We start from the raw sequence: 144179 nt of genomic DNA, 5'->3' as shown, positions 1-144179 counted from the left end.
TCTACTACACTCATCTCACAGGTATGAAACATGGGTATTATTAAGGGAATCTTGAATTTTATATGTGGTCCAGTTTTAATGAGACTCTTCAGGCATATAAAAGGAGAAAATGGCTGGCCTCACGTAGTATCAAGAAATCCCAAATGAAAGATTAGCTAATGTCTTGGTGCTAGACACCACAGGAGACATTCAGAGGTCTTGTGGAGTCCATGCTTCAACACATGAGAGCTGTTTTGGTAGCACACATGGGACCTACACAATATTAGGCATTTCATTTTATTGTTGTGGCTGATCAGTGTGTATATAAGCACACATACACATGTAAATTTAAAACACAAATGTACAGACAGGATATTAGGGAGAGCTGTCAGGGAGGACAAGAATTCACTAAGTGAGCAATCAGATTTGAATTCAAGCCGAGTACAGCTAAGGCAGCAATGTACAGGGGGGGAGAGGAGGTGGAGGGGGGGGCTGAATTTGGTTGTCACAAGTTTATTAGTATATCTTTCCATAACTATATTTAGCAATAATTTGGATTAGCAATGTGATAGAACAATTTGCATGGTATCACTTCTCTGTTTAGAAATAATTTGGTTTAGCAATGTGATAGCCCAATTTGCATAGTATCACTTCTCTGTTTAGTAATAATTTGGATTGGCAATGTAATAGTTATGATCTGCATAGTATCACTTCTCTGTCTATTCATATAAATATCAGTGAGCATCATGATTTCAGTGAGAACTGAAAGAACAAACAGAACCAGTCAAGTGCTGACTGTGAAGAAACCCCACAAATATTTTACAAAGCACAGTTTATCCTGGAGAATGGAGATACACGTTGTATTAATGGCATTATTTTTCCAGATTGCTTTGATTGTTGTTGGATTAACTGGAAATTCCTATATTATAGCCCAAAGTTGTAAAGGTGCGGGCAGAGTGAGGAAACTCTCTCCAAAGGAGAAACTCGATGTCAGTTTAAGTTCTATTAATGTCCTTCTCCAAATCAATATGTCATCATTTCATGTATACAGTTACTACTCGATACAATCCATCCCTTTACTATACATGTCACAATTGCTCGCATTCAATGGACTGTTTCTGATTTCCTCCAGCTTGTGGATCTCTACATGTCTTTGTGTCTATCGATGCATTAAGATCGTCAATACCCAACGAAAAATATTTACGTTGCTAAAGCAGCAAATGACTAACCGGGTTTCATGGCTGATAATAGGGTCACTGATTCTGGCAATGGCACAAAGTCTCCCTATCTTAATAGATTTATCTTTCACATATATGAACACGTCTGGTAATGCAAGCGATAGCATCGAACTCATAGAGGTTTTCAGCAGCCATTGTTATTTTTGTTCATTGTTGATATATGTTTTAGTTTCATCTATAGCATTTTTTATTTTTTCTACTGCAACCGTGACTATCCTCTATTCGCTGTATAGACATGTGAGAAATATGGGGAAGAATCAAAATATTTCCTGGAACTCACAATTTGATAAATTATTCCGTGCTGCTCGAACAGTAACATTACTCCTGCTAACATGGATTATGCTCTATCTAGGTATCTCTCTCACTCAAGTTGGTCTTGTTAAATATGAGAGTCGCTTCTTTTTTGTATGTTTACTTGCAGTCTCTTTGTACCCAGTCTTGAATGCTGCTATCTTAATAACAGGAAGCCAAAAGCTAAAGCAGCCTCTGATGGATATATTCAAACAGTGTGTGAGAAAAGATTATACTTGAGATGTAATGTTTGTTCCAGGACGTCTTGCTTAGTTGTTTAATGATTTAAAGATTACAGATCACATTAATGTGCTAATAGTCTATCATTAAAGTAGAGGATTTGTCTTAACTTTGAGAAAAAAACATAAATAAACTTGAATATTATGTACTTCACCTTAACATATTGACTTGGTGCCATTTTGTTTAATCAGAATCATTCGGTTTAGATAAGTTGTACAGTTTATGTACATATATCAGCTCCTTGTAGATTAGTTTTTCTTTTATTAAGAAGATACACAAGAAAAAAAAGTATTTTTCAGATCTATGCCTGAAGGGTAATATTCAGTTATCAGAGCTCTAATCTTGGGCAGGACTTTTTTTCACTCAAATAACGATAGTCATACTAAATACTTCACAAAGATACATTTGCAACAGAACCCAACATAACAATGTTACATCCATTTTAGGAACAGGGGTACCCCCCAGGACATCTATGCAGCGCATTGTCTAACACCCATATTATGTTTATATATGTCATATGCATTGCTATTTGGTTGCACTAACTGCAAACCTGCTCTTTGTCATTGCTAAAGGAGCATGGTACTCTCATAAAGTAAACCAGTTCATCCTTCTCCATTTTAAACTACTTATTTCATCAACACCTTCTTTTCACAACAACATTTTCAATGTCTCTCAGTACTTTCCCTTGTCACAATTCTACTACACTCATCTCACAGGTATGAAACGTGGGTATTATTAAGGGAATCTTGAATTTTATACGTGGTCCATGTTTAATGAGACTCTTCAGGCATAAAAATAAGAAAATGGCTGGCCTCACATAGTATAAAGAAATCCAAAATGAAATATTAGCTAATTGCACCATTAAAACAATCTAATGTCCACTGATTAATGTGCCAAACCTATATGTTAACAATACTGAGATTGTTCATCTCTCATGTGAACATATGTAACCTGCTACTGACATGCTGTCAGCCATTTTGCTGTTTGTCCGCCATCTTAGAGAAGATGTAGAAAATAGATAGATATATCTTGTGTATTACTGGTCAATTAAAACACTTTTATTATTGAATCTTGGAATATTTTTTGCTACTTCCACACTCACAATATATGAAAAAAATGCAGATGTTGAAGAATTCTTCAGAAGAATGAGGCTTAAGGGATTCTTCATTGACAAAGAAAACACCACATTCAACCAAAATAATAATGGGAGGGAAAAAATGATTTACACCTGTAGCAGGGCCTAACACCAAATTGGAAAGCTATATTGAAAACTTCTGCATGAGATTACCACTCAATATTTAAAATTCATATCCAACCTTTCACCTCTGGAAAGCCCTGAGTACATTGATAAAATTTTAAAAACATCATAATCAAGCTGGCTGGCAAGGGTAGATCTGTAGTTGTCATGAACACTCTGGACTACATTGCAGAAGGAAACAGACAATTGTCTGATGAAAATTACTACATAAAATTAGAATAGGACCCCACCAAGGAATTGGCATATCAACTCACAAAATATATCAGATTTCTAAACACCTACAGCAAAAATTAGAAAATCTTGTGTCTTTCAATCTTCACATTTAAACTTTCTACATGCTGCCCAAAATCCACAAGCCAAGAAACCCAGGACGACCCATTATAACAAATATGTGAACTCTAACTGAAAAATTAGAAAGTACTGGGAATTTGGTTGCACTTTTTATTGAGTAGCACTTTGCAACTCAAAGCGCTATTTAACTAGAAGCACTTTTCACTAAGAATCACTTTTTTAATAAGGAGCACTTTATATGAGTACTCACTTTGCAAGTCATAGCACTTTATAATATGTAGCTCTTAGTTGTAAGTAGCACTTTGTATTAAGTAGCAATGGGTAATAAGTAATACTCAGGACAGGGGGCGTGGTCTGACTGTCGACCTTGATGGCTGCATAGCTTGAGACCTTCTGTTAATCGATTCTAAACTTGCCAAAAGCATTGCAGCTCACAAACTGCAGGTCCTGACAACTAAATGTCACACTCCCACTCAAAAGCAAAGCCACCGATGATGAAGCATGAGGAACAATGAGATTCCTCTTTACCTGTGGATGACATGTTTGCTGCCTCACTGTCCTCATAGGCCGCCAAGATGGTGGCCACGCAAGTCCACGTGGCTCCCCATACCCGGCTTCAATTACAGATAGTGACGCATTCAAGCTTCAACCTAGAGGAGCCACACAAATATTAACTAAACTCTCGGAGGTATTCAATTTTATTAAAGGACACAGAGGCTCATATTAGGCTTTATCTCTTTTTTTATTCCTCAGCAGCAAAGAAAGAATATTAAGATAGTAATAGAAAACAAAACAAATCCCCTAAAGGGTTAACCATATAACATATTCAACCAAAGGGGGCAGTCCTCATTCCATATACTTCCATGTGACCTAAGCCACTCCCTCTTTCTTTGCTGCTGCCTCAGCTGAGTACCTCATAATTTTTGCTCTGCAGAATTGTGTTGTACTTGTTGTTATACTCTACTCTACTGTAATTGTCTGTGTTTCATTTGATTGTATATTTGGGGTGGGCCCTTTACACAGAAGCCCCCCTCTTTGCTTGGTTTTGTTTTCCCTTACAGGGTTTCTCACCCCCTCACCCGGGGCTAACCCTTACCCCTTGCAACTTCGGGTTTTTTATAACCCGGTTTCACCGCTCGTGGGATGACCTCGGGGTTCCTAACTCAGGGCGAGCCTCCCTGGCTGCCCTCCAGGTCACGGCCTAAACCACTACCAGTGGCGCCCGTGCATCATGGCGACCATATTGGGATTGGCAAAATTTTGCCACGCTTTGGTGACACTTATGACGCTCGTGATGCTCATTCAAGGAGGGATGCAAGCTGATTGGCTGACTGGGTTGTCAGTCAGTTTACCAGTGTTCCCCAGGGGCCATTCCTGAGGGAACACTTGGTAAGCTAATATATAAGTTTGTGCTGCCCCCAGGGATGGACTGACAGCTTTCTGGGACACCAGACAAAATTAGATCCAGGGCCCTTCGAAGACAAAATATTAAAGGAGCACTATAGTGCTAGGAAAACAAACTCGTTTTTCTGGCACTATAGGGTCATTATGTCCCCCCCACCCTGAGGGCCACCCTCCCGCTGGCCTGAAGGGGATAAAACCCCTTCAGCCACTTACCTTTCTCCTGCACCGGGCTCCCTCAGCTCTGGGGAATTCTCCTTCCTCTGCCAACGTCAGATTCGAATGCACATTCGTGGCAAGAGCCGCGCACGCATTCAAACCGCCCATAGGAAAGCATTACTAAATGCTTTCCTATGGACGTCCAGCTTATCTTCTCGCTGTGATTTTAACAGTGAAAATCGCGGAAGCGCCTCTAGCGGCTGTCAGTGAGACCTCCACTAGAAGCTGGATTAACCCTTAGTGAAACATAGCAGTTTCTCTGAAACTGCTATGTTTTCAGCTGCAGGGTTAAAACCCCTCTTCATTGAGCTGAAGTGGTCTGGGTGCCTATAGTGGTCCTTTAAGGACTAAGTAAATTTTAAAAATTATTTTAAAGTAAGTAGTCAAACCGTTTGAGAACAGTTTGACAACTTACCTGGGGTCTGCTGGGACATGAGGCTGTAGTAGGGCATAGGAGCAGTGGTGTGTGTGAGTGGTGCAGTGTGTGTGTGAAAGGTTCAGTATGTGTGTGTGGGGGGTGTAGGGTGGGGGGGCAATGTATGTGTGTGTGTTGGCAGTGTATGTGTGTGTGGGGCAATGTGTGAATGTGTATGGTGTGGGGGCAGTGTATGTGTGTGTGGGGCAATGTGTATGGGGAGGGCAGTGTGTGGGGGCAATGTATGTATGTGTATGGTGTGTGTGGGGGGAGGTGTATGTGTGGGCGGGCCGTGTGTATGGTGTGTGTAGGGGCAATGTGTGTATGGGGGGGGCAGTGTGTGTGTAAATATAGGTGGGCAGTGTATGCAGTGTGTGTGTATATATGGGTGGGCAGTGTGTGTGTGTGTATATGGGTGGGCAGTGTGTGTGTATATGGGGGGGAAGTTTATGCAGTGTATGTGTATATATGGGGGGGCAGTGTGCGTGTGTGTATATATGGGTGGGCAGTGTGTGTGTGTATATATATAAAAAAAACAAAAGATCTTGCACTCCACCTGTCCAGTTGTTCAATGCCCGGTGCTTGTCAGCCAAAAGACAAAGGAAGTTCCAAAGATAGCACTCCAGGGACTTCGTAAAAATGAACTTTTATTTTCTTTACTAAAACATCAAAGTGTCAACGTTTCAGCCTGATCCCCTCAGGCTTTCGTCAGGACATACTGTGCAAACAAATAAACCCACATTATATACCTTAAAAATAATGTTAACTCACCACACTTGTGACACCTCTGACTCCATGGACGCCCGGACCGGGACTGCCGCGGGCTACCCACACACTGCATATACTGCCCACCCATATATGCACACACACACTGCCCACCTATATATACACACGATGTACACACTGCCCACCCATATATACACGTACACACTGCCCACTCATATATACACACACACACACTGCATACACTGCCCACCCATATATATATATATATATATATATATGAGTGGGCAGTGTATGTGTGTATATATGGGTGGGTAGTGTGTGCATCATGTGTGTGTATATATAGGTGGGCAGTGTGTGCAGTGTGTGTGTGTATGCATATATGGGTGGGCAGTATGTGTGTGTATATATGGGTGGGCAGTGTATGCAGTGTGTGTGTATATATATATATGGGTGGGCAGTGTGTGTGTATATATGGTTGGGCAGTGTATGTGTATATATGGTTGGGCAGTGTGTGTGCATATATGGTTGGGCAGTGTGTGTATATATAGGTGGGCAGTGTATGCAGTGTGTGTGCATATATGGGTGGGCAGTGTCTGCAGTGTGTGTGTGTGTGTGTGTGTGTATATTTATGGGTTGAGCAGTGTATGCAGTGTGTGTGTATATATATGGGTGGGCAGTGTGTGCAGTGTGTGTGTATATATGGGTGGACAGTGTATGCGTGTATATGGGTTGGGGGCAGTGTGTGTGTGTATATGGGTGGACAATGTATATATGGGTGGGGCAGTGTGTATATATGGGTGTGCAGTGTATGTGTGTGGGGGGCAGTGTGTGCAGTGTGTGTATATATGGGTGGGCAATGTATAAATATGGGTGGCGCAGTGTGTATATATGGGTGTGCAGTGTATGTGTGTGGGGCAGTGTATGTATATATGGGTGGGCAGTGTATATATATATATATATATGTGTGTGTGTGTGTGTGTGTGTGTGTGTGTGTGTGTGTGTGTGTGTGTGTGGGGGCAGTGTATGTATATGGTTGGACAGTGTATATATATGGGTGGGCAGTGTATGTATATAGGTGGGCAGTGTATATATATATCTATATCTATATCTATAAGAAAAATATGTAGCTTGGCACTCACCCTGTCTCAAAATATGTAGTCTTGATGCCTTGGTGCTGTCCCACGTTAAGAAATATATGTAGCAATAAGAGATGCACTCTCAGGTCTTTGTAAATAATCAAATTGGTATTTATTAAAAAAAAAAAAAAAAGGTTACATCATCAGATCGACGTTTCGACCCTACAGGGTCTTCCTCCTGTAGGGTCGAAACGTCGATCTGATGATGTAACCTTTTTTTTTTTTTTTTGAATAAATACCAATTTGATTATTTACAAAGACCTGAGAGTGCATCTCTTATTGCTACATATATATATATATATATATATATATATATATATATATGTATATATATATATATATATATATATATATATATATATGTATATATATATATATATATATATATATATATATAAATATGTGGGCAGTGTATGTATATGGGTGGGCAGTGTATGTATAAAGGTGGGCAGTGTGTGTATATGGGTGGGCAGTGTATGTATAAAGGTGGGCAGTGTGTATATATATGGGTGGGCAGTGTATGTATATATATGGGTGGGGCAGTGTATGTATATGGGTGGGCAGTACGTATATGGGTGGGCAGTGTGTATATATGGGTGGGCAGTGTGTGTATATGGGTGGGCAGTGTGTATATATGGTTGGGCAGTGTATGTATATGGTTGGGCAGTGTATGTATATGGGTGGGCAGTGTGTGTAAATAGGTGGGCAGTGTGTGTATGGGGGGGCAGTGTGTGCATATAGGTCGGCAGTGTGTGTATATAGGTGGGCAGTGTATGTATGGGGGGCAGTGAGTGCATATAGGTGGGCAGTGTGTGTATATAGGTGGGCAGTGTGTGTATGGGGGGGCAGTGTGTGTGTATGGGGGGCAGTGTGTGTAGGGGGGCAGTGTGTGTATGGGGGGGCAGTGTGTGTATGGGGGGCAGTGTGTGTATGGAGGGCAGTGTGTGTATATGGGTGGGCAGTGTGTATATATGGTTGGGCAGTGTATGTATATGGTTGGGCAGTGTATGTATATGGGTGGGCAGTGTGTGTATATAGGTGGGCAGTGTGTGTATGGGGGGGCAGTGTGTGCATATAGGTGGGCAGTGTGTGTAGATAGGTGGGCAGTGTGTGTATGGGGGGCAGTGTGTGTATATAGGTGGGCAGTGTGTGTATGGGGGGCAGTGTGTGTATGGGGGGCAGTGTGTGTAGGGGGGCAGTGTGTGTATGGGGGGGCAGTGTGTGTATGGGGGCAGTGTGTGTATGGAGGGCAGTGTGTGTATATGGGTGGGCAGTGTATGTATATGGGGGGGCAGTATAAGATAATGATTATGTCTTGTGAGTTGTAGAAGAGGTATTTGCGTGATCTATAGATAATAATAATACATAGCTATACAGAAAGTGAAATTAACCATAAGGCCAAAAGGAAAAAAAGAACTAAAAATACCTGTGAAACAGACGATAAATCTATCAAAGATACTGCTGTTAATAGGCAGCCTAGTGTTCAATACAGATAAGTTTACCATTTTATAAAGGATGAGAGAATTATATAGACATATAAGCCGTGGATGCTTAACTAAGAGAATTTTAAAAGACCACTATAGTCACACAGACCACTTCAGCTTAATGAAGTGGTCTGGGTGCCAGGTTCTTCCTCCTGTAGGGTCGAAACGTCGATCTGATGATGTAACCTTTTTTTTTTTTTTTAATAAATACCAATTTGATTATTTACAAAGACCTGAGAGTTCATCTCTTATTGCTACATATATATATATATATATATATATATATATATATATATATATATATATATATATATATATATATATATAAATATGTGGGCAGTGTATGTATATGGGTGGGCAGTGTATGTATATGGGTGGGCAGTGTATGTATAAAGGTGGGCAGTGTGTATATATATGGGTGGGCAGTGTATGTATATATATGGGTGGGCAGTGTATGTATATGGGTGGGCAGTACGTATATGGGTGGGCAGTGTGTATATATGGGTGGGCAGTGTGTGTATATGGGTGGGCAGTGTGTATATATGGTTGGGCAGTGTATGTATATGGTTGGGCAGTGTATGTATATGGGTGGGCAGTGTGTGTATATAGGTGGGCAGTGTGTGTATGGGGGGGCAGTGTGTGTGTATTGGGGGCAGTGTGTGTAGGGGGGGCAGTGTGTGTATGGGGGGGCAGTGTGTGTATGGGGGCAGTGTGTGTATGGAGGGCAGTGTGTGTATATGGGTGGGCAGTGTGTATATATGGTTGGGCAGTGTATGTATATGGTTGGGCAGTGTATGTATATGGGTGGGCAGTGTGTGTATATAGGTGGGCAGTGTGTGTATGGGGGGGCAGTGTGTGCATATAGGTGGGCAGTGTGTGTATATAGGTGGGCAGTGTGTGTATGGGGGGGGGCAGTGTGTGTATGGGGGGCAGTGTGTGTAGGGGGGGCAGTGTGTGTATGGGGGGGCAGTGTGTGTATGGGGGGCAGTGTGTGTATGGAGGGCAGTGTGTGTATATGGGTGGGCAGTGTATGTATATGGGGGGGCAGTGTATGTATATGGGGGGGCAGTAGAAGATAATGATTATGTCTTGTGAGTTGTAGAAGAGGTATTTGCGTGATCTATAGATAATAATAATACATAGCTATACAGAAAGTGAAATTAACCATAAGGCCAAAAGGAAAAAAAGAACTAAAAATACCTGTGAAACAGACGATAAATCTATCAAAGATACTGCTGTTAATAGGCAGCCTAGTGTTTAATACAGATAAGTTTACCATTTTATAAAGGATGAGAGAATTATATAGACATATAAGCCGTGGATGCTTAACTAAGAGAATTTTAAAAGACCACTATAGTCACACAGACCACTTCAGCTTAATGAAGTGGTCTGGGTGCCAGGTCCCCCAGGTTTTAACCCTGCAGCTGTAAACATAGCAATTTCAGAGAAACTGCTATGTTTTCATTGCAGGGTTAGTCCAGCCTCTAGTGGCTGTCTTTCTGACAGCCGCTAGAGGTGCATCTGTGACGCTGAATTCGAAAATCACATTGAGCACGCAGAACGTCCGTAGGAAAGCATTGAATAATGCTTTCCTATGGGCGGTTTGAATGCACGCGTGACTCTTGCCGCGCATGCGCATTTGGCTCCACTTGGGAGCTGACGTCGGAAGGGGAGGAGAGGTCACCAGTGCCGAGAGAGCCCGGTACTGGATTAAGGTAAGTGGCTGAAGGGGTTTTTAGGGTGGGAGGACCTAAGGACTATATAGTGCCAGGAAAATGAGTTTGTTTCCCTGACACTTTAGTGGTCCTTTAATGCAACGTATCCGTATGGAGGACTATGCGAGGATCAATATATATCCTTATGTCAATTACAAATAGGGGCGTACAGACAGGGGCGTACCTAGAGCATTTGGCACCCGGGGCGGGTCCTATTTTTGGCACCCCCGCCAACTTTAAATGTAAAAAACAACCCAAATTTGTTTTAATGTATTTAGCACTGAGCAGTGTTTGTGTGTGAATGTATGCATGTTTTTGTATGAAGTATGTGTGAGTGAATGTAGGCGTGTGTTTGTATGTAGTGCAGTGCTGGTGTTTGAATGCAAGCATGCATTTGTGTGTTGTGTGGTATTTGAATGCAGTGATGTGGTTATATATAATGGTGGGGTTTGCATGTAGTGTTGACGTTGAAATGCGTGAGCAGGGGCGGACTGACCGGTCGGGCACTTCGGACATGGTCCGAGGGCCCGGCCGGGAGGGGGGCCCGCCATCAGGGGGGCCCGGCCGCCCCTTTAAATGCTGCAGCCGCCTGAGCGCTCTCTTAAGAGCCTCAGGCGGCTGCAGCTTCTCACCTCCCCTCCCCGTAGCGTGGCCGAGCTGCTCTGCGTCCGCGGTGCCGGCCGGAGTGATAGGAAGGTGCACACACACTGAGTGTGCACCTTCCTGTCAGTCCGGCCGGGTACAGGAAACAGAAACTCCTGTTCCGCGCGGAACAGGAGTTTCTATTTCCTGTACCCGGCCGGACTGACAGGAAGGTGCACACTCAGTGTGTGTGCACCTTCCTATCACTCCGGCCGGCACCGCGGACGCAGAGCAGCTCGGCCACGCTACGGGGAGGGGGTAAAAAGAGAGAGGGAGGGAGTTAAAAGAGAGAGGGGGCGGGGGTAAAAGAGAGGGAGGGGGGGGTTAAAAGAGAGAGAGGGGGGGTGGGTTGAGAGAGGGAGGGGAGGGGGGGGGTTAAAAGAGAGAGGGGGGTTAAAAGAGAGACAGAGGGGGGTTAAAAGGGAGGGGGGTTAAAAGAGAGAGGGGGTTGTTAAAAGAGATGGGTTAAAAGAGAGAGGGAGGGGGGTTTAAAAGAGGGAGGGGGGTTAAAAGAGAGGGAGGGGGGTTAAAAGAGAGGGAGGGGGGTTAAAAGAGAGAGGGGGGTAAAAGAGAGAGGGGGGTTGTTAAAAGAGAGAGGGAGGGGGTAAAAAGAGAGAGGGAGGGGGGTAAAAAGAGAGAGGGAGGTAAGAAGAGGGAGAGGGGGTAAGAAGGGAGGGGGAGTAAGAAGGGGGTAAGAAGAGGGGGAGGGGGAGTAAAAGAGGAAGGGGAGAGTAAGAAGAGGGGGGAGGGGGGTAAGAAGAGGGGAGAGTAAGAAGAGAGGGGGGAGTAAAGGGGGTAAAAAGAGGAAGGGGAGTAAGAAGAGGGGGGAGGGGGGTAAGAAGAGGGGGGAGGGGGGTAAGAAGAGGGGAGGGGGAAGTAAGAAGAGGGGGAGAGTAAGAAGGGGGAGTAAGGAGAGGGGGAGGGGGAGTAAGAAGAGGGGGAGAGTAAGAAGGGGGGTAAGAAGAGAGTGGGAGTAAGAAGGGGGTAAGAAGAGGGGGAGGGGGGGTAAGAAGAGGGGGAGGGGGGAGTAAGAGGAGGGCAATTGCCCCCTCCCCTGTCCGCAGGCACCGTGCGGGCAGCCGTCAGGGGAGGGAGGAAGAGAGGACCCGGGAGCTCAGCCTGCAGCTCCTCTGGGTCCTTCTTGCGCGAGCACAGATCGTTGCCGCGGTTACCACGGCAACGTTAAGGCTCTTGCGAGAGTAAACTCTAGCCCTGGAGCTACGGGCTAGAGTTCACTCTCAACACTGTGACCACCAGGTATTCCTGGTGGTCGCAGTGGTGAGAGTGAACTTTAGCCCCATAAACACACTGCCCCCACACACCATAAACATTCACACACTGCCCCCACACACACCATACACATTTACACACATTGCCTCACACACACACACACACATACACTGCCCACCCATACACACACAGCCCCCCATACTAACATTGCCACACACATACACAGCCCCCTCGTACACACATTGCCCCACACACCCTACACATCCACACACTACACCCCCTCACACACACTGCACCCCTTACACATTGCACCACTGCTCCTATACCCTACTACAGCCTCATATCCCAGCAGACCCCAGGTAAGTTGTCAAACTGTTCTTAAACGGTTTGACTACTTACTCTGGGAGGGGGGCCCGGCCCTCCTGGCACCATAACGACTACACAGAGTAGTAGTGGCTATTGTGCATGGATTATTTCTTTAAATAATCTACGAGTGCCCCAGTAGCCAGCAAGCCAGCCAACCAGCCCACAGGCTGGCCAGTAGACAGCCAGCCAGCCTACAGGCCACCAGTTAGGCTTAAAGCCAGCAAACCCACAGCCTGACAACCGCAGCCAGCAAGCCACAGCCTGCCAGCCAGCAAGCCACAGCCAGCAAGCCACAGCCTGCCAGCCGCAGCCAGCAAGCCCACAGCCAGCAAGCCGCAGCCAGCAAGCCCACAGCCTGCCGGCAGTAGCCAGCAAGCCCACAGCCTGCCAGCAAGCCCACAGCCTGCCAGCCGCAGCCAGCAAGCCCACAGCCTGCCAGCCGCAGCCAGCAAGCCAACAGCCTGCCGGCAGTAGCCAGCAAGCCCACAGCCTGCCGGCAGTAGCCAGCAAGCCCACAGCCTGCCGGCAGTAGCCAGCAAGCCCACAGCCTGCCGGCAGTAGCCAGCAAGCCCACAGCCTGCCAGCAAGCCCACAGCCTGCCAGCCGCAGCCAGTAAGCCCACAGCCTTCCAGCAAGCCCACAGACTGCCAGCCAGCAACAGTAATTAAGGTAAGAGGAGCCAACTTGGCCTAGGTATCAGCTATGTTGTGTTGCTATATTGTGAATAGGAACCAGAGTGTTGGAGAGACCCCCCTCCAGGCCCCATTAGACTCCATTGTAGTCTCTAATGGGACCTGGAGGAAATTCTTTCTAACACACTCTCTAAAGGACACTGAGATAGCCTCTGCTAGAATGCTCCCCCCCCCCCTCCATGGCCCATTAGCCCTCAATTGTAGTCTCTACTGGGGCCTGGAGGCGACTGTTTCCAGCAGGGACACTGAGATGGCCTCTGTTAGAAAGACCCCCTTCCAAGCCTATTAGACTCCATTGTAGTCTCTAATAGGGCCTGGAGGGGATTCTTTCTAACACACTCTCTAAAGGACACTGAGATAGCCTCTGCTAGAAAGACCCCCCTCCATGGCCCATTAGCCCTCAATTGTAGTCTCTACTGGGGCCTTGAAGGGATTATTGCACTTTTGTTCCTTGTGTCTAAAGATTGTGTAGGGTGTGGCTGGAGGCGGTGCATGGAGGCGGGACATGGGTGGCGCTTGCTGCGGAGTATGGGTGGGGCCTGTAAGGGGGCCCTTGATTTATTTTGCCCGGGGGCCCTGAGGGTTCTCAGTCCGCCCCTGTGCGTGAGTATATTTGTGTGTAGTGTTGGTGAGATTTTGAGATGTCTGCACTTATACACATACACGGACATACACACATGCAGATACATATACACACACGCAGAAACACTGTGCTCTGCATGCTGGCAACTGACAACACATTTGCATATAATTCACATTAGCCACCCAGATTTCTTGTTGTGGGCTGGCTGACACCTCTTAAAGGACAGCCGCTAGAGGCGCTTGCCTGATTCTCACTGTGAAAATCACAGTGAGAGCACGCAAGCGTCCATAGGAAAGCATTGTAAATGTTTTCCTATGCGACCGGCTGAATGCGCCCGCAGCTCTTGCCGCGCGTGCGCATTCAGCCGGTGGGGCGGAACGGAGGAGGATCGGAGGCAGAGATCTCCCCGCCCAGCGCTGGAAAAAGGTAAGTTTTACCCCTTTTCCCCTTTCCAGAGCCGGGCAGGAGGGGGAACCTGAGGGTGGGGGCACCCTCAGGGCACTATAGTGCCAGGAAAACGAGTATGTTTTCCTGGCACTAGAGTGGTCCTTTAACTTCGATCTTTGTTTAGCAGATAACTCCCCTATTTGCTATCCTTATGTGGGCTTGCAATATTTAAGGACACACCAAATAAGGGAACTATCTGCTAAACAGCACCCTCATTTGGTATCTTTAAATATGGAAATCTCGCATACGGCACCAATTCAGGGAATTATCAACTAAACAGCTAAAGGATCAAAATTTAAAAAGCCCTTTTTAAAAATATATATTTTCAGTTGTTTAGTGGATAAATCCCTTATTTGTTATCCTTATATTAGATTGCAATATTTAAGGACACCAAATAAGGGACTAAACTACTAAACACATACACACACTCACACACATAATCACAGATATACACAAACACAATCACAGAACCACACACATGCAATCACAGACACACAATCACACACACATTACATACATACACACATTTAATAAATAAGAGGTCCACCCAGCCTCCCTACCTTGCTCTAGAAGGGCTGGAGTGGATCCTCAGTCCCTGGTGGTCAGTGGTTGCTGCTGGGATCTCTGTGGCCTTCCTGCACAGGTCCCTTGCATGCCCTGTAATGCTGCTGTCTCACTGCAGGGCGAAGACCGTCAGACACAGTCAGATGCACACAGTCCCACACACAGTCACAGGCAGACAGTCACACATACACACGCACACACACACACAGTCACAGACAGTCACACACACACACACACACACACAGTCACAGACAGTCACACACACACAGTCACAGACAGACAGTCACACACACACACACACACAGTCACAGACAGTCACACACACACACAGTCACAGACAGTCACACGCACACACACAGTCACAGACAGACAGACAGTCACACACACAGTCACAGACAGTCACAGTCACAGACAGTCACACGCACACACACACACACACACACAGTCACAGACAGACAGACAGTCACACACACAGTCACACAGACAATCACAGGCAGACAGTCACTCACACAGTCACAGTCACAGTCACAGACAGACAGGCACACACACAGTCTCTCACACACACACACACAGAGTCACACAACCACAATCACAGGCATATAGTTACACACACACACAGTCAAAGACAGTCACAATCACAGTTACACACAGCACACTCTCTCTCACTTACTGTAAGCTTGGGCTGGAGGAGGAGTGAACCCTGATTTGCTTCACACTTCAGAAAGAAAGGAAGACATTTGAAAGCTTGTCTTTTAAATATTTTGTTAGTCCAATAAAAAAGGTATCATTTAATACTGCTTAAACAAGCAACTCCTAAAGAAATATATGCTTAAACAAGCATGTCCTGAGGAAAGTTCTTTTGGAAGAACTGAAATATCTGCATTTTTACATGTAAACTTTTTTTTTATGTTTAATATTTACTAGATTTTAATGAGATTACATTAGAGACATTACAATGACAATACGAAAATACTGACAACATTTTAAGTTATATATATATATATATATATAAATAACGTTGTGGTATTAGTGTGGATTTATATATCTCTAAGTGCGTTATCCTAAGATAATGTTTTGTCCAACTCCAATGATTCATTCATACTTCCATTCTCAAGTCAACATGTTAACAGAAAGAAAAGAAAAAAACTGAAGAACGAGGGAGATTAGAGATGGTGAGAGAAAGTATTGTGGTTAAGCATCATGAGGGTATACTGGCATTCTTAAGATAGGTTGATATGTTCAACTAGAGCCAGTTTATGTTTTATCTTTTGTATGACTATTTCTGTTTCTCTGGGTATTATTTTATTTTTTCTCCAGGATAGAGTGATCCATTTTCCCATATTTTGTTAAGTTGGGAAAGCAACATAAAATTACTCTTCCATCTGTCTTTGATAATTAATTATTTTTTTTTTCATTTCCAACCAGCATGTTGCTGTTGGAACTTTCCATTTTCTTGCTATTATAAGTTTGTTTGCCCTTATAATATGTATAAGAAAGGTTTTCTATTCAGAGTCACAATTTGAAAAATCTAAATGAAATAAGAAAGTTTTGGGCAATAACGATGTTTGGGATGTGCCTAGCTGTATAAATAGGTTGGAAATATGCTTCTTAATTCCTGCTAAATCTTCACATTCCCCCCACATATGGTAAAGTGTACCTCTTCATTTTGTACATCTCCAACATTTTTGGAATATCTAGTTTTAAATTTCTTAATTCTATGAGGAGTGAAATACCATCTGTGGGTGATTTTAAAAAAAGTTTCTTGTGTTGTTCTTCTAATTCTAATACGTTTGTCTCCCCATTGTTCATTGTGAAAGATTTATTTGTGTATCTTTTCCATTTAATTATGGATTTTGCTTTCTCTGTATCCTTTAGATTTTAAATTAAAAACATAGATTTTGTGATTTGTTTGTTTTTATAATGATTACTAATACGATTTTCAAATTCTGGATGTTCCCTAATAGCCTGATTATCAATCAGATGTTTTATTTTGTCAAAATTAAGCCATTTCTGGTCAGGTAATCCAAATTGTTATTGAACATCTATAAATAGTTTTATTTTCCCTTGGGGGACAATTTGTATTAATTTCTGAATATTGCATTCTATCCATTTAGATGGGTTTATATCTTTAATATAAAATTGAAGAACCTCAATAGGTGCAGTAAGAACTAGTTTATTAAATATACCCAATTTATTTTTATATATTTTCAGGGACATAATTGTGTCATTTACTATCTTATTTAAGGATGTAAAATTTCTATAATGTTCATAGCCAATCCAAGCCAGATAAAATAAAAACGTACTTAATTCTGATTTCATTTCCATAATTTTCCAGCTTGAATCTAAACTGATGAAATTATCCCATTTCATAAAATGAGTAAACATAGTACAATTATGTAGTTTGATAATATCGGGGAAATTTATTCCACATTTATCTACTCTTTTAGTTAATGTATTATATGAAACTCTATGTATTTTCTCTCCCCAAATGAACTTCATAAATAATTTTTTTGAACTGTAAAAGTATTGACACAGGTACTCTTATAGGTATTGTTAAAAAAGGTAGGTTAATTTTGGCATAACATATGCCGAAACAGTGTTAATACGGCCAACCCAAGAAATTTCTAGCATCTTGCATTTATTGAAGTTCTCTTTAGCCAAAAGTAATAATTTCTTATAATTATCTTCTATGATTTTATCTATATTTGATCCAATTTGTATGCCTAGATAATCTATCTTGTCATTTTGAAAATTCCAGTTATATCTATCCTTTAGATACCTTAGTTGTTCAGACAGCATATTAAAAGTTATTATTTGGGTTTTGTTGATGTTTAATTTATATCCTGAGTATTTGCAAAATTCTGAGATTAAGTTTAATACATGCGCAATGGATTCTACTGGATTGGATACAGTTAGTAAAACATAATCTGCATATACAGTGATTCTATATTGTTCTGAAAAAATGTGTATACCTTCAATCTTGTAATTTTGTATAATTAAAGCTGCTAGGAGTTCTATGGTTAATATGTACAGGAGCAGTGCCAGGGGCATCCTTGCCTAGTGCCGTTTCAGACATCAAACCATTTTAACACCATACCTGGACAAATGACTCTAGCTTGCGGATTTGTATAAAGTGACATTGTACTCTCCTTGAAAAAACCCGTCAGGCCAAAGTTCTCCATCACCAAACCCAGGAATGTCCAGCTCATCCTGTCAAAAGCCTTCTCAGCATCCACTGCTATGAAGGCTGACTGTGTTTTTTGCATTTTTAGATGATCTATTATATTTAAAATTTTCTGAGTGTTGTCAGCTATATCTCTTCCTGTGACAAATCCTGTTTTATCTTTATAGATAATCGCAGAAATTATTATTTTCAGTCTTTCCACTAGTATCTTTGAAAATATTTTAATATCTAAGTTGATCAATGTTATAGGGTGATAATTTGACAGGGTGTCATGGTCCTTCCCAGGTTTGGGGATCGGTAGAACATTGGCCCGAAGTAATACTTGTGGAATACTTTTGCAAATAGAGAATTCTGTATAAATGCATTGTAACACAGGATAAACTATTTTATTAAATATTTTATAAAAAAATCTCTGAGAATCCATCTAGTCCTAGGGCTTTGGCATTTTCAGACATTTTGTTTTTTTTAGGTTTTCAAAAATAGAGATAGGTTTATTTAATTGTTCTACATTTTTAAATTTTTTAAAAGATACTTTTTTCATTTTTTTTTAGAAATTCTTTGATAATATTATCTTGTATTTTCTCATATCCATTCATTTTTAAACTACAAAGAGTATGATAGTAGGATCTGAATGTTCTCCAATTTGTTTAGGGGATAAAAGAGTTTTTATTTTAGATATTCAATTCTTCTTTTTGAATTTTAATTTATTAGAGAGGAGTTTGTCAATTGTATTATTATTTAGATACCAGTTTTGCTTTAAAATCATTGTTTCTATTTATTTTTTCATGAAGTTTGATTTTAATTTGATTTTGAATGTGCATAATTTTCTAGTGTTTGAATTTGGATTATCTTTATTTTATCTTGTTCAGATAAATATATATGCAAATTTGATAAAGATTCTCTGCTTTTTTTTCATCTGTGAGCCAAGTTTTATAAATAGACCTTCCATATAGCATTTAAAGTATCCCCATACTGAGAAAATTTAAGCTATCCGTTATCATTAATTTCAAAGAAGTCCTCAGCTTGTTTTCTAAACTTATCTATGTCCGGGCCAGGTGAACATGAAAATTAATTTAGTCTCCATGTTGTTTAAGGAGTATATTCTCTATTATTTTTTTATCTTTAAAAACATAGGTGCATGGTCTGACCATGTAATGAACCAATCTTTGAAGAAATACATCTGTTTATTGAATGTAATTTACAAGTATACAAATCAATCCTTGAATATGAACAGTGTATGTTTGAGAAGAAGGTATAATCCCGGTCTAGGGGGTATAATACTCTCCATATGTCATACAAATATTTTTTTCCAAGAAAATCTTAAAATAAATCTAAAATATGTTTTATTTGGGGATCTATAATTGCACGAAGTGACAACTTTTTATCTAATTTTATGTCTGAGACACAGTTAAAGTCACCTCCCAGTATTAATATACCATGTGTTATCTGATCTATTCTATTCATTGTGGCGAAACCAACTTCGCCACTGTGAACTGGAGAAGCCTGGTTGCCAGCCTCCTGCCCTGCGACTATGGCCCCTGGACATATTGTACTGTAAAAACTATATTTGGGCATGTAATAGTTTATATTACTGCTACTGGGCCTTTAAGGGCCATCTGTGGACACATTGGGACTTTTGGGACTACTGTCCCTTTAAGACTGTGAAGCATATTCTAGTGTACTGCCTGTAATATTACATATGTATTTATGTGTTAAGTTTACCCTGGGATCTGGATGCAGCATTCATCTGATTGTTCGGTAGAATCCCTCCATTCATTATATTGAGGGGAACTACCGAACAACCAGACCACCCAGGACTAAGTGTGCCTCCAATTACCGTTTGCAACAATGTTGCAAACGGGTAATTGGCAATCCGTGCAGTGTGGTCTTTGTCCTCTGGGTGGCCGCCATTCGGGAGCCGAACACGTGGCGGCGGCCATCTTAAACTACCGAACAGCGGTGTTTTGCCGTCGAGTGTCTGGAACTGAAAACGGACACTCGACTAGGCAAGCACCGCTGAGACCTCCCGACTTCCAGGATTTCGTGGGGAAACTACCGAACGGCCCGCCGTTCGGTAGAAAGAAACTCACGAACTAGGGGATTCATGCGAATCCCCCTCAGGCTCTATAACACAGGCAATTCGCCTGTTTCTATTCCCTTGTTGGTGACCGACCGCAGGGCCAAAATGCATGGAACTGTTTTCGGATACTTTACCCATGCGGTCGGTCAATACTTTAAAGTCCCATAACTCCCGAACCATTTATCCGAATGGGCTGATTTTAACATATGTTGTTCCTCCAGACTAGGGCTATCTGGAGATATTTAGGGTACATCCCAAACTTGGGTAAAACTATGTCCCTGTTAATTGTGTTAACAGATATGTTGGAGGGAGGAGATATGTGGGTTGTACCTTAAACTGGATTGGTGTACTGTAAACCCCTCCCTTGCATGGGAGAATCTCATATAAGCCTGTGTGTGAATAAATCAGTGTTGTTGCTGTTTAACCCTGAAGCTGGAGTGTTGTCTCTTTCTTGGGGGAAATGGGACTGTATGCCGACTGCCAGGAGTGTAAGCTGTTCGTATTGCTTTTCCTGTTCGGATGCTTCCAGGGTTCGTGTGTCTGCTGTTCGAGAGTTGGTGAATTCGTGCAGTTTGGGAGTTCGGGAAGTTGGTGCTTATAGTAGCTGCTGGTCTATCTAAAGGGGATTATCGCCTAAACGGATTTTTCCCCTTTTATGCTGAAACGGTCCGTTACATTCATTATCTTTTCTAAGAGTTTTGTTAGAGATTGATTAGGACAATATAAATTTGCTACTGTATATATTAGATTGTTGATTTTACAGATCAGAATGAGGTATCTACCTTTATTATCTGTTTCCTCAAAGATCAGCTCACTCTTGACCTTATTATAAATCATTATTGCTACCCCTCATTTTTTTTTCCCGTCCATCATATTAGCTTGAAAAATATATGGATAACGGGAAAATCTCCACAATTTCTTAGTCGGATCATTCCAAAAAACACCTCAGAAAGAAAGGAAAACTTTTGAAAGCTTGTCTTTTAAATATTTTGTTAGTCCAATAAAAAAGGTATAATTTAATACTGCTTAAATAAGCAAGTCCTGAAGAAATATATGCTTGAACAAGCATGTCCTGAGGAGAGTTCTCTTGGAAGAACTGAAACATCAGCATTTTTACATGTAAATATTTTGGATACAGTATAATGAAAATTTTTGTACGAAATATCCTGGATTGATAACCTATTTTGAATATAGTCAATACATTTGTGGCGGTAAAATATGGCCAGTATCGCATATCCCCCCACACATATTCTGAGGCTTAATGCTGAGAGTAAAACTGTTTAATGCAAGCACAGTGACAGCATTCATACATGTACAAAACTCCTCCTCTGTGCCTGAGAGATAATTGAGTTAGAACTGTACAAACTCAATTATCACCAGGTACAGAAAAACATAACAATTTTCAAACACGCCAAAAGTACCCCCAAAATCCATGGAAACCCTACAGTTATATCCCTGGATAGCCCTGATCTGAGTGACCATCATATATAAAAATCATTCACATTGGTTTCGTAGTTTTGAAATGATATCACGGGGATGTTTTGACCAGCCTGCCACGAGGTCAAAGCCCACAATAGTTCCAGGGAAATTGTGGCAAGGGCCGGTCTCCGTTCATGGGGTTTCTGTTTGAAAACCACATAGTTTATATGAAATCTTTTAGGTGTAGAATGCTCTCCTCATTCGGTAGTTCATATCTCCCGAACACAGTTCGTATAGGTGGTCGGGAACTTGAACTGGCAGCAGGTCTATTTTCATCAGCGTTCACGGGAGTGCCTGGCCGAAATCAGTTCCAGGCACTTGACGACGAAGTTCTGCTGCCTGCGTTCGGGAGACAAAATGTCCGCCATCCATTCTGTCGACCACGTGTGTTCGGTTTCACGAAATGGTGGCCACCCAGTGGAACATTCTATTAATTGTTGTTCAGGAACTGAACCAGGTGGGTACAAACAAAATAAACCAATATCCATAAACAAAATGTGCTGAACCAAGTTGTGATGTAAACCACTTTGCCACTGGGCTTTGGAGAGGACTACTTGGCAGCATTTTACCTTGTGATTATGGCCCCTGTGACTTATTTGGTTCTAAGGCACTGTTTCTGCCTATGGGACTTATACTGGAACAGATTTGAAGTTTCAAAGTAGTACTTCAACTACAGTCGAAGTAGTCGAAGTAGTCGAAGTGGCCACCATTCGACATTCAAACACGTGCCGGCGGTATCTTATTTGGTCAAACGTGCTTAGCGGTGTTTTGTCGTCGAGTTCATGGAACTCAAATCGGACACGTAACGGCATGAACACCGCTGAACCTTCCAGGGAACTTTGACAATTTGAACGGGAGTCGAAAGGCGTTCGGTAAGTCGAAGCACATTGTAACGGGCCATGGCCTGAGCTATCCCAATTTGCGATAGAGCTTCTGGCCTGCCCCGCTTCAAGTGTCCTGTCAGAAAGGACCTTCAGTGCAGCAGGAGGTATTGTCACTGAGAAGAGAAGTCGCCTAGGTCAAAAAAGTCTAGATTACCTCACCTTTATTAAGATGAATGAGGGATGGATCCCGAAGGGACTGACAGTGGGCAATACATTCGACTAAAAAAGGCCTGATGAGATGAGCTGCCTTGGGCTAAAAATGGTGACCCTATGTAGGAGGAACAGTCCCTATTCTGCTCTGTGTCAGTGTGTATCAGGGTCCCTGAGGACAGGTGTCAATCCATATCTGCCAAGTGACCCTATGTAGGGAGAACAGTCCCTATTCTGCTCTGTGTCAGTGTGTATCAGGGTCCCTGAGGACAGGTGTCAATCCATATCTGCAAAGTGACCCTATGTAGGGGGAACAGTCCCTATTCTGCTCTGTGTCAGTGTGTATCAGGGTCCCTGAGGACAGGTGTCAATCCATATCTGCCAAGTGACCCTATGTAGGAGGAACAGTCCCTATTCTGCTCTGTGTCAGTGTGTATCAGGGTCACTGAGGACAGGTGTCAATCCATATCTGCCAAGTGACCCTATGTAGGGAGAACAGTCCCTATTCTGCTCTGTGACAGTGTGTATCAGGGTCCCTGAGGACAGGTGTCAATCCATATCTGCCAAGTGACCCTATGTAGGAGGAACAGTCCCTATTCTGCTCTGTGTCAGTGTGTATCAGGGTCACTGAGAACAGGTGTCAATCCATATCTGCCAAGTGACCCTATGTAGGAGGAACAGTCCCTATTCTGCTCTGTGTCAGTGTGTATCAGGGTCACTGAGGACAGGTGTCAATCCATATCTGCCAAGTGACCCTATGTAGGGGGAACAGTCCCTATTCTGCTCTGTGTCAGTGTGTATCAGGGTCCCTGAGGACAGGTGTCAATCCATATCTGCCAAGTGACGCTATGTAGGAGGAACAGTCCCTATTCTGCTCTGTGTCAGTGTGTATCAGGGTCCCTGAGGACAGGTGTCAATCCATATCTAAGTGACCCTATGTAGGAGGAACAGTCTCTATTCTGCTCTGTGTCAGTGTGTATCAGGGTCCCTGAGGACAGGTGTCAATCCATATCTGCCATGTGACCCTATGTAGGGGGAACAGTCCCTTTTCTGCTCTGTGTCAGTGTGTATCAGGGTCCCTGAGGACAGGTGTCAATCCATATCTGCCAAGTGACCCTATGTAGGGGGAACAGTCCCTATTCTGCTCTGTGTCAGTGTGTATCAGGGTCCCTGAGGACAGGTGTCAATCCATATCTGCCAAGTGACCCTATGTAGGGGGAACAGTCCCTATTCTGCTCTGTGTCAGTGTGTATCAGGGTCCCTGAGGACAGGTGTCAATCCATATCTGCCAAGTGACCCTATGTAGGGGGAACAGTCCCTATTCTGCTCTGTGTCAGTGTGTATCAGGGTCCCTGAGGACAGGTGTCAATCCATATCTGCCAAGTGACCCTATGTAGGGGGAACAGTCCCTATTCTGCTCTGTGACAGTGTGTATCAGGGATCATTAGGATAGGTGTCAATCCATATCTGCCAAGTGACCCTATGTAGGGGGAACAGTCCCTATTCTGCTCTGTGTCAGTGTGTATCAGGGTCTCTGAGGACAGGTGTCAATCCATATGTCAAGGTGTCAATATGTCATATGTCAGGTGTCAATCCATATCCATTGTGATTTAGGAATATTAGGTGATTTATGCCCTTTATGGATTAAATCCAGACTCTGCATCAACTGTGTAATTTTCCATGGGGGTTTTGCCATGGATCCCCCTCCGGCATGCCACAGTCCAGGTGTTAGTACCCTTGAAACAACTTTTCCATCACTATTGTGGCCAAAAAGAGTCCCTGTGGGCGGTTGAAGTCTAAGGCGGTTCGCCCGGTTCGCCGTTTCGCGAACGTTTGCGGATGTTCGTGTTCGCCGTTCGCGAACCGAAAATTTTATGTTCGCGACATCACTACTGGGCACTAATATGGCAGATTAAATTCAATGTAGAGGAATGCAAAGTTATGCACTTCGGGGTCAAAAATGCACAAGCAACTTACATCCTAAATAGTAGTGAATTAGGCCTAACCACACGAGAAGGATTTGGGAATTGTTATTGTTACGAACGCTGGTAGTTATGGTACCTTGTTCGCCTATTCCTCCCGAACTGCTGAGCTTTAGTGATTAAAGCTGCAGTTCGGATGTAGTTATGAATAGTTCCAGACGAATGCAGCTTCCAAGATGTTTCTCCCCAGCCAGTAGATAGTTACCCGAACATGAGCCTAGACTTCATGAAGGGTACAACAGGAATAAAGGTTTATTGATGCCACACTGGCTTTTATGCAAGTCCCTATGCAAGGGGACCTCCACCAGGACCTTGTTGGGCACTAGGACACAAAAGTTCCAACCAATAGCATTACATTGACAAAGTGAAACACTCCCACTGCAAACATACAATACCCTCCTCTCTGCCTGTGAGATAATTAGGTAAGTTAAGGGATAACCCAGGCAGAAAAAAACATATTTTCCCCAAAACTTGGAATGTACCCTAAAACACATGGTATCCCCATAAATTACATATCCCCTGATAGCCCAGATCTGGGTGACCAACATATAAAAAAATCACCCAGATCAGTTCAGAGGTTTTCAAAATGTATGGAAGTCTCATTTTAACGACCACACACGAGGCTCCTGCCCAAAACAGTTCCATGAGTTCAGTCTGTGCGGTTGGTCTATTTCGATAAAGTCAAATAAACAAATGTAAGCACGAACGGAGCCCCCTGGCTCATAGGAGCGATTGTTCCACTTGTTCGTGGAAACTAAACTACCAAACGGCGCTCTCCTAGCTGTTCGTCAAAAAGGAAGCAGGCATTCATATGTTTTTAGCGGTGTTCGGGAAGTCGAGTGTCCGATTTTAGTTCCAGACACTAGACGACCAAGTCCCGCTGCCTCCTATCGTGCAAACAAGATGGCCGCCGTTTTCTCTTCCACGTGGCGTTCGGTTATACGAATGGGGGCAACCCAGTCAGTAACTCAATCGACAGTTCCCTTTGTAGATAATGAGCCAGGGGGGTGGTCGGTGTTTGGTAGTTTCATCTACCGAACAAATAAAACATAAAAATAACGAATGACCTTACAAAGGCACAAATTAAAAGTCTATTTTCTTCACAGTTATAGACAACAAATTAGGCAGCAATATGCAATGTCAATATGCAGTTGCTAAGGCCAGTAAGATTTGTCATGTATAAATAGGGGCATAAATTCTCGGGATGAAAATATAATTTTTCCTCTTTATAAATCGCTGATAAGAAACACCTTGAATATGCTGTGCAATTTTGGGCACCTGTTCTAAAGAAGGATATCATGGCACTATAAAAAGTGCAGAGACAAGCTACAAAGTTGATAAAAGGAAAGGAGCACTTTAGTTACAAAGAAAGGTTAAATAATTTAAATCTCTTTAGTTTGGAAAAACGGCGCCTGAAAGGGGATATGATAACATTATACAAATATATTCGGGGCCAGTGCAAACCATTATCTGGAAATCTATTCATAAACAGGGCTATACATAGGATACGAGGTTACACATTTAGGCTGGAAGAAATGAGATTTAATCTAAGGCAAAGGAAAGGTTTTTTTTTACAGTAAGAGCAATAAAGATATGGAATTATCTGCCTGAAGAGGTGGAGTCCATAGAGATGTTTAAACAGCAATTGGATACATACTTCCAAAAATATGACATACAGGGATATCATTTCTATTTAGTTGGGTAATAGCTGCTTGATCCAAGGAGATATCTGACTGCCATTTTGGGGTCAAGAAGAATTTTTTCCTAGTTTGTTGCAAAATTGGAAGCGTATCAGACTCGGTTATTTGCCTTCAGCAAAAACATATGTGAGGAAGGCTGACCTTGATGGACACGTCTCTTTTCAGCAATGTAACTATGTAACTATATTCCAACTAATTGTAACTTCTTGAGTAATTGACAACAACATTTTGACTATACTTATCTTAGAACGTATCACTTTTGAATACAATTCCTGTCTGTTGTTCCCCACAGGTAATTATTAAAGATACATCTAATGTCTCTGGATCATATCTTGATATGCTCAACTTGGCAATTAACCAATGAGTCACTATTAATTAACCATTTCAGCTGCAGTCTGATATCATCAATCTACTAATTTAATTTAGGCTAGATATGATTCCAGAATTTTGGGAATCTGAAAGAGCTTTTATCCAGGTATATTTGTTTTCAGGAAAATTCAAATAAACCAATTAGTGATGTACCGAACTGTCCGCCGGCGAACAGTTCCCGGCGAACTTAGCGTGTTCGCGTTCGCCACGGCGGGCGGACACATGCGCAGTTCGATCCGCCCCCTATTCGTCATCATTGGGCAAACTTTGACCCTGTGCCTCTCGGTCAGCAGACACATTCCAGCCAATCAGCAGCACTCCCTCCCTTCCACACCCTCCAACCTCCCTCCCAGCATCCATTTTCGATTCATTCTGAAGCTGCATGCTTAGTGAGAGGAGGGAAAGTTTAGCTGCTGCTGATTAGATAGGGAAATTGATAGCTAGGCTAGGGTATTCAGTGTCCACTACAATCCTGAAGGACTCATCTGATCTCTGCTGTAAGGACAGCACCCCAAAAAGCCCTTTTTAGGGCTATAACATCAGGCTGCTTTTTTTTTTTCCTGTGTAATGTAATTGCAGGTGCCTGCCTGCCAGCTTCTGTGTGAGGTTCACATTGGATACTGTGCCTACTTGCCCAGTGCCACCACTCATATCTGTTTTAACAATAGGTTAAGCTTTACATTTAAAATAAATATTTTTTTTTCACTGTAATAGAAGAGCAGTTGCCTGCCTGCCAGCTTCTGTGTGAGGTTCACATTGGATACTGTGCCCACTTGCCCAGTGCCACCACTCGTATCTGTTTTAACAATTGGTTAAGCTTTAGATTTAAAATAAATAATTTGTTTTCACTGTAATAGAAGAGCAGTTGCCTGCCTGCCAGCTTCTGTGTCAGGTTGGATGCCTTGCCCATTTGCACAGTCAGTGCCACCACTCATATCTGTTTTAACAATTGGTTAAGCTTTAGATTTTAAATAAAAAATTTTTTTCACTGTAATAGAAGAGCAGTTGCCTGCCTGCCAGCTTCTGTGTCAGGTTGGATGCCTTGCCCATTTGCACAGTCAGTGCCACCACTCATATCTGTTTTAACAATAGCTTAAGCTTTAGATTTTAAAGAAATCATTTTTTTTTTCACTGTAATAGAAGATCAGTTAGTTGTCTGCAAGCGTCTGGGTGTCAGGCCTACTTCAGCGTGTGCTCTGCAGACCTGTGCCAGCGTGCTTTGACAGTTGCCAATCATATCTGGTGTCTCTTTAGCGTGCTTTTACAAAGAAAAAAGGTTTCCAGTGTAAGCTAATAGCAGCCAGTCAGTGTCCTTCAAGCGGCTCTGTCAGGCCTTCCTTCAGCGTGTGCCCTGCACAACCCTGCCAGCGTACTTTGACAATTGGCACTCATATCTGGTGTCTCTATAGCGTGCTTTTTCAAAGAAAAAAGGTTTCCAGTGTAAGCTAATAGCAGCCAGTCAGTGTCCTTCAAGCGGCTCTGTCAGTCCTTCCTTCAGCGTGTGCTCTGCAGAACTGTTCCAGTGCACATTGCCAATCATATCTGGTGTCTCTATAGCGTGCTTTTAAAACCAAAATTTGTTTTTCACTGTTATAGATTGAATAGCAGTTACTTGTCTTCAAGCGGGTGTCTCAGGCCTACAGTGTGTGCTCTGCAGAACTGTTCCAGTGCACATTGCCAATCATATCTGGTGTCTCTATAGCGTGCTTTTAAAACCAAAATTTATTTTTCACTGTTATAGATTGAATAGCAGTTACTTGTCTTCAAGCGGGTGTGTCAGGCCTACAGTGTGTGCTCTGCAGAACTGTTCAAGTGCACATTGCCAATCATATCTGGTGTCTCTATAGCGTGCTTTTACAAAGAAAAAAGGTTTCTAGTGTAAGCTAATAGCAGCCAGTCAGTGTCCTTCAAGCGGCTCTGTCAGTCCTTCCTTCAGCGTGTGCTCTCCAGAACTGTTCCAGTGCACATTGCCAATCATATCTGGTGTCTCTATAGCGTGCTTTTAAAACCAAAATTTATTTTTCACTGTTATAGATTGAATAGCAGTTACTTGTCTTCAAGCGGCTCTGTCAGTCCTTCCTTCAGCGTGTGCTCTGCAGAACTGTTCCAGTGCACATTGCCAATCATATCTGGTGTCTCTATAGCGTGCTTTTAAAACCAAAATTTATTTTTCACTGTTATAGATTGAATAGTAGTTACTTGTCTTCAAGCAGGTGTCTCAGGCCTACAGTGTGTGCTCTGCAGAACTGTTCCAGTGCACATTGCCAATCATATCTGGTGTCTCTATAGCGTGCTTTTAAAACCAAAATTTGTTTTTCACTGTTATAGATTGAATAGCAGTTACTTGTCTTCAAGCGGGTGTCTCAGGACTACAGTGTGTGCTCTGCAGAACTGTTCCAGTGCACATTGCCAATCATATCTGGTGTCTCTATAGCGTGCTTTTAAAACCAAAATTTATTTTTCACTGTTATAGATTGAATAGCAGTTACTTGTCTTCAAGCGGGTGTGTCAGGCCTACAGTGTGTGCTCTGCAGAACTGTTACAGTTCACATTGCCATATCTGGTCTCACAGTAGCTTGCACGCATAGTACCACTAATCCCCCCAAAAATGACAGGCAGAGGCAGGCCACCCCGCAGGGGCCGTCGTGGTCGTGGTGCTGTGATTCCCTTTTGCCCTAGAATAATGCCCAGTTTTCAGAAGCCACGTACCCTGAACTTGAAAAGTTCTGAGGACATAGTTGACTGGCTAACACAGGACACCCAATCTTGTACAGCCTCCGCTCAGAACCTTGACGCACCATCCTCCTCCAGCTTAGCTTCAGGCACCTCTCAAGATACCACTCACCCGCCTGCCGCCACCACCAAAACTAGCACCACAGCCGCTTTACTTGGTATGTCAGAGGAGTTATTCACACACCCGTTTGAAGAAATGAGTGATGCGCAACCATTATTGCTAGAGGATGTAGATAACAGGGATATGTCTCAGGCAGGCAGCATTAAACACATGAAGGTACGGTGTGATGATGATGATGTTGTACCCGCTGCTGCTTCCTTTTCTGAGTTGTCAGATACAAGCGAAGCGGTTGATGATGACGATGCGTCCATGGATGTCACGTGGGTGCCCGCTCGGCAAGAAGAAGAACAGGGCGAAAATTCAGATGGGGAGACAGAGAGGAGGAGGAGACGAGTTGGCAGCAGGGGGGGGTCGTCGCAAGGAGCTAGTGGCACAGTCAGACAGCATGCATCGGCACCCGGGGTCAGCCCGACAGCACGCCAATCAACGCATGCTGTGTCCACCACCAGAATGCCGTCATTGCAGAGCTCAGCAGTGTGGCATTTTTTTGTGTGTCTGCCTCTGACAACAGCGATGCCATTTGCAACCTGTGCCAAAGGAAACTGAGTCGTGGGAGGTCCAACACCCACCTAGGTACAACTGCTTTGCGTAGGCACATGATCTCACATCACAAACGCCTATGGGATCAACACATGAGTACAAGCAGCACGCCTACTCTAAGCCGCCATCCTCCTCCTGGTCCAGCATCTTCAGCCACGTCAACCACTGCTGTCCTTCTTGCCCCCTCTCAACCATCCGCCACTCCGTCTCCCGCCTTGAGCAGTTCCCGCTCATCTGCCCACAGTCATGTGTCTGTCAAGGACATGTTTGAGCGTAAGAAGCCAATGTCACCAAGTCACCCCCTTGCCCAGCGTCTGACAGCTGGCTTGTCCGAACTATTAGCCCGCCAGCTTTTACCATACAATCTGGTTGAGTCTGAGGCGTTCAAAAAATTTGTAGCTATTGGGACACCGCAGTGGAAGGTACCCGGCCGGAATTTCTTTTCACAAAAGGCAATCCCCAACTTGTACTCGATTGTGCAAAAGGAAGTCATGGCATGTCTGGCACACAGTGTTGGGGCAAGGGTCCATCTGACCACTGATACCTGGTCTGCAAAGCATGGTCAGGGCAGGTATATCACCTACACTGCGCATTGGGTAAACCTGCTGACGGCTGACAAGCAAGGAATGCGTGGCATTGCAGAGGAGTTGGTGACACCGCCACGAATTGCAGGCACTCCTGCTGCCACCTCCTCTACTCCATCCTCTTCCATAACCTCCTCGGCTGAGTCCTCTTGTGCCGCTGCTTCTTGCTCCACATCAACGGCACCCCCCCAGCTCCCCAGGTACTATTCCACATCCCGGATACGGCAGTGTCACGCCGTCTTGGGTTTGACTTGCTTGAAAGCAGAGAGTCACACCGGACAAGCACTCCTGTCCGCCCTGAACGCACAGGTGGAAAAGTGGCTGACTCCGCAGCAACTGGATATCGGCAAAGTGGTGTGTGACAACGGAAAAAATTTGATAGCGGCATTGAAGTTGGGCAAGTTGACACATGTGCCGTGCATGGCACATGTGTGTAATCTGATCGTACAACGCTTTGTGCATAAGTACACAGGCTTACAGGACATCCTGAAGCAGGCCAGGAAGGTGTGTGGCCATTTCAGGCGTTCCTACACGGCCATGGCTCACTTTGCCGATATCCAGTGGCGAAACAACATGCCAGTGAGATGCTTGATTTGCGGCAGCCCTACACGTTGGAATTCAACACTCCTAATGTTCGACCGCCTGCTCCAACAAGAAAAAGCTGTTAATGAATATTTGTATGACCGGGGTGCTAGGACAGCCTCTGGGGAGCTGGGAATTTTTTTGCCACGTTACTGGACGCTCATGCGCAATGCCTGTAGGCTCATGCGTCCTTTTGAGGAGGTGACAAACCTAGTCAGTCGCAACGAAGTCACCATCAGCGACATCATACCATTTGTTTTCTTCCTGGAGCGTGCCCTGCGAAGAGTGCTGGATCAGGCTGTAGATGAGCGTGAAGAGGAAGAGGAAGAGTTGTGGTCACCATCACCACCAGAAACAGCCTTATCAGCATCGCTTGCTGGACCTGCGGCAACGCTGGAAGAGGATTGTGAGGAAGAGGAGTCAGAGGAGGATTGTAGCTTTGAGGAGGAGGAGGAGGAGCAAGACCAAACACAACAGGCATCCCAGGGTGCTCGTTGACACCTACCCGTGGTGTTGTACGTGGCTGGGGGGGAGAACATACCTTCAATGACATCAGTGAGGAGGAGGAACGGGAAATGAGTAGCTTGGCATCCAACCTTGTGCAAATGGGGTCTTTCATGCTGTCCTGCCTGTTGAGGGACCCTTGTATAAAAAGGCTGAAGGAGAATGATCTGTACTGGGTGTCCACGCTACTAGACCCCCGGTATAAGCAGAAAGTGGCGGAAATGTTACCGAATTACAACAAGTCGGAAAGGATGCAGCATTTGCAAAATAAATTAAAAAGTATGCTTTACACAGCGTATAAGGGTGATGTCACAGCACAACGTGAATCTAACAGGGGGAGAGGTGGAAGTCATCCTCCTCCTCCTCCTCCCACGACCACGCCGGCAAGGACAGGACGCTTTAAAGACGTGTTGTTGATGGAGGACATGCGGACCTTTTTAAGTCCTATGCATCGCCACAGCTCTTCGGGATCCACCCTCAGAGAGCGACTCGACCGACAGGTAGCAGACTACCTCGCCTTAACTGCAGATATCGACACTCTGAGGAGCGATGAACCCCTTGACTACTGGGTGTGCAGGCTTGACCTGTGGCCTGAGCTATCCCAATTTGCGATAGAACTTCTGGCCTGCCCCGCTTCAAGTGTCCTGTCAGAAAGGACCTTCAGTGCAGCAGGAGGTATTGTCACTGAGAAGAGAAGTCGCCTAGGTCAAAAAAGTCTAGATTACCTCACCTTTATTAAGATGAATGAGGGATGGATCCCGAAGGGACTGACACTGGGCGATACATTCGCTTAAAAAAGGCCTGATGAGATGAGCTGCCTTGGGCTAAAAATGGTCCACACGCTGCTGTATTTTAGCTCTGAATGACGTTTGACTTGCGTGACTTATCCGCCACCAACTAGGGTTCAAGCCGCCATGTTTTAGGGCACTTTCTGCCTGTGAAACAAACATCAATTTTTCTGGCCGCTGCTACAGCAGCGGCTGCAACAATACCAAATTTTTCAGGCATGTGTACATGCCTAATGTTTAGGCCCACTGGTGCAGCACTGTGGCTTCAAAAACCAAACCAAAAAAAAATCCTCCAAGATGGCACCAATATACCAGTGGTCTAAGCATCTTCCCACCTTGGCCTAAAAAGGGGAGGTGATTCAACAATTAAAAATCTCTACCATTTACACGTCCACTGATAGGAGACGCGGAAGGTATTAAACTGATATGAACAATACTCCACTCCTCTCAGTAGGTCCGTCCCATTGTGATTTATGCCCCCCACCCACCGCGCAGGGATGGGGGCCGGGGGGGAGGAAAGTAGGCCCCCCCATTGTGATTTATGGCCCCCACCCACCGCGCAGGGGTGGGGGCCGAGGGGGGGAGGACAGTAGGTCCCCCCATTGTGATTTATGGCCCCCACCCACCGCGCAGGAGTTGGGGAGGACAGTAGCTCCCCCCAGTGTGTATCATGGGCTTTGAGGACAGGTGTCAATCCATACCTGCCAAGTGACCCTATGTAGGGGTAACAGTCCCTATTCTGCTCTTTGTCAGTGTGTATCATGGTCTCTGTGGACGGGGAACAGTCTCTATTCTGCTCTGTGTCAGTGTGTATCAGGGGTTTTGAGGACAGGTGTCAATCCATATCTGCCAAGTGACCCTATGTAGGAAGAACAGTCCCTATTCTGCTCTGTGTCAGTGTGTATCAGGGGTTTTGAGGACAGGTGTCAATCCATATCTGCCAAGTGACCCTATGTAGGGGGAACAGTCCCTATTCTGCTCTGTGTCAGTGTGTATCAGGGGTTTTGAGGACAGGTGTCAATCCATATCTGCCAAGTGACCCTATGTAGGGGGAACAGTCCCTATTCTGCTCTGTGTCAGTGGGTATCAGGGGTTTTGAGGACAGGTGTCAATCCATATCTGCCAAGTGACCCTATGTAGGAGGAACAGTCCCTATTCTGCTCTGTGTCAGTGTGTATCAGGGGTTTTGAGGACAGGTGTCAATCCATATCTGCCAAGTGACCCTATGTAGGGGGAACAGTCCCTATTCTGCTCTGTGTCAGTGTGTATCATGGTCTCTGTGGACAGGGAACAGTCTCTATTCTGCTCTGTGTCAGTGTGTATCAGGGGTTTTGAGGACAGGTGTCAATCCATATCTGCCAAGTGACCCTATGTAGGGGGAACAGTCTCTATTCTGCTCTGTGTCAGTGTGTATCAGGGATCATTAGGATAGGTGTCAATCCATATCTGCCAAGTGACCCTATGTAGGGGGAACAGTCCCTATTCTGCTCTGTGTCAGTGTGTATCAGGGGTTTTGAGGACAGGTGTCAATCCATATCTGCCAAGTGACCCTATGTAGGGGGAACAGTCTCTATTCTGCTCTGTGTCAGTGTGTATCAGGGATCATTAGGATAGGTGTCAATCCATATCTGCCAAGTGACCCTATGTAGGGGGAACAGTCCCTATTCTGCTCTGTGTCAGTGTGTATCATGGTCTCTGTGGACGGTGAACAGTCTCTATTCTGCTCTGTGTCAGTGTGTATCATGGTCTCTGTGGACAGGGAACAGTCTCTATTCTGCTCTGTGTCAGTGTGTATCAGGGGTTTTGAGGACAGGTGTCAATCCATATCTGCCAAGTGACCCTATGTAGGAGTAACAGTCTCTATTCTGCTCTGTGTCAGTGTGTATCATGGTCTCTGAGGACGGGGAACAGTCTCTATTCTGCTCTGTGTCAGTGTGTATCAGGGCAGGGCTTTGAGGACAGGTGTCAATGTTAGGTGATTTCTGCCCTTTATGGATTAAAAGCAGACTCTGCATCAACTGTGCAATTTTCCATGGGAGTTTTGCCATGGATCCCCCTCCGGCATGCCACAGTCCAGGTGTTAGTCCCCTTGAAACAACTTTTCCATCACTTTTGTGGCCAGAAAGAGTCCCTGTTGGTTTTAAAATTCGCCTGCCCATTGAAGTCAATGGCGGTTCGCCGGTTCACGAACATTTGCGGAAGTTCGTGTTCGCCATTCGCGAACCGAAAATTTCGGGTTCGCGACAACACTAAAACCAATTCTAATTACCAGCTTCTTTCTGTAGAGAAGATTTTGTATCTTAAAAAGGTATATTAATCCAATGGTCGTTTGGTTAATATTCAGAAAGAGTAAGGAAAAGGGTAAGTGTAAAAGACTTAGAATTTTTGCAAGTCCACATTTAGGTCTAGGATACAAAGACAAAGACTGTTGGACAAAGTGTGGGTTGGAACAAGTGTGTAGGATTTGTTCTCCAGAAAAAATTGTTCCTTGTTGCTTTCTGTTGCTATTTTTAATGCAATCTCTAATCTCTTAAAATTCACACCCTAATTTGAGTAAGCCAAATAAATTTGATGGGTGTTCACTATAATAATGAGTGATAACCTAATCGTGGTAGCTGAAAATTTAAATTTGGTAATTTGATGGCATTATTGTCCCATAATTATTTTTCAATAACCACCATCTCTAAAGGAGTTAACTAAAGATGATTATAGTTTACACACTAATGTATAGACATTCTTAATAAAGTGCTGTAAAGATTATATATATTTTATGTGAGACTGTGAAACATTATTTTATTTTATGTTATCTCATCTGTGTGTTTTTTATCACACAAAATGTAACAAGTATTAACATATAAAGGTACATTGTGTATTTTAACTGCTAGTGAGATTAAACATGCATGCATAGCTTGTAGAAAAATATTAAAAAGATTTATTTAAAAAAACGACAATCAAATTCTATAATGATTATCAAGTGTGTATGTGTATATGTGAGTGTGTGTGTGTGTGTGTATATATATATATATATATATATATATATATATATAAATAGAGATGATTCAGGCACTCACCCTTACACAACTGAAGTTTTCTTGCCTTAGGTGCTACCAGCGTCTGAAATATGTAGCCAAAGATGAAATAGGAGCACTCAAAAGGACTTTTTCCGTGGTTTTAATGTGGTAAAAAGGTTTACAACAAAGTGTAACGCATCAAATCAATCGACGTTTCGACCCCTAAGGGTCTTTTTCAAGATCAAATAACAGGTGACATAAACAGCGTTTAAATATGAAATGCAAATGATTAACTCACCAATCGCGTGCGTGCAACTAGCCGAGCCCGGAAGTGTCCCAACATCTCACGTGGTACTGGGCGTGCGTGATGACGTGCATCGTGGTTGCTAAGCAGTGAAGCTATACCCGGAAGTGTCCGGTCGTCGCTCGTGATGCTGGGTGTGTATAGTGACGTGCACCCCAGTTGCTAAGCAATGGAGTGTAAGCTCCGGTTGCTAAGATACACATAACAAACCCTCGTGTGAAGAATACTATGTACAAGATTAAGAGATCTCGAATACGAGATCAAAATGTGACATGTTAAAAATAAAAGAATACTTAATACGTGGTTGGAAAAAACAAGACTGAAAGACAGCAATGAGGCACCAATACTGGAAGCACAGGAACAGGCACTCAGCACTACATCAATAGAAGTAGGGGGTCTACCACATCATACAGGACCCTAGGTGCAGATTGTGCAAATAGTACAGTGCATAGTTGCTCGGTGCAAGTTGGTAGCATCGTAACATCATACACTTAGAGGCAAAAGCAAGTTGCTGGGATTGTGTATAGAAACATCTGCACAGAATATGGCTTGGAGCTGCCTATGTCCAGATGGGGAACTTCGTAAAGGTTAGTGAGAGTTAGTAAGAATATGAGAGCTAAGATATTGTGAGACTTCCAGATCCAGACAAGAAAGTACTAGCCAACTACCCTGACAGTGTGGTGGTAGGAATGTAAGACTGCAGTAGTGGTGGCAAAGTATCAAGAAGAACATGAGAAGATTAAATAACAGGGGCTGAAGAAGGATCTAAAAGGTAAAGGCAATAGTAGCCCAGATAGAAGCACTTAAAGCTGTAACCCACAGTGTAGGAAAGTGGCTCCAGCAGATTTCAGATGGAAAATCCGAGATCTCTGTCCATAAGAGTGCATTTCTAGGAATAGATACGATACTGTGCAGAAGCCTCACATTACCAGTCATCTGGTAATATTATTTTTTATTTTTTAATTGTTTGTAAAATTAAAACACAATGTTAAAAAAGTTAGGATTAATCACACATATTCAGAAGAAATGTTGGTCAATACAAGCAACATCAAGTGAGCAATCAGATTTGTTCAAGGCGAGTACAATAAAGGCAACAATGTCCAGGGTGTCTGAATTAGTTTGTCTCGAGTACATCATTGTATATTTGCATAACTATATGTAGTCAAACTTCATGTTTTATCAGCTTGCTAGTTATTATTTGCATAGTATCACTTCGTTTATATAAATAATGTTGAGCATCATGATTTCAGTGAAGACTGACCGAACATACAGAACCAGCCACTTATAAAAAGGAAAACATTGATAATTCTGTGTTACTGCAAGTGCTGACTGTAGAAACACAATAAATCTTTTACAAAAAACAGTTTAACCTGGAGAATGGAGATAAATGGTGTATTACTGGCATTGTTTTTCCAGATTGCATTGACTGTTGTTGGATTAACTGGAAATTCCTACATCATAGCCCTAAGTTTCAATGGTGCCGGCAGACTGAGGAAACTCTCTCCAAAGGAGAAACTTGATGTCAGTTTCAGTTCTATTAATGTCGGTCTCCAGATCAGTCTGTTTTCATTCAATGTATGTTGTTCCTACTGGAAAAAAAATATCACTTTACTATACATTACCAAACTATTTGCAGTAAGTGGACTTTTTCTGATTTCCTCCAGCTTGTGGATCTCTACGTGGCTCTGTGTCTACTGCAGCGTTAAGATCATCAATGTCAAACAAAAAATATTTGGTTATTAAATTAAATTGGTTACAGTCCCCTGGCATTGTCTCTCCATTCAATGTTAGACCATTTTCAACCAGTTTAACACTAAATCAGGGTCCCAGGCAACTCACAGACCAGCCCCTTCACGAGGTGTGGCTAAGGCAAAGATTACACACTTCCCTGTACTAGTACCCCTCATACCGTCAGATTGAGCTCTGATAGGCTAAAAGGAGTCAACTGACACTTTCAACCAATCACAGCTGCCAAGGCTAATACTTCCTTATTAGTCAAAGCAACACAGATGGAATGGGCTGGTGGGGACTCTTTAGCATTCAAACATTAAACCATTAAAACATGTTTAATGCTGAATGAAACGATGGTACCAGGGAACTTCAGACATTATAACTAGTTTAATGAGATGAGGCAGATACAGTGTCAAAAGTGTCCATTGAATGTTAACCAGACATGTAAAAACAAAATGATTAAAGATCATATTATTATTATAGAAGTCTATCTTTAAAGTAGAGTTTAAATCTTAATTTTAAGAAAAAAAACATAACATTAAATATTCTGAACCTCACCTTAACATACAGATTCTGTGTCATTTTGTTGTATGGGACTTATTGTTTAGTTAAAAATGAATGATCATTTTACACAGCTAGCATTGACAGTTGTACAGCTGTGTACATGTGGGAGCTCCCTATGAATTCACTTTTTTCTTTTATAAAGAAGACACACAAGCCTATAAACGAACAAAAGTAGTTTTGTAACAGTTATAATGAGGTAGATTTATATCTGGAGGATACTAATCAGTCATGAGAGCTCTTTTCTTGAAGAGGATTTATTTCTTCCCATTGATTGATTCATTTATTTCTTCCCATCCATTTATTATATAATTATATATTTCTAACAGAATCCCAAATAGCAATTTTGCATTCATTTAGGTAATGGGGAACTACATTTATTTTCTCTCGGTCTTCTTAGACAGCTTGGCATTGCTAAAGACACTCTGCATCAGATTTCTTCATTAGTAAATTTCTTCATTAGTAAATTTCTCCTACTCTCGAATAGTACAGGTCATACCTTTCCTTTTGTGCACAGTAAAAAAAAATAATCGCTAAATCAATTTGTCCGAATATTAAAATTTGTTTAGAAGACCGAATTTTGTCCATGAGGCGACCCGGGTATTCTGAATTTCATTCATGCAACCAAAAGGGTGTGAAAATTGGCCTATCGGTGGACTGCAAATATATATACATAAAAGTTACATATAATATAAATATTTGATAACTTTTTAGCATTCGTTTGCAAAATTTAAGCATTCTGCTCTGATGTTCTTTGGTTTAATTATTTTGATTGAAGGATTGATTGATTTAGTGGTTTTCTTTTAACCATCAATCATCTCTCATTTTAGTGAGATGGGCGGAATTCCAAATTACGAATTGGCTTGTCCATTGTCTGGTTCATCTATTTTGTGATTCAGTCATATCACGAATTGCAATTAAGGAAAAATGCAGAAGTCTATCTATTGCTAACTCCTTTATTTATTGCATCAACACTTTAGTTTCAACTCTTCAATTTATTACTTTGCCCTATTACAATCCCATCATCCATTTAATTCACAAGTATGAAACAAAAGTATCATTGAGGAACCTAAGGGCATTTTTTTGGAATGCATCATGAAAGACACCTAGAATGTTATAGTAATAGTTTGCAAATTGGTATCATATCCATATATCCATATACAGTAAGTTTGATTACCTCCTCTTGTTTTTTTGCATGTACTTTGATGTGCCAAATAAGACAGCAAATTTTTCATACTCTCCCATTCTACTAGACTGTAACTCCATATCCATAACTGCTTTTTTCTTACTTGTCACTGAAGATGGAGGTTTTGCAATTGTATGCTACCTCTCCACTTACTCCCATCCCCTTATATCTTGATAAAACTTTTTCCTATTCTCTTTTCAATTTGTAATTTACATCTTGTGTCTCCCTCTCTCTTCCAGGTCTTTTTCACTTTTCAGCAACATGCAATGATCAATATCATCCTAATATATTCTGTTCTACTCTAACCAACTTCTGGTATCCACGTTCCCTTTTACCTCCAAGATTCTCAATCATCATCATGCTAGTTTTCACTTGTCACACACACACTGACCAATGGAGACACACACACTGACTGATGAAGACACACGCTGACTTTGGTGAGCACAGGTGGCTGGGTGAGCTAGGTGGCTGGCCACTGGTCTGGGTAAGACAGTCTACTGGCCTGGCAGGTTGGTGGCTGTCCCCTAGCTGAAATGGAGGGTGATAGGGGCAGGGAAGAGTAGGGGATAAAAGGGCAATTGCTCTCGCCTGCAGTGCCAGCTCCCATCTTTGCTGGCTGTTTTCTTTTGGCCCCCCTCTCCCCCTTACATGCATGATGGAGGAAGTCCATGATGTCATAGCCCTGCTCGCTCCCCTCCCATTGATCTAGCAGCTGATAAGCCTGCCAAGAAGAAGAAGCAGGTCTGTAGAAGCTGCTTCATGCAAGCTGCACACCTTGCCACAGCAGCCAGCCACAGCAACTGTTCCCTCGGCATGAGAATGGGCTGGCTGGTGAGGGAGATCTTTGAAAAAAGCCAAAAGCCATGCTGCCCCGAAGCTTATGTGCCTTATGTGAAACCTGGCCCTGACTTTACTGAAACAGCTTGAAACACAGTAACCAACAATTTAATCTCTGCTAATTTAAAATGCCGTCATCAAAATTCTCTCTGACCTCTCTGCCTCTTTCAACACTGTGCATCACATACTTCTTAATCACCTAAAGCCCTGACTTCACTGACTGTCCTCTGTTGGTTTTCCTCTTACTTCTCCAATCTTTTTATTCTCCATTTAAATTTTTGAGTGTCTTCATGTTTGGCAACATTACGTTCAGCATGATGACACTGAATGCTGTGAATGGGATTCAGAAGCATCAGAGTATAGTGCTTGCAGCCCATGTGCTATAGGCCACAACACTTTTCTAACAGAGGCAGAGATCATCCTCCAAGATGGTCTCAGACAAGGTGGAGCAACTGTCCAGAGGAGTGCGTCCCAATAGTGGTGATTTTAACATCTTTTTCTTTTCTTTCTGTTTCCATTTTTTTTTTAAATCTAAACAATCAAAGCAACACAATTATGTTCAAAATAAATGTATTTATTTTTTACCTTAGAGTGTGCCTTTATTTATATGCTATTGTATTCTAATGTATAAAAAGATATGTGACCCAAAACATGCATATAGTGGATATAATCAAACATAAAAAGGTAAAATTTGCCTTTTTAGTACACTGCAGAGGGTACAAAGACTCCCCCAAATCTCCAATTGAAATATATAAAAAGTTACACTCTAAATAAAATACAAAAGAGAACCACAAATAATGTAATACTGTTAAACACCATAATAAGGGAATTGTAGATATATTGCACTTACAAACGGAAATTGATAGTAGGTATATAACAGATCAAAGTACTGCAGCACCATCTTTGCTTTAGTCCATTTTTGTATGTAAAGGGAAAAAGGGGAGACTCAAATACATAGTGATAAACTATATGAAAGTATAATTAATATTTATAACAAGTTGCACTCACAAGACAACATAAAAAATAGTAATAGTAATAGTAATCAGTAAAACACTTCACGAAGTATAAAGCAAGAAACCTGATCTACTTGAACAGTGTTGAGATGGTTCAAGTCCACAGTTAAGGTGAAAACAACAATAAATGGAGACTTCATCAGGGACTCCACAGCATCTCTGTGGTCTGCTCTTGCTGCATCTCCATTTTTAAATCTGTCGTCTGCCGCCTTGAGGTGCCATCAGCCAATCCAAAGTGGAGCGTTCATTCAAAACACCTGTTTTATTAATTTTTTTAAGACATATAAATACATAAAAAACAAACATAAAAAATGAATAGACATCTTGTGCATCCAGTATAAATGTGCACACCCAGATGCTACCACAATTTATTTGAGGACACAGTACAGACAGAAAATGTTTCGGGTACAAGCCCTTTCTTGATGCTAATGTCCTATTGTGTACAGGAGATACAAACAATATATATACATAAAAAGCGTGCTCACAAAGACCAAAGTGCCGCCCCCAAGTAATCAAAAAGAGAATCAATTGTGAGGAAATCTACTCCTGTTTAAGCTGCAATCATTGCAGTGGGGTTATTAAGGTTAATTTCTGCACCCATCCTGGACGGGCCAACAGATCAGAATCAAAGGGTTCTTCACATGCCAGACTGACTATGTAGTGTACCTCCGTAAGTGTCCATGCGGTCTGGGCTATGTAGAAAAAAACGATACGTGCCCTAGAAGACCGGGTGTCCCAGCATAAAACCTCAATTGGTGGCATGGACTCTGATGCAGAAAAGAGGCATAATGCCTAACAGTTCGGTTATCAGGTACTTGAAAAGGTTTCCGCCACTTACTAGAGGAGGTAACAGGGAAAAGATACTACTATAGAAAGAAGTTCGCTGGATGCACCTTCTGGATACAAAATGGGTCACAAGAGAATACTGAGAATGGGCAGCAGCTGAAATAGCCTGCCCTTCGGTCGGTCCCCGCTCAGTTCTCAAGCCGTTTTTTGCTCATCTTGTGCCATTACAGAGAGAACTTCTCTGAAACATATCAGACTGGTCCCACCCATACGGACAGCCCAGATCCAAAATGCCAGCAAGTTCCCTCTGCACGAGAGACACAGCAACCTCAGTATTCACTTGCAACCCATTTTTTACTCTCCACAAGTTTAAAGGGATAATCCAGACGTGGACCCCTTGCTCACGGTGCCTAGGGAGATATCAGCTATGCCTCACTGATGATGCCTAACAAGGCTGAAACGATCGTCTGGGGTTGCTGTGTCTCTTGTGCAGAGGGAACTTGCTGGCATTTCGGATCTGGACTTCCCGTATGGGTGGGACCAGTTTGATATGTTTCAGAGAAGTTCTCTCTGTAATGGCACAAGATGAGCAAAAAACAGCTTGAGAACTGAGGTGGGACCGACCGAAGGGCAGGCTATTTCAGCTGCTGCCCGTTCTCAGTATTCTCTTGCGACCCATTTTTTACTCACCTTCTGGATACAGTGTCTCCCCATGGTCTTAATGAGAAGCTTGAGTGGCACTGGTTCCTGTAGGTGAATCCCACATGTGCCCACTTCAGGAGGTCTCCTGGATCTGGGTATGTATTCTATTTTGCATGATCCTTTACCATTTTTTTCCATCTCCTATCTATGGCATGCTGTATGCCCTCACTCTGCAGAAAGAGTGGTTAAGTTATTTATTTTTGTTTATATTCTTATCTGTATTTGTCCATCATTTTGTTGGTATTATGGGCTTTTTTACACTTAATTATATGTCATGTTTCTTTGGTCACCTGTCTGGTCATGACTGTTCTCCCCTGTTAATTATACCCCTATATGCTTGTTCATATGTCTTTCTCCTTTGAGCACTATGTACATATAAACACAAGCTAATCGACTTTTTAGTAGATCTTAATGGGAAGAAGTGTTGTTGCTAATTTTCTGTACTACAGTTTTGATGATCTATATGCCCATCTGCTGCCTTACACATATAAATGTATGATTTTTTATCCGTCTCCTGGCAGTGGAACGTGATGACATCACACACGACAAGCATCTTGTCTGACGTCATCATGCATGCATCTGCCGATCCAGGAAGTCACTGGAGTTGCTGAAACTGCCAGGGGATACAGAGATTTTCCACATTAGCATTGAGAAAGGGCTTGTGCCCGAAACGTTTGCTGTCTGTATTGTATCCTCAAATAAATTGTGGTAGCATCTGGGTGTGCTCATTTATACTGGATGCGCAGGACTCTTTTTTAATTTTTTATTACACTGTTGGGACTACAGTGTGGAGCTTCTGCAGCACAGGTTTAATTTATTTTATTATTCTTTTTGCGCTTTTGTAGGCATGTACATTGTCTTTACCTCATCCTATGCATATTAATTGACATATTCACTGAATTCAAAACTTAAAAATATGGTAAATGGATCAAGTAAGTTAGTTTACTTATTTAGATGTCTGTAGGAATAACTACGTAATAAATTTCCATAATGCGACATCATATTAAGCAAATTTCGAAATATAACCGCTACCATAAAGTAGATATTCAAATTGAAGACATTCTGTACATTGCATTGGAAAAAAGAAACAAACAAGACAAGACAATACAACATGGCCATATGTAACTCGGGGGGTTGGGGGGGAGAGGGTTGCCTGGAGTGCAGAGTTAAACTTAGTTCTTACTTATATACACAATTGCCTCAATGTCAAGCATTAAAGTTTCTCTATTTGTTTTAACCAGAAGGCTTATTTTTATTTTATTTTTTTAAATGTGTTACCTGGGGTATTTCTGTGCGTGTGTCTTCCTAAAAGAGAATCCAGAATGTAGAAATAATGATTTTCAATGGGCATAATACCCATATATAGTACAATACTTTCTATAGTATAAATGGCATTATAGGCTGTTATTGTATCCAGTGATACAGAGCTACAGAATAGATCCCTTTCCGAGAAATTGTATTTCTCTCCATGGTGAAAGTAAATCAAAGATAAAGTTACATAGGGCTTTATGGATCATTTGTGGAATCTGATCATTTAGAATTTCCAGTTATATCATCCTTGTGCAGGGTCAGGCACAAAATAGAGAATTCATGCATTTCACATTTAAGGTCAACATACCTAAAATGGAAAAATTCTCTAAGACAGTTATGCTTTCTGATCAGTTACTTTGGCCTTAAATTTAATATTCACCTTGAATTCACTTTGAATTCATTTTAAATTGTCACTTATTTGTATATGTGTGCTGAAACTGACATAAGGGACTCCACTATAGATCCCAGTGACGCTCAGGAACAAGTAGTAAAAATACCATGAAGCAATAATTCCAGCAAACAAGTAATCCACGAATATCCCCATACAGATCCCAATGACTGGACGACACACAGCATCAGGAGCAGAACTGACTTTTAATCCACACAGTCTCCTTATAAAGCATTCTCCCATGCAAGGGAGGGATTCACAGTAATTAGAACAGTATCCAATAGTGTAACCGTTACCTCCCACACATCTCCTCTCCTCAGTATGACACTTAATCCCATTATACATACTGTAGTTTTCCCCGAGTTCTGAATGTACCCCAAAACAAGTAGTAATAGTAAAACTGTGAGTACCCCCTGGTAGCCCTGATCTGGGTGACTAACATATCCAAAATTTACCCATATCGGACCAGGGGTTCGGGAGTTAGGTGGAGGGTGTAATTTGACCGACCGCACACGAGATGGTATCCGAAAAGGGTTCCATGGGTTTTGGCCCTGCAGTCGGTCTTCGTTCGGGAGGTAAAACACACATAAAATACTGCCATCCACGATTAATCTTGTATTCGTATGAATCCCCTTGTTCGGTACTTTGAACCTACCGAACGGGAGGCTGATTAGCCTTCCTGTTCGGGAGTTACGGAGCCATGGAGGTCTCAGCGGTGTTCGGGTAATCGAGTGTCCGATTTGAGTTCCAGACACTCGACGACCAACCACCGCTGAGATTTTCATGCGTAAGATGGCCGCCGCCACGTGTTCGTATACCGAACGGCGGCCACCCAGATACATCACTAAAGTACCGATTAACCTGCGGTTAGAGAAGTGTGAACGCTTAATAAGGTACACAATTCTCTCTGGGTGGTCTATTGGTTCAGTAGTTTACATTCGTATGGAGTACGGATGGAAACTACCGAACAATCATACAAAACCCACATACATTTTAACCATAGAAACAGAAACAACACACAAATTGCAATATTATTACAGTCTTTTAGGACAGCCCTGGTACCATCTGCTACAACCAGCATCTGAAATGACATCAAAATGACGCAGGTCACTGAAATGCGTAGCAAAATGACACACGGCAGAACAAGTGCTAACAGGTACTGTAACAACAATTACATTAATGTCATTGTTAAATTTTTATCCACAAAATATACTATGAAGCTTTTTTCATGATTACTTATTTTCTGAGAGAATCTACATCTCGGGAAGTTCTGTTAAGTAAAATCCATGCATGTTTCAAGCAATAGTCATGACAAATGACAAACAAAACTTATTCACGAATGCACACAATGCACTGTTCAAGAAAATAAAATGAAATCAAATGTACTTTACATGTATAAATTGACTGAAAATGTAAAAATTGTCGCATGGACTATTTGGAATATTGCCATAAAAAAATATAAACTCAAGGTATGACATTTTTGCAATTTGTTCTAAATCAGACAGTCGTATATTTTTGCCTAACCGTGTGTAGCTATATACTGAGTCTAGTAACTTGATAGTAATTCTAATTTGCATGGTATCACTTGTCTGTGTATTCATACAAATAGCATTGTGCATCACCATTTTAATGAGCAGTAAAAGAATAAATAGAAGTGACCATTTCTAAAAGGAAAACGTTTGTCTAAAAGGTGGATAATTTTGCTTCAAGTATTGATACGGGAGAAACACAACAAATATTTTATGAAAGAATGGAGATAGATATTGTATTACTGGTATTGTTTTTCCAGGTTGCCTTGGCTGTTATTGGATTTATTGGCAACTCTTATATCATAGCCATGAGTTTTAAAGGTTTGAGCAGAGTGGGAAGTCTCTCTCCAAAGGAGAAACTTGATATCAGTCTCAGCTCTATTAATCTTGGTCTCCAGATCACTATGTTGTTATCCTATTTAGGTTCTTACTGGGAAGCACTCAGAACTCTAAAGTATTCTCCACAACTATTCATATTGACTGGCCTGTTTCTGATTTCCTCCAGTTTGTGGATCTCTACATGGCTTTGTGTCTATTGCTGCATTAAGATCATTAATACCCAACAAAAAATATTTACGTTAATAAAACCGCAAATGCCTAAAATTGTTTCATGGCTGATAATAGGGTCACTGATTCTGGCAATGGCACAATGTCTCTCTGTCTTAAGTGAAATGGATATTACAAATGTGGACATGGGTGGCAATGCAGACAATATCACCAAAAACATTACGAGATTCAGCAGCAAATCTTCTTTTAGTTCAATGGAGATATATTTTGGAATTTCATCGATAGCATTTCTTCTCTTTTTTGGTGCAGCTGTTACTATACTCCATTCGCTCTACAAACATATGCGAACAATGCAGAAGAATGAAAATATTTCTGGGAAGTCACAACTTGATAAATTATTTTGTGCAGCTAGAACAGTGACATTACTCCTGTTATTATGTATTATGTTCTATATAGCTCAGGGTCTCATACTCACAGGCATAGCTGTAATTGGGAGCCTTTCTTTTTCGATATGTGTGATATTGATCTCTATGTTTCCAGCACTGAATGCTGCAATCTTAATAACCGGCAACCAAAAACTAATACAGCCCCTGGTAGATACGTTCAAAGATTTTTTTAAAAGAAATGAATCTTGAGACATTTACAGTTTTCTTATTAATTGTTTAATGTATTAAATAGTCTTATAGTGGGGGGGGGGGGGGGGGGGGAATTACATGAATACTTTGATAGACCATCATTGCAACAGAGATTCCATATTTATTTATGAGATCATAGGTAAACATAATGCAAATAATGATAATAATAATAACATTTGTCATCAGTTATTTTAATGAAGCAAGTTGTAATTTAGAATAGTGATGCCTAGATCTGTATAATAATGTTTTGGAATGATGTATCTAAAGACTTAATGACTCTTCAGTAAATAGTTAAACATAGAAATTAATGAAGTTCTGTATCCAGTTTATTTATTTTGAACAAGAAAATAAGAAATTTAAGTCAAAAGAAAGATTCCAATGTTAAATAAAGGAAATCTGTCCCTGGAGGGTAATATTCAATCCCAAAAACCCTATTCATGTGTAGGATATTTTCTTTGTAACAGAAGGAATACTCACTGTTTCTTTAGGAAAAATAAAACATTTATAACTAAATTAGTGGTAGACATTTTGCCTGTGTTTAGTGTGCAACCCCTGGAACATTTACATGGGCCATTTACATGGGCCTGGAACATTCACAAGCTCCCATTTAAAATATATTACATAGACAGCAAGGCCAGATTAAGAGCCCATTGGCCTGGTGCTGACAATTATGATGGGCCTAATTATAGAATCGTGTTGACAGAAAACACTAAAACAGTCATACTTCCTAATAGTCATGTATCTGGTGGAGGTGGGGCTGGAGGGAAACTCACAGGATATAGCTATAAGAAAACACATAGTCTATGCTAATCTCTCACTTTCATCTTTCAAGTAAATCCATACCTTCTAACAGCAGTGTCCGGTGAAGCAGGATTTCAGTGGGAGGGGTAAAAGCGTGGACCACTGATGCGAATCACGTAACCAGAACCACCCAAGGGGACAAACATGTCCAGAAAAATCTGCCAGAGGAATTAGAAGGTCAGTATGGCGTGAATGCATGTCAGGCTGTCTTCCAACTAAGAAGTTTTTAATAAGGCTTGGGCCTGAAGCTGCAGCTCCATCATCAGCTCTGTTAATCCAGCCCTGATAGAGAGACAGAGGCCACTTCATTAAAGATTAGAAAAACTATCTCCAGAGGTGCCTCTAAACATTTGTCAGTTTTGCATTCCTACACATTAAATTTCACTAAATCTCTCAGGGCCATCATAATAGGACATGGGGCAATCTCCTACAGAGTATAACAGGTTAACTTTTAGTGAATTGAAAATAAAGGTCCTTAGTTTCAGGATAAAAGGATATCCATAATTTCCCAAGAATATTGTCAAAAAGGTTCTTTAATAGAAAAATATCAAAAGAAAGTCAGTTAATTCTTCTATGGGAATATTTACTAAAGTCCACTTTTAGGGGAGAATGGCTTTTTGAATAAATTCTTTTACCTTGAAGTAAAAGTAATCTTTTAGCAGTAGAATAGTCTTGAGGTCCAAGGTCAGGAGTGGAGAAGATCGGCAAAACAAGGTCACAAGCTGTAGCGGAGTACTAGTATTATCCACGATATCCCCGCTGGTAGTCTTTAGTCAGCATACAAAATACAGGTAGCGTAAGTACAATCCCTTTTTCCCAAGAACTGGACGACACACAGTTTGGGAGTCAACTGAGCTTTTATTGCACCACAACCGTTTATATACAAATCCCCATGCAAGGGGTTTCCTTACTGACATTCCAGGGGCTTTTCCCTGGTGGACTCTGTGGAAAACTTAACATGCAATAATATCTCCCATCATGCTTTTCTGTACTGGAGTGATAATTGCGTAAGAGTACACCTTTAATTACATTATCTCTTCATACAGAAAAGTATACAATATAACTCACGAAATATACCTCTGATTTCCCGAAAGACCCTTCATTGAATGGCAGGGATCTGAGCGCACAATCTGGCGAAATACCACTCAGATCCATTCGTTAGAATAGAAAAGCCAATCGAATTAATTTATGGACCGGCCAGCCACGAGGCGCAAGCTCCAAATTAGTTTCAGGTAATTAGCTGCTTTCACCGGTCTCCTTTTGGGAGTTCCTGTGAACAAACAAATGAACAAATTCACAAATTTACTGTCTAGTGTGGTATAAGATGTTCGTGGGGTTGATTTCACCGAATGCCGCTCTCTTTTGACGAATGGATCTGTCCATACGAACGGCATGGAAGTCCAGCGGTGTTCGCGAGGTCGAGTAGACGATTTTGGTTCCATGCACTCGACGACCAAACACCGCTGGGCGTTCGCAAGCAAAGATGGCCATCGCCACATGCTCGGTTATACGAACGGCGGCCACCCATTAAATCATTAGGGTTTTGCGGTTTGCCTGATGTTGCCAGTTGTTAATTGGAGACACACGACTCCCTTGTGTGGTCTCCCATTCGACAGTTTATTTGTTTCACGAACAATGTATCCCAATCTTGTTCGTGAAACTGGCATACGAATGTCTATGGTCTTAGAAGGAAAAGAAGGAAAAGACCCCAGTCTTTTGGATGATAAAGTGGCTAGGTTTGCCACACAAGCTGAGGTTCAGTGAACAAATAATTCTGGTAAATGGGAGCTCAAACCGCAGTATAGAATCACTGAAACAATTTGAGTAAACTATTCAACTCTGCATTGAGTCTGATTAAATAGGCTTTTTTTTACCTCTTTTTTATTTTTTTGTGTTTCTTAATTTTTATTATTCTCTTTTTTTACCTCGTTTAGTGTATCTTGTCTCCAATTTTCTTCTTATTGTCTCTTACAGCCACCCTTGTAATTCTCTTTTAGCTCCCCTTGTGTATTTTTCACTTCATCCTAGCCCCTGTGTGTCTCTTTTTACCCTTCTCCAGCCTCTGTATGTTTATTTCCCCCAGTCCTTTTTGTGTATGTCTTAGCCCCAGCCCCTTTGTCTCTTTCTCCCCTTCTAAATCCCCTTTGTGTGTCTCTTTCTAACTCCAGACTTTCTGTGTGCCTCTTTCTCTTCTCCCAGCCACTCTGTGTCTCTTTTTCCCCCAGCCCAGCTTTGCCCCCTCAAAGCTTGTGTGTAACTTTGTTTCCCTGCCCTTCTGTATGTCTCTTTGTCCCCCCAACAAACTTTCTGTGTGTCTCTTTCTCCCCTCTCCTCCCTGTGTCTCTCTCCCCCGTCTCTCTCCCCCTCTGTTTCTTTCTCCCCCTCTTTTCCCTGTGTCTCTCTCTTCCCCCTCTGTCTCTTTCTTCCCCCTTTCCCTGTGTCACTCTCTCCACCCTCTGCCTCTCTCTTTCCCCTGTGTCTCTTTCTCCCCCCCGTGTCTCTGTATTAACCCCTCTGCCTCTTTGTACCCCCTCCCCTTGTGTCTCTCTATTACCCCTCTGTCTCTTTGCCCCACCTCCCCTTGTGTCTCTATCTTTCCCCTTTGTCTCTTTGTCCCCCTTCTCCTGTGTCTCTCTATTAGCCCTCTGTCTCTTTGTCCATTTTTCCCTGTGTCTCTCTATTACCCCTCTGTCCCTTTGTCCCCCTCACACCTGTGCCCCCCCCTAACTGTTTTAAGAATTGCTTTTTTTAATACATTGCCAAAGTACAATCAATATGTGACCCTTGATTTCACAGCTCTATAGACATTTATGACCCACAAATATACAGAAAAACAGAATAGCCAGTTCATGCTTCATAATACAATTGTTAATAACAACAATAACAATGTATTTAAATTCCTCTTAAAAATTTTTAATTAGTGTATGTTTTGCAAAGCGCTATATCAAGTAGACTATTTTGCATAAACTATATGATAAGTATATATTTGGTAACTGGATAGTAGAGAGACTATTTGAATAGTGTCACTTTTCTATGAATAAATGCAAAAATGCTGGTCTCAAGACTAAAAAAATGAAAATAGGGAATTGTGAAAGTGGCATTTTACAATGAAGTGAAGGAAGAGACTGATTTATTAAACCAAGTGTGCGATATCGAAGAAATGCTTAAAATATTTAAATTGGTCATATCACTTAAAAATCCTAATTTAGCAAGAAAATGGAGGTAGATAATCTAAAACTGCGAATGATTTCCCAAGTTAGTTTAGGTATTTTTGGATTGTATGGAAATGTCTACTCTACATCATAACTCTATGTTTAAAACGTCTGTGCAGAGTAAGAAGTCTGTCTCCAAAGGAAAAACTTGACATCACTCTCAGTGCTATCAACCTATGTCTTCAGATCATCATACCCACCTTCAGTTTATGTTTTCACTACTGTCCAAAAGACTACTTAACACTACGTGGTTTAGGATTCTTCTTGGAAAGTGTGACGTTTTTAATTACTTCTAGCTTGTAGATGTCTACATGGTTTTGTGTTTATTGCAGCATTACGATCATCAACAGCCAACAAAAGATAGTCAAATGGCCCGTGGCTCATTGTAGGGTCACTGATTTTGGCAATGGCACAAAGTTTCCCCGATACAGACATTTGTCATTTTTCAAATATGACCATCTCTGGGGACGAAGAAAACATGACAAAATCTGGGAATGAAGAGAACGTAACAAAAAATCAAGAGGTTCTAAAAAGCACGTGTTTTTCGTCTTCCATGTGGATGCACCTTTTTACTTCATCCACAGCTTTTTTATTTTTTTTTATTGCCACTGTGGCAATCCTCTGTTCACTTCACAGGCACGTAAGAAATATGCAGAAGAACACAAATATATTTGGGAAGTCACACCAAGATAAATTGTTCAGTGCAGCTAGAACAGTGATTTTACTCCTGATAATATGCATTGTTTTTTATCTAACTCACTGTATCACTCACTGCCAGTCATGATATGCATGTTACTGATCTCTATGTATCCAGCACTGAATGCTACGGTCTTAATAATGGGCAACAGAAAGCTTAGGCAGCCTGTACAAGATATATTCAAACTGTCAGGATCCCGCGGGCGGCTGCGAGGGGAGGCTGCAGTCCGCTCGCGGCACTCGCCCTCCAGCCGTCTGCGGTCCCCTTCTCGCTGTACGCTCGGCAGGGCCGGTGTAAGGATTTTTGCCGCCCTAGGCAAAACATTTTTTGCCGCCCCCCCCCATATGTCCAGCCCACCATGTGACATCACAATGCCCCGCCCATATGCTCTGCCATATGGGCCAACGCCAGTCTTCACAAAGTGTCATCTGAAAAGACAGTGTGTTTACATTAAAAAGCCTACAGGCACAGGCTATAGACACCAGAACCACTACATTATGCTGTAGTGCTTCTGGTGACTATAGTATCCATTTAATGTGAGGTAAATTAGAGATTAGTGCCACTAATAATATATTGGATTGCCTACTTACCACCAGATAAGGACAAGAGGCTGATGATGGGCTCAGTCTGGCTCCACAGGTCTGGTGTAGAAGAGGCTCTCTGGAGACTGTTTTTAACAGTGCTCACAACAATTAACGAACAGGAAGCAGCTCCATTTTTTAGGGCCCCTTACACAGCTCAAGGTCTGGGCCCCCAGGGGGCATACGCCTACAATGCCCACCCATAAATCCACCTACATGGCCCATCCATGAGTTGGGGATGTTTTATGTGTGCAATTTGTGTAAGGGATGTAGTGTGTTTATAAGGAATGCATTGTATGTTTCTGGGTATGTGTGTGTGTAAGGGGTGCAAGGTTTGTTTCTGTGTATGTAATTGAATGCAGTGTGTGTCTGTAAGGGGTGCATTAATTATGTAAGAGAACGTAAGGGATGAATTGTGTGTTTCGGGTGTGTCTGTGTGTGAGTAGGAATGCATTGTATGTTGCTGTGTGTGTGTGGGGGGGGATGCATTGTGTATGTGTGTAGTGTAAATGAGAGGGTTTGTGGGGTAGGATAGGGACTGAGATGGGAACAGCTTTCTTTTTTTTTTTTAAATTGATAGTGCTCTCCCCTCAATTATTGATTTCCCCTTCCCTTCTGTCCCTCCGTGTTCTCCCCTTCTGTCACTTAGTGCTCTCCCTTGGCCCCCTGTCCCTCTGCAGTCCCCCTTGGTGGTCTTCTCACTCCCCCCTCCCCCCTTAGTGGTCCTCCCTCTCCCAAACCCCTTAGTGGTCCTCCCTCTCCCAAACCCCTTAGTAGACCTTCCCCTACTCCCCCCACCCCCTTAGTGGTAATCACCCTCCTCCCCTCTCCTTAGTAGTCCTCCCTCCTTACCCCCCTTTGGTGGTCCTTCCCCCCTTAGTGGTCCTTATCCCCCCTCCCCTAGTGGTCCTTATCCCCCCCAACCTCCCATAGTGGTCCTTATCCCCCACCCTCCCTCCCCTAGTGGTCCTTATCCCCCTCCCCTAGTGGTCCTTATCCCCCCTCCCCTAGTGGTCCTTATCCCCCCTCCCCTAGTGGTCCTTATCCCACCTCCCATAGTGGTCCTTACCCCCCCCTCCCTCCCATAGTGGTCCTTACCCCCCCCCCCTCCCTCCCATAGTGGTCCTTATCCCCCCCCTCCCTCCCATAGTGGTCCTTATCCCCCCCTCCCTCCCATAGTGGTCCTTATCCCCCCACCCTCCCTCCCATAGTAGTCCTTATCCCCCCTCCCTCCCATAGTGCTCCTTATCCCCCCCTCCCATAGTGGTCCTTATCCCCCCCATCCCTCCCCTAGTGGTCCTTATACCCCCCCATCCCTCCCCTAGTGGTCCTTATACCCCCCATCCCTCCCCTAGTGGTCCTTATACCCCCCCTCCCCTAGTGGTCCTTATACCTCCCCCCTCCCCTAGTGGTCCTTATACCCCCCCCTCCCTTAGTGGTCCTTATACCCCCCACCCTCCCTTAGTGGTCCTTATACCCCCCTCCCTTAGTGGTCCTTAAACCCCCCTCCCCCCTTAGTGGTCCTTAAACCCCCCTCCCCCCTTAGTGGTCCTTATAACCCCCCTCCCCCCCTTAGTGGTCCTTAAACCCCTCCCCCCCTCCCCCTTAGTGGTCCTTAACCCCCCCCATCCCCCCCTTAGTGGTCCTTAAACCCCCCTCCCCCCCCTAGTGGTCCTTAAACCGCCCCTCCCACCCCTTAGTGGTCCTTAAACCCCCCCTCCCCCCCTTAGTGGTCCTTAAACCCCCCCTCCCCCCCCCTTAGTGGTCCCCTTAGTGGTCCTTAACCCCCCCCTCCCCCCCTTAGTGGTCCTTAACCCCCCCCTCCCCCCCCTTAGTGGTCCTTAAACCCACCCCCCCCTTAGTGGTCCTTAACCCCCCCCCCCCATAGTGGTCCTTACCCTCCCCTCCTGCCCATGTAGCGTGGCCGGGCGGCGCGGAACGCGGGACAGGAACCTTTGTTTCCTGTACCCGGCCGCCGGCAGAATGACAGGAAATGCTCACTGAGTGAGCACTTCCTGTCATTCCGCCGGCGGCCGGGTACAGGAAACAAAGGTTCCTGTTCCGCGCCACCCGGCCACGCTACATGGAGAGACCGGCAGGAGGGAGCGCTCTGCGCTTCCCTCCTGCCGGTCATAAACCCGGCCGCCCTCCATGCAGCAGTGCTGCGCCGCCTGGGGCTTGCTAAAGCGCTCAGGCGGCGCAGCATGAGGAGGCGCAGCGGGGACAGGGATCCGGCGCCCCCTGATAAGTTGCGCCCTAGGCGGCTGCCTAGGTCGCCTTACAGGTGGCGCCGGCCCTGACGCTCGGCGAGCGGCATCCTCCCAGCCTCGGATGCCGCCCGCGTCTTCCTCTTCGTCCCCCAGCGGCAGCATGCATGATGCTGCATGCTGGGAGACCGCCCATTTTTATAAACGCCGGGGTCAGCCACCTGACCCGGCGTTAAAGGCACAGTGCTTCAATCACAGTGGGAGGTATAGATATCTCCCACGTGTGATTGTTAATTCTGATTGGAAATTATCCAATCAGAATTAATCATTGGGTTCAAATACTTACCTTTCCTGTCTCTCTCTGCCCTGTTGTGGTCTTTGCTTTCTAGTATTGCTGTTCTACTTGTGTTTCTCTCTGGTTACGTACTCTCTGGCTTGTTTATTCGACCTTGCGACTTTCTCCTACCCTTTGACCTCGGCTTGTCTCTCGTTATTCTGTCTTCTGGTTCCCCTTACTCGGCTTGTCTCCTGACTATTCTTTGTGTGCTTAACCCGGCCACTCTAAGGTCCGGTACTGCACCTTTTCTGTGTTTGTGTTAGCGTGTTAGGTTCCCAGAATCGTGACACAAACGATGTTTAAAAAAAGATGGAACGTGAGAATAAAACGTGTTGTTTTTTTTCAATAAACCAACAAAACACTTAAAGAAAAAAAATTACACGAAAACTCGACAGTCCATTGTTATAATGGAAGTCGGGAGTAATTTTTTAAATAGTTAAAATCTCAATGAATTAATCTACCATTTGGAATGGGTTCTACTCAAGATCATGGTTTTCCTTTTTCCCTTTTGGGTTATTTGGATGGGACAGCCTTTTACTAAGAACATCTGGTGCCTCCTTAGAGATCGTACTTCAAACTACACCGTTCTGTACAGGACAAATTGGTGTTTTATATCTTATAGCAATATCTTGTGATTTTGTTAAAAATTATAAACATTCTACATACTGTACTATAGAAAATATATAATTTTATGTAAGGATTTTTAAAACAGTGATCGTTATTAATAATTAACATTAAAACATTTAATTAACCATTATAACAATATGATCTGTTACTTTTAGAAATAGGTGAAAATGCTAGGCATATAATGTGCATTATTGGCAGTATATTTCTTTATCTACACTACCATTGTACGAACTAATATACACAACGCATTTTCCTAATTAATAATACATGAAAATATATATATATAAAGTGAGAGCTTATGCCTTTGAATGGTTCTGGAGACATCATAAAAAACACTGAAGACTTTACTGTTATGTATATTTTTATATTACATAATATGTTTAGGTTGGGGTTAATGTAAGTGTTAAGGTAGTGTAGGAGTTATTGGTTAGGGCACGGCAGAGGTTAATCTTTAGCGATAATGTTAGTATAGTATAGTGTTTAATATTTAGAGATAGTGTAGTGTTCTAGGGTAGTGTAAAGGTAGATGTTTAATACGGTAGTCTAAGAATAAAGGGGAGGACTTTATTGTAATGTGGAGCACTGGGTCATACACGGCCCAGTCAGGGGTGTTCCTAGGATCCAGACATATCTTGGATTTGAGCCCAATGGAAAACTTGATGAGCCCTAAAATATCAGAGAGATGGGGATAAGTCATGAGCTGCCCCTGTCTCTCTGTTATATCCTCTCCTAGCCATTGTGCTGCTGATGCTCTCTAGGTTCTAAATGAAAGCATAGACTCGTATTCAGGAGGATCCCACCACATAAATAGTAGAGGAGAGTGCAGAAAAGTTTTATTCCCCTGCACCCCTTCCCACAGACACTTAGGGGGAATCACCCACTCCCCTTACGTAGCCTGCTGGAGATTATCCTACTGATCTTTCCTTTTAGAAGCAGCTGCCAGATATAAAATTCAAAATAAAACAACACTTATATACTGTAGAGTTCCAGGGCTAAAGAGTCCAACATCGTGGCTTTAGCCTTGAAAGGTAGCCACTAACAATGTCTGTGGTCCCAATGTCGCCTTTGATACTTACAGTCTTGGGAGCAACTATTTCAGCTGCAAATTCCCTCTAATCTCCAGCAGACCAAGAAAAGGGAGTCCTGATCAGTGGCAGAACTGTAGAGAGGGAACACACACAAACAGACAAACACATTGTGACACAGATACACAAACTGTGACACAGAAAGACACACAATCTGACATAAAATACATAAATGTAAATTTGTATATTGACTGCCACCCTCCTGTTAACATACCTTTCTTTCCAGGAGGGTGGATTGCTTGGAGTCCTGATGCTGCAGGTTGAGGGGAGCGAGTATAAGGGACCTGCTGCAGGTCCTGTCTCTCTCCCCCCCAATGCCGCCTGTGCCTTCTCCCCTGCTGCCTTCTCCCTCCCTTTCATTTGGCACACTCAGTAATAGATTCTCCAGGCATTTTCATCTATATATATTGCACTAGCAATTTCACTGGCAAATGCATAGATTTTCCAATAATTTATTGCTAATAATGCCTCCCCCTCAGCAGTCATACTGTTGGTGTTTAATCACTGCCGATGCCTGTCTTCAGTTTACCCCACCTACCCAATCGTCAATTTTATAGCACTGGGACGGCGCATGTATTCTGTATGTGTCAACACTCCCTTTGTGTCAACACCACCATTCTGAGTGAAGAACTTTCCAAAAGACAGGCAGTGCCTAGGGGATACTTTATACCTGCACATGGGGGGCTATAGCTGAGCTGGAATGAATGGAGAGGAGGTGAATATCCTTAAAAAACAGATGAAGCTCCATTAAATCATGACATGCGCACAGTCGATTATTCGGCAGGTGCGCTGTTTACCCCAACCCCCCAATAACTTACAGACACCGTATTTCTGTTGGAATAAAAAAGTCCACAGCTTTATTTATTATTATAAACAAGGTAACAAATTGGGGTCATTGCCACAAAAGTAAATATACCTCCACCCCCCACCGTACATAAATTACCCCCGGCAATGACCCCGCCAATAACAGTAAATAACATTATAAATAACAAATAACACATAACACATGGCCTACCAAAGAGGCCCCATATCCATAACTTTTTAAACTGTAGGGGTGTACCGAGACCCCCCTACACCACCTGGTTCGGAGCCACCGATGAGCTCGAACCCACAAACCATTTCACACTCCAGTTTAATCCAGCCTAACCAATTTATACTCCTCCTACCTTCCAATTACCCAAGCCCTATCCCGCCGCTGTGACCAAACGGGAACTCCAAAACAACAGGGAGGGTGGGAGGGACAATTACCAGGTAAGTGTCAGTTTAGTTAAAATGTCCCTTAGTCATAAAATGGCCGCTTAATATACTCCTATAGTCCAACCCCCATTTACCAATAACCACACCCCTTTAACTGGTTACTCCCCTGCCTACTCCTGGCTCTGTCAAGGCCCACTCCTCTGACTGCGCTGTTCCATGGGCTACATGACATGCGCACAGTCGATTATTCGGCAGGTGCGCTGTTTACCCCAACCCCCCAATAACTTACAGACACCGTATTTCTGTTGGAATAAAAAAGTCCACAGCTTTATTTATTATTATAAACAAGGTAACAAATTGGGGTCATTGCCACAAAAGTAAATATACCTCCATCCCCCACCGTACATAAATTACCCCCGGCAATGACCCCGCCAATAACAGTAAATAACATTATAAATAACAAATAACACATAACACATGGCCTACCAAAGAGGCCCCATATCCATAACTTTTTAAACTGTAGGGGTGTACCGAGACCCCCCTACACCACCTGGTTCGGAGCCACCGATGAGCTCGAACCCACAAACCATTTCACACTCCAGTTTAATCCAGCCTAACCAATTTATACTCCTCCTACCTTCCAATTACCCAAGCCCTATCCCGCCGCTGTGACCAAACGGGAACTCCAAAACAACAGGGAGGGTGGGAGGGACAATTACCAGGTAAGTGTCAGTTTAGTTAAAATGTCCCTTAGTCATAAAATGGCCGCTTAATATACTCCTATAGTCCAACCCCCATTTACCAATAACCACACCCCTTTAACTGGTTACTCCCCTGCCTACTCCTGGCTCTGTCAAGGCCCACTCCTCTGACTGCGCTGTTCCATGGGCTACATGACATGCGCACAGTCGATTATTCGGCAGGTGCGCTGTTTACCCCAACCCCCCAATAACTTACAGACACCGTATTTCTGTTGGAATAAAAAAGTCCACAGCTTTATTTATTATTATAAACAAGGTAACAAATTGGGGTCATTGCCACAAAAGTAAATATACCTCCATCCCCCACCGTACATAAATTACCCCCGGCAATGACCCCGCCAATAACAGTAAATAACATTATAAATAACAAATAACACATAACACATGGCCTACCAAAGAGGCCCCATATCCATAACTTTTTAAACTGTAGGGGTGTACCGAGACCCCCCTACACCACCTGGTTCGGAGCCACCGATGAGCTCGAACCCACAAACCATTTCACACTCCAGTTTAATCCAGCCTAACCAATTTATACTCCTCCTACCTTCCAATTACCCAAGCCCTATCCCGCCATAGCAAGAGACTTGAACCCTTAATGTCTCGAGCGACCCCCACCACACATAAATAGGGCTTTGGAAATACCCTCCTGGAAACCTAAATTTAATAGATCGCACCCCACATCAGACAGGTGCACACCATCCCGCCTAAAATAACCGGGCAACCCGCCCTCCAATTCAAAGTGCCTCACTGGGACCCCCCCTATTCTCCTAATAAAGACAGACATGGCCTTATTTACTTTACCACGGCAACGTGGCATGCCTCCAGTTCAACCGCGGCACCATTTCAGACCACACTATTGTAACTCCTGGGACCAGAGCCCTCACCCTATCCAGGTCCCTCTTCATTCTCCTGACCAACACCTTCTGGGGGACCAAACCTAAGTCATTGCCCCCACCGTGAATCAACAGTATATCTGGGGCAAACCCCCTGGACAACATCCCAAAAATTTCACCACTTATACTCTGCCAGCTGAAACCCCGAAAACCAAACCACCGAAGGTCCACTGTGTCCCGAAGAAAACCCAGTTGTGTGCCTTGTCTCCGAACTGCGGCCCTCTTCTCCGCCCAGTAGACAAACGAGTGACCCACCAGCCAAGCGACCAAGCCTGAAAGGAAACAATTTCAGTTAACCGGCAGAGCACCCTTTTCCCACATCCACAACATTCCATTCACACCAACCTTTCCGGCCTTACATATGCACGGAACCTGATGGATTCCCATCTCCCAATCTGCTTTATCCGCTCCTCCCCCAGCCCGAGACGCGCCGCCTCAGTCGCAGCCCCAATACGGAAGGAGTGCGTACCAAATTGTCCGGGCTGCAAGCACAATCTCGTCAACCCCATGCGGAAAACTCGCAAGAACTGAAAGCGCGACAGCGCCTTCCCATCCTCGTGAATCAGGAAGCAATCACCAACCTTCGGGCGAACCCGTAAAAACACGTCCCCACACGCTACCGGGCACACCGGGGACCCTGGTAGCGAGGACAGGACAACATTCTTACCCTTTCCGAAGACGTCCGTCTTCGAGCGCCGGAGCCAAATCACGACCTTGTCCTGTTCTATAGCCACATCCTCATACCGGAGGCCCGATGCCCCCGACCTATTGGCGCTCACCAATTCGCCAATACGAAAAGCCCCAAAGAAAGCCCACACGAAAGCCACAGTGAACAAAGTTACTTCAAATGCCGAACTACACACTTCGTTCAACAACCCCACCAACCCTTGAAGGGTGGCAAAGGACACAGGCCTCCTCGTATCCACAGACCTCCTGCCCTTCTTGAAACCCTTTAAAGTTTGCTTCACCAAGAAATGTTTCGTCAAGTCTTCCCACCCGTTAAACTTGAACAGGAAGGCTAACGCAGACATGTAGCGCTCCACCCTAGAAGGGGACGACCCGCCTGCCACCAACCTGCAAAGAAGCCACAACAGCGTGTCCAACCTACCGGCTGCAGAATCGCCTGCTCCCGCCTGGGACAACATTTCCTCCCATTCACACCAGACCTTAGTATAAGCGGTCCAAGTCCCCGGCGCCAGTGAGCTCCTTATGTATCGCCCAAGCACAACGTCCCGAGCCGCCACATCTCCTCCGGGCACGCCTGCCCTGTCGCTTGTGCGTCCGGCGCTGCTTCCCGGAACCGCACCCACTGTGAACGAGACAGAGCGTCAGCGACCACATTCAGCAGGCCCGGCACATGCCGTGCCCGGAAGACAATGTTCCAAGACATACACAAGAGCACTAGCTGCCGCAACAACCTAACTACTGGCAGGGACGAAGCCGATAGACTGTTAATTACCTGTACCACTGCCATATTATCAGAGTGGAAGATAACTTTCTTGTCCCTGAGCTCCTCGCCCCATAGTGACACCGCTACCACAACTGGAAAAAGCTCCAAAAAGGCGAGGTTCCGAATCAAGGGGCTCTCGGACCAAGCCTCAGGCCAAACCTCGGCACACCACTTGCCCCCAAGGTAAGCCCCAAAGCCAACGCTCCCCGAGGCGTCCGTAAACAGCCCGGTGTCGCCAGATGCCTTCATCGCATCCCTGAAAAACACCCATCCATTAAACTCAGTGAGGAAGCGGTCCCATATGTCCAAGTCCTCTCTCATACCAACCGACACCCTGATGTAATGACTCGGCAGACGGACACCACAGGTAGCCCTAGCCAGCAATCTACAAAAAACTCTATCCATAGGGATCACCTTACAAGCGAAATTAAGGCTGCCGAGCAAGGACTGCAGTCCCCGAAGCGTAACTTTCCTAGCGCCCTTTATCGCGTGCACCTGCTGGCGGAGCACCCTCAACTTCTCCTCCGGCAGCCTACATTCCCCCACGACCGAGTCGATTTCCAGCCCTAAAAAGCTCAGACACTCGGTCGGGCCCACTGTCTTGTCCTCAGCCAGAGGAATCCCAAACTGTTGGGCTAACCTCTGGAACACCCGCAGTATTTGGGCACATCTGTCGGACCCAGCCGGGCCCACACACAGAAAGTCGTCCAGGTAATGGACCACCGTACCCCCGCCCGTTTCCCTGCGCACCACCCACTCCAAGAACGTGCTAAACTTTTCGAAATACGCACATGAAATGGAGCAACCCATGGGTAGGCACAGGTCCACGAAAAACTGACCCTCGAAAAGGCACCCTAACAAATGGTGACAGTCTGGGTGGATAGGAAGGAGCCGGAATGCTGCCTCCACATCCACCTTCGCCATCAAGGCCCCTCGCCCTGCCCTCCGAACCAACTCGACAGCATGGTCGAATGATGCATACGATACGGAGCACAGGGCCTCATCGATGTCATCATTTACTGACGCCCCTTTTGGGAATGATAAATGATGAATCAACCTAAACTTACCCGCCTCCTTCTTGGGGACTACCCCTAGTGGGGATACCCTCAAGTCAGGCAACGGCGGAGCCTCAAACGGCCCAGCCATCCTACCCAGTTGCACCTCCTTCAGCAACTTGTCCCGCACAACTCCCGGGTGTTCACCCACCGACTTGAGGTTACTGCATAACCTCCCCACATCCCTATTCTGAAACGGTATTGAAAAACCCTCCGTAAAACCTTGCCATAAAAATTCGGCGTCCTGACGGTTACCGTACTGTATTAGCCACGGCAGCATCTCGCCTACTTTCACCGGAGTTGCCCCCCGCAGCAGCGGAGGGGGCCGCCGCTCCATTGGCTCCCCCTCCTGGCGCAGACTTACCTCGCTTAAAACACCGACTGGCTCCATGTGCGCCCCCACAACCTGAGCACTCGTGCTTAAACCGGCACGACGTACCCCACTTGCATTGGCCCTCGTTAAAGAGCCAACAGAAGCCTTTCTTTTGTCCGGCCGATGCAGGTCCCCCAGGGGCCGCACCGGCCGTCCCGTGAAAGGGCGCAGCCTTTTGCGCCATCATGAGCCGCATCCAGAGGGGAAGGTCCATTTGATCCCACCGCATGCTGGGATTCGCCGCTAACCTCTGGCGAAACTGTTCATCGTACCTCCACCAGGCGACTCCGCCATAAGTCCGGTACGCTTCCCCAATCCCATCTAGGTAGCAAAACAATTGGGAGCATTTATCCGGCGACTTTTCCCCTATCACGCTGGCCAGGATGCAAAAGGCCCTTAGCCAGTTCCCAAATGTTTTAGGAATCTTCCGATACCTACGCTTTTTCTCCTCCTCCTCCTTCTTCGCGTCTTTCTTGTCCTCCTCTTTCATGTCTAAGAACTCCTCCAGCGGGAGTAAGGAAAAAACCTCAACAAACTCACCCCTCCAAATTTTCTCCTTGATGTCCATTTTTAGATGACAACCTAATGGGCCCGAGAAAGACACGTGCACGTTTTGCCGCGCAGCGTCGGTAATTTCGCCCCCAATACCAACCTTCTCCCCCGACTCCTTACTAGTTTCGGACACAGATAACCCCACTTCGCTATCCTGCGTTGGGCCCACGGCCCTACCTTGTAACCCTTGGCCCTTCTCACACGTCCACACTCTCCCAAACTGAGGTGAAGCCATTTCCCCACCCGCCCATGAATCTAGGAAAGATTTTAAACAAGTCAATAGTGTTCCTGCGTGTGGTGTAACATTTGACTCACCGCCTGAGCCCGAAGCCGCAGAAGGCCGTGGGTTCGTTTCCCTTCCGTCCGCCATGCTTGGCTCCGGAGCATCCAATTGGCGCCGACTCCTGTCAGCCTGGCCCTGCCTCAGGACCGCGGGTGTATTGCTGCGAGACCTGCAAGGAGAACGACACCTGGGTAGTGTGTCCACATGATCACATACCCGCCCAACCTCCTTATGCTCCTGCCTGTAGTTCCGCACCATATCCCGTTTCCCTGCCTGGCCCTCCCGGCCGTAATCGCTGCGCCGCTGACCTGGCGAGCTCCTGCCTGATGACCCAGACGCACTGCGCCGCTGCCTCCACCTCCGTTCCCCTGAGGCCGATCTCCTCCTGCTAAGCCTGCTCGCTGACCTGCTCCTCTCTCTACCCCTCCACCCGTCAGCCTGCCTCCTGTCATGCCTGGCACTGACGCCGCGCTGCTCCCTGCTGCGATGCGGCCTAGGGCTCCACGAGGGACCCCTCGGTCCCCGGGAGCCGCCCTTGCGGCCCTCCCGCTCTCTCCCAGCCCGTCCTGTCTCCATGCCCTGGGCTGATTCCTGGGAGCTATCCCGACCCGCTGAACCTGGCCCCTTTTGGGCCGCCTTGCGAACTGGGGATTCCGCCTGACTGTCCTGGCACCTCCGGTCCGCTAAAGCCGTGGGCCCTGCCGGCCCCAATGTACCTGGCTGAGCGGACCCGCCGTCTGAGTCCCTTGTGCTGCACCTGGCCCCACTAGAGGCCGCCCCCGATGTGTCCCCTTGCACAGGGGTTCCCCCTGCCATCAGGGGGACCGCCTGATCACTAGAGGCCTCCGCTCTGCCCCCCGCCCACTGCCCAGCCCCAGCGCCATTCCCTGACTCACCGGGCCGCATCCGTTCACTGCTTCCACCATCCGATCTGCTCTGGGTCCTGGCTCCAGCCGCAACCGTCCCGCCTGCCGCCTCCCGGCGGGGCGCACACCGTGTGGTAGGCCTCGGCCTAGCTGCTGCCCTCGCCCGGCCAGCACCGCGTCGGACCGACGGTGCCGGCCGCGGTACATCCACTCCGCTGGGGCCCGCTACCTCATCCAGGGCCCCAACAGACTCCACTGACGGGCTCCTCCGCCTGCCGACTTCGGGCTCCATGCCCGGGCTCAGCCGCTGGGGCGGTCTCGCCCTCCTCATGGAACGCCGTGCAGCCGCCGCAGGGGTTGTAGGGGGGGGACCCTGAGCCCCCAGTTGCTCGTGAAGCCAGGCCAGTCCTCTATCCCGCACAGCAGCTCTCACTCCCTCCAGGATTTCTTCCATTGATGCCATGATCTGTAAGACAAAAGAAAAACCAACACAGACCTGCCAAAAACAATTACCAGGTAAGTGTCAGTTTAGTTAAAATGTCCCTTAGTCATAAAATGGCCGCTTAATATACTCCTATAGTCCAACCCCCATTTACCAATAACCACACCCCTTTAACTGGTTACTCCCCTGCCTACTCCTGGCTCTGTCAAGGCCCACTCCTCTGACTGCGCTGTTCCATGGGCTACATTTTAAATTTTTACATTTTTTCGGGGGGATAAATAGTCTTTTAATTAATTTGATTTTGCTTAAGTTTTAAACCTGACAGGTTTCCTTTAATCTCAACAGGCTACAGGTATTTTCCATAATATTGCTGTTGATTGAGCGGAACTGAAACTTACCAGTATTTACAATATTTTCTTTACTTAAATGACCAGTAAATGCACCCAGACTGGTTCATCTCAATGAGGTGGTCTGGATGAAGTGGCCCTTTCATTGTAACCTATCACTGTAAACATTGCTGTTTTGTAGAAATGGTAATGCTTACATTGCAGGGTTAAATACACCTCTAGTGGCCTCTGCCTCTAGAACCGAGTCAAACTCAATTCTTCAATCAAATGTTGCTTGTAGAAAGCAGTAAACACCCTAGGAGAGAGATGACACAGAAAACTTAGTTTAAGCAGACTTTACTACAAATTGTGGCCCTGACATTGCCGCCATGCCACGAGCAAAATGGCGCTGAAAGACCCTCCTCTCCTGCCTCATCACCTCTGTCTCGAACCGCGCACTAGCGCAAGCCACAGATTCGTCCATTCAAAGAATGCTAACAGAGCTACAAACATCGCTGTGACTGGATTTTGCAAAAGCAGCAAAGGAAATTTGTTCCTATATTCAAGCTCTGGGAGAGCGCACAGCTCATCTTGAAACTAAAACTGAAGAAATTATATCAGCACACAACACCCTTGCTGATGCATATGAAAACATGGATAGCAAAATTAACTCTATCTTTGCCAAATGTACCAATTAGGAAGACAGGGATAGGAGAAGCATTGTCCGTCTGAGGGGCATTTCTGAAGACATCAAACCCCAAGAGCTACAAGCATTTGTCACAGAGATGTTTAAACTCATGGTGCCAGATCTCACTGACCCTGCGCTCCATGTAGGCAGGATCAATAGGCTGCCCAGGCCTAAGCACTTACCAACTACTGTCCCAAGAGACATCATAACTAAAATACATCACTATACTACAAAAGAAATGATCACGAGAGCATCAAGAACCACACCATTGATTCCAGACAAGATCAAAGGCATCCAACTGTATGCAGACTTATCCTCTGCTACACTTACCAAATGTAAGACTTTGGGCATATCACCAGCGCCCCATGTAAAGTGCGTCTGATATATAAATGGGGCGTAGAAAAGCTTATCCTCACCCCAGAAGATGGAGACAAATTACTGAAAGAATGGTGCATCCCGGTGAAATCACGAGGCGACACTGCTGATCTGCAAGTTTCTGCAAGATCGGCCATCTGCCCGATGACTGGAAGACTGCAGAAACTGCCAAATGTCTATACTTAGTCAATGCAGGACATCTCTAACAGGCCACTTGGCCAGAGGTTGGCAGCTCTAATGATCCCACACGTGAGGTTTACTGCTTACCAGCTGTGTTTTTTGTGATCTAGAATTGCTTTCTTTAAGTTTAAAATTTTCACTATGTCGGGTTATGCATAGTACTCAAGATGATATGTTATCTTATAATAGTGTACAGGCAAGAGGGATGTGATACTGGGTCTTTGACTCTATCCCATCCCTTGACAAATGAACACCTACACAAAACACATAGATGATGTATTATGGGTACCTAAGGCTAATGGGAATTTTCTAGTTGAGGTTTTAACCCCTTAATGACCAAACTTCTGGAATAAAAGGGAATCATGACATGTCACACATGTCATGTGTCCTTAAGGGGTTAAGCGAAGCTTCACAGAACTCTCCCCCCATGGGCTATAAGGACATGTTCAGGTCTCCCTTACCGGAAGGGTCAACTGTAAATAGTTCTCCCACTATTTTACTTTGTTTCCCTCTTCTTTTTCTTTTTCTCATTTTTGTTTTGTACCACAAAATTGCATTTCATCACCTGAACACATCTGTCACAGATGCATATAAACAGATACCATTTCTGTCCATGCCGATAACTATTTTGCTTAATGGTACCATAACCATATGATCTATTACACTAATATTGATGTTGGGAAGGTCTAGCTGACTGCCTCAATGAATATTTTTGTTCAGTATTTACAGAGGAAAATTAAGGAAAGGGACCTCAGTTAGGAAAAGGACAAATTAGTAATTTATTACATGTGAGTTTACAGAGGAGGAGACAAATAAGTCAGCGGGACCTGATGGAATACACCCAAAGTTATAAAAAGAGCTTAGTGGTGTACTAGCAAAACCATTAACAGATTTATTTAACCAATCATTGTTAACAGGAGTAGTCCCAGAAGATTTGAAGTTAGCGAATGTTGTGCCCATTCACAAGAAAGGTAGTAGGGTGGAGTTGGGCAACTATAGGCCAGTAAGCCTTACTTCAGTAGTGGGGAAAGTAATGGAAACCATGTTAAAGGATAGGATTGTTGAACATCTAAAAATATATGGATTTCAAGATTAGAGATAACATGGGTTTACTTCAGGGAGATCATGCCAAACTAATCTTATTGATTTTTTTGATTGGGTAACTAAAATAATAGATCAGGGTGGTGCAGTAGACATTGCTTACCTAGATTTCAGTAAGGCTTTTGACACTGTTGCACATAGAAGGCTTATCAATAAATTGCAATCTTAAAGTTTGGATTCCAATGTTGTTGAATGGGTAAGGCAGTGGCTGAGTGACAGGCAACAGAAGGTTGTAGTCAATGGAGTATATTCGAAGCTTGGGCTTGTCACCAGTGGGGTACCTCAGGGATCTGTACTTGGACCCATTCTCTTTAATATTTTTGTTAGTGATATTGCAGAAGGTCTTGATGGTAAGGTATGTCTTTTTGCTGATGATACTAAGATATGTAACAGGGTTGATGTCCCAGGAGGGATAAGCCAAATGGCAAATGATTTAGGTAAACTAGAAAAATGGTCAGAATTGTGGCAACTGACATTTAAAAACCTTGGACGTAAAAACCCAAGGGCAGAGTACAGAATATTTGATAGAGTCCTAACCTCTATCAGGAGGAAAGGGATTTAGGGGTGATTATATCTGATGACTTAAAGGTAGGCAGACAATGTAATAGATCAGTAGGAAATGCTAGCAGAATGCTTGGTTGTATAGGGAGAGGTATTAGCAGTAGAAAGAGGGAAGTGCTCATGCCATTGTACAGAACACTGTTGAGACCTCACTTGGAGTATTGTACGCAGTACTGGAGACCGTATCTTCAGAAGGATATTGATACTTTAGAGAGAGTTCAGAGAAGGGCTACTAAACTGGTTCATGGATTGCAGGATAAAACTTACCAGGAAAGGTTAAAGGATCTTAACATGTATAGCTTGGAGGAAAGACGAGACAGGGGGATATGATAGAAACATTTAAATACATAAAGGGAATCAACACAGTAAAGGAGGAGACCATATTTAAAAGAAGAAAAACTACCACAACAAGAGGACATAGTCTTAAATTATTGGGGCAAAGGTTTAAAAATAATATCAGGAAGTATTACTTTAGTGAGAGGGTAGTGGATGCATGGAATAGCCTTCCAGCTGAAGTGGTAGAGGTCAATACAGTGAAGGAGTTTAATCATGCATGGAATAGACATAAGGCTATCTTAGATATAAGAGATTAATGAAAGTATTTTAGAAAATTGGGCAGACTAGATGGGCCGAATGGTTCTTACCTGCCGTCACATTCTATGTTTTTATGTTTCTATGGTTTCTATGGGAATGCGGCCAATCTGCCGATGCATAGGGACAATACCCAGAACCCTGCTAGAGCAACTGAATATATGGGAAACAATAAGTTCTGACAACTCAACTACGTTTAAAAAGCTCAGAGAGACAACACCACGCAGAGTCAAAACAATCCCAGATCAAGTGCATAACACAGAGAGAGAGAAGTTTGCTCCCAGAGTGTGGCCCAGTGAGTTAGCGAATTTGCCCAAACAAGAATGATACTGACATTGGTGTCCCTTAAAGAAAAAGGGCTTAACACTAGCACTTCAAGAAGCCAAAAATGGCGTTATGAAATACTAAAGAGCCGGCGCTCAGATAGCACGGGCCCTGCCTGGGCCGGCCGGGGAGATCCTGTGACCTCCCCCGTCGGCCTCGGCCCATGGCCATCGCGGTCCACCGGGCATTTGCTGGTGTGTACAGAAGGACTGTGATGACGTCATCACAACGAGACGCCAGATACCGCGTCACTGAAAAAAAGACGGAAGTAATCAGCAGGAACAGGCGATCGTAATCATCAATCAAGCAGAAGCATATATAAACGACTGGACAAGAGAGAAGAACAAGCAGCAACTAAAGAAGCCTTTTTAACAGGCGAAACGCGTCTTGCAAGTTTATTCAACGTGGACTTTATAGTATATACCACTTTTAATAAGTTTTTTGTTTTATACTTTTTTCTACCAATAAAGTAATAAATTGTTTTACTTCTCCTCATTTTTTAACTCTGTTGGTCAGTTGTCAGGGCCGGACTGGGGATTCCAAAGCAGCCCTGGAAAAAAAAATCTATGCCAGCCCCATAAGTCATTGCGCCATATATTGTCGCATGTAATATGTAAGGCTATGTCTTGCCACCCTAGATGATTGATTATACATAATTAATACTGATCCTCCTCTCTCACTCTCCCTTCAAGTCAGTGATATCCACATAAGTCCATCCCTACAAGCGCGCTGCCTTGGCGTCATACTTGACTCTGGTCTCACCTTTGAGTCTCACATCCAGTTTGTTGCCAAGTCCTGTAGGTTCCAACTCAAAAACATAGCCCGCATCCGCCCCTTTCTTACGCAAGATGCTACCAAGGAGCTTGTCCATGCTCTAGTAATTTCCCGCATGGATTACTGTAACCCTCTCCTGATTGGTCTCCCCAAAAGCCGTACTGCCCCGCTACAGTCTGTAATGAATGCTGCAGCTAGACTGATTTTCCTATCCAGTCGCTCCTCTCACACCTCGCCCCTCTGCCAGTCCTTACATTGGCTCCCTGTATCCTATAGGAGTCAATTCAAAGTGCTAACCCATACATTTAAAGCACTGAACAATTCCAGCCTCTCTTATATCTCTTCACTGATCCAGAGGTATGCCCCTCCTCGTACCCTCCGCTCTGCCCGCGACCACCTCCTGACCGCTGCTCGCACCCGTACGGCCAACTCACGCTTGCAGGACCTCTCACGGGCGGCTCCTCTCCTATGGAATAACTTGCCTACTGCCATCAGACTCTCCCCTAGTCTTCAATCATTTAAGAAGGGCCTTAAAACCCATCTCTTCAGGAAAGCGTATGGCCTCCCAGAGTAATCTCTCCCTTACATACCTGTCTCTTGCTCTCCTATGGGATAGTGCTTTGCTCTCTCCTCCAGCTCTGCTTCACTCCTACTTGATATTTCCTATCCTAATGTTTCTAATACCCCACCTCCTATAGACTGTAAGCTCATTTGAGCAGGGTCCTCTTCAACCTATTATTCATGTAAGTTTTCCTGTAATTGTCTTATTTATTGTTACATCCCCCCTCTCAAAATATTGTAAAGCGCTACGGAATCTGTTGGCGCTATATAAATGGCAATAATAATAATAATAATAATCACAAAGGCAATGGGGTCCCTTCTAACTTCCCCACCTGTTCCTGTGGTGAGCCTTACATATAGGCTCCATATTTGTGAGTACCACATTCTAGAGTTATTTATCTGTTTATTTAATCAGAACCAACTGAATTGCACTTTTTTTTTTAATACCAACCTCCCTCCACCTTCTTTGTATGTATGCATAACTTCTATTTTGTGTGTATAGAGCGGTGAACACACAGGTGTTATAGTGTGTTGGTGGATTCTATATCACACAGCAGGACTTTGTATTTATTTTACTTTGGGTATTAAGTAGGAGAGCCGGTCGCCACCTGCAATGCCCTTCAAGGCACAAATGGAGTAATCCCCTCTATAGTCCATGTTGGACATGAGTTTTTCTGGACAGACTCCGCTGGTAGGCCTAGGGACTGTATGAAGCCATACAATATTGGTGTGTTATGGGAATTATGGACATTTATGAGATTGATTGTGTGCGTCTAAGCTGCCCCATCCGGGTATGTGCTGGCATGGGACACATATACACAATACATTCTATATTGTTTTATGCGCTGTACACTATTTTATATTCACTGTATGAAGCCAGGTGCCTCCGAGATGTGTGACAGGAGGTGCGTCGTGCCAGCCTTGTCCGCCAGCAATTGGTGTGTGCCCCATCTGTATGAGATGTCTTGTTCACGTAGCAGTTGAGTAATGTGTCGGAGAGATCTCCTCCATGTGAGGGTATTCCTTGAAATGTCTCTGTAAATGACCAGGTGAGCTCCTTCAAAGTATACTGTTGGGGAGCCTCTTGTAGCGCCCATGAGGGCCCCTCGGTCCGAGTCCTTTATATATTTAAGCAGGATATCTGCAGTTGCTTCTTGGGGTGCCTTGGCAGCCTTTGGGAGGCAGAAGCAGGTACCTGCCACTAGCTGTTTGGTCTGTTTTGGGGTAAGAAGGGTGGCAATAAGCCTCCCACAGTAGTGAGGCAGTGAGGCGTTCGACCGACTCTGGTACTCCACGTATTTGTGCATTAAGTGCTTTAGCCCTGTCTTCCATGCTGGCTAGTTGCGCTGTCAGATCGGCACATTTCTTCTGCAGCATTTGTGGCGGACTGCACTAGTTTAGCACTTCCCATGTTCCCCTCCACTGCCTCAACTCGACTGGTAAGTATGGTAACCTACTCTCTAGCCAGTGCCATATCTGCCTGAAACATGGCTTTGATGTCTTGTCTTAAGGCCTGTATGTCGGCTTTGGTCGAGGGAGCTGAGTCACCCTCCTCTAGAGATTCCTGCGGCACTGAATATACCTAGAATGCAGCAAGACGGAGATCTTGGAGGCTGTCATCATCAGACATTGGTGTGAAGTAGCCCCCAGCCGGCGCCATCTTGGGAAGCACGGTCAACGGCGTAGGTCGCAGAAAAGCTTCAATAACTCTGGAGTCCAAGCCAGAGTCAGCATTGTGTTTTTAATTTTTCTTCCCCATGCAATCAGCTGTCCAGGGAGCGCCTCTGGAATCTGGTAGGTAGGGTAATAGCTAGAGCAAGTTGTGGAAATCGGGGAAAACTCTCAGAGCTGCAAGGGTAAACGTCCACCCTGCTATTTTTTTTTTAATAATATGTCCCTTGCTCATAAAACTATTTTTTATTGTCTTGTGGCATTCTTTTATTGTATTTTACATTTAGATTTAATCTATAATATGTGATTTTTTTTGATTTTTTTAAAGTAGTATCCATTACTATGTTCTCTGTTTCTTTAACCCCTTAAGGACACAGGACATGTGTGACATGTCATGATTCCCTTTTATTCCAGAAGTTTGGTCCTTAAGGGGTTAAAGGAACACTACAGGGTCAGGAACACAAACATGTATTCCTGACCCTATAGTGTTAAAAACACTATCTAGCCCTCCTGCCCACCTCCCTTCCCTAAATATAGTAAAATCTTACCTTTATTCCAGTTTGCTGGTGCTGGCTCTGCCCCTGATCTGCCTGCTTGGATGACATCATTAGTATGGATGATCCCATAGAAAAGCATTGGATTGGCTAAGATTGTAAATTCTGATTATCTCATCCAAGGAGGCGGGTCAGGGGGTGAGCCAAATGCCATTTGTATTCAAGTCTGCAGCTGCTGCCTCTAGCTCTGAATTGCCTGCTGTCTCCTGACATCATCAGAAGTGATAGTCAGAACCATTCACAATGCTTCCCCATAGGATTGGATACAGTCAAGTAGAAAGAACAGGGGCAGAGCCAGCACAAGTCAAACACAGGCCTCGCAAATCTACATCTCTCCATAGAGATGCTTTAAATCAATCCATCTCTATGAGGAAATGTTAGTGTCTGATCAGGGGCAGAGCCAAACACAGACCTTGCCAATCAGCATCTCCTCATAGAGAAACATTGAATCAATGCAACTCTATGAGGAAAGTTCAGTGTCTCCATGCAGAGGGTAGAGACAGAGACACTGTACGGCATTGCTGCACAATGTGCAGCACTGCCCCAGGAAGCACCTCTAGTGGCCATCTGAGGAGTGACCTCTGGAGTTGTCCCTAGGCTGTAATGTAAACACAGACTCTTCTCTGAAAAGACAGTATTTACTGCAAAAAGCCAGCAGGGGCATACTATACACACACCAGAACAATTACATTAAAGGAGCACTATTGGGCCAGGAACCCAAACATGTATTCCTGACCCTATAGGGTTAAAACCACCATCTAGCCACCCTGGTCCCCTCATGCCTCCCTAAATATAGTAAAATCTTACTTGTATTCAAGTCTGGAGCTGCTTACTTTGTCCCTGTTTCCTTTAGACCTGCCCACTGCCTGCTGAGATCCGCAGAAGTGGTAGCCTAATCCAATCACAATGCTTCCCCATAGGATTGGCTGAGACTGACAAAGAGGCAGATAAGGGGCAGAGCCAGCACAATTCAAACACAGCACTGGCCAATCAGCATCTCCTCATAGAGATGAATTGAATCAATGAATCTCTATGAGGAAAGTTCAGTGTCTGCATGCAGAGGGTGGAGACACTGAATGTTTGGATGATTTTTAAGCAGCCATGACCCAGGAATGATCTCTAACAGCCATCTGAGGAGTGGCCAGTGAAGTTATCACTAGGCTGTAATGTAAACACAACACTTTCTCTAAAAAGACAGTGCTTACAGCAAAAAGCCTGAAGGTAATGATTCTACTCACCAGAACAATTGCATTAAGCTGTAGCTGTTCTGGTGACTATAAAAACCTGAAATATCTATTTAAATAAGAGAAAGACAGCATTTGTGCAATAATATGTCATTTTTATTACGTTTTGATTTTTGGGTATATGCCATTACTGTTGCCGATATATGCAAAAAAAGGTAATCCACCCAGTGAAACACACAATGACCACACTTTGCATTCCTGATTGGTGTATAGCGGCAGAATATATACAAGAGTGGTTTATTTGTGTCTATTTTTTCCCAGTTTTCACATATTTTTTCCTTGTATGCTGCAGTCAAAGTGTTTGGGAAAATCCTGCTTTGAAGAATAAATTGTTTTACTTCTCCTCATTTTTTAACTCTGTTGGTCAGTTGTCAGGGCCGGACTGGGGATTCCAAAGCAGCCCTGGAAAAAAAAATCTATGCCAGCCCCATAAGTCATTGCGCCATATATTGTCGCATGTAATATGTAAGGCTATGTCTTGCCACCCTAGATGATTGATTATACATAATTAATATATATATATATATATATATATATATATATATATATATATATATATATATATATATATATATATATTGCTTTTTCCAATATAAAATATTGGTCCTTCCTGTGTCAGTGCGGATTGGCTGAGATCATCAAGCTTGATGATCTCAGCCATAGAGGCAGGGCCAGTTGAGGGGAGACCAGCACGACGTGGGGGGAAAAAAAGGTGAGTAAAAACACACATACACACACACATAGCATGACACACACACACCGTGACACAGACAAAAACACACACACACCATGACAGACAGACACACCATGACACAGACAGACACACACACCATGACAGAGACACACACATACCATGACAGACACACACACATACCATGACAGACACACACCTTAAAAAAGACATACACACACACCTTGACACACACACACACACACCATAACACAGACAGACCGTGACACAGACACACACATACTGTGACACAGACACACATTACATGACACATGCAGACATACACACACACACACCACGACACAGAAAGACCGTGACACAGACACACACACACACACACACACACACACCGTGACACAGACAGACACACATTACATGACAGACAGACACACATTCCATGACAAACACACACACACCATGACACAGACAGATCGTGACACAGACAGACACACATTACATGACAGACACACACACACACACAATGACACAGACACACATTGCATGGCACAGACAGACACACGCACCATGACAGACAGAGACACACACACACCATGACACAGACAGAGACACACACACACCATGACAGACAGACACACACACACACCATGACACAGAGACACACACACCATGACACAGAGACACACACCATGACACAGACAGACACACCATGACAGACAGAGACACACACACACACAATGACACAGACAGACACACACACACCATGACACAGACAGACACACACACCATGACAGACAGAGACACACACACACAATGACACAGGCAGACACACATACACTCAAACTGACACATATATTTTTTACCTTTGTGCTGGCGGCCGTATGGGGAGCTCAGTTTGATGGTGGCTGCATGGGGGAGCTGGCTCTTCTGGCGGCCGCAGAGGGAGCCCTTCTGACGGCCGCTGGCTGGGGGAGCTCTTTTGGCAGCCGCAGGGGGAGCAGGCTGTTTTGTCTCTGCTCCCCCGACCTCGCGCGCAGCTTAATGAGACCGCGGCCAGAATATGATGTCATATTCTGGCCGCGGTCTTATTAAGCTGCGCGCTGGGGCAGGGGAGCAGAGACAGAACAACCTTCTCCCCCTGCGGCCGCCAAAAGAGCTCCCCCAGCCAGTGGCCGCCAGAAGGGCTCCCCCAGCCAGCGACCGCAGGTCAGCCAGCTGCCTGCCCGGCCCCAGGTGCTGACGGCCCACCGGGAAATTTCCCGGTATCCCGGTGGGCCAGTCCGGCCCTGTCAGTTGTCACTGTGAATAAAATCAACATTTTCTGGCTGTCCCTTAACCTTCAATCATCTTGTTTTTTCTACCTCTTGATTGGACAGGAGACACAGCCTACAATTGCCCCACCAAAAAAAAGAAAAACAACCTCTTCTCCATTGCATGCCTCTTTTTTTCTGGTGCCAGAAACAGCATTCTGAATCAAAAATTAAAACAAGCATGTTCAGGTTTGCGCAAGTCGGTTCCTCTGAACTTCTGGGCCTGGCAGCCCGGAAATCAGATTTTTGGTTGATCACCCATTCAGCCTGAATTGGTCTGATTTGCACTTCATCTCAAAATGAATCTCCAAGTCTAGTACATACTGGGTATGGGAATTTGATAGTAGCTGTGATTTGCATGGTATCCTTTGTCAGTGCGTATATCCAAATAATTTGAAACATATCTGTGTTCCTATAAAGCAGAAACAAAGAGCAGGGACACATTGAAAGGATTCAGACAGTAGATAGAACTGCAGATTGTGAGGAAAACACTTCAAGTACTTGGACGAATGACAATTTAATAGACAGAATGGAAGGGTCCTTCAATCAAGATGTTTTCATTTGTCAATACTTTTGTGTTATCATTGGAACTTTAGACAATATCTACATCATAGCAGCATATTTAAAAGAATTGGCCAAAGTGAGAAGCCTGTCATCAGGAGACAAGTTGATATTTAGCCTCAGTTCTACCAATCTCCTTCTTCAGATCTGTATGACAGCTTATGTATTGTACAGTAATTTATGGGCAGCTTATGTCAATTTCATCTATGTTGACAAACTGTTCATTTTCCTTGGTTCGGTTCTACTGTCCTCCAGCTTGTGGTGCAGTACATGGTACTCGGTCTATTGCAGCATGAAGATCACAAACTTCCAACACCGAGCCACCCAGTGGCTGCGTCAGAAAATGGCTAAAAAGGTGACTGAGATTCTTATTGGGTCAATGCTTCTATCAGTGCTACCAAGTGTCCTGATTACAACTGATACAAAATTTCTTGAGAAAATAGAGCTCAAAGATAATGTGACCTCCTTCAAACTGATAACTTTCAGTTACTGCTCATGTTTTGGCATGAAGTTATATCTTGCAATTTCCTTTATAGCCTTTGCCATTTTTTTCATTGCAACAATCTCCATCCTCTACTCCCTCTGGAGACATGTAAGAAATTTTGAAAGAGAAAGAGAGAGAAATACCAATATTTTCAAGAATCCGCAACTTTATAAGTTATTCACTGCAGCTAGAACAGTAACTTTACTCCTAATACTCTGCACTCTCTTCTATGTGTCACTGCACATATCACTCATAAATGATATGATGTTTGGAAAAATTTCTTCCATCACATGTATGGTGTTTATCTCCATATTTCCATCCCTGAATGCAGCAGTCTTAATAATGGGAAATCAAAAACTAAAGCAGCCTATGTTAGATTTATTCAAATATATTTTCAGAAAATATAATACTCTAGAATTCACCGCTACTTGTAATTTCTAAAAAAAAAATTTTTAGGTATTCCATTACTAAATCAATTTAGCTATTACTTCAAAGATTATGTCTTAATGTTTATTTACGCACATCCAATTCCACAAATGTTTTTGGCTTAACATCAAGGCCACAGCCAATATGTACAAAATGAATAATGATCATTCCAGTACAAAAATAGGCATTTCAAAACACCTGTTCCTTGTATAAATTTTCATAACAAAAATAATATTTTGACAATATTACTTCTAATAAAGTAAAAACAAAGTCCCGTAGTTTAGAGGTATGTTCTAATTTTCCAAAGCCCTCTGTACCAAGCTTAAACCTTATTTATACAGAAAGGAAATGTGGCGTATACTACGCCCAAAATCATACGTACATAAAACTTCAGAAGGTAAAATGTTGTAAACCTTTTGAAAAAGCCTTTGAAAGGCGTAACGCGTCAAGTGGGACACTTCAACTCTATTCCATAGGACATTTTTTATTGTTCCTATATTTTATATGTTTTTCCACAATAAACAGATAGGTTTATTCATACTACTATCCTGGTTCCTGTTTGCTACCTGGTACCATCATATCCCAAGGTGGGGATTATACCACCCATGCTGTGACAACTAGAGCAGGTCTTGCTTTTAAAAATGTAAGTACATTACTTGGTTTATATTCCATATTATAGTACTTACTACACTACCAGAGTTTTTCTGCTCTTCTACTTCCATACTCATCATCTGTACCTACATATGCACTTGGAGGACCAGTACCATCTACACCACCATATATCCATAGACGGGGATTATACCGTCCATGCGTAAAACAGCTGAGCTCTAATATAGCTCAACCAAATGTGAGTGGTTCTCCTATAGCACCTATATCAACTATTTTGCATTTTATCAAATTGTACTGTACTATTATTGTCTTCTCTTTTATTATCCCAAGGTTTACAACATTTTACCTTCTGAAGTTTTATGTACGTACGATTTTGGGCGCAGTATTTTCTTTCTGTCTAATTACCACACAAGGTCTTGGGAATCCTTGTACTGTATACAGCAGCCCCCACATATCTACTGTATTATAGTAAGCGCTTATTACCCTTACTTTCATTTAAACCTTATTTATGTGTGCTTGTGGTGTAAAGATTAGATATATCAAGAGTCATAACCCAATCTTAAAGTTCAATTTTAATGTCCCTGCTTTTGACCAGGAAGTCCTTAGTATTCTTGATAAATGAAAAGCTATATGAGACAAGAGGTTGCAAAAACCTGTCAAAGAAAATTATCGGTAGCTGGAACATAGAGCATATGCCAGCAACAAAGGGACATCCAGATGAATGACAGGAATCCTTATGCAACTTTGGAAGCATGTAGGAAACAGCTATTACAGAGAATTAATTAATAAGGAAATCCTTCTGTGACTTAGTAATAACATTATGAATCAATGTTCTATTTACTACAGTCCCAATAATCTTAACCACATGTTTTCTGTGATCCATCCTCGGATATTTATAATTAGATCAATCAAGAAGCTGTCTCATTGCCTCTTCATAGTAATATAATATATTCTGTATCACTGTCAGGCCCCCCTTTTACACAGACTTGATAACAATATCCCTGTTATTTAATAATTCCTGCAAGGCTTTCTTCTTATTAACACTTATATCGAATCTCTTGAGCCTTTCCCAATGAAGATATTCTACTGTTCTCTTTAAAACTAAACTATGTGAAGTAAAAGGGAGGAAAAAGAAACTAATTGACTTACACCCATATCCAGATTAAACCAGGGCTCGAGTCCTGCAGGAACTTTTTCCACAGCAGTAATGCCGTTCCCGTTAGTAGTCCTGCAGGACCTGTTTGCCCGCAAGGCAAACAAGGCATTTGCCTTGTTAGCCTCGGGGCAGGCAGTCAGTTGAAGTCCAGACGGGCTGCTAGGGAGCGCTGATTTGTGAGTTTTCCCTGCTCAGCTCCCTTGCGCGCCACAGAGTGATGCCGGGAGCCGGAATGTGACGTCATATCAGTGCTCCAACGCCGCCCGCCTGGACCTCAACTGACTGCCCGCCTGCCTCCCTGCCCGCCTTCAAGCCCAAACATCCCGGCCAGCAGCCCCACTGGACTCCAGGTAAAAAATTCACCCAGCTCTCCCAAAGGTAGGGAGGCTGGGTGGATGTAAATTAAAATAAAATAATCTGTGAGTGTTGGGGGGAAATGTGTGTGTGTCTGTCTGTCTGTCAGTGAGTCTGTGTGTGTATATCTGTCAGTGTGTGTCTGTGAGTGTGTGTGTGTCAGTGAATGTGTGAGTGAGTGAATGAGTGTGTGTGTGTCTGTCAGTGTGTGTGTCTGTCAGCGAGTCAGTGAACCCCCCTACCCACTCACAGTCCCCCTACCCACTATACAGCCTCCTACCCACCTTACAGAACCTCTGCCCACCTCACATCCCCCTACCCACTCCCAGTCCCCCTACCCTTTCAGCCCCATACCCATCTTACAGAACCCCTACCCACCTTACAGAACCCCTACCTACTCACAGCTCCCCTACCCACTCACAGTCCCCCTACCCACTCACAGATGCTGCATTTGAGGCCTTCTGGAAGAACCTCGACGACCGACTAAGGATCACACACGCTTAGGTCGTGAACTCACCTTTGGCGCTACCCTATCGCTCCAGTTAAGGAGGCACACCCAGCCAAGCAAAGCGCACCAAAAAATGGCGCTGAAGAAGACGCTATCTCCTGTTGGCAGTGAAACCCATACAGCAGCGCTCGCCAGCGACTACCGTCCTACACAAGACACAGCCAGCCTCACCCATGCAACCACAGTACTGCTCGATACAAGAGCCAAGAAGAGTCTGCGCCCCAACCCGAGCTGGACCCAAACAGCACCAGCAAGCATCCCTGAGAGGTCTGCAATATGCCTCCACCTAAGAAAGTGGACTAACATGTCTCTGTGACACTCCGGTCCGAAAGCTGGGATGGGCAAGTCCCTCGGTGGGATACAGAGCTGAAAGGAGACTCTTGAAGGCATAGGTTAAAGGGGACTCTCTGGGACATGATGCCTAAGTCATGCAACCTCCTGTATGCCATATTAACATTACCTCATAACCAGGATTTAAGCCACTCTCTGATTATTGAATCATTTACTTATCACCCAAGTTTTAATCCATTGTTTCCCCAAAGTGCTCAACCCAGCTGATTTCTATGCGGTTTCATTCTCATACCTTAAGGGAGACCATGACAACCGTTGGGAGAGGGGCCCCTGAACAGTAAAAGCTGATAGTTGCTAAGCATGTTATACCTTATTAATCTTTAAACCTTATAAATAAGAAATGCCTCAGTTAACATTGTGCCCTCATAATCTTTCAAAATGTCAGTATGTTTAACCTGATATTATTCCTCGTCTGCCTTATCTTGAAGCTGACATGTTGGTTTAACTCATGATCAAACTTAAATATAACTATAAAAAGTGCAATGTTTTGATATGCCAGACAATTGTAAAATGTTGACTGACACGTGGGTAAGAGCTGTTGTGGCATTGCTTTCTTCTTTGTATTTTACGTGCACGACAACATTTTTTTACAAAAATTCCAAATTTGATTTCCAGATGAACAAAAATAATAATATGCTCATCAGTTTGTCAGCTCTTGCAAAAATACTAAATGTCTACAAAATTACAAACTTGCCTGCTTACACTTCTCCAGACAAATCATTGAGCTTTTGTTGACATAGAAAACATCATTTGATCTTCTGACGTTTGAGGCATATGCTTGCCTGTCCATTGGAGAATCTTCCTATGGAGAGATGGGACTAAGGAGTACTGACTTGTGACATCTGGTAGAATAGTGTAAATATGGGAACTTTTTGGGGAAGACTTACAAATCTCTCTCTTTTTACATTCTATGACTTTAGTGCATATGAAGATTCTTACAAAAATAAATACCACACTTGTGCATGGCAAAACATTTCAGTTTTTCCAAATCACTTTGACAAAAAAAACTAATTTCAGGTCGACAAAATGTTTTTTATGTTACTGTTCATTTTGACCATTTTAATTTCTTTATTATTTTTTTTATTATTATTATTCTTTTCCTGGCCCAATCCCCTTAGAGAAGATGCAGGAAAAACATAAATTTGGTATCTCACTCCTGGATGTCAGACGTGTCAAAGTACCAGATTTCAGCTAGTTAAGCTTCCCAGGTACTTTCAGAGGTTTAAAAAAAGGGTCAGTCAGTCACGCCATGTGCACGCACCACTTTCACTAGGTCAGTCACCTTTTCAGGTCCATTCCCCTGCATGCAGAAACTGGACTTTGACTGTCTTGGGCATCCTCGAGGAGAGGCAATGGAAATCAAAATTTGGTACGTCAGAAGTGCCAAAGTACCGGACTCTTGCTTGTCAAATTCTCCTGAAATTTCTCAGTATAAACGGAAATTACTCTGCAATACCAGCACCGGCCAGTAGGGGTCACTGTGTGTGGAGAGAGACAGGGATAGGAAGTAACAGTATGTGTTTTCGTACAGCTGCATCCTTTGAGTTTCCCTCCAACACCATCTAAATCAGATACATGACGCTTGGGAGGTATGGTTGTTTTAGTGTTTTTAGTCAATAAGATTCTGTAATAAGGCCCATCATAATTGTCAGCACCAGGCCCACTGGGCTCTTAATCTGGCCCTGGTAGCAACTAGCACAGTACATTTTGCCTAATTTTAGTAAGTGGAGAATGCAATGGTAACCTCCCAGGGTTTCTTCAATTAGGATAGAACCATCGAATGGAAGTTTCATACATATCATTGTTCAAAAGTTGCAACAGTCAGTAGCAATCAAAAGTCAATCATATTTAATGTTGCAGGGGGAGGAGAGATGAGGTGACTTGACGTTGCATGCCACATCTTGAGGGTTTGCTAAACAAGGCTAGTGATGGCATGCTGTGAGAATATGTGATGCATAGAAGCCGTACAGTTGCTCGCAGTGGGTGCCAAGACACAGAGAAAAATCAAGAGAAAACCCATTGCTCAATATGCTGGTGAAGACAAAGGCACATTACTAGGGGGCTGTTCCTGAACCAAAGGGAAGTAAGATACCTCAATCAAATTAGGGGGGGGGGGGGGGGAATTTGTTGAGAAAAAATAATGGTATTGTAATTTTTAAGGAACTGTGGAAAATGAGTTATTAAAAAGTATAATATACTAATCCTTCTGCTGGATAGTGATTGGGTGGCTATAATCTGGGCCTTATTTTATTGGGGCTGAGAGCTCTTATATGTCTGTGGAAACTCTACTCTGTATAAATACAAAATAACAGTATTTTAATTGAAATAGTACGTAAGAAATCACTATATTCAGGAAAAAGATCTAGAAGAAGATAAACCGAATATAAATTGGAAAAATGATGTTTAATTAATAACCTCTAATACAATAAGGGGGTTATACCGAGCAACAAATCTGAACATAAAAAAAATGTGGTTTATTATCCAGTGTACCTGTCAAATGAAGGAAAAGAAAGAGTAAAGAAAAGAAAAAGATAAAAGAAGAACTCAAGGAAGCTGCTTAGATAATAATCCCTTAAAGGCCCACTATAGTGCCAGGAAAACATACTCGTTTTCCTGGAACTATAGTGTCCTGAGGGTGCCCCCACCCTCAGGGTCCCACTCCCGCCGGGCTCTGGGGAGAGTAAAGGGTTAAATCTTACCTTTATTCCAGCGCCGGGCGGGGAGCTCTCCTCCTCCTCTCCGCCTCCGGTCCTCCCTTTCGGCTGAATGCGCATGCGCGGCAAGAGCCGCGCGCGCATTCAGACGGTCTCATAGGAAAGCATTTACAATGCTTTCCTATGGACGCTTGCGTGCTCTCACTGTGATTTTCACAGTGAGAATCACGCAAGCGCCTCTAGCGGCTGTCAGTGAGACAGCCACTAACGGATTTGGAGGCTGGATTAACCCTATTATAAACATAGCAGTTTCTCTGAAACTGCTATGTTTATAAAAAAAAAAAAAGGGTAAAACCTAGCTGGACCAGGCACCCAGACCACCTCATTAAGCTGAAGTGGTCTGGGTGCTAAAAGCACAACAAAGAAAGATAAATCTAATGATTCAAAAGAGACAGAGTAACTCACAAGGATATATCATACAAGAGGCATGTAACAGCAATTCTGACAATCAATCTATAGTAATGGGAGGAATCACTCCAGACCATTTAAAAACGTGTCTAGATGAACAACTTGAGAAAATTAAATCACGTATAAAATCACTTACGGAAGACATAAAAAAAAAAGATTTAGGAAAAATAGCAGATTCCTTGAAAAGCACAGAAAAAAGGTCAGAGTGCCTGTTTAATCAAAACAAAGATATGGGAGACAGAATTAGCACTCTTGAAAATGCAATGAAATTAAAACTAAGTGAATACGAGGATAGATCTCGTTGAACCAATCTGAAATTAAGAGGTGTTCTAGAACACATAACAGTACATGACTTGGAAAAATACCTAGAAGAAATTATTAGAAGAAACCAAAAACCAAGAAAAACTAAACAAGAATTGTAACAAGAGTACTGGATACCAGAAGCCATTGCCAGACATCTTCACAGAACAGAGCAGGACGTGACATAACTCCCCTCTTAAGGAGCGAACTCCGGACGCTCCAAACAGCTCCCAGGCAGAGACCAGGAATGGTGAGCGGATCCTGCAACAAAGTCCTCTTGACTTCCTCGGAGGCATGGATCCCCCACCGGAAAGGCCTCCTGCATAGGAACCACCAGCATCGAATGGAGATCACAGCCAGAGAAGGAGCAGGAAACAGGAAACAAGCATCACAAGGGAACACCCGAGGCGACCTCCTCCACGACAAAAATAAGGAAGCCATCTCTAGCAGACTGGTCCAAACACAGGATCCCTTGCATGCAGAAACAGGAACTAGAACAAGAAGCAGAACAAGATGTCACCTGCAGAGACCACCGAACACCTTAGCAGATCGACCCCCTCCAAAACAGAAATCAGACAGACTGAACAGTGAGGAAGTCATCTCCAGCAGACTGGTCCAGATACAGGTACTCTTGTATGCTGCATAATCCAGGCAGGACAGGATACAGACAGAACAGATCAGGAAAGCTGCAGGGTCCACTCCACGAACTCCATTGTGCCTATGGCCATATGTCAGGGTGGCGGTCCAGTGCCCGGAACCCAGACACAGTGTCCAGGCGGCGCATGGACCGGGACACATAATGCCTGATGTTAAGTGGGAGTCTTCAGCGTGGAGGTGGGTTAGCAGGGTCTGGTGCAGGGTAACCACACGCCCCCTGGTGTTGAGCACCAGCGTTTGTGCAGCCACATACCAAGACCCTGAATCAGCTTCAGCGGATACCAGGAACTAGGAGCTTGGAAATTAAGCAGACCTCCCAGGAGCTTAATAGGGAGGCTCTGCAGCAAGATTGTATCCAGTACTAGAAACAAGGCAAGACTAGAGATAGGCACCAAACATGAAAACAAGAACTAGTAGAACCCAGAACCAGAGAAGCATAGTAAGCTAAACCCAGAACATATACACAAGACATGAGGAAAACATGAACATAACTTGGGCAAGACTGGACAGGACTGTACATGGACTGGGTATACAAACTAAAACAAGACAGGATAACATAGGCAAAACAAGAGGAGAAATAACTAAGTACTACATATGAAAATCATGGGGATTTAGTCACACTATATGATCATACATTGCATAAGCCTGCCAACAACACCAATGTACCCCATATCTGGCAGGTCCTACACTGCCTAATGTATACTAAAAACAACCAAAAGACATATATAGCACTTACCTGCAAGAAAGGGCAGAAGCCTTGAGGAGCTGCCTGCAGGAACACTGAAACAGAGTGAATGATGGAAAACAAACGGGTGTGGCAACATAAAACAAACATTTAAATGAAACCTGGAGACTGGGAATCCCAGGGATGGATTACAGGAATGAACCCAGAAATCCCAGCATAAAGAAAACCAGACATAGAATAGAAAACCAAAAACCAAGAAAAACTAAACAAGAATTGTAACAAGAGTACTGGATACCAGAAGCCATTGCCAGAGATCTTCACAGAACAGAGCAGGACGTGACACAATTCATACATCAAACTTGTCAGTGTCGACGTTTCAGTCCAACAATAAGTGATACTATGGCAGTTTAAATACAGAAAAACATGGTGCTCATTTGAACTATTTCAGGTTTGAGAAGTGTTACTACATACAGAAAACAGGAATGTCAATGGGAGCACCTATGGCCCCCATGTATGCTAATGCCTTTATGTACACATTTGAACAAAGGCACATCTTGGAACAATATGGTACATACGTATTGAAATACCTTCGTTTCATGAACAATATTTTTATCATTTGGCAAGGGGGAGAACAACTGCTTAACTCTATGATGTACTCATTAAACTCCATGAATTCCCTAGTTAAGTTTACCTACCAAATCAGCAACTCTCAGATAGACTTTTTGGATCTGCAGATCTTTATCAAAGATAACAAACTTGGATATACGTTATACTCAAAACCTGTAGACAGGAACACAATTCTTCACGCTACCAGTTCTCACCCTAAGAAATGAAAAGAATCTTTACCCATATCTCAATTTCTGAGAGTGCTACATAAGAACTCTGACCCTAATAATGCCGAAAAACAAAGAGATGGACCAAAAATTTACTGAGAGGGGATATTCCAAGCCCATCTTGAATCAGGCTGTACCATCCACACGCTCTGGAATAGGCGATCAATTGTTCTTCCCTCAAGCACTACACACTGAATCACAACAAGTGGCGTCTATCATACGTGACAACTGGGGTGTACTTAGGAAAGATACATCGCTGCCATCCTCTCTTCAACAAAGTCCTATTATGAGCTATAGGAGAGGGAAGAATTTACGCAACTATCTGGTACATACAGGTCAATATGCACTATCACAGCTATTATCCCCTGCTAGCAACGTGGGATGCTATAGATGCCTCAAATGCACAGCCTGCAATTCTATGACTCCTGGGAAAGAATTCTTTCACCCTTGATCTGGGAAGGAATACAAAATTAGATACAGGATTACCTGTACCACCACACATGTAGTGTATCACATTATGTGTCCATGTTGACTTGCCTATATAGGCAAAACTTCAAATGACTTAAGGGAATGTATGAGGGGGCACAGGTCAGCTATACGCCTAGCTCTCCTCAATAACTCAGCCTGTTGCTCAACATATCTTAGAAGCAGGACACTCGCTACCCTCTTTACGCTTAATGGGAATAGATCATGTACCTACACCAACACGAGGTGGCAATAGAAATACTAGACTATTACAAAGAGAGGCATTTTGGATACATACCTTGGACAATTTATCCCCCCATGGACTTAATGAGAAGAACCCGTTATATTGTTTCCTTCCAAGAAGGTAACTCATAAGTGCTACATTTGTTTCATTTGTTTTGTATATACTTTCTTATGATCTATATTGTTAGTATGTATTATTCTGAGTAGATAATCCCCCAGGAGTGTCTCCTGGATAATATTAGATTTTTGTACATAACTAGTTGTTGTGCTTATCCTACTATGATATTTCTTTCATTACTAGTATGTTTAGAACCTCAGTATCCAAGGGGATGAGAAATTGATAGATGTAATTTGCATGATATCCTTTGGAAGTGCATTTATTCAAATTATATGAAACATATCAGTTTTCCTATACAGGAGGGACGCATTGAAAGATTTCTGTTAAAACGAGAGAGACTCGATTGTTTCAAAACCAGGTTGTGGAGAAACACTTCAAATACATAGACAAATAACAATTTAATAGACAGAATGGATGAGTATAACAATCAAGATGTGGTAATTTGTCAATCTGTCTTATCTTTCATTGGAATATTGGACAATATCTACATCATTGCATCATGTTTAAAAGAATTGGCCAAAGTGAGAAGCCTGTCACCAGGAGACAAGTTGATAATTAGCCTCAGTTCTACTAATCTCCTTCTTCAGACCTATATGATGGCTGAAATATTGAGCAGTTATTTCTTGAAAACCTTTTTCTATTTAAACTGTGTTCAAAAAACAATCATATTTTTTAATTCGTTAATACTGTCCTCCAGCTTGTGGTGCAGTACATGGTACTCGGTCTATTGCAGCATGAAAATCACAAACCTCCAACACCGAGTCACCCAGTGGCTGCGTCAGAAAACGTCGAAAAACATGTCTACGATTCTATTTGGGTCAATGCTTCTATCAGTGCTACCAAGTATCCTGATTACAGCGAATGTACACTTTCTTGAGAAAATACAGAGCAAAGATAATGTGACCATCAAAGTAATAACTTTCCATTTTTATTCATATTGTGGCATTAGTCTATATCTTGCAATTTCCTTTATAGCGTTTGCCATTTTTTTCATTGCAACAATCTCCATCCTCTACTCCCTCTGGAAACACGTAAGAAATATGGAAAGAAAAATAGAGAGAAATGCCAATATTTTCAGGAATCCGCAGCTTAATAAGTTATTCACTGCAGCTAGAACAGTAACTTTACTCCTAATACTATGCACTGTCTTCTATGTATCTCAGTGTATGATATTCACAGATTTAATGTTTGGAAAATATCCCCCCGTCATTTGGGTAGTGTTTATCATCCTATTTCCATCACTGAATGGCGCAGTCTTAATAATAGGAAATCAAAAACTAAAGCAGCCTATGTTTGACTTATTCAAACAGATTTTTTAAGAAAGATAATACTCGAGAATTTGAGTTACTTGTGTCTCCTAATCATGATTATTTTAGGTATTCAGTTATTTAATCATTTTAGCTATTACTTTAGTATATATATATGTGTATGGATAAGAGAAATGTTTCTATTTCCTTACCCTTGTATACCCGTTCCAATTATTATGCAAATTCTATTTAAGTGTCACAAAGATTAAATATTTTGTTTTTCAGTTTAACTCATGGATGGCATTGTGTCTCAGGGCTCTTTTGATCACTGACAACAATCTCAGACACCTGTAATAATTAGATTGCTAGGTGAGCCCAATTTAAGGAAAAACTACTAAAGGAGGGTGTTCCACATTATTGAGCAGAGCACCATTTTCATGCAATATGGGGATGAAAAAGGATCTCTCTGCTGCCGAAAAGAGTGAAATAGTTCAATGCCTTGGACGAGGTATGAAAACATTATATATTTCACGAAAACTTAAGCGTGATCATCGCAATATTAAGAGATTTGTGGCTGATTCAGAGCACAGACGGGTTTGTGCAGTTAAAGGCACATTGAGGAAGATTTCTGCCAGATCCATGCATCGGATCAAGAGAGCAGCTGCTAAAATACCATTACATAGCAGCAAACAGATATTTGAAGCAGCTGGTGCCTCTGGAGTCCCACGGACATCAAGGTGTAGAGTCCTCCAGAGTCTTGCAACTGTGCATAAACCTTCTATTCAGCCACCACTAACCAATGCTCACAAGCAGAAATGGCTGCATTGGGTAGAAAAATACATGAAGACTAATTTTCAAACAGTCCTGTTCACTGATGAGTGCCGTGCAACCCTGGATGGTCCAGATGGATGGAGTAGTGGATGGTTGGTGGACGACCACCCTGTTCCAACAAGGCTGCGATGTCAGCAAGGTGGTGGTGTAGTCATGTTTTGGGCCAGAATCATGGGAAGAGAGCTGGTCGGCCCCTTTAGATGACATCTGCAAAGTAAGTGGAGTTTCTGCCTGACCACTTTCTTCCCTGGTACAGAAGGAAGAACTATGCTTTCCGTAATAAAATCATCTTCATGCATGACAATGCACCATCTCATGCTGCAAAGAATACCTCTGCATCGATGGCTGCTACGGGGTTAAAAGGAGAGAAAGTCATGGTGTGGCCTCCATCCTCCCCTGACCTCAATCCTATTGAGAACCTTTGGAGCATCCTCAAGCAAAAGATCTATGAGCGTGGGAGTTTACATCCAAACAGCAGCTCTGGGAGGTTATTCTGATATCTTGCAAACAAATTCAAGCAGAAACTGTCCAAAAACTCACAAGTTCAATGGATGCAAGACTTGTGAAGCTGCTATCAAATAAGGGGTCCTATGTTAAAATGTAACGTGAACTGTTAAAATGTTTAAAAAGTTAAAATGTTGTTATAAGTTTGATTGAAATAGCTTTTGATTTCAGTAAATATGCTGCAAACACAACAAATTACAATTTTCCGTTCTTAACAACCTGTAAAGTGTTTTGAAACTTACTGTGCGTAATAGTTTGGAACAGTGCATTGTACGTTTTTTATGTTTAAAAAAAATACTGTTATCATTAGGAGGTTTGTTCAATAAAATAAATAAACAGTTGATAACATGAGAATTATGCTGACTGTTATTTACATCAATTATTTAGGTAAATGAGAAAAATATAATTTGCATAATAATTTGGAACAGGGTGTATATAGAAGTGTCTGTTTGGTTCTAAAGGGGCCATGGATGATTCTACACCTACTTCTCTACACCTTAATTTCATTCTGGGGTGCAAAGTATCCTTTCTTTGCTATAAACTTATTTTTGAGAAAGTTCAGTAGAATATTAGAGGAATTATTTGTGTTGTATACCACACTCAGTGCCCCATTTTACTGGAAGCAATAAAATCTATAATAAAAGATTTTTCCTCCATGCATGTCCCTGAGTACTTTGGGCTATTTTATTACTGTGTAGGTAGGCTCCATTACCAACTCATACTTGCATTCTTACTCATACTTACACATTCTGAAGGAAACAATTGCCAGGTTATGAAGAGCAAATGGAAAACCTGGCCTTGCTACACAACATACTTGCCAGTGAGGAGGCATTACAGAGGAACTGGGGGTCTCAACATGGTTCCATAAATGTGTAATAGATGTCATCAAGTACAGGTGGTTACAGGGCCGGACTGGGAATGAAAAGCAGCCCTGAAAAATTTTTTTATACCAGTCCCATAATGCATCGCGCCAGCATAGTGTGCAGATATGGAAGCGGGGAAAAAAAACTGAAAACTGAAAACTATCACTCAAACGTGAAAGAAAGCACTCATAGGGCTTCAAAATAAACAAAAGAGTGGATTTATTGTAAGCAGACGTGCATTTGCATATAATCAATGTTTCAGTCCATATTCTTGATATATTAAGAAAAGTTTGAACATTTGGATTGAAATTGTGAATGTATGCTATTGCACAGCAGTATTTTTTAAGTAATAAGAGTGTACTTTTAACTTTGTCTTACAACGGGATACATTTCAGTCAATGCCAATTCAATTCCCATAGGAAAGCATTGGGGGGCTATTGCGCATGTGTGGCAAAATGCTGCGCTTCACCGCAACAATCAGCACCTCCTCATAGAGATGCATTGCATCAATGCATCTCTATGGGGAGTGATCAGCGCCTCAATGCAGAGTGTGCAGCACTGGACTAGGAAGCATGGTGGCCGTCTTAGAGACTGTCACTAGAGATGTTACTAGGCAGCAATGTAGACACTGCCTTTTCTCTGAAAAGGTAGCATTTACAGTGCTCAGCCTACAGGGACAGACTATAGACACCAGAAACACTACATTAAACTGTAGTAGTTCTGGTGACTATAGTGTCCCTTTAATACAACGTCTTTCTCTTACCGGCCAACTCTGAGTTACAGGGAGAGCAGGAGACACAAGTGAAGATGCTTTTTGTTTGTGTCTTTCTCCCCCAAGCCCCTTTCATGTGTCTCTTAGCCCCAGCCCCATTGTCTCTTTCTCCCTTTGCCCAGTTCTTCTGTGAGACTCTTTCCCAGGCCCCAGCACCTCTATGTGTATCTTTCCCCACAGCTTCTCTGTGTGTCTTATTCTCCCCTTTCCAAGCCCCTCTGTGTGACTCTTGTTCGTCTTCCTCAGCTCCTCTGTGTGTGTCTCCTGTTCCCCTTTCCCATCCCCTCTGTCTCTTTCTCCTCACACACTTCTGTGTGTCTTTTTACTCCCCAGCCTCTCCATGTGTATCATTACCCCACGGCCCTCCATGTGTCTCATTCTACCATCTCCAGTCTTCCATGTGTCTCAGTAGCCCCCATATGTGTCCCATTAGACCCCAGCCCTCCATGTGTCCTATTAGCCCTCCCTCTGTCCATATACCCCCCAGCCCTCCATGTGTCCCACTAGCCCTCCCTTCCAGCTCTCCATGTGTCCAACTAGCCCTCCCCCAGCCCTCCATGTGTTCCTATAGCACCTTCCCAGCGCTCCTACAGATCAGCCAGCTCAGCCAGGCCTTCCCTCCCAGACATGCATTGCGGCTGCGCACGGGCGCTTCAATTCCTTGCTCCCGCCCCTTCCTCTGTACGTGGGGAGAAGTGGGCAGGAGCATAATGTGCAGAGAAAGGGCAGCCAGGCACAGGGAATGAGCAGCAATGAAGGTAAGGTATGTCAGAGAATGTGTGTTAGTCTGCTTCAGTCAGTATGTTTATGTAGATCAGTGTGTCTGTCTGTATGGGTCAGTGTGTCTGTCTGTATGGGTCAATGTGTCTGTATGGGTCAGTGTGTCTGTCTGTGTCAGTGTGTCTGTCTGTGTCAGTGTGTCTGTCTGTATGGGTCAGTGTATCTGTCTGTATGGGTCAGTGTGTGTCTGTATGGGTCGTGTGTCTCTGTATGGGTCAATGTGTCTGTCTGTATGGGTCAGTGTCAGTCTTTTTGGACCAGTGTGTCTGTCTGTATCAGTGTGTCTGTATGGGTCAGTGTGTCTGTCTGTATGGGTCAGTGTGTCTGTCTGTATGGGTCAGTGTGTCTGTATGGGTCAGTGTGTCTGTCTGTATGGGTCCGTGTTTGTCTGTATGGGTCAGTGTCTGTCTGTCTGGGTAGATGTGTGTCTGTATGGGTCAGTATGTCTGTCTGTATGGGTCAGTGTATCTGTCTGTATGGGTCAGTGTGTGTCTGTATGGGTCCGTGTGTCTCTGTATGGGTCAGTGTGTGTCTGTATGGGTCAGCGTGTGTCTGCATGGGTAAGTGTGTGTATATGAGTCTGTGTGCGTCAGTCTACATGGGTTAGTGCGTGTGTGTCAGTTTGCATGATTGGGTGAAGCAAATGGGGCGGCAAATTAGTTTTTTGCCTAGGGCACCAAAATGCTTGCACTGGCCTTGGTTCATATGCCCCCTCCCAGCCCTCCATGAGTCCCTATACCCCTCCCTGCCCTGTATGTGTCTCATTAGCCCTCCCATGTGTCTCAGTTGCACCCCCATGTGTCCGATGAGCCCCCCGGTGTGTCCCATTATCCCCCCCAGCCACCCATGTTAGCCCTCCCTCCCAACCCTCCATTTGTCCCTATAGCCCCCTCCCAGCCCTCAATGTGTCCCAATAGGTCTCCTCCCAGCCCCCATGTGTCCCACTAGCCATCCCTCCCAGCTCTGATGTGTCCCATTAGCCCCCTTCCAGCCCTCCATGTGTCACTAAACACCTTCTAGTCCTCCATGTGTCCCTATACCCCCCAGCCCTCCATGTGTCCCTATACCCCCTTCCCAGCACTCCATGTGTTCTTATAACCCCCCTTCCAGCCCTCCATGTGTCTGTATAACTCCCTCCCACCCCTCCATGTGTCCCATTAGTTCCCCCCCAGCTCTCCCTGTGTCCCATTAGTTTCCCACACCCCAGCTCTTAATTTCTTCCATTAGTCTCTCCCCCCCGCCACCCCCAGAATGCCAAAACAGCAGATAACATGCTGCTATGACTATTCTGACATGTAAAATAGCTACAATATTGCATGGTCTAAAAGCTAAGCAATATCAGCCATTTTTGCAATGTCAATTCTGAGTTTACCAAATTAGATTATTATATATCTGGAAAATGTATAGATAATAGTGGAGCACTATATATTAAGTGCCAAAACATTCTACGTTTTGTGCTTTTGGGAGAATTACACATGTAGTATAGTAGCAGCTATTTTGATAAGAAAAATTAAACTGGCACAATCGCACAGAAAGTTATTTTAAATACACATCTTTAACCACTTGTAATATTATATATCTGGATTTATTTATTTTTATAGGGAGGCGGGAGTATTTATGGGGTTATTTACCAGAGTGAGAACTGAAATATAATCCAAAATACATTTTAATTTAAGGCCAAAGTAGCAGATCTAAAAGCATCGCTAGCTTAAGAAATGTTGCCAGTTCAGCTATTTTGATCTTAGATTTAAAACTTACTTTGAATTCACCTTGAATTCTCACTTTAACGCCTTAAGGACACATGACAGAAATATTCCGTCATTATTCCCTTTTATTCCAGAAGGTGTGTCCTTAAGGGGATGTCAGTTTTAGAGTAATTGATTGTATTTTTTTTCCTTTTGCTATATTTTATTAATGAGAAATGAGGATCAGGAGTCATTTCAAGTTCAAAATAGGGGACAAATCCAAAAAGGAAAGGAAACATGTCAGTGGGCAATTGACCGCCTGCTCACCCCTTCCATCCCAACAAGAACAAAGCATTCCCATGCATCCGGTCTATAGTGTCAGTGACCATCCTCTATTGTGGGGGGGGAAGCACAATGCCTAGCAGCCGAGGTTATTAAAAAAAAATATATATATATATATGAAAGTGTGGAACAGGTGAATAGGTCATTAATTGCCCACTCACTTTTTCCCTTTTATTTTGTCAAAAATCCCCTGTTTTCAAATTAAATCACTCCTGCTGCAGCTGCCCGCCCTTGTTTCAAATGCCTTTCGTTGCAGTGTTTGTTTGCCCTGCCTAACTGAGTCTTGCTACCTCCGCAGATACAGTCAATAGAAGCTAATAGTGCTCTGAAGAAGGTTATTTATGCTACAGACTGGGTGTGTGGGAAGCTTTGTTCTTCTCTGCATGGTCTATTGCACAGTGCTAACTCATTTTTTCCTTAGAAAAATAAGTTACCTTCCTTCAGTGTGCCCTAGCAGCATTTCCCAACTATGTCTGCGGAGTTAACAGGCACCACAAGACTGCAGTTTCCAAAGCACAGGTAGTGGCACTGAAGTACACTGCAAAGCATGAAATGTGTCTCTTACTAGAAATAAAAGTAGCAACTAGGTAAGATAAACATTTTTTTCAGTTTTTTCTTTTTTAATGCAATAGTGGATTTTTTATTCAACCTTCCCTCTAGAAAACGCTGTTTGCAGGATAATGCACTGCATACCCATAAAACGTATTCCAGAAAATAATAGTTTTGTGTATGAGTCGTTTTGCATGTATAGTAGAATTGGACATTCAGTTCGTCCAGAACTGCATTTTCAGACAAATTTGGACCAATCAAATAATCAAACAAAATTCAAATTTGCGAGTTGTCATGTGCCAGAATAACAGAGGAATTCTCTTTTGTGAGCTCAAACAAGTTTGGTTTGATTCTTGATTCATAGTGATTCACTCAAAAAGAAAATGGAATAGAGAAGAAGCTGTTTGTTAATGTTTTGTTTTTTTTAGCTAGGTGGGGGCAAATAAGTGATGAGCCATGAGTGACAAACTGTGTGCCCTAGCCCATGTGGGCTGCAGGGCCGGACTGGGAAAAAAATTAGGCCCGGGCATTTTTCAATCAGAGCGGCCCCCTAAGAAGGGGGCGGGGCCAGAGAGGGTGTGTTTTGCCATCACTAATGACAAGCACGCCCCCTTTCAAAGTGAGCATGTTAGTTCAATGCGCAGAGCCCCGCTGAAGAGCTCTGGCATTAGAAAAAGGCCCTGTATTTGTTCTGCGCAGCGCAAGAAAATGTAATAGCATGCTTGCGCTGTGTTTGCTTTTAAATTGTCTCTGGTGTCTCCACAAGAGGGATACCAGAGGACAAAAGGGCCAGGAAAGTGTATGGTGCATGTGTGTGTAGCCTGCTTGTGGGATTGCATGTGTGTAGAGTGTGGTGTGGTATTGTGTAAATAGGTCAATTTCATTTGTGTTTGTGGTGTAATATGTGTAGCTATGGGCTGTAGAGAGTGTGTGTATAGGGGGCATAGTGTTATAGGGGATGTAGCGAGTGTGTGCATACGGGCTGTAGTGTGCGTGTATAGGTGACGTAGTGTGTGTAGGGGTTGTAGAGAGGGTGTGTTTAGAGAATGTTGTATGTGTTTGCTGACAAGGAATGTAGTGTGTGTGTGTAGGTGGTGCAGTGTGTGTGTGTAGGAGATCGAGTGTGTAAAGGACCCAGAGTGTGTATAGGAGATTGTGTGTGTATAGAGGATTAAGAGTGCATATAGGGTAAGGGATCTAGCGTGTATCTGGAGCGTAATGTGTGTAGTGGTGCAGTGTGAGGGGTGTTGTTGTATGCCTGGGAGGGGGATTCTTTCTGCAGCTTCCTTCCCTGGTGGTCCAGTGGTGAGAGTGAACTCTAACCTGCAGGCTAGAGTTCACTCTCGCGAGATCTGAGCGTTGCCGCGGTTACCGCGGCAACGCTCAGACCTCGCGAGAGGACCCGGCGGAGCTGCTGGATAGAGCTCCGCCGGTCCTCTCTCCTGCTTCCCTCACTCCTCAGCCCCGGGCAGCCGCCTTTAACAGTGTCTCTGGGCCGGTGAAGGAGATCTTTGATCTCCCCACCGGCCCATGGAAGCACACAGCAGGGCCGGCGCTCGGGAAGCGCTGGCCCGGCACGGGATGGCAAGGGAGATCCTGTGGTCTACCCTGCCGGCCTCGGCCCCACGGCCATCGCGGCCCACCGGGCATTTTCCCGGTATGCCCGATGGCCAGTCCGGGCCTGGTGGGCTGAATCATCTGTCCAATTCAAAGCTAGCAAAAAAGATGATTGATGGTTAGAGGACAGCCTCTAAATACCACTAAATATTATATTCACAGCTCAGGTGACAACTGGTCAATAGAAGGCAAAAAGAATGAGCAGAATAAAACAAACTTTACTTCCAAGCTGAATTGTTCCAAACAATTTGATTGCAACTACCGAGGGAGACAGACCAGCAGTGACACAGTGTGTTTTACCTTTGCTTCACCGGTGAGTGGATGGTAGATAGCCTAGATCACTAATTCTATTCAATAACACGTGAAACAACTTTGATAGGGAGATGGGTGAGTACCATTTTGTCAATGATCCTAGTGTGAGACTAGGCTACCAATATTAAGTTGTTAAAAGATCTTTTGTTAACTTTTTTGAGAAAGAAAATAATTATTTTTGGGGAGCATTGTTCAGTAGAGATGTCCCGAATAGTTCGCTGGTGAATAGTTCCTGGCGAACATAGCTTGTTCGTGTTCGCCACGGATGGCGAACATATGCGATGTTCGGTCCGCCCCCTATTCGTCATCATTGAGTAAACTTTGACCCTGTACCTCACAGTCAGCAGACACATTCCAGCCAATCAGCAGCAGACCCTCCCTCCCAGACCCTCCCACCTCCTGGACAGCATCCATTTTAGATTCATTCGGAAGCTGCATTCTTTTTTTTTTTTTTTTATTCTTTTTTTTTTTAGACAGAAGTGTGTTATATTTGAGCATGCTAGGCTGAACATGCGTATATCATGGCTAGTTGCACTGAGGGTATGAGTATATAGCAGTACATTGTTGTGAAAGATGGCTGTCATGTTTAGGGTGTAGTTTGCACGTTATCAACTGTGTATTTATATCAGCAGCTCCACCACTAGTTATAAATAAAGTGTGAGTCGCCCCATAAGATGAGACTAGTGAATAACATAATACATGAACGGTTAAGGTAAAGGCATGTAAGGAACTACGACAATAAACTCTTTAGGAGGTGAAATAATGACATGTTTAAACGCTTGCTACTTTACGATTGGTTAATGTGCAGAGAGCAGTTCAGTGATCAAAGGCATGGTGTGGAGGATCAGCTATAGTGGGACATGCTTGGCAGACTGCTGTTTACTGCTTGTGCTCATCCGATCCCTTCTGGGTGCCAGGTGCAGACCCTGGGAGTCCCTGATACCTGGAACAACAAAGGCAAGTCTCTGGCTGAGTGCCGGGTTCGCGGCTTGAGGTGTTGGAAGCTTGTTTTGTCGGGTGGTCGGATCTGTCCCGGTGGTGCTTCACGTCCGGTGCGGGATTGTGGTGGCTTAAGGTGGAGGCGAGTGCTTGACGTGGGGCAGGCTCTGCATTTCTGTTTGTGCCTCCGGTCCCGTCTTTGACGCCTTTTGCGTTGGTGGATTTTAATGGGGACTGCTTCGCTTAGCTGTGGTGGAGCTTGTTGGGGCTGTGGTGGAGCTTGTTGGGGCTTCCTGCTTGTTATTTGCTTCCAAAATTGATTAAAGAGTCTGTCCAGCTTAGACTCAATATCCTGCCATGCTTTGCTGGTACCAGGAGGACACGCGGCTGCCGCCATGTTGGGAGAGTCGCAGATGAGTATGTCAGCCTGGGCGGCTGTGCTCTGTGCGTCCATTAGCTCCAGACAGCCTCTCAGGGGTGGACCGGGATAACCCCCACCGGTCTGAGGGGGGGGGGTAACGGAGCTCCTGCCGGGAAGTAGCTGCTCCTGGGCATCCCAGGATCGGGAGATCGGCCGCCTCTCCCACCCGGTGAGCACCAGGCCACACTTGCCACGCGGAGGTAAGTAAGACTCTGTCGAGTTGCTGACCGCTATTAAGCATGTCGGGTCGGTCAGGTAGGAGCAACATTGCTGGGTCATCCCCTTCTGGGGTGAAATTCGCTTGTTGATAGCTGCTTAAAGTGAGATATTGAGGGAGCTCACACGAAGTGCGTCTTTCCTCCATGACAGCTAGGCCCCGCCCCCCGGAAGCTGCATTCTTAGTGAGAGGAGGGACAGTGTAGCTGTTGCTGATTTAATAGGGAAATCGATAGCTAGGCTAGTGTATTCAGTGTCCACTACAGTCCTGAAGGACTTATCTGATCTCTGCTGTAAGGACAGCACCCCAAAAAGCCCTTTTTAGGGCTAGAACATCAGTCTGCTTTTTTTTTTTTTTTTTTATCTAATTGCAGTTGCCTGCCTGCCAGCGTGTGTGTCAGGCTCACAGCGTATACTGTGCCCACTTGCGCAGTGCCACCCCTCATGTCTGGTGTCACAATAGCTTGCATTTTAAAAAAAACAAAACTTTTTTGACTGTAATATAATAGCAGTCTGTTTCCTTCACACGTGTGCGTTTCAGGGCCTGCCAGGGCACAGTGTCACACCAGTGCAACTCATATCTGGTGAAACAGTAGGGTACATTAAAAAAAAAACTAGAAATTTGACTGTGAAATAATAGCAGTCAGTTTCCTTCACACGTGTGCGTTTCAGGGCCTGCCAGGGCACAGTGTCACACCAGTGCAACTCATATCTGGTGTAACAGTAGTGTACATTTAAAAAAAAAATACAATTTTGACTGTAATAGATTGAATAGCAGTTAGTTGTCTGCAAGCGTGTGTGTCAGGCCTACAGTGTCTACTCTGCCAACTTCTGCCAGTGCACAGTGCCACTCATATCTGTTGTCACAGTAGCTTGCACGCATAGTACCACTAATCGAAAAAAAAATGACAGGCAGAGGCAGGCCACCCCGCAGGGGCCGTCGTGGTCGTGGTGCTGTGATTCCCTTTGGCCCTAGAATAATGGCCAGTGTTCAGAGGCCATGTACCCTGAACTCAAAAAGTTCTGAGGACATAGTTGACTGGCTAACACAGGACACCCAATCTTCTACAGCTTCCGCTCGGAACCTTGACGCACCATCCTCCTCCAGCTTAGCTTCGGGCACCTCTCAAGTTACCACTCGCCCGCCTGCCGCCTCAACCAACACTAGCAACACAGCCGCTTCACTTGATCTGTCAGAGGAGTTATTTACACATCAGTTGGAAGAAATGAGTGATGCGCAACCATTATTGCCAGAGGATGTAGATAACAGGGATATGTCTCAGTCAGGCAGCATTACACACATGGACGTACGGTGTGATGATGATGATTTTGTCATCAGTGAGGACAAGGAACAGGACATGGCTAGCTTGGTATCCAACCTTGTGCAAATGGGGAGTTTGCGGTTGTGCAAATGGACTGTTTGCAGTTGTTTGCGGTGCGTTAAATGGGGAGTTTGGTCTGTCACTGTGAAGCGTGCGTAACCCTTACACTACCTGATCGATACAACATCATACCTGATGTTTTAAAGCACGTTATTCCAAACAATTTAGGAATGTTAGGTGATTTATGCCCTTTATGGATTAAAACCAGACTCTGCATCACCTATGTAATTTTCCATGGGAGTTTTGCCATGGATCCCCCTCCGGCATGCCACAGTCCAGGTGTTAGTCCCCTTGAAACAACTTTTCCATCACTATTGTGGCCAGAAAGAGTCCCTGTGGGTTTTAAAATTCGCCTGCCTATTGAAGTCTATGGCGGTTCGCCCGGTTCGTCCGTTCGCAAACATTTGCGGAAATTCGCGTTCGCCATTTGCGAACGGAAAATTTTATGTTCGCGACATCTCTATTGTTCAGTAACAAATAAATAAAAAGTTTCTCTTGCCTAGCTTGGGTCTTTGATTCTACTGTGTCTATGTATGAAAGAAAAAATTAGAAACACATCATTTTGTCAAAATTTCGGTCTCCATCTGTGACATTTAACAAGCCTAGATAGAAACAACGTTTAAAGAGACACTATAGTCACCAGAACAGCTGCAGAGTATTGTATTTGTTCTGGTGAGTAGAATCATTCCCTTCAGGCCTTTTGCAGTAAACACTGTCTTTTCAGAGAAAAATCAATCTTTACATTACAGCCTAGTGATAACTCCACTGGCCACTCCTCAGATGGTTAATAGAGGTGCTTCCTGGGGCAGTACTGCACAGTATGCAGCATTGCTATTCAGTGCCTCCACCCTCTGCATGGAGACACAGAACTTTCTTCATAGAGGGGCATTTACTCAATTCATCTCTATGAGGAGATGCTGATGGGCAAGGCTTGTGTTTGGCTCTGCGACTGATCTTTCCTCGTAGAGATTCATTGATTAAATGCATCTCTATGGGAAGATGCTGATTCGCCAGGCCTGTGTTTGACTTGTGCTGGCTCTGCCCCCGTTCTGTCTACTTGACAGTATTAGCCAATCCTATGGGGAAGCATTGTGATTGGTTCAGACCATCACTTCTGATGATGTCAGCAGACAGCAGGCAGTTCAGGGGCAGATGCAGCAGCTGCAGACTTGAATATAAGTAAACTATTACTATAATTAAGGAGGCAAGGGGGTCGGGGGTGCGTCGGGTGCGTGGGGCTAAATAGTGTTTTTAACACTATAGGGTCATGAATACATGTTTGTGTTCCTGGCCCTATAGTTCCTTTCAATACCATTGTATTGACTAGCAATATTTCAAATTACCTCAAAATAATGTCAAAGAAGTGAACACAATAATAAAAATATTGCTCCCCCTCAGTACACAACGAGGACTCCAATGTGCTCAACCGCAGAGGTAAGCAGCCGACGTTCCTGGACACAGTACCGCAGCTCTTCCCATCCCGCTGCGGCCTACAAGAAGCTCCAGCTGAACCCACGAGAACCTTGGCACGCGTGTGCCCGAACGACGGCCCTTTTACAGGGGCAGAACACCTATTTATTATTATTATTATTACTGCTATTTATAAAGCACCAACAGATTCTGCAGCATCTTTTAACCCCTTAAGGACCAAACTTCTGGAATAAAAGGGAATCATGACATGTCACACATGCAGAGGCGGCTCTAGACTGTATGAGGCCTTAGGCGAAACGCAAACATGAGGCCCCACTAACAAAAAAGTGTCACATATACACATTGATGCACTGTCTACCTGTGTATGTGCCTGAGAGTGTGTCTGACAGAGAGTATCCTTGTGTGTGCGAATGTATGTCTCTGTGAGCATGTTTGCGTTTTTGTCTGAGACCCTATGTGTATGGGGTAGCTGATGGTAAGAGGGAGCGGGGGGTGATGGTGAGAGGGAGCGGGGGGGTGATGGTGAAAGGGAGAGGGGGTTGATGGTAATGTGAGAGGGAGCGGGGGGTGATGGTAATGTGAGAGGGAGCGGGGGGTGATGTTAATGTGAGAGGGAGCAGGGGGGTGATGTTAATGTGAGAGGGAGCGGGGGGTGATGGTAATGTGAGAGTGAGGGGGTTAATGTGAGAGTGAGGGGGTTAATGTGAGAGTGAGGGGGTTAATGTGAGAGTGAGGGGGTTAATGTAAGAGTGAGGGGGTTAATGTGAGAGTGAGAGGGGGTAATGTGAGAGTGAGAGGGGTGATGCTGAGGGTGGTGATGCTGAGGGTGGTGGGGGGTGAGGCTGAGGGGGGTGATGCTGAGGGGGTGAGGGGGTGATGCTGGGGGTGGTGGGGGGAGTGATGCTGAGGGTGGTGATGTTGAGGGTGGTGGTGGGTGGTAAAGCTGAGGGTGGTGAGGGGTGATGCTGAGGGTGGTGGGAGGTGAGGCTGAGGGTGGTGGGGGGTTATGGGGGATGAGGCTGAGGGTGGGGTAATGGTGAGGGTGGTGGGGGTGAGGCTGAGGGTGGGGAGGGGTGATGGTGAGGGTGGTGGGGGGGTGAAGCTGATGGTGGTGGTGGGTGTAGCTGAGGGTGGTGGGGGTGAGACTGAGGGTGGTGGGGTGATGGTGGGGTGGGGTAATGGTGAGGGTGGTGGGGGGTGATGGTGGTGAGGCTGAGGGTGGTGATGGTTGGTGATGGTGGTGGGGGTGAGGCTGAGGGTGGTGGGGGGTGATGGTGAGGGTGGGGAGGGGTGATGGCGGTGGGGGTGAGGCTGAGAGTGGGGTGACGGTGGGGGTGAGGATGAGGGGGTGATGCTGAGGGGGGTGAGGGGGTGATGCTGAGGGTGGTGGGGGAGTGATGCTGAGGGTGGTGATGTTGAGGGTGGTGGTGGTGGGTGGTGAAGCTGAGGGCAGTGAGGGGTGATGCTGAGGGTGGTGGGAGGTGAGGCTGAGAGTGGTGGGGGGTTATGGGGGCTGGTGAGGCTGAGGGTGGTGGGGGGTGAGGCTGAGGGTGAAGGGGTAATGGTGAGGGTGGTGGGGGTGAGGCTGAGGGTGGGGAGGGGTGATGGTGAAGCTGAGGGTGGTGGGGGTGAAGCTGAGGGTGGTGGGGGTGATGGTGACGGTGGTGGGGGGTGATGGTGACGGTGGTGGGGGGTGTAGCTGAGGGTGGTGTGGGTGAGGGTGAGGGTGGTGGGGGGTGATGGTGGGGAGGGGTGATGGTGAGGGTGGTGAGGGGTGATGGTGGTGGGGGGTGATGGTGGTGGGGGTGAGGCAGAGGGTGGTGATGGTGATGGTGGGTGATGGTGGTGGGGGTGAGGCTGACGGTGGTGGGGGGGTGTAGCTGAGGGTGGTGGGGGTGAGGCTGAGGGTGGTGGGGGGTGATGGTGGGGAGGGGTGATGGTGGTGAGGGGTGATGGTGGTGGGGGTGAGGCTGAGGGTGGTGGGGGTGAGGCTGAGGGTGGTGATGGTGATGGTGGGTGATGGTGGTGGGGGGTGAGGCTGAGGGTGGTGGGGGGTGATGGTGACGGTGGTGGGGGGTGAAGCTGATGGTGGTGGTGGGTGTAGCTGAGGGTGGTGGGGGTGAGGCTGGTGGGGGTGAGGCTGAGGGTGGTGGGGAGGGGTGATGGCGAAGGTGGTGGGGGGTGATGGTGGTGGGTGGTGAGGCTGAGGGTGGTGATGGTGGGTGATGGTGGTGGGGGTGAGGCTGAGGGTGGTGGGGGTGATGGTGAGCGTGGGGAGGGGTGATGGTGGTGGGGGTGAGGGTGGGGTGATGGTGGTGGGAGTGAGGCTGAGGGTGGTGGGGGTGATGGTGGTGGGGGTGAAGATGAGGGTGGTGGGGGGTGGGGGTGATGGTGGTGGGGGTGAGGCTGAGGGTGGTGGGGGTGATGGTGGTGGGGGTGAGGCTGAGGCTGAGGGTGGTGGGGGTGATGGTGGTGGGGGGTGAAGATGAGGGTGGTGGGGGGTGAGGCTGAGGGTGGTGGGGGTGATGGTGGTGAGGCTGAGGGTGGTGGGGGTGATGGTGGTGGGGGTGAAGCTGAGGGTGGTGGGGGGTGATGGTGGGGGGTGAGGCTTAGGGTGGTGGGGGGTGATGGTGGTGGGTGAGGCTGAGGGTGGTGGGGGTGATGGTGGTGGGGGTGAAGCTGAGGGTGGTGGGGGGTGATGGTGGGGGGTGAGGCTTAGGGTGGTGGGGGGTGATGGTGGTCGGGGGTGAGCCTGAGTGTGGTGGGGGGTGATGGGGAGGGAGAGCCTACCTTTCCCTGGTGGTCCAGTGGGATCCCTGGTGGTCCAGTGGCCACTGCTCCTGGTCTGCAGCTCCACAGAGCTGCAGACCGTGTAATCTCGGGAGATTTCAGAGCGTTGCCGTGGTAACCCGCGGCAACGCTCTGATTGGCCAATTCTCGCGAGTCACATGGTCTGCAGCTCTGCACACTGCGGAGCTGCAGACCAGTGTCTTCGGTGGCCGGCCTGGCAGCCAGGAGGGGCCTCGCACCCGGCGGCATACCGGGCAAGCCGCCGGGCCCCCTCCTGGTGTCAGGTCCTCGGTCAGTGACCGAGGACCTGACACACTCTGCCAACAGGCGGTTTAGGCGGCCGCGAGGCCCCAGCCAGCGCGAGGCCTTAGGCGGCCGCCTAAACCGCCTAATTAGAGAGCCGCCTCTGCACACATGTCATGTGTCCTTAAGGACTAATCGCTTTCAGCCAATAGTATGTGAGAAAAGGATTCCTCTCCCCTATATAATCACAGTCTACCCTTACCTCAGTGCTCAGTTATACGGTGCTCTACAGTGTGTACACGTCTATGAATCCTGGTTTAATCTGATCCTTGACTTACCAGCCTGTTGTACCATTCCTAAACCTACGCTGCCAGCCCCTAACCTTGGCTTTCCCTGGCTGCGAGATTGTCTCATCCCTATTTGGTATCTCACCTTTGGCTTACTGCTGCCTCCAGGGCACCACCTGTCAAAACCCCAACAGACACATTCTATAAAGGAACTAAACATTCTGATATAATGATCATTTCTTCTTACAACCGCATGGCATAATAAGGGTTTAGTAGTCCCATAATGGCCACACTTTACTAAGACCATTTTGACATGTCAACCAACATCAATTCATTATAAAGAATCAAACTGATTAAAGAAGCTCACACTTTTCAATTACTTGGTACATAAATAAGATTCATAACTCCACAAGTGTTATTTGTTATGGTCTGGAGCACCTCGACCTTAATGCTATTGTCACCTGTCAAAACCCCAGCAGACACATTCTAAAAAGAAAGCATTTCAAACTTGTGGCCCGCGGGCCGCATGCAGCCCACAAGAACCATCTTTGCGGCCCGGCGAGCCGTGAGTACATGCTGGTGTTATAGCAGAGTAGCCACCTGCTTTCCCCACATTGCAGGTACCTACTCTGCTAACAATTACCCAGCCAGGGAGGAGGGCCAGTGAGGGAGCTCAGTGTTCCTGCTCCTCACTGATCCCTCGCACGTGCCGTCTGTAGTGAAGCCAGGCGCCGTAATATGACGTCATATTCCGGCACCCGGCATCACTAAACCGCGTGTGTGAGGGAGCAGTGAGGAGCAGGAAGGACCCCAGGCAGGTGCCCCACATCGGCTCCGTAAGGTAGGGAGCAATAAAGAAAAGTATGTGTGTACCATTGTGTGTAAGTGTGTGAGTGAGTGTGTGTATGTGTGTGTGTGCGTGTCTGTCAGTGTCAGGGTACCTGTAGTCTCTGCCTCAGAGGAGGTGAGAGACTTAGACGTTTATCCTCCCGGAGGGGTTGTTTCCTCCGTTCCTCGCGGTCCTCTCGGCCATTTACAAGCCGACCGCGAGGGATCCACTTCCTTATATGACGCGACGCTCCGTAGTCGACGTCATGACGCCAACCCGGGTCGACCTGTCAGTCAAGTCCCGAGCACTAATCAGGACTCGTCGGGGGCGTGATTACCCTCTAGAATCAAGGTATAAAGTAAGGCTTTCGGCATCTGCTCATTGCCTTGTCGTGGTTCTAGCCTGTCTAGTCACTCAGCGCTCTTGTATTCTAGTTGTCTCTTTGGTTCTGACCCGGCTTGTTTGTACTACCCTGTTTATCTCTGTTACCCTTTGACTCGGCTTGCCCCTCGCTTACCTGTCCTCTCGTTCCCTTGACCTCGGCTTGTCTCTGACTATTCTCTACTTACTCCTTACGTTAAGTCTGGCCATTCTAAGGTCCGGTATACGTACCTACCACCTGTTTGTACTCTGCGTGTTGGATCCCTGTCCCGATCCTGACAGTCAGTGAGTGTTTGTGTCTGCCTGTGTCAGTGTGTGTGTGTGTGCGTGTCTGTCTGTCAGTGAGTGTGTGTGTGTATGTGTGTGTGTCTGTCAGCAAGTGTGTGTGTCTGTCAGTGAGTATGTGTGTGTGTTTGTCAGTGTGTGTGTCTGTCTGTCTGTCAGTGTGTGTGTGTGTGTGTCAGTGTGTGTGTCTGTCAGTGAGTATGTGTGTGTGTCTGTCTGTGTGTCTGCCTGTCTGTCAGTGAGTGTGTGTGTGTGTGTGTGTCTGTCAGCAGGTATGTGTGTGTGTGTGTGTGTCTGTCAGTTAGTGTGTGTGTCTGTCAGTGAGTATGTGTGTGTGTGAGATGAGAGTACTGATATTCCTAAATGGAATATTCAGAAGAGAGGGAGTCTGACTAGCACAGAGCTGCTCACACTGGAAATAATAGGGATTCACCAAAACCTATACATAAAATAGCAGAGATGGCACCTTAGAGTGTGGTGCATAAAATCCAGGAGCTAGCTCGTGAAAATGGCTCAAATGAAATAAAAATAATAATAATATAATTGGATGATGTGTCTTTAAGAGATGAGTGCAATAAGGTGCATTTGTAGCAAAAATATGTGCAGTGCTGTTATCCTTATCCCTGACAGAATACAGGGTAAATTACACTATCACCAAATATTATACTTTTGAAGATAAAGATAAAAATAATTAATTCTGAAGCAGGCCAGTATGTAGAACTGGTTGCAATAAGGCAATACTGGCAATGTATTGCTAAAACCACTTCAAAAAAACAATGTAAAACTGCAGGTGTAGTAAAAATCAGTTTATTAGATAAAATTAAAAAATAAAGGTCAGGAACAGTTCATAAAAGTCTGATGAAGATCAATATGTGAAAAGAACCTTGGGATCGGGCCAGGATGGATGCAGATGCTGTGTGCAGACTTGCCTTCTGGATTCCGGCTGCCGGTGAGGACGGCGTGCGCCTCAGTGTGCATTCCAGCACGGACCACACTCCGGAGGACGGACACTGTGGACGGCCTCGGTTGCAGATGCACTACAGGTTCCTTGTGAAAGAGATCTTCTGCTGGCTGTTTGCTTAGCTTTAGTCTGTGTCCTGCTAAATGTGTCTTACATGTTTCGTAGGAGGATACCCTACTTCTTCAGAGACTGAATACAGTACATTGCTTAAGTGGTTTCTTTTATACAGATTTAGTTAATTGTCAATAAAGATTTTTCTTCACTTTACAGAGAAATAAAAGATCCGGATTGGGACATATACTATAATATATCGACATAATGTTTCATATTAATATGATGATTGGTTTGAAATAAAATATAATATATAAAGAACAGAACTTAAAGTTGGATCATACATAATATCTAATACAATATCACAAATCACACATCAGGATATATATTGTATATTGTATGTTGTGATACAATCTAGTTAAGGGTAAAAATAACATTTAAAATATGTTACACTGTGAAAAAGAACGAAGCACACAGAATTGCAGAATAAATAAATTACAATAAATTTGGATTACATTGCTGTGTTTCATTTCTGATCGGTAGCATTAATCACCTAGGATTCTCCAGACATATTTATGAATAGGATATCAAAAAAAGATGACAGAGATAACAAAGAAGATACTGTGTGTGTGTGTGTGTGTGTGTGTGTGTGTCTGTCTGTCAGTGTGTGTTTGTGTGTGTGTGTGTGTGTGTCAGTGTGTGTGTCTCTGTATGTGTGTGTGTCTGTCTGTGAGTATTTGTGTGTGACTGTCAGTGAGTATGTGTGTGTGTGTGTCTGTCTGTGAGTGTGTGTGTATCTGTCAGTGTGTGTCTGTCTGTCAGTGAGTGAGTGTGTGTGTCTGTCTGTCAGCAAGTATGTGTGTGTGTGAGTGTGTGTGTGTCTGTCAGTGTGTGTGTGTCTGTCAGTGAGTATGTGTGTGTCAGTGTCTGTATGTGTGTGTCTGTCAGTGAATATGTGTGTGTGTCAGCGGGAGGATCAGATTTGACAGAGGGGGGTAGAGGGGGTGCTGTGGTTTAGTAAAGGGGGGTGTGGTTTAGTAGAGGGGGTGCTGTTTTTTTTTTATACTGTACTTTTTAAAATAAACCTACGTTTCTATGAAAATTTAAGGTTTTTTTTTTGTTGTGGCCCAAATAAACTTAAACCTTGGTTATGTGGCCCATGCCAGACTTTGAGTTTGACATGCTTGCTATAAAGGAACTAAACATTCTGACATAATGATCATTTCCTCTTACAACCTAACGACATAATAAGGGTTTAGTAGTCCCATAATTGTCACACTTTACTAAACCCATTTTGACATCTCAACCAACATCAATTCATTATAAAGCATCAAACTATTTAAAGAAGCTCACACTTTTCAGTTACTCGGTACATAAATAAGATTCATATCTCCATAAGTGTTATTTGTCATGGTCTGGAGCACCGCGACCTTAATGCTATTGTCTTCTACATTGACTGTATTATTGTGTGCAGTCTCTGAAATAAAACGCGGAACAGTACTAATTAATAAATAAAGTTAATAACTGAAAATAATAACAAATACTGAGTGGTAAATTCAGAGACCACACTCCTTACGTTCGACAATTCACTAATATTTATTATGAGAGGCTATCAAACAAATAAACAATACATATACATTTGATGTAAGCTAGTATATGCTGTTACCAAAACTAGTCATTGGTCATTGATTCTAGAGTGAGACTATGTTTTATGTTTGTCTTGCTGCTGTATCTAGCTATTAGATATTAGACATTATCCCAAATTTATTGTAACAAGAAAAACAAACCCATTATCATCAATGTAATGCACTAATTTCAAGGAAGAAATGAAGGAAAAGGATCATGTTCTCCAACCTACCATCAGCAGTAGTGCTATGGCCTCTGAGATTCTGAACACCTCTTTCTTGATCATGAGGACTGCTGACAACTCTGCCACCAATGCCTCCACCACCATCACCACAATTAGTAGTATTCACCCTCAATATAGCGAAATTTGAAGCCTGTCCAATATGTCCAATTCACCAGCTGGGAGGCAATTGGATTTTTCTCATTCTTTTCATACTGTAATACCAGAAGAGGCGGAGACTGAGCCAGCACCTAAGGACCTTTGCGTTGGAATGAGGTAGGTATTTGAGGTAAGGGTACTATAGCATAAAAAAATGCAGTTTTGTATTCCTAGCGCTATAGTGTTCCTTTAATTACTTACTCTATGAGGGTGCCAGGGGATTCCTGACATCATAACAACTACAGCAGACTGTATTAAAGGGACACTATAGTCACCTGAACAACTTTAGCTTAATGAAGTAGTTTTGGTGTATAGAACATTCCCCTGCAGCCTCACTGCTGAATCATCTGCCATTTAGGAGTTAAATCCCTTTGTTTATGAACCCTAGTCACACCTCCCTGCATGTGACTTGCACAGCCTTCCATAAACACTTCCCTTAAAGAGAGCCCTATTTAGGCTTTCTTTATTGCAAGTTCGGTTTAATTAAGATTTTCTTATCCCCTGCTATGTTAATGTTATGTTAAAGTTCAATTTAGAGATTGAGATACAATTTTATAACATGACAGGAGGCTTCGTATTTGCTTAAGTCTCTCTTTACTAGAACTCCACAGCAGCACAGAAAACAACCAATCACAAAAAAGTTAGGTACTATAAAACTCCCCTCCCCATGCATCATTTCCTCTTTCTTTGCTGCTCCGCATCAGTACAGGTCAGAGTACCACTGCCTCCTGCTTATGTTGGTGGCTTTGGGTTTTATCTTGATTTATTGGGATTTATTTTTTGTATCTTTATATATTTACTTAGTTGTTATGCTGTTCTTAGTTAATATTTGGCTTCATGCGTTTTCTTCTTCTATAGATTCATGAGTTTGGAGATCTACCTGCAGGGCCACTTCGCCGATTGACCCTGGCACGATCGGAGGAGCCGCCTTACGGATCATGAGTTGAGACATGGTGGCAATTTCTTCTTGCGACCCTAAGTCCGAGATTGACCTTCGGTATTTTCAACTACAGGCGACTGGATGATGGGTCAGCTTGCCAGCTCATGGATCGTCTGCTAGGAAACAGGTTGCAACATCACGTACAATGGATTTAACAGCGGATGGTGCTTTGTTCCGTGTTTGAGATGCTTCGTCGACTGGCATCTTCTTTGATCCGTCTGCTGTCATTTATCGGACTTGGTATGTCCAATTAGGATTACTCTGATATTTCCTGGAATAATTACCAGCGACACAAACAGCGTTGGATTGGTGAACTGAGCGTTGAAACAGCAAATACGAAGCCTCCTGTCATGTTATAAAATTGTAGATTATGCTAGCTTTAGTGTACCTATAATCTTAATTTTATTAATGACAGGAGGCGAGTATTTCCCACCCATTCTTGTCCCTCCCTTGTTTAAGGTTATAGTTTAGATTATCAGGTAAGTATGCAACTCTGTTTGTTGTCTCTGCTACCTGTCGCTTGTTCCTTATGTCTGTGTTTTTTTCCATAAGTAGGGTTGGGATATTTTCTTATTAGGTTAATTTAGTTGCTACGTTGGGTACCTACATGTTTATTCAGAGTGCATTTCATTGGATAATCAACCTGTTCGATTCTGTTTTTCTCTCGTTTCAGTTTACAGTCCATCTACACTATCTAGTTTGACGGTTACACTTGGATGGTGGACATCGTTATATTCATCGTATCTAGGACTTCGTTTCTTCCCCATGATGTTCTCTGCCTTTTATTCTGTTTTTGTCGCAGCTTGAAAGAGGAAATGATGCATGGGGAGGGGAGTTTTATAGTACCTAACTTTTTTGTGATTGGTTGTTTTCTGTGCTGCTGTGGAGTTCTAGTAAAGAGAGACTTAAGCAAATACTCGCCTCCTGTCATTAATAAAATTAAGATTATAGGTACACTAAAGCTAGCATAATCTACACTTATTTAAGGTAAATTACATCTGTTTGAAAGTGAAACCATTTTTTTTTCCTGCAGGCTCTGTCAATCATAGCCAGGGGAGGTGTGACTAGGGCTGCATAAACAGAAACAAAGTGATTTAACTCCTAAATGACAGTGAATTGAGCAATGAAATTGCAGGGGAATGATCTATACACTAAAACTGCTTTATTTAGCTAAAGTAATTTAGGTGACTATAGTGTTCCTTTAACAGTATATACTGGGTATGAGAATTTGATAGTAGCTGTCAGGATCCTATCCTGACAACTAAGTTTGTTTATTTTATTGTTACTTTAAAACCAGTTCCAGCTCTCCACCACTAGTGGCCTCCCTAACCACTGACATGGAACTTACCTGCATCATTCCTCACCTGTCTGGACTAATTACAGATCCTACATACTCTATCAAGTTTGGCAATTTCCTACCTGGTCTTCATTATCTATCTTTGTTACCAACCTGCTCCATTACCAGCCTGAACTGCTTTACAACCCTGCTTTATCCTGCCAACAAGCTTTATACCAACCTGCTCCAAACCAGCCTAACCAACGCTTCTATCCTGCTTTATCCTGCCAACCAGCTTTATACCAACCTGCTCCAAACCAGCCTAACCTACACTTCTATCCTGTTTTATCCTGCCAACCAGCTTTATACCAACCTGCTCCAAACCAGCCTAACCAAAGCTTCTATCCTGTTTTATCCTGCCAACCAGCTTTATACCAACCTGCTCCAAACCAGCCTAACCAACGCTTCTATCCTGCTTTATCCTGCCAACCAGCTTTATACCAACCTGCTCCAAACCAGCCTAACCAACGCTTCTATCCTGTTTTATCCTGCCAACCAGCTTCATACCAACCTGCTCCAAACCAGCCTAATCTACGCTTCTATCCTGTTTTATCCTGCCAACCAGCTTTATACCAACCTGCTCCAAACCAGCCTAACCAACGCTTCTATCCTGCTTTATCCTGCCAACCAGCTTTATACCAACCTGCTCCAAACCAGCCTAACCAACGCTTCTATCCTGTTTTATCCTGCCAACCAGCTTCATACCAACCTGCTCCAAACCAGCCTAATCTACGTTTCTATCCTGTTTTATCCTGCCAACCAGCTTTATGCCAACCTGCTCCAAACCAGCTTAATCTATGTTTCTAGCCTGCTTTATCCTGCCAACCAGCTTTATACCAACCTGCATCACACAAATCTGGACTTTGCTACAAGATAATACTGCAAGGTGTTACTTTCTTATATTATCAGTGCTCCTACCAACAGGGGGGTGATTCACTAAAGTTCTGCTTTTCCTATCATCCTAAAACCTTATTGTTCTATCCTGCTTTACTTGTCCTTCCATATTCAACCTATACTTCTATCTATAGGTTCTCTTATTATCTACCTACATGCTGTTTATAATCTATATAGGGCAAATTGCCTAAACCTCTGTTTCTCTTATTTTCCTTCTCCCGATAATTTCATTTATAGAATTTCCGGTTTCTTTATTATGTCTAAAATCACCAATAAAGCCTCTAATGTTAACTCTGGCCAAAGTCTCTTACCTGATCTGCTCAAGATCATGACAGTAGCTGTAATTTGCATGGTATCATTTGTCAGTGCGTATATCCAAATAATATGAAACATATCTGTTTTCCTAAACAGCAGAAACCATGAGCAAGGAGGCACTGAACAGATTCTTATAAAATCAGACAGTAAATAGAACTGCAGATTGTGAGGGAAACACTTCAAGTACTTGGACGAATGACAATTTATTACACAGAGTGGAGGAGTACTTCAATCAAGACTTTTTTTCATTTGTATATCTGTTTTTGTTGTCATTGGAACATTAGACAATATCGTCGTCGTAGCATCATGTTTAAAAGAACTGGCCAAAGTGAGAAGCCTGTCATCAGGAGACAAGTTGATCATTAGCCTCTTTTCCCCGTTTGGGAAAATCCTACTTTGAAGTATAGATTGTTTTACTGCTCTTCCTTTTTTTTACTCTGTTGGTCAGTTGTCACTTGATCAGTGAATAAAATCAGCATTTACTGTCCGACCCCTACCCATCAATCATTTTTTTTCTACCTCTTGAGTAAACAGGAGATATAGCCTACAAGATTGAGCAGATTTATTGTCCATCATGACAACCTAAGCAGCTTATTTGCCCTACCCCCCCCCAAAAAAAAAAAAGAAAGAAAGAAAGAAAAAAGAAAAACAACCACTTCTCCATTGCATGCCTTTTTTTTTCTTGCGCCATGAACCACATTTTGAATCAAAAATGACAATGTTCGGACTTGTGCAAGTTGGTTCCACCAAGATTCTGGTGCGTGGTAGCTCGGAAATCAGATTTTTGGTTGATCACCCATTCGGCTCAACTTCATCAAATTGCAATTCAATCTGAAATAAATCTCCAAGTCTAGAACATACTGGTGATGAGAATTTGACAGTAGATGTAATTTGCATGGTATGCTTCGTCAGTGAGTATATCCAAATTATATGAAACATATACATTTTCCTATACAGGAGGGACACATTGAAAGGATTCTGTTAAAACGAGAAAGACTTGATTGTTTCAAAACCAGGTTGTGGAGAAACTCTTCAAATACATAGACAAATAACAATTTAATAGACAGAATGGATGAGTATTACAATGAAGATATGTTAATTTGTCAATCTGTCTTATCTTTCATTGGAATATTGGACAATATCTACATCATTGCATCATGTTTAAAAGAATTGGCCAAAGTGAGAAGCCTGTCACCAAGAGACAAGTTGATAATTAGCCTCAGTTCTACCAATCTCCTTCTTCAGACCTATATGATGGCTGAAATATTGTGCAGTTATTTCTGGAAAACTTTTTTCTTATTAGACAGTGTTCTAAAAACAATCATATTTTTTAATTCGTTAATACTGTCCTCCAGCTTGTGGTGCAGTACATGGTACTCGGTCTATTGCAGCATGAAAATCACAAACCTCCAACACCGAGCCACCCAGTGGCTGCGTCAGAAAATGGCGAAAAACGTGACTACGATTCTTATTGGGTCAACGCTTCTATCAGTGCTACCAAGTATCCTGATTACAGTGAATATACACTTTCTTGAGAAAATACAGAGCAAAGATAATGTGACCATCAAAGTAATAACTTTCTATCTTTCATCATATTGTGGCATTAGTCTATATCTTGCAATTTCCTTTATAGCGTTTGCCATTTTTTTCATTGCAACAATCTCCATCCTCTACTCCCTCTGGAAACACGTAAGAAATATGGAAAGAAAAAGAGAGAGAAATGCCAATATTTTCAGGAATCCGCAACTTAATAAGTTATTCACTGCAGCTAGAACAGTAACTTTACTCCTAATACTATGCACTGTCTTCTATGTATCTCAGTGTATGATAATCACAGATTTAATGTTTGGAACATATTCCCCCGTCATTTGGTTGGTGTTTATCATCATATTTCCATCACTGAATGGCGCAGTCTTAATAATAGGAAATCAAAAACTAAAGCAGCCTATGTTTGACTTATTCAAACAGATTTTTTAAGAAAGATAATACTCGAGAATTTGAGTTACTTGTGTCTTTTAATCATGATTATTTTAGGTATTCAGTAATTTAATCATTTTAGCTATTACTTTAGTATATACATGTATGAATAAGCACAAATGTTCTATTTTATTACCCTTGTAGATGAACGTTATAGGATTTTGGTATAGAAACGAGAGCATACTATTTATTCTAATATAGAAACTATGGTTTACAGTACTGTTTTCTACATGCGCAAGCCTTCAGTAACCATTTGTTTAATGTAATATATGAATATTAAATTACTCTGAAATAATCATTGTTACGAAAGCCGTATTTTGCTATGTACCTTTTGGTGCTATTTGCACCTTTCTGACTTATTTACAGCCCTTCGTATGGTTCAGCACGAACCCTTTATGTAAACGTATAGGTGGCCGCCATTTCGGGACTTTGCACGTGTTCGCGGCCATCTTACGTACGACCAGCGGTGTTTGCCCACAACCATCTGGAACTAAAAACGGAGACGCAAACAGGCGAACACCGCTGAGACCTCCAGGATAACATAACTTCGTGCTGGACCTACCGAACAGTCCACAGTTCGGTAAGACAATTACCCTTCGCATGGGGAATACAGCGACCCCCGGGATAACTATGGATGGCAAGGGGTTCGTGGAGTTTTACCGCACGAACAGAGACCGACCGCAAGGCCTAAACGTATGGAACTATTTTCGGCTGGAAAGTCTGTGCGGTCGGTCCAAACTTTGGAAACCCCTAACTCCCGAACCGTTCATCCGAACGGGCCAGTTTTCGGATGTGTTGCCCCCCTGAACGAGGTCTCTCCAGCGATGCAGGATTTAAGGGCGTACCCCCTGGTTTTGGGGTACATCCAGAATGTGGGTGAAAATGTGTGTAACATAATTGTCTTAACTGTTTATCTGAGGGGAGGGGACATGTGGGTTGCACCCAATATGTGATTGGTTATTTTATGCCTCCCCTTGGAAGTGTCCCTTTTGTATGTGACCACAATAAAAAGCAGGCTGGGCACCCCAGTCCTCAGTTTTTGTTTGACCCTCAAATCGCAGCCTTGACTCGTTTTGTGGGCAAAAGGGTATCCTAGCTGTGCTATAGCTAGTGGGATTATTCTACATTTACAGGACTCGTATGGAATACTATGGAAGCAGCCCCTCTCCTTCTTCAGCAATAGGAATCCAGACTACTAAGCGGTCCAACTCTCAGCAAGACTAAGGGTAACCGTTACATTTGGTGGCAGCGGTGGGATAATTCTGGATGTCCTAGGAGAGGTACTGAACGGATGGAGAGCGCTTACGAAAAATTGAAGCGTACAACCCTAAAGGATTTACTGGAAAGCCGAGGGGGATACGCCAACAACCGTCCAAGGAGAGAGCTTATAGCAGAGTTAACCGAACTAGATCAGAGCTTCACCATGGCAGAAACACCGACCACGACTAGTGACGAAAAGACCAGGATTGTTCGGGAGAGACTCACACTATACGGGCCAAACCCACCCATGGAACTGATACAGCAGTTGATGGCGGAAGCGGACGAAGACATAAGAAAGACTCGAGCCTACGAACTCGATATGGTGAACGCACAACGCAATGCTGAAGTTCCACAGATGATCGTTCCTGTCGAAAACGCCGGGAAGCCCAAAATACCCCATGCGGCTTTTCGACCCTTCATAGAGAGCGAGACAGGAATTGATGAGTATTTGGCGGACTTCGAAAGACAATGTGCCCTGCACCAGATCCCCAACAGAGAGTGGCCAACGATACTGTCGGGGAAACTTTCCGGGCGAGCCATAGAAGCCTTTCGTACCCTGGGTACTGAGGAAGTGACACAGTATGCACTTGTTAAAGAGACCCTGTTGCGGCGGTACGCTGTAACTCCTGACACGTATCGCAGACAATTTCGGGGCACGAAGAAAAAGCCTAATGACACCCATATGGAATGGGCACACCGAATGCGGAGAGCGGCAAACCACTGGCTGAGTGGGAGTAAAGCTGTGACTGGTGAGGAGATTTTACAGTTATTTCTTTCAGAACACTTTTATAATGGCATGGAGCAGCAGGGAAGGGAATGGTTGCGAGACAGACGACCCTCCACCCTAGAGGAAGCAGCTCGATTGGCCGATGAGCATTATGACTCCCGCAATCACGAGCCCACGAACTATCGGGCTCCAACACGGGTCGAACCCAGAGAGGTTTACCGTGCACCACCCCGTGCTGAATTCAGGGCTCCGGTCCCCGCAGGGCCTGCCCGACACTCAGGACCACCCAATAACAACGCTGAGCGCCCCAGGCCAACTTGCCACCGGTGCAAACAACCCGGGCATTTCATGGCTAGCTGCCCTCTTAATACACACCAGACACCCCGGAATTACAATTACCCCTCTCGGTCCTACCGTCCTGCCCGGGCTCTCTGTGTCAACCAAGAGGCCCCTATGGAAGAATACTTGGGGCCACTTCACGAGGCAGACCCTGTATATGCTGCCTCCGATAACCGCCAGCACCATCGGCAGAAGGTATGGCTTGAGGGACGGTCTACTGAGGGGTTGAGAGACACCGGGGCTACTATCACGCTGGTACAGAGTAATTTGGTGCCGGAGCACAAGCGATCAGGACAGACTGTGGCCGTTAGAGTGGCGGGGGGGGATGTGTACAAAATTCTGACCGCTAAAGTACATCTTGATTGGGGAGCGGGAAAGGGGGCTGTGAACGTGGGCATAATGGATAATTTACCTGCCGAAGTACTACTGGGCAACGATTTAGGCCCCATGACTTCTGACTATGCTCCAGTATACAACAACGAGGCAAACCCAGTGACTACTCGAGCCCAAGCCCGGACAGAGCGAGAACTCTCACCTGTGCGGGAGACCCAGGTAAGACACACACCGACCGTGCCTGACATGTTAAGCCCCATACCCTAGGACACCCCCGATGCTTTCGAGACAGAGTCTAAGATGGACCCGACCTTACAAAAGTACCGAGAACGAGCAGAGACTGGAGGGGGCGGGGCAGATAACAAAACATTTTTGTGGGAAAAGGGGAAACTGTACCGCTTAACAGAGAAAAAGGGACAACGTAGGCGACAGCTGGTAGTGCCCCACAAATACCGTCGAGAAATCCTCAAGATAGGACACGACATCCCCTTGGCAGGCCACCTAGCTGTAACCCGTACACTACACCGCATTACCCACACGTTCTTTTGGCCAGGGGTACACGCTGACGTTAGGACCTACTGTAACACTTGCGATGTGTGCCAACGAGTAGGAAGGCGAGGAGATCACCCTAAAGCCCATTTAGTCAATATGCCCATTATAGAAGAACCCTTCAGCAGGGTTGCTATTGACTTAGTAGGACCACTGGCTACCCCTAGTCCCTCCGGTAAGCGCTACATCCTTACCGTAGTGGACTACGCTACCCGGTACCCAGAGGCTGTCGCCCTATCCAAAATCCAAGCGGATACGGTAGCGAATGCCCTAGTCCAAGTGTTCTCTCGGGTAGGATTCCCAAAGGAAATCCTATTCGACCGAGGCACCCAATTTACGGCCGAATTGACCCAACAACTCTGGCAGGTGTGCAAAATCAAGTCCCTCCTGAGCTCCCCATACCACCCCCAGATGAACGGACTTTGCGAGAGGTTAAATGGGACCCTCAAACAAATGCTCAAGACGTTCACTCAGGAATACCGAGACTGGGAACGCTTCCTGCCGCACCTCCTATTTGCGTATCGGGAGGTGCCCCAGGAAACGACAGGGTTCTCTCCCTTCGAGTTGCTCTACGGAAGAAAGGTACGGGGACCCCTAAACCTGATCCGGGAGCACTGGGAGGGAGAGATGGAAACTGACGGTGTCCCTATTGTGCCATACGTGCTGGAACTCAGAGACCGAATGGAGCAATTAGCCAAATCCGTACAGGCTAACCTCCAGTCGGCCCAGAGAAGACAGAGGGTATGGTACGATCGGGGGGCCCGAAGAAGAATCTTCACGATAGGGCAAAAGGTACTAGTACTCAAGCCGGTGAAGACAGACAAATTGCAGGCGTCCTGGCAGGGCCCGTACCAGATCGTAGAGAGACGAGGAGACACCACCTATGTAATAGCCAGCTGCCACAACAACAATATTACGAAGACGTTCCATGTAAATATGCTCAAAGAATATTTGGAGCGACCCGAGAATGTGACGGCCGTATGTTGTCCCCCTCAGGAAGACCCCGACAGCCTACCCATTCCCGACCTATTGGAAAAGAGATATCGACACAGATATCGTAGCTCAGGTTCAGATAGGAGACCGACTTAGCCCCACTGAAAGGGAGCAGCTTAACCAACTCCTACAGTCCAAAGACCTCACCTTCTCCCAGAAGCCAGGGTACACTACCCTAACCACCCACCAGGTAGATACTCCGGGACAAGCTCCCTTGCGCCAGGCCCCGTACCGAATCCCCGAGGCAGTTAGGACAGAAATGAAGAAGGAGATCGATGAGATGCTCCAACTCAGGGTAATTGAGCCCTCCGATACTCCATGGGCCTCCCCGGTTGTCCTGGTACCCAAGAAAGATGGGACAACCCGATTTTGCGTAGACTATCAGAGGCTCAACGTGACAGACGCTTACCCTATGCCCAGGGTAGACGAGCTACTGGATCGTATAGCCAGGGGGAATTACCTGACCACCATCGACCTCTGCAAGGGTTACTGGCAGATTCCCCTGGCCCCGGAGGCTATCCCCAAGTCGGCATTCGTCACCCCATTCGGCTTATACCAATTTAAGGTGATGCCGTTTGGGATGAAGTATGCCCCAGCTACATTCCAGCGCTTGGTTGATAGACTCCTGGATGGCTTCCAGAGTTTTGCTTGCGCATACCTGGACGACATAGCGATCCACAGTGAGTCCTGGGAGGACCACTTGGCTCACGTAGGAATGGTTCTGGATCAGATCCGGGCGGCTGGCCTGACTCTGAAGCCAGAAAAATGCCACTTTGGGATGGCTGAGGTACAGTACCTGGTTCACCGGGTGGGGTGTGGGAAACAGCGACCAGAGCCGGACAAGATAGAAGCTGTCGCCAATTGGCCTACCCCCATCACTAAGACTCAGGTCCTAGCCTTCCTGGGCACGGCAGGGTACTATAGACGATTTGTACCGGACTACAGCACGCTTGCCAAACCCCTGACTGACCTGACCAAGAAAAACTTACCTCGACAGGTCCTGTGGTCTCCCCACTGTGAAACAGCTTTCCAGGCGCTCAAAAATGCTCTGATTAATGCTCCTGTCTTGGAGGCCCCAGCCCTTAACAAACATTTTATTGTCCATACAGACGCTTCCATGTTCGGGCTGGGAGCCGTCCTCAGTCAAGTAGGCGAAGACGGAGGGGAGCATCCAGTTGCCTACATCAGCCGGAAGCTCCTGCCCCGCGAAGTCAGCTATGCAGCGGTCGAAGGAGTGCTTGGCTTTGGTGTGGGCATTAAAGAAATTGACTCCCTATTTGTATGGACAAGAGTTCACTCTGGTCACCGACCATAACCCGTTGGTGTGGCTAAACCGGGTCTCAGGCGATAATGGCAGGCTATTACGGTGGAGTTTATCGTTACAACCCTTCAATTTTACCATCACCTACAGACCTGGGAAACAGAATGGCAACGCTGACGGGTTGTCCAGACAAACAGACCTTAGCCCAGCATAATCGGTGGTCTGGACAGCCTTAGTCTGCCCCGAAAAGGGGTCAGACGGTGTCTGCCAGAGTGTTCCACAAAAAGGGAGCACTGTTACGAAAGCCGTATTTTGCTATGTACCTTTTGGTGCTATTTGCACCTTTCTGACTTATTTACAGCCCTTTGTATGGTTCAGCACGAACCCTTTATGTAAACGTATAGGTGGCCGCCATTTCGGGACTTTGCACGTGTTCGCGGCCATCTTACGTACGACCAGCGGTGTTTGCCCACAACCATCTGGAACTAAAAACGGAGACGCAAACAGGCGAACACCGCTGAGACCTCCAGGATAACATAACTTCGTGCTGGACCTACCGAACAGTCCACAGTTCGGTAAGACAATTACCCTTCGCATGGGGAATACAGCGACCCCCGGGATAACTATGGATGGCAAGGGGTTTGTGGAGTTTTACCACACGAACAGAGACCGACCGCAAGGCCTAAACGTATGGAACTATTTTCGGCTGGAAAGTCTGTGCGGTCGGTCCAAACTTTGGAAACCCCTAACTCCCGAACCGTTCATCCGAACGGGCCAGTTTTCGGATGTGTTGCCCCCCTGAACGAGGTCTCTCCAGTGATGCAGGATTTAAGGGTGTACCCCCTGGTTTTGGGGTACATCCAGAATGTGGGTGAAAATGTGTGTAACATAATTGTCTTAACTGTTTATCTGAGGGAAGGGGACATGTGGGTTGCACCCAATATGTGATTGGTTATTTTATGCCTCCCCTTGGGAGTGTCCCTTTTGTATGTGACCACAATAAAAAGCAGGCTGGGCACCCCAGTCCTCAGTTCTTGTTTGACCCTCAAATCGCAGCCTTGACTCGTTTTGTGGGCAAAAGGGTATCCTAGCTGTGCTATAGCTAGTGGGATTATTCTACATTTACAGGACTCGTATGGAATACTATGGAAGCAGCCCCTCTCCTTCTTTAGCAATAGGAATCCAGACTACTAAGCGGTCCAACTCTCAGCAAGACTAAGGGTAACCGTAACAATCATCTCAACTTTTTGTATTTACAAAATGAAGGTTTACTCATATTAAAAGCATCAATTTTTACTATGATTTTGCATTGATGGGGACATTTGTGTGAGCTGGTTTTGAAACTTTGACTTTCAATCCTCCAATTAAAGAATTGGAAGTTAAGAACATTCTATATAGAAGTGTCTTGACATGCACACAGTTGTTATTCGGCAGGTGCGATATTTACCCCAACACCCCAATAACTTACAGACACCGTATTTCTGTTGGAAATATAAAAGTCCACAGCTTTATTTATTATTATAAACAAGGTAACAAATTGGGGTCATTGCCACATAATGTCAATTTACCCACCATCCCCCACCGTACATAAGTTACCCCTGGCAATGACCCCGGCCAATAACAATACATAACATTATAAATAACAAATAACACATAACACATGGCCTACCAAAGAGGCCCCATATCCATAACTTTATTAACTGTAGGGGTGTACCGAGACCCCCCTACACCACCTGGTTCGGAGCCACCGATGAGCTCGAACCCACAAACCACTTAACACTCCGGTCTAATCCAGCCTAACTTTAGCCTAACCACTTGATACTCCTCCTACCTTCCAATTACCCAAGCCCTATCCCGCCGCTGTGACCAAACGGGAACTCCAATACTACAGGGAGGGTGGGAGGGACAATTAACAGGTAAGTGACAGTTCTGTTAAAATGGCTGCTTAATATACACCTATTCTTCCAACCCCTTTTCCAGATAAACACACCCCTTTAACTAGTAACTCCCCTGCCTACTCCTTGGCTCTGTCAAGGCCCACTCCCCTGACTCCGCTGTTCCATGGGCTTCAGTTTGGTTCTACACAAACCTTGGATGATTCTACACCTACTTCTCGACACCATAATTTAATTCTGGGGTCATAGGCGTGCGCATTGGATGTGCTGGGTGTGCCAGGTGCGCCTGGGCACACCCTAATCCCTGTGGCCCATGCATAGATCGAGCCCGGCAGGGGAGAACACAGGATCTCCCCTGTCAGTCCATGCAGAGCCAGCGCTATCCGAGCGCTGGCCTCGGCTGTGTGCCTCCAAAGATCTTCCTCACCGCCCAGAGGCAGGAGAGGACCCAGGGTGCTCTAGCCAGCAGCTCCACCGGGCTCCTCTCGCGAGGTTGGAGCGTTGCCACGGCAATGCTCAGATCTCACGAGAATGAACTCTAGCCCTGCAGGCAAAGCTTCACTCACACTAGGACCACCAGGGATCAGTAGATGGCAGCAAGGACCCCCCCCTCTCAGGCAAAAGGTAAAAAGGGATGGGGGGATCCTTCTTACCTTTCCTAATCTGTCCCTCCCAACCCCACACACAATCACTCCAAACAAATTCCCACACACAGCACACAGCACCCTCACACACACAGTACACTAACAGCGCACACACACAGCACACTAACAGCACACACACACACACAGCACCCTCACAGTACACTACCAGCACTCTCTCACACTCACACACAGCTCCCTCACACAAACAGCACCCTCACAGTACACTACCAGCACTCTGTCACACTCACACACAGCACCCTCACACACACAGCACCCTCACACACAGCACACTAACGGCTCCCTCACACACACAGCAGTATGTATATAAACATTCGAAGGGATATCTGAGCATGCTGTTATAGTCAGAGCCTACTATACGTGGCTCTGAAAATTGTGAGTTGGAATTTGACATCTTAAATAAGATAGTACCCACCATTCATTATTATGCTATGCATTATTTTTATATTTAGGTGGAGCATACATAATTAGAAGAACCAGTGCGAATAAGTATCAATTCTGTTACTCCTCTGTTATCACACATATCTAATGCGCCCCCTACCTCTACTTTTTTAGATTACTGCTCTGTGTTTTTTAAGTGGTTTTTAAACACTGGGGATGTCGCACTTATAAGGAGAGCTACCTAGAACACCTCACCTCACTTGCACTTTGTGTGTTAAGATATAGTGTACAATTTTAAACTCTGTTAGAGTGATGGGATTGTTAGTCCATGACAATTTCAATCAACAGTGTTAGCATATGGAATATTCTACACATATACAATTGATTGAGACAATCAGCAAATAGTATGTCACTATTTGTTAAATTATAAAGAACCATATGAGTAATCAGCATATGGATTATTATAATTTAAAGATTGAATTTTTTTTAGAAACTTAAGGAATAAAATTGTTTTACTCTTAGTTAGATTTACAATCACATGTGGATTGTTTGTCTTTTGTAAATACCATTCATTAGACTTAGCTGGACATAGTTTATAATTTACTCTTAAGGACAATGTCTTATCAGCTAGCCACAGAATTTTAACCAGCTCAGTGCTAAGAAGCCAGTGTAAGCTTTTAACTCACAAAGGATTTCAACTAGCTCACTGCTGTTTCACAGAGTAATTCATTATGTTGAAATAATCCATCCAGTAACTAAATTCTTGCAGGTTTATTTAAAACAATTCTTTATCTGCTAAATATATCCTAGTCTGTTATCTGATTAATATTAATCTGGTTAACTCTTGATAGTCTATCTTTATTTTATATCAATTTGTCACCCAGTCTGCAGTTTGAGATACAAATTTTTAATCATGGACTATGACGAAACCAATTCTGGATTCTGAACAGCTTTTACCCAGAAAAATACTAACTTTTAGATTTGTAATTTTATAATTGATACAATTGGCTTATATTTACCAATAGATGTTCTGGATGTCTCTGGAGCAGATTGTCAGGATTACTTTTTGATCCAGCACGTAGAACTGTACAGCACGGATGACAAATAAGTAACGTATTACCGGTCCTTAGAATGGCCGGATTTAACGTACAAAGAATAGTCAAAAATACTAGCCGAGGTCAGGGAACACAGAAAGGGACACAGCGATGAAGAAAGCCAGGAGTCAGGATACCAGAATATAGAGAAGTCAATAAACAAAGCCAAAGTAAAAAAACAGGTAGAAAACTATAAACAGGAACGCGATCTCGGACAACCACAAGGGAAACCAAGGGTCAGAGGAGAAACAGCAGGCCCAGGACTTAAAAGTACCCAGGTTCAAATCCCTTATTGAGCACTTCTGGGGCGACCTCGTCTGGCAGTCTGGATGTCACGGTGAGAGCCGTGACAGTACCCCCCCTTCAAGAACGTCCTCTGGGCGTGAACAGGTTCTTTGTAGAGGTTGGATTCACCCTCTTCCTCTGAAAGGTCAAAAACATTCTCTGGTAGTAGGTATGTTCTCCCATAGGCATCCATGCCATATGTACAGTCTTCTTCCAGATATTTGGGAAACACAGTAGCCATTGCTTTAGTAGTTCTCACAGGGGAGGCATTCACAGCTTGCAATGCTTTCTCGAACACCTCAAGATCCTGTTTACATACAACAGTGCAACAGTGCCATATGTGCAGTCAGGTGAAAGAACTTCTTTGGCAAGGCAGGAAGTGGTGATGGTGCTTGCTTGAACGGGTGTTTCTTCGGATAAAGGTATAGACGTTTCTGGAGCTGGAGGAGGGACTTTCTCAGGAGTACTGGCTGTGTTGATTACCGTGGTCTGGGTTCCCTTTTGTGTCACGGAACAAGGACAGGCTAGACAGCAACCGTGGCAGATTCCAGGCTGTGTTGCCGGGATGACAGGACGGGTACAGACAGTACCTACTTGAACAGTTTTAGGCAGAGGTGGGCGAGTAGGGCAGAGGGAGATAAAGTGCCCTCTTTCTCCACAGTAGAAACATAGGCCACACCCTCTCCTACGGTCTCTCTCCTTAGACGACAACCTAGTTTGGGTAAATCCAATCTCCATGGGTTCCTCCCTGTCCACTGGAGTTTCACGGCTTGCTTGAGAACAATCAGAGTGACAAGGCAGGTCTCTGAAGGTGGGTCCACGTTGCAACATGATGGGGACTTGGTATGTGCGTTTAAAGTCCTTTTCTCTAGGTAACCGAGATCTGCAGGTACATGGGCAGGCTTGGGAGTAGCTTTCCTGGAGGCAACGCACTGAGAGTCCATTGCAGTCATGAACGACTCCCAGCTGTCCAAGACAGTGCTTTTCCCCTGCAGCTTCAGGTATACCCACTCCTTAATCCGTCCAGAAAGTAAATTAATAGCAGTACAGACCTTGACAAAGTCGGTGGCGTAGGTTCTAGGTTTCAGGGCAAACAGGAGCTCACAATCCATCCTGAATGTTGTGTAGAAGGAACGGGAACCGTCAAATCTGTCAGGCATCACAACAAACGGCTCTGGATAAGCAGGTTCCGGGGTTGGGCGTACTGTGCCTTTAAGAAATAAAATTTCTCGCTGCAGCTCCGAAACAATCTGGGCCAGGCTGGACACTTGCTGGGACCAATAAAAAACAAAGAAATGCACCTTATACACACACTTATATACAAGGATACTTATCAGTGGTAGGTAAATACAGCCTCCCTCAGATCGCTCCCAGCTAGCAATCAACTTGAACACAAGAATATACAAAACACAACGAGGGACCGTCTGGTTGTCTAAATAAAGATAAATAAAAAGAAATATAGTGTAATACAGTTTTACAATATTAACACTGCGCAATATTAAATGCACTCACAGAATCTTGGACAGTTCAGGCATATATGGTGCCACCCCTGATGATATGGGGGGCTGGGGGAATCCCCTGGACACTTCCACTCAAAATGCAGGACTCCGGGTGAAGGTATGAAAAAAGCGGCTTTAATTGGATAAAAATATATAAAATAAATAAATACAAATAGAGGTCCTACGCGTTTCGTCCCTTCTGTAGAGTATGGGACTTCCTCAGGGACCACAATATTGAAATAACAATCAATGCAATACAATCATAAAAGCATCCTAACACCCCTCCACCCCCAAGTCCTTTAAATAGGGCAAATCCCTAAATGTAATTGATCACATGTGCCTCTCTGTCCTTCCTCATTGGTTCTGTGTAGATGAATTTCATCTGCTGGAGATCACATTCCCAAGTGTTCACAGTTGATCTCCATTATTTCTGTGATTCTCTGGTTATTTTCGGCACTTCCGTGCGTTCCGGAAACCGGAAGTGCTGTGTGTTCCAACTGTACTCGCAAACCCGGAAGTTTTGTATATCCGGAAATGGCATGCGTTCCACCTTTGTTTTTCTGCGTTCCACCTGTATTCTGCAATATCTAGCCATAAGCCATAATACATATAAATGGTCCTACAACTTAACCACAAATCCATTTGTAGTGTATTTCCCCTATAATATATACATATATTTACTTTACACCATCTACACAATACTTAGCAAATCACTGAATTCCTTCCATAATATATATACTCAGAATCCAGTGATATGGATCATATATTAACTAATCTTTCATCTCCTAATTTTCTGATATATTGTTTAAATATCTAATGTTAACTCTAATTTATAATAAACATGTTAATTTCATCGTATGTGTTATCCTTCTTATAATGAAATCAAAAGTGTGTTTTTTGTTTTTTTTGTTTTTTTATTATATTATTATATTATTAATTAACATAATTCATCCTGTGAAATTCAGTGCTTAATTGTTAATAACATTCTAAGAAATTCCAAATCATTTATAATAACTGTTACAAATAGTGATATACATTTATAGGAAACACACTAGGTCCACATCCACATTTAATCCACCAGGCTCCAGTGTCTGTAGCCTGTGGATCCAGTAGGTCTCTCTTTGTGATAACTTTTTAACCCTATCTCCCCCTCTCCAATCAACCAATACCCTTTCGATATCAATACATTTTAAACCAGTGAAGGAGAATAGTGGACAATGGTTGCAGTGTACCGGAATAGAATGAGTGGCCAAGTTCTTTTTGATATTATTTATATGCTCCAGAAATCGTACTTTCAGGAGCCTCTTGGTCCTGCCTACATATTGCTTGCCGCACGGACACTGCAGTAAATAGACTACATAGTCCGGGCGGCAACCAATTTCAGACTTTATCTGGAATACCTCACCTGTAGTGAAACTAGAAAATGTATCTGTTCTTTCAAGATTAACAGTGTGGCAAGCTTTGCAAGAGTTACAACCTCTAAAGAAACCATTATCAACAGGTTTTCGACTACCTTCATGATTTTTATGGCATAACTAGGTGCCAAAGTGTTCTTAAAATTCTGATTTTTTCTAAAAATAAGTTTGGGCTGATCCGGTAAAATAGAATTAAGTACAGGATCCTGTTGGAGAATCGACCAGTGTTTTTGTAAACTCCTCCTAATTTTGGTATGTCTGTACAATACTGAGTTCTAAAGGCAGTTATATTATCCTGGTAGGATTTGGCACAGGGCTTGTCCATCAGATAATTCCCCCTGTCAGTCTGTAGAGCTCTACGAATTTCCCTGTCAAGTGTGTTTTTCTTATAACCTCTTTCTACCAATTTATTCTTAATATGATTGGATTGTGTTATAAAATCCTGAACTTGTGAGCAATTTCTTCTCACCCTTGCAAATTGTCCCTTAGCTATCCCTCTAAGCCAGGGACGATGATGGCAACTTTGCCGATGAACATATCCATTGCCATCACTTGGTTTAAAGAAGCACTTTGTTCTAATCTGATTGTTCTCACATATCAGAGACAAATCCAAAAAAATAATTTATTTTTGATTCCATGCGGAAGTAAACTTTAGATTATATTTATTTTGATTCAAATAATTTTCAAATGATTGAAATAAAGATAAAGACCCCTTCCAAATAATAATAACATCGTCGATGTATCTCCGCCAGAGCACCAGGTTCTCCCTCCAGTTATGACCAACCCAAACCGTTAAATCTTCCCGTCTACGCATGTAGGTGTTGGCATAACTGGGGGGCGAACCGGGTGCCCATGGCGTTTCCCGTGATTTGCAAATAAAATGTATCATTAAAGAAAAAGTAATTGTGTTCTAAAATAAATTTAACTGAATATAAAATAAACTCTTTAATATCCTGAGATAGATTTCGGTCTTCCGTCATGAAATGATTGATAGCTTCTAATCCCAATTTATGGCTAATTATAGTGTAGAGGGATGATACATCCAATGTGGCCCAACTATAATTAGAATGCCATTCAATATTTTCCAATTCTTGTAAAAATGATTTTGTGTCTTTTATTTAGGAAAGAGAGCCTTGAGCATACTTTTGTAGATATAAATCCACAAATGCAGAGAGGTTAGCTGACAAGGAATCTATCCCACTAATTATGGGGCCACCTGGGGGATTAAATAAACATTTGTGAATTTTTGGAATAAAATAAAAAATTGGAATTCTCGGATTACTACAAAACAAAAAGTCATAATTTGCCTGTGAAATTATGTCCTTATGTTTTGCTACCTCTAAAAAGTTTTTGAGGACTAAGTTAAATTCCTTAGTCGGATCCCGTATAAGTACAGTGTAAGTTTCACTATCGCTTAAGATGTTTTGGGCTTCCTGCAAATAATAATTCCTAGACATAATAACAATCTTCCCCCCTTGTCAGCTTCCTTGATTATAATATCTTCCCTCTTCTTTAGTTTATTTAAACATTTATCTTCTTCCCTAGTTAACTTTCTACTATTATTAGAATTCTGTTTTGAACCATAAATTTAAACTCTCTATCCACTTATTTTTCAAAAATTTCCAAATATGGACCCCTATTTTGTGTGGGATAAAAATGTGATTTGGGTCTGAATTTCCTACTTCTTAGTTCTTCCTCATCTATAGTTGGAATCATTGTCTGATTGGATTGTAACAAAAAGTGTCTCTTTAACTTGCTGGGACAGGGGTGAGCACATCTCTGCATACTCCATTGGTCAGTTCCTTCTGTCAGGGCTTACCTGGGTTGGGAGTCCGGCAGGCAGAGATGTATGCTCACCCTTACAAGAAAACACAGGCCGAGGTGGTCAGGCAAGAATTCACCTGGCCTGTGAGTCGGTGCACGGGGGCTGTGCAGGATAATTCCGAGTTGCTGTACAGGAACGGATAAACCAGGAGAATAGTCGTGGGAAGCCAGGAGTCAGGATACCAGAATATAGAGAAGTCAATAAACAAAGCCAAAGTCAAAAACCAGGTAGAAAACTATAAACAGCGCTCTCGGACAACCACAAGGGAAACCAAGGGTCAGAGGAGAAACAGCAGGCCCAGGACTAAAAAGTACCCAGGTTCAAATCCCTTATTGGGCACTTCTGGGGCGACCTCGTCTGGCAGTCTGGATGTCACGGTGAGAACCGTGACACAGATTGATTCAGAGTTTGTGAATTATAGTTAAAAGTTCTGGCGTTGGAAGTATTTCCAAGAATAGAGTATAGATAGAAATACTGAAGAATTTTTCCTTTGCAAATAGATAGCAGTGGTTAAGTTTACAGATGAAGCAAAGAGTAAGAAGGCAGTTCTTCAGGTGTTATTTTCAAGATTGTTTCCAAATGTCTTCTAGATTGTCAGATGTCAAGGGATTTCAAGAGATCGTCCGAGTACTGCTCCTTTTTTTTTTTTAAATCTCTATGTCATATGGTTACATGTCATTACTTATATGTTAACCTTTTGACCTAGTCCAATGGAAAATGTTAATGGCTGTTGACGTCATTTTGACATATATTTCTATATGTTTCAAACAACAGGTGGAGCTGTTTGCTTACGTCAGAAATATTACCAGCTATTATCATATGTAAGATTAACTCTTGTTCAGGACAACAAGTAGGAATGTTTTAATTTTAAGACTTTTTAGTCAGCGTTTTGTTTTTCTCAGTTTGGACTTTGGTTCCTCAAACCAATTTGTCCTTGCTTACCTAAGCGTTATTGCATTTCAAGATTTTAAGTTGTCATACCTAATCGTTGTATAGGTAATTACATATTTATATGTATATATATATATGTTTCTATATATGTATATATGTTGCTAACTTAGAATATTTTACATTATATTACTATTTTGTATATAACTAAACTTAATTATATACCGTATAGCAATATGTATGTGTGTTTGCTGAACAAATACTTTTTAATTAACAAATACTTGTCTTATCTTTGTTGACACAGATAGATTTACTGGCTGTCTGACAAGGCAAAACTTTGAGAAAAACATCTTGTTTTTCTTCATTTTAGGCACCTTATGGCATATTCGCTAAATTGCGTTTTTGTCATCATTCATGTATTCGTTTTATCCCACAATATATACGTATTACCTTTCCTACACAATATCTCTGACAGATCACCCTTGTGGGTGCATTGCCATGAACATGTTCTAGCACCAACTGCTGTTCCCGTAGTAAATATAGATTAAGGAGAATGCTGAACACCTGATCCTAAAAGTAATTGTTGTCATGTGTGTTGACATTCTATAATGTCTAACGTATTTTACGCATGCTCAGTTGTAGTCATTGAAAGATCACAACAGCATTTAACAACAGATGCATTAACATTATGTATGTTATAGTCATGTTCTTATCAAACGTTTTTCTTGCAATCTACCTTAAATTTTGCGTGAGGAGAATTAACCATATGGAATAGGGAACCACCTACTGATGATGGTTTGAACTTCTTATCAGGAACTCATTCACCAGTTCCATCTAGCTTAGAGATCTTGTACACTGTGACTCTTGTGCAGTCCTTTCCTACAAGATGTAAAGGACACACAGTCCTACCAATAACAGAACATACCTAGAACCAATTCCTGAATACAATAAAGAACTCAAAAATAAATGTCTTACACACAAACATACATATAATTGGCTGAGAGTTTCAGCTGACATTGGAAACGTCCTCTTAAACAGTATCCAGAAGAGCAGACATTCCAAGGGCACGAGGAGAACCCATTCAAAACAGTTTAACAATTGTAAGTTGTAGAATATACAGTGCTTAGACTACTCATTTTAAGGTACTTTAGGGCTTAATTACATGAAATCAGAGTAATTTATTTTATATATTAAAAAAAAAAAATCCTACTATTCTCAGCACACATTAATAACTGTTGTTTGATGGGTTAATTTTCCATTGTGAGTACAAATAGAATTGCAGTAATGTAGTTATCAAGTCTTCTTTGACATATATATATATCAGTGTCACATTAACACACACTCTAACTAGCACTAAAAATATTAATTTTAAGTTATTACTAGCATTGTGACAGAACCACAGTTCTGCTAAATGCATTGTTTCTCACTTAAAATCCTTTATATGATTTTTTTTGTGGGTTTTTATATGCACCTATTAGTTGCATAGTTATTCGATTTGCTATGAAATCCACAGCTACCTGTAAGGAGATCTCTTGAGAATAGGAAAAAGGATAACCTTGAACTAAAGAAAGAGAAACATATTTCATATAACATACAAGCTGTGTGAATATGGGAAGACCACATAAGTATTAAAAAAAAAAAACCAAAAAAAAAAACCAATAACCCCTTTAAAAAAAAATTATCTCTAATTGTTGATGACATATAAGAGAGTATTTTCCTTCCCTCACTGAACCTATTTGATCCCTACTACATAGTATGTATGATATATTGTAATATTAAACTTAACCAGATGTGGATATTCTCTCGCTGTGCTCCTCTATTTGAGTTGTTTTGTTTTTGTTTTTGTTTTTTTTTTCTTATTTGGTTTATTGTCAAAAGAGAGGAAACCAGTTCTAGTTAGAATTAATTGTACATATAATGTTATATAGGAATTATATACAAACTACATCTAAATTTTGCCGTATTATCTATATTTCCCGTGTTACTTCGACTGTTTTAGTCTCTTCTTGGTACGTTTAATTTTAAGTTTGTTTCATGTTCAATGTGAAAACAAAATACTAAGAAAACAATAAAGATTATAAACGTCAAGGAAAGAAGAGTCAAAAGAAGACAAAAAAAGAAATATAAGAGAGTCATTCAAGATTGCAAAGGTTCAAATGTTTGATATCTGATACTAACTGATTATACATTGTTAACGAACTTCAACCCTAAAGGTCACTGAATTAAAGATAGAAATTAAATAGAAAGTATAACAATTATGTGGTCACCTAACCTTTAGAAAAAAAGTAGAAAGTCTATGAAAATCATTAATTATTACGATTAAACTATGAATGGTGACATTTAGAACAAAACTTGAACAATTAATACTTATAATAAAGCTGAGAGACTAGTTGATTATCCTATCCTGTTGCTTTGTATGGAAAAGCAATATATAGTCTAGCTAACTATTCTGGTTTCCAAACTTTGTCTCTGTAGCTAAAGCACAATGACCATGCTACAAATTTCTACTTTCTTCACAGTTCTGATCCTGACTGGGATGCAGCAAGGTTAGTCATCTTTTTTATGCATAGTTCAAATATGTTTATTCACTTTAACCCCTTAGTGACCAGGCCGTTTTTCAATTTTCTTACAGTTAAGGACCAAGGTTCTTTTTACATTTCTGCGATGTTTGTGTTTAGCTGTAATTTTCCTCTTACTCATTTACTGTACCCACACATATTTTATATACCGTTTTTCTCGCCATTAAATGGTCTTTCTAAAGATACCATTATTTTCATCATATCATATAATTTACTAGAAAAAATAAAGTAAAATATGATTTTTTTTTTTTTTAAAACACACTTTTTTTAACTTTAGGCATGGATTCTCAGCTCCTGTTAGGTGTTACTGCCAAAGAACACCCCAATATGTGTTCAGCAACATCTCGTGAGTACAGCAATACCACCCATGTATAGGTGTGTCGGGTTCTCTGGGGGCTAAAAGACCTTATTTGGAGGGTGCGCATTCCAGTTTTCCAACTTGGAATTTTCACAGCTGGTCATCAGCACCCATGTCCCATTTCGAACATTTTTAAAGCCGTGTGTGTTTTTTTAAAAACACACTTTTTTTGAACTTTAGGCATGGATTCTCAGCTCCTGTTAGGTATTACTGCCAAAGAACACCCCAATATGTGTTCAGCAACATCTCGTGAGTACAGCAATACCACCCATGTATAGGTGTGTCGGGTTCTCTAGGGGCTAAAAGACCTTATTTGGAGTGTGCGCATTCCAGTTTTCCAACTTGGAATTTTCACAGCTGGCCATCATGCACCCATGTCCCATTTTGAACATTTTTAAAGCCGGCCAATGTAATTTACCCCCATCAAACCATATGTTTTTGAAAGGTAGACACCCTAGGGTATTTCAAATGGTGGTATTTTAACTCTTTCCATGCACTAATTCTACCACTAGTCTCTGTCAAATGTTTGGGTAGTCATTTTTTTTGTTTTATTTTTGCACACAATCTACTTTAGGCATGGATTCTCAGCTCCTGTTAGGTATTACTGCCAAAGAACACCCCAATATGTGTTCAGCAACATCTCCTGAGTACAGCAACACCACCCATGTATAGGTGTGTCGGGTTATCTGGGGGCTAAAAGACCTTATGTGGAGGGTGTGCATTCCAGTTTTCCAACTTGGAATTTTAACATCTGGTCATCATGCACCCATTTGGGACATTTTTGAAGCCGGTCAATGTAATTTACCCCCATCAAACCATGTGTTTTTAAATAGTAGACACCCTAGGGCAGGGGTCCTCAAACTCCGGCCCCCCAGATGTTGCTGAACTACAACTCCAATGATTCTTTGAATTACATAGATAGCCAGAGAATCATGGGAGTTCAGCAACATCTGGGGGGCTGGAGTTTGAGGACCTTTTCCCTAGGGTATTTCAAATGGTGGTATTTTAACACTTTCCATGTACTAATTCTACCACAAGTATCTGTGAAACATTTTGGTAGTCATTTTTTTGTGTTATTTTTCACACACATTCTACTTTAGGCATGGATTCTCAGCTTCTGTTAGGTGTTACTGCCAAAGTTTATTCCAATATATGTTCAGCAACATCTCCTGAGTACAGTGATACCACCTATGCATAGGTTTGTTGGGTTGTTTGGGGGGTGCACAGCCAAACGTTTGACATGTGTTTTTCAAATGTGACATATCTTCATTGCCTATCTTCTTTTTGGGGGCCTTTTCAGATATCCCAAGTTATTTTCTTGCCATGAGCGTGCTTATATTTGAAAAGTTGACACCCCACGGTATTGTATTGTTTTCTTGCCATGAGCCTGCATATATTTGAAAAGTTGATACCCCACGGTATTGTATATGGAGTGTTTTGATGCCTTTAATGCAATCGTCTTAGTCAAAAAATTGGAGAAAGTGTGTGGTGGTCATTTTTCAATTTTCATTTTTATACACACATTGCTTTTTGACTGTGATTTAGGAGAGCCTGTTATTGGTTATTGCAAGTAAACACTCTAGGTTGTTTTCTGCAAGGCTTCCGGAGTACACCCATGCTTCTCATGCATAGGTTTGCCAGGATTTCGGGAAGGTCCCGTTACAATTGTATGACTTGTAATTGGAGTTGAAATTGAGAGTATTTCTTCTGATAGGCCTATCTTTAGCTTGGGGCTTATAACATACCTCAGTTTTATTTATTGCCATGAAAGTGTATATATTTGAAATGTAGACACCCCAAGGTATTGTATATGAAGTGCTTTGATACAACTGTTTTAGCCAAAAAAAAATGGAGAAAGTGTGTGGTGGTAATTGTTCAATTTTCATTTTTACACACACATTGCTTTTTGACTATGATTAGGAGACCCTGTTGGATATTGCAAGAAAACACTTCAGGGTGTTTTCTGCAAGGCCTCCTTAGTACACCCATGCCCCTCATGCATACGGTAAACGTAACAAAAAAAAACACACAAAAAAAACTGAACGGCAAATGTTAAAATAAATTAAAAATGGACCTGTGTGTGGTATCGTTTGAAGCAGTCCCCAATGCAGAGTCCAGCCTTTCCAGGGCAATCAGGACAGTGATATACACTATCTTTTCTCTGCCCCCTCTTAAAACAGACTCTGCATATGTTTGGGGGATTCTGCTTTGCCGCAGTAGGGGGAATTTAAAAAATAAAATGTGTAGCCCCAACTCTGCTCTGTCCCATCACCGCCCAGGGAGCAGGTGCATCACGGTACAAAATCCCCAAAATGATCTGGAGCTGAAACTGTAAAAAACTCAGTTGCATCACGGGGTTTGCTTTTTTTTTTTTTTTTTTTAATTCTTTATTTTTGTAGTGCGTATAGTGGTCACAAGCATACACATGGTACCCCAACGGCAGTCCATATGCTGATTTCAAGACAATAGTTACAATGTGGGGTATATAGACAATGCACTCTTTTTGATATTATGTAAAGATAACAAGCTAATGGTGTCGCTTAATGGTATAACATTGCGTTTAAGTGAACTAGTTGCACATCAAACTGTAGTTATATTGCATTAACAGGTTAGACAAGAAATATTAAGGTCATAGTTGTGTTTCATGCTTGAGGAGGGAACGATTATGGTGTCATATACTGCCTGCTATCTATGAGTACAGGAGTCAAACTGACTATTTCCACAATTAATGAATCTAAGACATGGGGGTAGCTTGTACATGACATAGACTAGTAATCAGGCTAACAGTTTAAGAAAATACCTGCTTAAGTTTGCGGTATAGCATGCTGTAATAAGTGAAACCACCGTTGTTTGAACTGTCCACACGCCTGTTTCAGTCCATTGTACTGCAGTGACAGTCTATTTCGTGGTGTCTTGTCTGAGGCTAGGATCAGCCATCCCGGGTGGGTGATGAGGCAGGAGGGACCATGTATAAGGGTCTGTAAGTGTAGCTCCAAACCCGACCTCATGGATCTAGGGACGTTAAGACCCCTGTGGGTACCGTTCGCCGTCTCTCTGCTCTCCCCCTCCGGTCTTCGCCCTCTTCACGCGGTATGAAGGCAGGTTCATATGCGTGCTTGTTAGGCAGGTGCGATGTTCCATAGACTGTGTCTGCCTGCAGGCAGCTGCGGCTGTGATGTCTCGTGCTGGTTGCATTGCCGCCATTTTGGTGGTCAGGCGCGAGGTGCATAGTTCCGGGTAGGCTCAGTGTTAGGCCTTTGTGGGTCGGACTCTCCCTCCGGTGGGGACCGGGATGACCCCCCCGGTCCATGGGGGGGAAGCGAGGCCTGCAAGGCGCATCGCAAGGCTGTCGCGTGGGTGCCAGGTTCACAAGCAGGACGGCGTCCGTCCGTCCCGCTCTCCACCCTCGTAGGCCGCAGTCCCCGAAGTCTCCTTTCACCCACAGGTGGCTTCGAGACTCCCAATCTCAGGGACCGCGGTAGCTCCGGCTTCTGCCCGGACACTTAAGTTGGCTCTTGGTCACCCAGAGTACCTTCCTTGGTGAATTTTGTGCCGCAGGGGACTGTATCAAAACAGTACAGTAGCTTGAACAAAGGGACATGTGTATAAAAATTGTCAGTATACAAGTGGTACCCTTTGTTCATCAGGGGGAATATCAGGGCCCAGACAATCTTGCCACTGGTTCTCATATGTTCTGGGCAACCTGGAGGGTCAAGTTGGCTATCCTTTCCCTCATACACCCAGAAGGCCAGAGTATACCCAGTCTAGCTATCACAGAGCTTATACATCTTTACACCATACCTGGAGTGCTTGGAAGGAATATACTGCTTGAATCCCAGCCTTCCCTATACTTGATCAGGGATTCATCCACGCATATATGCCTTTCAGGTGTATAAGCCTCTGCAAACCTGGCAGCGAAGTGGGTAATCAGGGGGTGGATTTTATACAGCCTGTCAAGCAGGGGATGCTCCCTAGGGGGGGCACAGGCTGTTGTCGCTGAAGTGCATGAAATGCCAAATCATTTCATATCTCTTCCTCGACGTACATAGTAAATGGAGGTAGAGCAGATGTGGCTACTGCTCCAGCAGGAGTGGATGGAGGGCTTCTTTATGATGCTCATCAGTATAGTAAATGCCCAGAATATTTTCAATTCTGGCACATCGATGGGGGCCCATTGCTGCTTTGCCAAAAAAGAGTCAGGCTTTGCAGCATGGAACTAATGGGCATATAAATTAGTTTGGGCGACAATGTTCCCCAATACATCATTGCCCAGAAACACCTCCATAAACTGTTGGGGGCTAAATCCTGCGACATCCACATTGATGCCAGGATTTGCAGTGAAGGGTGGGATATCTGGCCTCTGGCGATGAGGCACTACCCACTCCTCAGCAGTACTGCCAGTTGGAGCAGCACATCTCCTTCTGACAGGGGGACTAGCAGGCACAGATACAGCATACATACAATAGGTCGCCCCCTTATTCTAACTTAGGACCCCTACCCGCCACTCAGGGGTGGGGGCTGGGGGGGAGGACAATAGGTTCCCCCCCAATATTTTACTTTAGGGCACCCACCCGCCGCTCAGGGGTGGGGCCCGGGGGGGGGGGGACAATAGGTCCCCCCCTTATTCTAATTTATGGTCCCCACCCACCGCTCAGGGGTGGGGTCCAGGGGGAGGACAATAGGTCCCACCCCTTATTTTACTTTAGGGCCCCCAACCGCCGTTCAGACATGCCCCTAATACTTAGTATTAGTAAATTTGTCTAAAAGACCAATTTAGGTCTTTCAGCCTTTTAGTAGATAGCTCCCTAATACTGTGGGTAGTAGGGAGTTATCTACTTATTCATTCCTGTCATTCCATTGATTGGCTAAGTAACTTACATTTTATATGAATGTGTGTTACTTGATTGTTGTAAGTGCTGCAAATTCTTACAGCTGAATCCTGGCTATGTTTGTATACTTTTTATTTAAACTTGTATACAGTGTAACATGTTTAATTCTTCCACTAGGTAGGTATATTAGTACTTCGGCAATACTGTACTTCGACACTTCGGAACTTCAGCAACTTTGGATCTTCGACACTTCGGAACTTCGACACTTTGGAAATTCGGCAATTCGGTAATTCAGCTATTCGGCCTTTCGGAAGTATCTGAATGTCCAAATTGCCCGACATTTGGAACAAAACGAATTGCACATGTCTATTAGTTAGAGATACATGTATTATTAGTTAGAGTTAGGTATAGCTTTAGGGGTTTACAGGAAGGGTTAGGGATAGAGCTTAGATGCAATGGTGTGGTGGGGTGACTCATTTATACAAAATTCAGATTAAGGAACAACACACACAAAATACAGTTTTACATATTTCAAGGCTACTTAAAATTAAGTACCTGAATATGGGGATTCAGAAACACCATATGGTCATATCATGTTAAGCCCACCCCTACACCTCAGTACCCCAATATTTGTCACGATACTGGGGAACCCAACACGCTAACACACACACAGACACACAGACAGAAAGTGTGCAGTACCGGTCCTTAGAGTGGCCGGGCTAAGCACACACAGAATAGTCAGGAGACAAGCCGAGTAAGGGGAACCAGAAAACAGAATAACGAGAAGCAAGCCGAGGTCAAAGGGTAGGAGAAAGTCACAAAGTCAGTATAACAAGCCAGAGAGTACGTAACCAGAAAGCACACGTTCAGAATCAATACTATAAAGCAAAGACCACAACAGGGCACAGATAGACAGGAAAGGTAAGTATTTAAATCCTAGCCTGAATCCTGATTGGCTAACCACCAATCAGTATTAACAAACACACGTGGGGGATATCTATACCCCCCACTGTGTTGGTTGCACTGTAGCTTTAACGCCGGGTCACGTGAGTGACCCCGGCGCTTAGATAATAGTGCCGGCTCCCAGCGTGCAGCGTTAGACATGCTGCCGCTGGGAGGAGGAGAGGAGGACGCGAGCGGCGTGTCAAGAGGAGAGGACGCCGCTCGCTTATCGGTAAGGGGAGAGGGGACCGCGGGCGGCGACGGACCGAGGGTGAGTGCTGCGAGAGGATTGCAGCCTCCCCTCACCGCTGCCCGCGGAGCCCTGACATAACCCCCCCTCGAAGACCGCCCAGAGGGCGGGAAGCCGAAGGCTTCAAAGGAAACCGCGCATGAAAGGAGCGGATCAAGGAGGGGGCGTTCAAGTCAGAGACAGAAACCCACGACCGCTCCTCCGGGCCGTAACCCTTCCAATCAACCAGATACTGCAACCGACCTCGAGAGAAACGAGAATCAAGGAGAGCAGCCACCTCATATACGTCACTAGAGACCGTGCGGAGGGCATCGGAACGCCTGAGAGACCCAGAGAACCGAATACAGAGCAAAGGCTTCAAAAGGGAGGTGTGAAAGGTGTTAGGTATGCGCATGGAAGGGGGCAAGGCCAGGGAGTAGGATACAGGATTGACCCTACGCAACACCTTATAGGGACCAAGGAACTTGGGCACGAACTTCATCGAGGGAACCCTAAGGCGGAGATTCCTAGAGGACAACCAAACCCTATCACCCGGAGCATAAGAAGGAGCCGCACACCTACGACGATCAGCAAACCTCTTTTGAGTAGCAGCAGCACGACAAAGAGCAGCATGGACCTGATCCCACATCTTCCGTAAGGAGGCGAGGTGCTCGTCCAAAGCGGGCATTTCCTTGTCGGAGAACACACCGGGAAGGACAGCGGGTTGGAACCCATAAGCCACCATAAAAGGACTTACGCCAGTAGAAGAATGAGACACAGTGTTCCTGGCAAACTCAGCCCAGGGAAGGAGATGGGACCAGTTGTCCTGGTGTGCATTCGTGAAACAGCGTAAATACAACTCCACAGACTGATTTGCTCGTTCGGCAGCTCCATTAGATTGCGGATGATAGGAGGAAGTAAACGATAAGGAGACCCCCATCTCAGCACAAAAGCCTCTCCAAAACCGAGAGACAAACTGAGGGCCCCTGTCAGATACGATATCTTGTGGTATACCATGCAAGCGGAACACTTCTTTGGCAAATACCTGAGCCAACTGAACCGCAGAAGGTAGCTTCTTAAGCGGAATGAAGTGCGCCATTTTGGAGAACCTATCCGTTACAGTCAAAATTACTGTCTGCCCATCAGATGAAGGAAGATCCACGGTTTCTTGGGTACAGATAGGGGCATAAGGAGTCCCAGGGGTTTAACATTAGGGGACTTACACTGTGTACAGACACGGCAAGCCTGCACGTAATCTACCACGTCTTTTTTGAGTGAGGGCCACCAAAACTGTTGGAAAAGACCCTTGTAAGTTTTGGTAACCCCTGGATGACCAGCCGTTTTGGCTGTGTGAAATAAAGTTAACAACTTCTTTCTGTCTTTTACTTTCACGTACAGCTTACCGGTAGGGGTCTCAGAGGGTGCTTGGGATTGGTATGACTTGATACCATCAAGAAAAAGAGACGAGATAACCAAACGGGTAGTAGCTATTATATTAGTTGTGGGTACAATGGGCTTGGGAGTGGAGGTAATAGAATCTACAGGTTCGTACTGGCGGGAGATGGCATAGGCCTTGACATTTCGATAACCAGGCCTGTATGTGATTATGTACTGAAAACGTGAGAGAAATAAAGACCATCTAGCCCGACGAGAGGATAACCTCTTAGCATCTGCGATATAGGATAGATTTTTATGATCGGTTATAACCAAAATCTTGTGTCTAGCTCCCTCTAACAAGTACCTCCATTCTTTAAATGCCATCACTATAGCTAATAATTCCCTGTTCCCAACGTTGTAATTCTTTTCAGACTCTGACAAGCGTTTTGAAAAGTAGCCACAGGGAAGGAGGGGTTCGTCATACGATTGTCTTTGTGACAACACTGCTCCTAGACCTGATTCAGAGGCGTCTACTTCCAGTACAAAGGGAAGGGAAGGATCAGGATGGTGTAACACAGGGGCAGTGGCAAATGCCTTTTTTAGAGTCTCGAAGGCCACTATAGCATTAGGATTCCAAACCCTGGGGTGTAAACCCTTTTTTGTCAGTTTAGTGATAGGGGAAATAATGGATGAGAAGTTTTTAACAAACTTTCTATAATAATTGGCAAACCCTATAAATCGCTGTATTGCCTTAAGTCCTTGGGGAAGGGGCCAGGACAGTATAACTTCCAATTTTGAAGGATCCATGCTGAATCCTTGTTCAGAAATAACATATCCCAGGAATTGTACAGAAGTTTGGTCGAATAAGCATTTCTCTAATTTACAATAAAGACCGTTCTGCAACAACCTTTTAAGCACCATCCTAACATGAGTATGATGTGTCTCCAAATCCGGAGAATATACCAGTATGTCATCAAGGTAGACTACGGCACAGACATGCAGTAGGTCTCTAAGGACATCGTTTATGAGATCCTGAAATACGGCAGGAGCATTACACAATCCAAAAGGCATGACTAGATACTCGTAATGCCCACTGCGTGTATTGAACGCCGTTTTCCATTCATCGTTCTCCTTGATACGAACAAGGTTATAAGCCCCCCTGAGGTCTAGTTTTGTAAAATATTTAGAACCTTTGACACGATCAAACAACTCCGTAATGAGAGGGATCGGATAGGCATTTTTATTCGTTATATTGTTTAGTGCTCTGTAATCTATACACGGTCTCAAATCGCCCTCCTTTTTCATCACAAAAAAGAAACCAGCACCAGCCGGAGAGGAGGACCTTCTAATAAAACCTTTAGTTAAGGCTTCCCGTATGTACTCCTCCATGACCTGGTTCTCTTTCTCAGAAAGATGGTAGACCTTACCCCTAGGAGGCATAGTACCCGGTAATAGGTTAATGGCACAGTCATACTCACGGTGTGGAGGTAACTTATCTGCCTCCCTTTTTTCGAAAACCAATGCAAGGTCTGCATATACAGAAGGGACAGAAACAGAAAGTGGTTTAGCTGTGGGCACGTTGAGTAAACAAACGGGACGTACCTGGGCCATACAGTCTCGTTGACAAGATTCCCCCCAGGAGAGTATATCTAAACAACCCCAATCAAGTACTGGGTTGTGTTTCACTAACCAGGGAAAACCCAGAACGATGGTAGCAGTAGGGGAGTCAATTATTTGGAAGGTTAATCGTTCCTTGTGTAAAGCACCCACAGACATAACTATATCTTGGGTTTCATGGGTCACCAGAGGTTTCTCAAGTGGTCTACCATCTATGGCCTCAACGGCCAAGGGTGTGGCCTTTCGGATCAAAGTCAGGGCTGCGCTTTTGGCAAAGTTCTCATCCATAAGGTTGTCTGCCGCACCTGAATCGATCAAGGCTTTGGTTGTTATAGTGGTTTTATTGACCAAAAGAGAAACCGTAATAAACGGTCTGGAGATGGACACATGAGGGGACAAGGTCATAACACCCGAGGCCGACCCCTCTCTGGGCCTTAGGTGCTGTAGTTTCCCTGTAACTTAGGGCAGGTATTACAGTGGTGCCCCCTCTTACCACAATAAAGACATAACCCCTCCCTTCTACGATACGTTCTTTCAGCCTCAGTTAACCCTGTAGCACCCAATTGCATGGGTTCGGGGGATGGTTGCCTAGGAGCGGGTAATGCTAGTAATGCAGTACTGGGTAGAGCAGGTAACACCCGTGTATCCAGCCGTCTTTGAGTACGCCTCTCTCTAATACGGTTATCAATAAGGATTACATAGTCTATAACATCATCCAGAAGAACAGGCAGTTCCCTGGATGCTATTTCATACAGTATGTAAGCGGCCAAACCCTCCTGAAAGGCTGTTACGAGGGCGTCATTATTCCAAACCACTTCAGCTGCTAGAGTGCGGAATTCGATAGTATAATCCGCTACAGATCTGTTACCCTGTCGAACCCTAAGCAGAGCTTTGCCAGCAGAGGCAACCCTACCGGGTTGATCAAACGTGCGTTTGAATGCTGACAAAAAATCTGCAAAGGACATAGGAGACAAATTTTCCCACATGGGGTTTGCCCATGCTAAAGCTCTCCCAGACAGGTGGTTTATCAAAAAGGCAATTTTGGACCTGTCGGTGGGATAGGAACGTGGATTCATCACCAAATGGATGTCAATTTGATTGAGGAAACCACGACACAAAGCTGGGTCACCACTATAGCGCTGTGGCGGTGTCATATGGACTACATGAGCAGGAACGGGTACTGGAGTGGCAATGGGTTCGGGCACAGCAGCAGCCGCCTCCTGGACGGCAGGCTGCAAGTGTGCAGTACGAGCCAGTATGGTCTGTAAAGCTTGAGCAAACTGATCCATACGGTGGTCCAAGCCATCCATTCTAGCCTCCTGATTAACTAGGAGCTGGGGTATGTCAGCAGGTTCCATTATGGCCCTGTTGTAATGTCACGATACTGGGGAACCCAACACGCTAACACACACACAGATACACAGACAGAAAGTGTGCAGTACCGGTCCTTAGAGTGGCCGGGCTAAGCACACACAGAATAGTCAGGAGACAAGCCGAGTAAGGGGAACCAGAAAACAGAATAACGAGAAACAAGCCGAGGTCAAAGGGTAGGAGAAAGTCACAAAGTCAGTATAACAAGCCAGAGAGTACGTAACCAGAAAGCACACGTTCAGAATCAATACTATAAAGCAAAGACCACAACAGGGCACAGATAGACAGGAAAGGTAAGTATTTAAATCCTAGCCTGAATCCTGATTGGCTAACCACCAATCAGTATTAACAAACACACGTGGGGGATATCTATACCCCCCACTGTGTTGGTTGCACTGTAGCTTTAACGCCGGGTCACGTGAGTGACCCCGGCGCTTAGATAATAGTGCCGGCTCCCAGCGTGCAGCGTTAGACATGCTGCCGCTGGGAGGAGGAGAGGAGGACGCGAGCGGCGTGTCAAGAGGAGAGGACGCCGCTCGCTTATTGCAGCCTCCCCTCACCGCTGCCCGCGGAGCCCTGACAATATTGGTGGATCCTACACTAGTTTTAACATGGGAGACAAATGAAATAGTTCTAGCTCTATATTAACTCAAGTGTATTTCATCTGTGCATTGTGAAATATATATATGAAATATTAATGTGATAAAAAAACTAAAAACAATTTAAAACTTAACTAAGTAATTAAAGTGAGAGTGCTTACATATATATATATATATATATATATATATATATATACATACACATACTCGCAATATATATCATATATCTAAACTATATCAAATAAATATTATTATTAAAGTTACATTTCTATACAAAACCTCCAGATTTATACTTTATTGGAGTTATCTCCAAAATGGCATCTGTGGGCCCCTAATTCCCTCTTTTGTCTATATATGTTTGGAGTCCACACCAGATTATTTTTGGGTTGAACACCCCGCCCTGCCCATCTGCTTCAGATGCACCTTTGTAGGTGACCACAGGAAAGTATAGAATCTCATTATTTGTTTGCTGAAACATACGGCTGAACTTCACACATCTGGGATGAACATCTATGATTGTGTATGTGTCACTGGTGCACAAACAGCATGTTGGTGCTCCAGTGTGGAAAAGGTCAGGGCATCGCAATTATTTTCCGTCCGTTAGCTGCCATTGTGGAGTTTTCTGTATCTACCACAGGCCACAGGAGAGCAAGAATGGGAAGAGTCAAGAACAATGATGATACATCACTGAAAATCAAAGCATCAGATCTGACTGCAGCACAAAATCTGAGTTTGATGTGTGCCTTTGTGCTACTAAGAGCTACAATATGTGCCACATAGCAGCATTCAGGAAGAGGGGAGTGATTGGTGGTGGTCCTGCAATGTGCAAAAAGGTCTTTCTTGTCTACACATTGTCAGTATACAAATAATAACATATGTACAAGCTATCATACAGAGACGTAGCTAGATAGTGATGTATTATCATTTTACTGAGCCTTTGGATGGTCAGACTTTGGAAGGTGATACACACCTACAAACAAGCAGAGAATAGTTGAGGGTTACAGAAAGACACCAGAACAACCAAACAAAATCAACATATATTATCAAATAAAAGCACTGTTAGGTAAGCACAGCAGTGCAAGGGACTTTCCAAGCAGTGGTTATGTATAGGTAGTATTAAAAACCTATTGGCCTGTGTTTTAATTGCAATGCCAGAATGTGCAGGACTTATGTCATAGAGATGACATCACAGAAACCGTTGACAATGATGCTGGGGTACATGGGAATAAAAGGACGTGGTGGGATCAGCAATGTCACACAACAGACATGCAAACTTGATGACAGGAAGGCAGAACAGGTAACGTGAATAACCCCGGCAAATTTTCAGCAATGCAAATACAAGAAAATGAC

This window comes from Pelobates fuscus, chromosome 10 (assembly GCF_036172605.1).
Source record: "Pelobates fuscus isolate aPelFus1 chromosome 10, aPelFus1.pri, whole genome shotgun sequence".
NCBI classification, from domain to species: Eukaryota; Metazoa; Chordata; class Amphibia; order Anura; family Pelobatidae; genus Pelobates; species Pelobates fuscus.
This window is presented reverse-complemented; position numbering follows the sequence as displayed.